Source organism: Myripristis murdjan, chromosome 10, assembly GCF_902150065.1.
Source record: "Myripristis murdjan chromosome 10, fMyrMur1.1, whole genome shotgun sequence".
Lineage (NCBI taxonomy): Eukaryota > Metazoa > Chordata > Actinopteri > Holocentriformes > Holocentridae > Myripristis > Myripristis murdjan.
Window position 1 is genome coordinate 20035677 of NC_043989.1, and position 120907 is coordinate 20156583.

General features: G+C 39.9%; 2 protein-coding genes and 1 long non-coding RNA gene across 3 annotated transcripts; 2 read left to right on the top strand and 1 right to left on the bottom strand.

Annotated features, from left to right (window-relative positions):
- The first annotated feature begins 57227 nt into the window (after window positions 1–57227).
- LOC115366247 (uncharacterized) lies at window positions 57228–102208 on the top strand. Its single transcript, XM_030061604.1, has 6 exons — window positions 57228–57320; window positions 57443–57531; window positions 63399–63932; window positions 71938–71945; window positions 101640–101949; window positions 102162–102208. The coding sequence occupies exons 1-6, from the start codon at window positions 57307–57309 to the stop codon at window positions 102206–102208; spliced, it is 1002 nt and encodes a 333-aa protein (XP_029917464.1). The 5' UTR covers window positions 57228–57306.
- LOC115366510 (uncharacterized) lies at window positions 58804–62052 on the bottom strand. Its single transcript, XR_003928837.1, has 3 exons — window positions 62042–62052; window positions 59681–59685; window positions 58804–58861 (listed from the first exon to the last, which is right to left on the bottom strand). It is a non-coding gene; the product is annotated as an uncharacterized LOC115366510 (long non-coding RNA).
- Window positions 102209–108351: 6143 nt separating the features above from the next.
- LOC115366509 (uncharacterized) lies at window positions 108352–110501 on the top strand. Its single transcript, XM_030061998.1, has 2 exons — window positions 108352–109910; window positions 110268–110501. The coding sequence occupies exon 1, from the start codon at window positions 108506–108508 to the stop codon at window positions 109802–109804; it is 1299 nt and encodes a 432-aa protein (XP_029917858.1). The 5' UTR covers window positions 108352–108505; the 3' UTR covers window positions 109805–109910; window positions 110268–110501.
- The last annotated feature ends 10406 nt before the right edge of the window (window positions 110502–120907 follow it).

Sequence of the window (120907 nt, forward strand, 5' to 3'; positions counted from 1 at the left end):
AACAGTACCCGCAGTGTGAAAACAACCCTTTGGTGGGTGTTGGTTAATGATGATGATCTACAGAACCCCCCCCCAAACCTCATTCACATTAGTGAGTCCTCTACCATAAGCACGATATAAACACTGGCGAGGGTTGTTTAAGGTGAGGAGCCTTTTGACTCAGCTGGCAAAAAATAAACCAAGAAACATGGAAATAGCATGAATGGATTGCATTTCTATAGGTTTCCTCTAACCTACTGACCACTCAAAGTGCTTTACAGTGTTTGCCTCACATTCACACGCAAACACACACACACACACTCACCCTTATGGCAGAGGCAGCCATGCAAGGTGCCAAGCCGCCCATCAGGAGTGGTTTAGGAGGTTCAGATTAGACATTTGATGGTCTACATGGTTGGTAGGTAATATTTCACCGCACACAACAACAAATGACGATGCGGTGCATTTTCCAACATCTCCAACAGTAACAACTCCAACATACAGCACATATCCTTACAAGATAAGCAAGCGCTAAACTAGTTTGAATTCTGTTACTTGGTTTATACAAAATATAAAGCGCTGACATTCAGTGTCAGAAATTTCTACCTTAATTCACTGTTGCGTTCCTTTTGCCCTTGCCAGAATCTTCAAAAAGATAGAAACCACTTGTATCCAAGGCCAACAAGGAGGAGGACAAAACCCTAATCCACTGATGAACTCTTTGCCCCTAAGAATTTGCAAGTGCTGAATTTTTGAAATCCACTGAATTTTGAAAACACATTTTATTGATAGTTAGACATGTTAATTAAAAAAAAAAAAAAACAGCTCACATCAAGTGTAATCAAATGGTAAACAGTGTGAAAATTAGAAACAGATGTAGACCTGGTTTTAAAATTGTGTTTACAACACGAATAGACAAGCAGCACTTTGTCAGCACAGAAGGAGGAGAGGATGAAAACACATAGGTGGCCTAAAATGCCCTCCGCTGACCGGTGCAAGCTCTCGAAGCGAGGTGAGGCATGTAAACCAGGGGTGAACAGCCTACATATAGTGGAAATCCTGCACTATAAATTTCTCTCTGATAAATTCTGCACCCCTTTCATGTTACAGCTCCTCTCGTGAGCCGTGTTAGTGAGGTTTTAATCTATAAAGTGCGCTCGGCGGATAAAAGGGCAAGGGTAATCGCCCCACCCGGACTTGCCGTCACCCGCTGTGCACGGCTGCGTTTGAGTTTTGTCTTCATGGTGTTAGCTCGGTGCCATAATAGAGATGCACGAGCCGCGCTGTGAGAGGACACAGACGAAAGGCTCGTCGGTGCCCTTGGGTTGTAGAATAGAGCGCCCTGGTGGGAGGAGGTGGGAGATTGAGATAGAAGAGAGAAAGAGAGATCTAGACGCTGATTTGTTTGCAGAGGGCAAAGGTAACCCCTGAAACCTCGTACACACACACACACACACACACACGAGCACACACAGATATACACAGACGTACAAAGGGAGACACAGCCAGGCAGCGAGAGGTATCCAGAAACTACGAGTGGGTGGAGGTTAGCCCCTGGGCTTTCCCCAGAAACCAGCAGTCTCATTACAAAAGCAAACACACGCATACACATGAACACACAGGCACACACATACAGTCACAGAGACACAAAGGGCTTCCCCCCTATGCTGTAACAGATGTGAGGCCTGCAATCACAGTGAGATATCATAGCAAAAAGCAACACCATATGCGGCAGGTAGCAGGTAAAGCATCTATTATTCACCGGCCCTTGCTGCTGTATTGTACGTATCACCCTCACAGTCCAATGGCTTACTGGATGTAGATATGACTATGTACTTTATATTTTGCAATTTCCATGCTGTACCCTATTTCAAGCAATTGTGTGTTCACCAAATGTATGCGTGAGATGTGTATTTGCATATTTATTTGCATATTTCTGTTCACATGTCACATACAATATGGGTGCTAACTGCAAGATTTTGAGTTTTGAGGAGTTTTTGTTGTTTGTGTGGTTGCTTTGAACCAATAAGGAAGCAGGATTACATGGAGGAAAACCCATTAATGTCAGATTATTGATGTAATATTTATGAAGCCATATCAAGAGGGTCGTGTTTCATTATTCAAGGCATCAGCAGTGAGTGTTTATGTGTGTTTGTGTGCGTGTGGGTGTATGTGTGTATGTGTGTGTGTGTGTGTGTATGTGTGTGTGCGTGTGTGGACTCAGCTGGCGCTAACAGACTGAAGCAGTGGATGTGGGTGGAAAAGGGCTTTCCCGATGCCATGGAACAGTGAAACGCTTGCCACTCTTATGTAAACACTGATTCAAAGGATCTGTACTGTACAGCACACACCTACACACACACACACACACGCACACACACGAGGGATGTATGTCAGCTCAGGGCAGCTGTTACATAAACACAAATAATGAAATGCCTAGCCTTAAATTATGCAGAATGAAATACTTGGAGAGCACAACAATTATATACATATACACACTCATGAACATGGACCAAAGTAGACACACAGGAATCCAAACATTGTACACTTGAGTTAATTCATAGCACACACAGGCTCATGCTCACATGGAAATACATGCACACACACAGGGGGCGGACAAAAAAACAAGCACACCAGATGGAAAATCAGATTTAACTTTGAAGTAACTGAATCATAATTTTTGCAAGGACAGCTACACAGGTGAGTCATGGTATGCTGAGCCATTAGCAGTCCATGTCAACATTAATAGGGGTCTGATGATCACTATTTAAAATGTGAGTTTTCAAAGTAGCATGCAGGAAAAGAGTTGCGAAGAGGCCAAACAGTTGGTACATTGGTAACTAAAAACTGCAAAATTATGTAATGAGCGAAGGGAAATAGCCTCAAAAATCACGACAACACGTCAAAGCTGAGCAAGCTGCCAGAACAGAAATACGCAGACATTTATTAGATCAGTTGCTAATCACCACAAGAACTGTGGCCTCTAAAATTACCAGCGAAATCAACACTTCTGAGTCAGTTCCGTGACTCAACAAAAACTGTTTGTCAGGAGCTTCACGAGGCTAGACACCACTTGAATTCAAGGCCGGCGCTCAGAGATACCTAACCTGGTGTGAAGAGTACAAAACCTGGGGCTTTTGGCAATGGATTTTTCCATGTTTTATTGATTTTCTTACATCTAAATGGCATCACATTTGGAGAAAACCAAGGGACGTCTGATGATTTAACATAGTGTTGGATCTGTGATGGGTAGACGTCTTGTAGGACTGTGGGAGTCGTTAGGTCCGATGATCGCTCCGCATGGTTTGGACAAAGGAATGTAATTTAACTCTCCTTCAAACTTACCAAAACTTTTTTATTTATTGGGGTCAACTTGACCCTAGTAATTTAAACCTTCAGAAAATGACTCACGCCCCCTTACACATCATAGTTCGTGTGGGAATCAGGTTTTTCCCTCCCAAATGTGAAACCAGCTGGACTGGTTCTCGCACCACTACAGGTGTGATTATGTCAGATGAGGGTCCTAAAGCAGGGGGAAGTTTTTTGAAGATTATAAATGACATGTTATAGTTCCTCAGTGTCATCCAAAACAACTAAAACAAATGTGTGTAAAATGTTGATATTTCCTATATGTTTTCTACAGCTAAAATAGCCTTGACCCCAATGACAAATGTATGGGTGCAAAATGTGTACAGGACATTGAAAACACATCATCATGTCAATTTAATGTTTACCCACTACTGCCCATTAAATTAGGAAAATATTAACCATGAAGAAAAAAAAAAATAATGTTTACCATGTATTTAGAAACGTTAAACACTGAATGGAGTCAAACAGGCCCCAAAGATAATAGGATAGTTAGGATAGAGTGATTTCATTAACAAACTAAGGGGTCCTCTTTAAATGCTGATACAGCTAGGGCAAGCACTTTGACCTAATTAACCTCTAATTAGCATGCATAATTACTTAATTGGCCAAAAACCGCATATTTATTGAATCAGTAATTCGATTACTTGATTGATTATGTAATACTTAACTCAGTTCTGATAATTGTTAGGAGGTTGCATCCACAAAACATTCAAGATCATTCAAGGTATGAATGATGTGAAAAGGTCAAGGTCAAGGATATTTTTGAGCAAAATTTTAATAATTTTGTTCATTGTTCATCACAGGGGCAGACTATTAATAACTCATCTTACTATTTTTAGAGAAAGAAGCGATGTTTATGGTCAAGATCTCTGTAGGCCCTGAAAATGAAGAAATTGGGTGTTAGTTTTTGCAGAGGAAGATATATCAAACTGAGTATATTTGAATATATTCCGTGGCTTTAGCTGATGTTTTCGCCATAGTAATGGTTAGTGAGGCTCATGGGTACTGTTGTATTTCGTGCCGTTTGCCATTTCAAACCGACAGAAGAAACATTTTTTCTCAGGATCGAAGTTAAAATATTGAGAAGTGTTGGCCAGCGTTTACAAAGTCACTGGCGTTCAAGTGCTTTGGTTGGCAATATCAGGTAACCATAGCAACCTGAAAATATGGCAGCTGTTACAAACCTGAGTGTTTTACATTACTGTAAAAATCAAGTATTGCTTTTTAAATTTTTTTTATATCAGCGGCAGAATTAAGTGTATGGACTCTCTAATCGCCCAAACAAGTAAAAGGTGTACAATGTTCATGTTTCACAAGGTAGGTTTAAATTAAACAAAATACATTGTTACAGTTATACTCCAGCACTATGCTAAAATCGTTGCTCTTTTTTTCGTGATAATTTTTTGAAGATCTTTTTTTGGGGGGGGGAGTGGCGGCAGTGGTGGTAAATAATTTTTAGAAATTAAGGAGTGCTACATTTTATTTCTAGTGGTGTTTTTTCGGTTTTGTTTTTTTGCCATGGCTTCAGCAGTGTCACCTCAGCTTAGAGCATCGTTGCTATGACAACAGTGCAGCGCTCCATTAGGAAGGCGTGAGGTGAAGAAATATTTGAGATAAAATATGATTTTTTTTTTTGCCACTGTAGCCCACTCTAGCTTAAGTTAAGCCAGAAACATGACTTAAAATACATTTTTGTGTGCCACTTTTACAATAACACTCTTTGAAAGGGTTTATGAGTGGTTTGTAATTAGGTTATTAACCAGGTTTCAAACACTGTAAATCATTAATAAACAGTTACAAACAGGTTAAAATACAGTTCTCATACATCGATGCAGGTTCGCTATTTGGCAGAATAGATGCAGTGCAGCAGCAACTTGATCTTGCCAAATAGTGAGCCTACATTGATGGATGAAAACTGTTATAGCTTATTAATGACTATTTCTTTATGATTTATAAAGTGTTTACAACCCAGTTGACAACCTAATTATAAACCACTCATTCACCCTTTATAGGGCAAGTCTTATTGTAAAAGTGGTACCCATTTTCTTGTATTTTTATATCAAAATCTTATTTTTTTCTAGAAAACTTTTTTTTTCTTAAAGTAATATCCCATCGGTTTTTTCTTTTGAATGATCCCAGTGCACAAATGTGATGATTTCCTTGATATCCTGCTTCAACGGGAAAGACATCACATTATGGCAGCAGGACGCTCTGCTAAATGTGTTTTCATTGGCAAAAACACAGACAACAAAATTAGGACCACTTCAAGTTCTATGAAACAATAACTAGGCTAAATGTTGGTGTAGATTTATGCATGGGAAGGCCCAGAGTCGCTGGCCAACCAGACAGGTGCTCCCTGTCTTGACTCGCCCACTCTCAAGATCACTCACTTCATGCCAGGCAGGCAAGCAAGTTTAATTTCATCTCTTTTTCTTTTTTTTCCCTACTTGATATTCATACGTTGTTATGTCTTTCTGTTATTTTGTCCACCTCCTGTACACACACACACACACACACACAATCGTACACACACACTCACACACCCACAGGTGTTAATGTTACCATTTGTCTACTCTGTTCTCTGAACCAGTATGATTCATTTGTTCTGTCGTTTTCCAACTTCTCTCTTCTTCATTATTGATGAACGCTGCAGTTCTTTCTAAGTCCCTGCTAGTGTGCTACACAACGAGCCTTGTGTGTGTGTGTGTGTGTGTGTGTGTGTGTGTGTGTGTGCGTGTGTGCGTGTGTGTGCGTGGATGCAAATTAAATGTCCCCGCAGTAATAACAGCCTTATTAAACGGAAGATTATCTGAATATTGCTTAATTAAATTCTACTCAATGTTACATTATTATTTATTCCATAATCAAGCTATATATTTTGTCTCTCCCGTTCCTCCACAACCACCTCTCACCTCATTCATCGGTCCAGCTATCACTAGTCCTTCATTTCCCCTACTCATGTCAGCCTTCTCTGTTTTCTCCCTGCCACCTCCTTCTTCCTTCTCTCTCCTCATTCCTCCCGTTCCTCTCTGTTCAGCACATTAAAGCTCAGCGGATGCCCCAAATTCTCGTGACTCACCCCTCCTGTGTGCCTCTGTGTGTGTTTGTGTGTGTGTGTGTGTGTGAGTGTGTGTGTGTGAGTGCATGTGCACTCATTGACCAGGCATGGGGAAACAAATTGGTTTGTTTTCACTCCTCTGCTCCACACCCGGAGAGCTCCTCTAGACAACTGTCAGGATGAGCCTGTGTCACTCACGCACTCCTAAGCAGGACCACCCCTTTCACTGTCTGTGTACAGTATGTGTACTTTGAGTGTGTGTGTGTGTGTGTGTGTGTGTCAGTGCACACGGTGGTCTAGCAGTCATGACACACACACACATAACATACAAAGGGCCACATTCACAAAACCCTCTAGAGACAAAAAACCTTGTTAAATGCCCCTTTTCTTACCTATAGTCATAAGTATAAAAAAGGATATTCAGCTAACACAGTTCTTATGTATTTTCTTAACTTTCTTATATTTCTTCCTGAGACTTTCAATTTATTTATTATTTTTTTAACTTTGGGGCAACCTTCACCATGTCTTAAAATCTTAAAATCTCTACAGTGACAAGCATGTCATCTCATATATTGGACGCGTACGTTGTAGTTCAAAGTTTTCTGTACACATCTGGTGAAGCCCTATCTCTCATGTCAATTCAAAAATAAACCAGCAAATCTTGAAGTCACACTTAAAGGATTTAACAAATAACAGCAACTGATGTTTTCATATACTTTTTTTTTTTTTTTAATTATTTAAATAAACCACAAATTGGATGGATTTTGTAACGTGACATGATGAATTTATGGCCAAATATAGTAATTTTGTAAGACACACTACAAATAAAATGTGTGTGTGTGTGTGTGTGTGTGTGTGTGTGTCTGGCCCAAGCTCCTGTACATGTCAGTATCTGCTCATTCGAAGCCTTTTGAAAAAAAAGAGCACAGTGTAGATAATTCATCTTATCGTGTCTTCTACACATGCTATTGATGGGAATCCAATTCTTTGATTATGCCAGCGTGTGCCATGAAGGACCAGCCACACAGAATATTAAGTGAGATTGCTTATTTAATATGTAGATCTGTATCAAGCGCTTTTCCCCCATCGCTCACAGCCCCAAGGTGGAGATGGGAACCTCGGCATGGCCTCTTGTTAAACCTCCCCATGTGTACACTACTCCGCAGCACGGGCGAGAGCATCCTCGTATCCTACTCACCTGCATACACACACACACATACACACACACACACATACACACACAATAACGAATATACAGAACACAGCCTTCACACCCCCTTCGCACACAATCCTACTTATATAGCCTACATACCCACATCACAAGTACACACCCACATCTCCCCAATCCATCCAACCTCCACCCCCCCACACACACACCCCAACTCCCCCCCACCTCCCCCCAAATCTGTGTCGGTTATGTAAAACGCAGGGCGAGGAGTATGGGAAAGGTCCCCGGAGAGCAACGTTGTCATCATACATTAAACAGCACCCCAGGTCTGACTAAACACCCGCTCATTAATAAACAATGAGGAGAGCGGTTAAATATAGATCCTCACTCCCTCACTCTCCCTCTCCCGCTCCCCCCCTCCACCTCCCCCCACCGGTTCTCCTGCTCTGACAGGAGCCTCTCCATATGGAGAGCAGAGGAGGAGGCCTGCCCGGCTCTGCTGCGCTGCTGCACTGGGCTCCTTTTGTGTTGGGTTCAGCACCGTGGAGAGCGCCAGAGTGAGGGGCACTCTGCGTGTGTGTGTGTGTGTGTGTGTGTGTGTGTGTGTGTGCGGGAGGGCGTGTAGTGTTTTCTTTCCCCTCTTCTCATTTCTCAGTTTGTACTTCTCCCCGCATATTGGGCCCGTCCACGACATGCAAGCTCAGGAGGCGAGGAGCAAACGCGAGGAGAGAGGAGTCGAGGAGGAACAAAACAGAGGAAGGAGAGGAGGCCTTTGTTTGGCATGGTGGGTGTGTGTGTGTGTGTGTGTGTGTGTGAGTGAAGGGGGTGTAGAGCACTGTGGAGCACAAGCACAGATAACTGGAGCTCATATGTAAGAGAACGCTGAATAGTAGAGGGGATCTGCATGTGTGTGTGTGTGTGTGAAGAGATAGAGGTGAGAGTGTTTCCTTGTGTGTGTGTGTGTGTGTGAGTGTGGCAGCAGGGGGGTGGCTGCTCATGCATTTGTGTGTCCTTGTAAATGGAGCAAGCGTATACTTGTGCGTCTGAGTTTAGGTGGAAAAGTGTGTGTTTGTAAATGTATACTTGCGTGTTTGTGTGCCTGCATGCGTGTGCATTTGTGTGTGTGTGTTGACAGCTCACCAGGTGTCCTCTCAGCGTGAGCTCCACAGTAAACAGGAGCCGAGCGGTAAACACAAGGCCCGCTGACGGTAATGGTGTCAAACTCGCATCTCACCTCATCTCCCCTCATCCAGCGCTCTCATCGCTCGCCCCGTGCAGCCCCCTCCCCATCAATCTGCTCTTTTTGTCTGCATCCTCCTATCACTTCTACACTCACCACTCTCCCATGCCCTCTCCTTTACCACACTTTAAACTTTCAATCCACTCCTCCATCACTCCCTGCCTTCCTCCCTCTCCCTCCGTCTCTCCATCCATGTATAATACCCATCGCTCACTCTCATTCTATCACCAAATATTTCAATGCTTTCTCACCTCCGTGCCGCACTGAACACTTTAGTTTCCACTATCCACTTTTCCCCTCTCCTTTCCTAAGGACCTCTATCCATTCTTCTGTCTGATTTCAGCTGCAGGACTATTTTTTACTCCTTCCCCTAAAGGGCAGATGGATCTCTTTTCATGAGCCTGGAGAACAAGAACGATGGGGAGAATTTGAAACCTCAAGAAGCAGCGATAGTGGGGATAGGATGGAAGAAGTGGGTGATGCGTGGAGAGTAGCAGACACGATGGCACCTTCAGATTTGTGGCCAAAAAGGGGGGACAGAAATGAGTAGTGTGTCCTTGCTACACAGGTGAATTTTTTTTTTTTTTTTTTTTTAGAGATACTTATACAGTGAAAGTATTCAGAGTTGCAATAAGCAAATAAACAAAAAAGCATATGGAGGTGTAGTTGCTGCTTCTCATGAAAATGTAGCTATTTTGGATATTTCTCATGCAGTTTAGTATTTCTGATTCAAACAAGACCAAAATAGAGAGGATTATACACACAGCGGACAGAAAACACCGAAAGGATTCGGTCCCGGGCCAGATGAAGTGCCAGAGAGAAGGGCTTGAGACAACAAGTCAATTAACCCCTTGAATTATGATTTTCCCTGAAATGTTCCCTTAAGAGGCTTCAAAGATATATATTTTTTTCCTATATGGTACAACAATATCACACATATTCTGTATCTGCTGGCCACAACACTTCATTGTTTTATGGCTGTACCGTTAAAGTAAACAGAATACATCCAGATGTATTTTGCGGCATTTTCATACACAGTTCCTTGCCATTCCAAAGGACATATTTGCTGTCTTTGGGAACCACTGGATCTCCGCTAGAATTTAAAATAAAGTTCTGTAGGTTTGCTATGATGATTCATTTCCACTGATGTGACCACCTAGAATCCCCTCCAAATGTATAATCTCAAGAGTGACTGATAGGCAGACATGAAATCAGGTGGTTATTCTTAATTTGTGGGGGTAAAAAAACTTATTAGGCATTATGTTTTAATGTGGCAGCAGAAATAGAACAAGGTCTTCGCTTTATTTAGGAGTGTTAATACCAAGGTAAGTTTAACTCTGTTATCCAAGCCCACAGAATATTCTCGGTGTCTGTGAACATTTCCAGGTAAGTTGATCTCGGAGTAAAATCAGATGCTGCTGTGGACTCCTGGAGGCTGTGAAGGTCAAAGCTCCACCCCTGGTTAGCGGCCAGCTGTCAGTCTGCCCAATCAGGTGGAGCGGAGGTACGAGGGAGGGATTTTCAGGGACGGGAGCCAAAGATCTTGTGAAATTCATAACGCTCCCATCCAGAGCAACCCCCAAGAACTCAGAGTGACACGAGAGCAATAGTCATTTTGGAATCACAGTGCTAGTTAGGGCGCTAATAGCCATCGGTGCCAGGTGACAACAGTGAGGAGCTAGAGAGGCTGAGGGTGACAGTGGAAAAGAGAGAGAGAGGGTGACAGAAAAGAAAGCAGAGGAGAGGAAGATGGGAGAGGCAGTGAGAGAGGAGGGGGTGCGGGCTAAAGGTGGAGTAGATAAGTTATCAGCAGAGGAGAAAGGGAGCGAGCGATGGCAGAGGAGAGGGCGGCGGACGAGGCAGGAAGGTGAGCCAATCGTCCTGCTCACTTGACCCCTCCAATTACCACGGCGACGGTTAATTATCGCCGAGGTAAGCTCCAGTAATTACCACATTGTGTCTCGGACAAGAGGCTACACACGCAGATCACACGCGCACGCACACTCTTGGACACACATGCATATGTTGCTATGGATACCTGCGATCCTTTCTATTGCTGTGCTGGAAAAACAGGATAGAAATAGATAAAACGGGTGAGAGGGAATGAGATGAAAGAGAGGCAAAGCAAACAAGTCTCGAAGACAAGACTACATGGGGGCGATGTTTAGTTGGGAGAAGGTGCTGTGCATCGGCCACACTGTCAAAGAAAGACCGCTCACTCTGTCTAGGAATGGAGGTCAAAAAGCAAAGCTGCACACACGGCGCCTCGACACATTCGCATTAAAACCACTGAATCTAAAGCCCATCTATCTCCGCTCTCGCTCCTACACCCAAACAATGATGCTACCTGGCAGTAAGTGTCGTATGGCACCCCAGAGCGCAAAGCCCAGTGTCTTATGGGATAGGACAGAGCGGTAACTCTACTCCGCTGTTGCCAGGGGCAACCAGGACGACCTGTCCAGAAGTTTCCAAGGGCAACCCTGTTCAAGCATATAGACTCTGACACACTGACCCCTGTCACAACACCAAGCAACCACATGCACATGCACTAGACTACTCACATACATACACACAGACGCATGTGTATGCACATGGGCAGGCTTACACACACACACACACACACACACAGCTCTGAACTTTGAACAGATAGGTCCTGGCACTCTGACCCAACTTCTTGCCCCTGCCAACACCTTTAACCCCCTTAAACACTGATACTGTATGTCCTTAAATGCACACATACACACACACATGCACACACACACACACACACACACACGTCTCCGCTGTTTAGCTGACATGTTACATAAGCCGTCAAAGAGTGTATTTCTCAGAGGTGAAGTGCAACAGTAACAGTAGCCTTCTTACACCTCAGTGGTGGTGCACCGGTGGTGTGCCGCCCCTCAGCACTCTGTCAGGCCGGCTTACGGAGCCATGTTTGGGTTAAAAAGACACTGTCACACTGTTAACACCTGGGAGGAAGCTAAGATGTCATGAACACTACCTGGTATGATGAGTGCTATGGAAATTCAGAAGCAAACCGAAATCTGAAAAGGGCTTGTATGAAAAAATAAACACATGCATTCTAATGAAGTGTACTATGTGAAGGTCCGCGGTCAGTACATTACAAAGCTCCATCCTGTTGCAGCTGAAACAGAAATCACTTAAAACCGAGCAAACTCAGGAGAGTGAGGCTGCCCTCTACAGCTCACAATAATACCTCATTACCAGGTTACATGCTGCCACATGCAGACTGTAACTCACCACCCTCACAGCCTCATGCATTCTTTGCTGAGCAGAGAGCGCCACCAAGTGTTCAGTCCACATACTTGTGTATGTGCCGCATAGAGGACAGGAGAAAAAAAAAGTGCACACTGCAAAATTGAAGGCCAGGACAAAAATAATGTAACAACGGATTTATTACATAAATGCTCAACTGAAAAGTACAAGTGAAAAATCAAGTTTTCAGATTTTCAGTGCTCTGCTCATTTTTCCCTTGACTACATGCTGAACACCAGTGATCTCCCTCTAATACGGAGACATGCATTTTCAAGTACTTGTTTTATTGTGTGTCCTTGATTTCCTTGTATTTATAAGCTCTGCTTCACTGTAAAGTATTGCATCTATCAGTTGAGCTTCTTGGAATTTTGACTAAACCTGATCACTGCAGCTGTCAGCTAAATGTCAGTAGAACGTTTAAACTAAAATGTTACTAAAAACAATGCAGGTTCATAACTGTCATTTTTGTGAGACTTTGTCTTCCCTCAACAGCATGAAATGGAGACACAAAACAGAACTGATGTGAGAACATAAGCAACACTGCTCAGAGGAATGGACCCGAGGCCTTTAAGGCCCTCTCTGGAAGCACCTCCAACTTACTAAGTGGACCTTAAAAAAACAATCGTGTTTCAGGATTATCTTCACATACAAGGGCATCAGTCCAGCCAAAAAGATAAATCCAACTTGTCGTGGTTACTGAGTTACAGTAAAAGTTCCCTACCAGTAGTTTCTAATACACATCAACTGGTTTTGATTGTCTTAGTGTCATTTTCTTAATACAAGTGTATGCTGCCTTGTTTTGCCTTGTTTCAAACCGCTGACACTCGCTTCTGGTAAAACTGCATGGGAAAAAGATTCAGTTATCTCACAGGTAGATATTTCTACTAAAAAATGGATAGATAGACAGATAGATAGATATCACTACAGCCACTGTCTTGGCCTGGTCTCCCTTGAAAATGAGTGAGCTTCCGGCCGCGGAGAGAGATGGCAGCAGACTGAAAAGATCGGCATCTCCTTCACTCCTTTACTCCCAAATCTGAACAAAAAAACGTAATCTGGCCTGGAAAAGTATTGGCATATGAATGAACATCAGCGGGGCATGAATCTGCGATCAGGGGCGGTAACGAAAGAATTCTTTAAAGCAAAGCGTGAGGAAAGCAGAAAACAATTGATCCACACGGTGCCCGAAATGGCTGAGGGAATCGAAATAAAACAGCTGATCAATGAACTGAAAAACTCTCTCACAACAGAAATAAAAGACTTCCGATCGGAGTTTAAAGCCTACCGCACGGAGACGGAACGAGACATTAAGAAAATTTACTACTAACACTACTACGCAAACTACGGAGTTGCGACAGAAACTGGACAGAACAGACAATAAAGTCCGTGAAATTGAAGACAGGGTTGGAGAAATGCAGGAAGAACAAATAGGCTACTCCAACAGAAAACACATGAGGACATGAGGATTAAGATGAAAGAAATGGAGACACAGATGGACTACCTGGAAAGTAAGTCTAGACAAAATAATATCTGCATGTTCAATATCCAGAAGAAAACAGAGGGCAATAACATGACAGGCTTTCCCTGTACATTCTTCAATGAAGTACTGGGACTGACAGACAATTTCAACATTCTCCAGGCGCACCGCATATACAGAGAAAACTTTTCTTAACAAGCCAGGCCGATTATAGTAACCTTTATGAATTATGATGTGAAGAAAAGAGTGTTACAAACGGCATGGGCAAAGAAGGTGACTCTGAATGGAGCACGGATTTTCTTCGATCACGACTTCACAACAAAAGTGAAGCAGCAGAGATCCATGTATAAACCGACAAGAGAGCAGCTGAGGAAGAAGGATATCAAATCATATGTCACTGCCCCAGCAAAGTTCAAAATCTTCAAGGCCGACGGATCATCGACAACATATGATAATCCAGAGATGGCATCTAAAGCTCTCTACAGGATCTGGGCATTACATGTGAAGTACCAAGATACCAAGGAAATAAGGGTCCAAAGAAGAATGAGGGGGAATAAATAATATTCCTTTTTTTTTGTTTTTTCTTTTTCTTTTCCTCTCCATTTCTTTCTATAGGCCTATACAATATGTAATTAAATGACTGAATTGACTGAATTTAAATGATTTAAGTTACACTTTAGAGGCCTCATATTTTGTAACTATTTTTTTTTTATGCCTATACAGCATGTAATTGAATGACTGAATTTAAACTATTTAAGTTATACTTTAGAGACCTGATATTTTGTATATATTTTTTTCTTTCTCTAATGATAACTGATATTAATCAATATAACTTAGGTAAAGACGCCAGTCTGATGTAAGATGAAATAAGTCTGATTGTTTCATTATTTTTGTTTTATTTTATTTTAATTTAAAATTCATCTATTTGTTTTAACATTTCCCTTGTATCTTTAATCTATGGAATCACATGAATAAAAGGGAAGAGACTCATTGTTGACTTTTATGTTAGTTATTAGATGACAGAGGATTAATTATAACTTAGTGGGAAAAGGAAGAAAGGAGTCTGCCTACTTTTTGTTTCTTTTTTTTTCTCTTGTCAGAGTGTTCTAAGTAGAACACAGACCACATGCAACAAGTTTCTGCATGGAAAAAAAACCTAGCTACTCAGGCTTTAGAGTAGAATGCCAGGAAGCTAAGTACACCGTTGATTTTAAGGTCATGCCTACACTGCACATGATTGTTTATTATGTCATAATAGATGTCTGGAGAACCTTACATCCAAAAACAAAAGACTATACATATTATTCTAATAGACACGCCACGTGTAATAGATTGGACTACTTCTTCATGTTTAACAAAGATATATCAACTGTCAAAAACTGCATTATCGGAACAGCAACATTATCAGATCATGCAATGGTTACTTTAACAGTAAAACTAAATTCAATAAAGGGGAAAAAATGTGGAGGATGAATAACTCACTTCTGCAAGATGAAGATTTTAAAGACATTGTTAAAAAAAAACATTAAATGACTACTTAGAGGGGAGAAATAATTAGATACTCATCAATAAGGAAAAAACAGCAGGAAAAAACTAAGACAGAACAAATAAAAGTACTAGAAGACAAACATAAAAAATCATATGATCCAGAATTTAATAAAAAATTGAAAAAGAAATGAGCTGACTTAGCTAAAGTGCTGACAGAAGAAGTAGAGAAATCCTTAATACTTACTAAACAAACACATTATGATGGAGGAACGAAATCAAGGAAAGTTTTAGCCTACAGACTCAAGAAACAAAAAAGTAAATCTTATGTCACCAAGTTAAATTCAGATACAGATAAAGTTCTAACAGAAAAAAATAAAATTGCAGATGCATTCGCAAAATATTATGAGGAATTATATAAAGATGATAATGACAAAGTATATGCAAAAGAAACTGAGGCATATCTTGAGAAACTAAAGCTAAAACAAGTTTTACTATCACAAAATGCCAAACTTGTTAGGAAAATAACGGAAGAGGAAATATTAAAACTAATTAAGATATTAAAAAAAGAGAAGTGCCCAGGAGACAATGGCTACACTAATGAATTTTATAAAGAGTTTAAAGAATTGCTTTTACCCCTTTTATATAAAGGCTATAATTTTGCGTTAGAATCAGGAACCTGGGCAGCAACATGGAATTCTGTAATCACTGTCATTCATAAGGAGGGAAAAGATAAAACAGATAGATCTTCCTATCGTCCAATTTCATTATTAAACACCGACCAAAAAATATTAACAGCCATATTAGCCAGCAGACTTAAAGATATCATGCCAGATTGAATAGACAATGACCAGTCTGGTTTCATTCCCAATAGACTCTTATCAGATAATATAAGGCACACACTTGACATCATTGATTGCTCAGAAAAAAATAGTAAAGACTTAGCTCTACTGACACTCAATGCGGACAAAGCCTTCGATAGGGTCCTGTGGCCATTTTCTCAAGAGTAAAAGCATTTGGTTTTCATCCGACTTTTGTTTCATGGTTAAAATTAATGTATAAAAACCCAGTTGCTCAAGTAAGAGTTAATGGTACTCTATAACGCCGATTCCATATACAGTGGTGGAAAAAAGTTTTCGGACACCCCATGCATTTGTGAAATACTGCATTAACAAATCACTCTTAGGTCTTCGAGTGCAATTTCTTTTAGTACAGTCACAGCCAAAATACTAAACAAATCCTGAAAAAGCCATTAAAAACTTAAAATTGATTGGTTCCATAAAAAAACATAAGAAATTTTGAGTATTAGGTCATTTTGGTAGGGGAGACTGGGGTAAGATGAGCAATTTTTCATATTTAGGATGACTACATCAAGGCAATCATAGTTTTGTCGCTAACTAATATATCTGCATATATTTCAGGATGTTGTGCATCTCTTCAAAGAAACAGAATGAGTGTAAACATAACTGTTTCCATAATATAGCACGTCCAAAAAAAGTGGTCTCGTGGCACAACTTACCCCATGTATGGGGTAAGTTAAGCATAGGAGCGGCGTAAGTTGAGCCGTATCCCTACTACCCCCCCACCTTCCTCCCCACCTCCATCCCACCCCTCCCTCACCTTCTCCCTCCCTAAATAACAGTCACTTCTTCACATTCATGTGTATTTTTATTTATTAAACACAATCCAACAGGTACAATAAACAGCTGTTTTAACATGCCTTAAAGTGTGCTTGGGAAGAGAAAATTAACAGCTGTGTTTTTGGAAAGAAAACACTAGAACACTAGGTTCTTGGTTTCCTTGCTGACAGTAAGGTCAGTTATGAACATATGAACGTAACACATTTGAACATTGAACCAAAATACACTTACCTCATACACTTAATAAGTAATTAATATCTATTATTTTATTTACTTATTTATTTATTTATTCATTCATTCATTCATTCATTCATTCATCCATTCATTCATTCAATATTTCATACTTATTTAATATTTAAGACATTTAGGCTACAGCCAAAATACACTTATTAAGTGTATGGGGCTCCGGCTCAACTTGACTTACTTGACTTAAGCCCTTTGCTCCTCTTGGGTGCACAGGCCACTGACAAATATCCTCCATTTCACTCTGTTCGTGGCTTTTTGCTCAAGCTCTTCCCAGTTGAGCCCACTCTCCGACATTTCTGCCTCTACACTTCTTCTCCAGCTGTTCCTGGGGCGGCTCAACTTACCCCTGGCCAAATGGCTCAACTTACCCCAGAGCTACCATTTTGACTTTTTTAGTCCCCACAGCTAAAATGGTGCACTTTTATGCTAGGTTTATGACCTCATGTTGTAGCTCATAGATACCACAACTGATGTATAAAACAAATTTAAAATGATCTGTTTTGGTCTTAACACAATTCTCAGGAAACTGATGATAGACTGAATTCACTTTCAAGAGTAAAAAATGTTTTTTTGGAAATAAATGTCTAACCACTTTACCCATGTGGTTCTTACCTTCACAGACTCCATGAAATGATGCCTTCCTCTTAAATATTTGGTCAAATGATCAATGTTTTTTACCGTTTCCTAGCAACAGGGGGTGGCTCAACTTACCCTTTGGCTCAACTTACCCCAGTCTCCCCTACCAATGATGAAGGTCGTTCTTTTTATTAAAAGACACAATTTTTGTTGCCAAGCTTTGTGTCTATATAAAGCCAGCACATTTGAAAGTTCTTCAGACACAAAAATGGCTAAAACAAGAAGCCTAACGCAGGAAACACACCTGAAGATAAAGATTAAACTGTCAAGAATTTAGTTTTGTTACTTTTTCTTGTAAACAATAAACAAAAAATATAATTTGTATTTGTTTTTATCTGTCTATGCAGCAACACCTTTTGAAACACAAAAAAGATTTTTCCACCACAAATATTTCATAATAATATTTGAGATTGTGAGATTGTGTAAAATTTTAGGGGTGTCCGAAAACCTTTTTCCACCATTGTACACAAGGGAACAAGACAAGGGGACCCACTGTCTGCACTTATCTTTGATTTATGCATGGAGCTGCTTGCTGAAGCGATAAGGCAACAAGACAAGATAAAAGGGGTAACTATTATAGGTCTAGAATGTCACAAACTGGCACTATATGCTGACGATATTATTTTATACCTTACGTCACCAGAGCATTCAATCCCAGAACTAATGAAAATAATAAAATAATATAGTGACCATTCAGGGTATAAAATCAACAAAAGTAAATGTGAGGTTATGTGTATAGGTTAACAGTCTACAGACAAATTTAAAGGAAATCTCAGATTTAAATGGAATCAAAATGCAATAAAATATTTAGGAGTGGTAATCCATAACGATCTAGATAAAATGTATGAGGCCAATTATCAAAACCTAGAAAATAAAATCAAATTCAATTCAAATCAGATTTGAACAGGTGGAAAACAATTCCTGAGTCAATATTTAGTAGACACAATAAAAATGATGGTACTCCCACAATTTATGTTCCTCTTCCAAGCCCTACCAATTTCGATACCTCCACAAAGTTTTAAAAGGTGCAACAGAATAATAACTAATTTTATTTGGAACAATAAAAGGAAAAGTGTTAAACTGAAAACACTGATAAAATCCAAAGAACATGGTGGATTGGCACTCCCAGATGTACAAAAGTACAGTACTTCCGTGCCACCCAAACCAGCATCATAATCAGTAGCGGTTTTAGGCACGGGCGAACCGGGGCGGCATTTTTTCATGTCACGTGGGGGGCGGCACAAGCGCCAAAAAAAAATAAAAAATCATCAGCGCTGCAAAGCAGTTTTCTATAACCGTATTCATCTGAATATAAGACCACAGGTGGTTCTGCCTATGTTGCCGCCCTGGGCGAAATTACTGGCTTGCACCCTTTCATGTTACTACTCCAACCCCCCCACCCCCGCGGCACCATCAGGCGGCATCACGCGAGCCGGCCGTGGCACCAGCTGGCATCAGGCCGCTCACCTGTCAGATCCAGCAGACCTGACCGGGTGGGTGCGGTACCGGCCGGTGCCGCGGCCGGCTCACGTGATGCCGACTGACGGTGCCGCGGCATATTGCGGGTCAATACGGTAGTCTAGAAAACTGGCGATTTTTTTTTCTCGTGCACCCCTAAGTAGATTGCGCCCTGGACGGTTGCCCACACTGCAAAAACCGCCCCTGTATAGGACGATATTTTTTCCATTGAAAATGCCCTGAAAAAACACCCTTGTCTAATATTGGGGTCTAAGCAAATACACATGTATTGTTGCATTTGTAAACCAGTAGGTAGGCTCCCCTGATGCCGCGATTACCGGCGAATAGCCGCATTGCACAGTCAATAATCAACCATGTTGTCAGTGTCATTGTCCGCTGTGCTGCTGCAGCCGCGTATGAACAAAAGTTGATTTATAATGAAAGGTATATGGCAGTCTGTGTGCGCCGCTCACCTGTCAGATCCGGCAGACCTGAAGGGCGCAGGGCAGCAATTTCGCCCAGGGCGGCAACATGGGCAGAACCGCCACTGATCATAATGAAATGGACCAATGATAACACAAACGCCAAATGGTTTAATATAGAAAAAGAACTAGCGCCACTTTCAATAAAGACCTTACCTTTCATTGAAAAAAAAAAGATATTACACAATTGAAAGGACAAAACAAGTGGACTAACATTACGATGCACCACTGGAAACAGGTTTGTAAAAGATATAAAATAGACAATGATGTATTTTATCTCAGAGAGATGGCATGGGATCCCCAGTTTAGACTAAACAAAATGGACAGCGTGCTAAAGGTCTGGGCATCAAAAGGACTGCAAATATACTCACAATTATTAGTCAACAAAGAAATTGACTCATTTGAGGCTATATCAAATAAGTATGAATTAGCTCAGTCAAATTTTTATAAATACCTGCAACTTAGAAATTATATCAACACCTTTCAGAAAAAGCAAAGTAACCAAGAGCAACACCAATTAGTAAGATTTATGATAAAAATTATAATATAGATATCAAGAATAGTCTCTAAAATATACAAAATATTAGGAGACAATGAAGAAACACAAGACTCAATCAGGACAAAATGGAACCTAGAGCTTGATGTACAAATAGAAGACGACGACTGGAAAAATGCCTATAGCGCAATACACAAAACAACAAACTAGATATTGGAGAGAATTCTCATGGAAGGTATATACACGCTTTTTCATGACACCAGAAATACAGTCCAAATTCACAACATCCATCCGCCCAGACTGCTGGAGAAACTGCGGTGAGCACCATGCAAACCGCTCACATATTTTTTTTTCTGCCCATCACTAAAACTATTCTGGAAAAAAATTATAGATTCGATTTCTTTGATTTTCCAGTTTAAAAAGCCACTGGAACCAAAATGCATCATTTTAGAAATAACCCTAGCTGAGCTCACAATAGAAAGAGACAAATACTTATTCAGGATACTTAACAAAAATGAACAGTAAATTATATTTTAGAAATGGAAAGAATTACATATAGAATTAGAAATCAAGAACCAGAATATCTGAAAAGATGGCATAGGTGGTTTGAATATATGGAGAACAAATAAAAAAAAAAAAAAATGAAGATCGATACCCTGAAGAAATGTCAGAACTCTGAAGAGAATGAATTGCATATGTGTGTGTATGCATATAAGTATGTACAGTACAGGCCAAAAGTTTGGACACACCTTCTCATTGAATGCGTTTTCTTTATTTTCATGACTATTTACATTGTAGATTCTCACTGAAGGAATCAAAACTATGAATGAACACATGTGGAGTTATGTACTTAACAAAAAAAGGTGAAATAACTGAAAACATGTTTTATATTCTAGTTTCTTCAAAATAGCCACCCTTTGCTCTGATTACTGCTTTGCACACTCTTGGCATTCTCTCCATGAGCTTCAAGAGGTAGTCACCTGAAATGGTTTTCACTTCACAGGTGTGCCTTATCAGGGTTAATTAGTGCAATTTCTTGCTTTATCAATGGGGTTGGGACCATCAGTTGTGTTGTGCAGAAGTCAGGTTACTACACAGCTGACAGCCCTATTGGACAACTGTTAAAATTCATATTATGGCAAGAACAAATCAGCTAACTAAAGAAAAACGAGTGGCCATCATTACTTTAAGAAATGAAGGTCAGTCAGTCTGGAAAATTGCAAAAACTTTAAATGTGTCCCCAAGTGGAGTCGCAAAAACCATGTGCTACAACGAAACTGGCACACATGAGGACCGACCCAGGAAAGGAAGACCAAGAGTCACCTCTGCTTCTGAGGACAAGTTCATCTGAGTCACCAGCCTCAGAAATCGCAAGTTAACAGCAGCTCAGATCAGAGACCAGATAAATGCCACACAGAGTTCTACCATCTCTAGAACAACTGTTAAGAGGAGACTGTGCGAATCGGGCCTTCATGGTCAAATAGCTGCAAGGAAACCACTGCTAAGGAGAGGCAACAAGCAGAAGAGATTTGTTTGGGCCAAGAAACACAAGGAATGGACATTAGACCAGTGGAAATCTGTGCTTTGGTCTGATGAGTCCAAATTTGAGATCTTTGGTTCCAACCGCCGTGTCTTTGTGAGACGCAGAAAAGGTGAATGGATGGATTCCACATGCCTGGTTCCCACTGTGAAGCATGGAGGAGGAGGTGTGATGGTGTGGGGGTGTTTTGCTGGTGACACTGTTGGGGATTTATTCAAAATTGAAGGCACACTGAACCAGCATGGCTACCAAAGCATCCTGCAGCGACATGTCATCCCATCCGGTTTGCGTTTAGTTGGACGATCATTTATTTTTCAACAGGACAATGACCCCAAACACACCTCCAGGCTGTGTAAGGGCTATTTGACCAAGAAGGAGAGTGATGGAGTGCTGCGGCAGATGACCTGGCCTTCACAGTCACCGGACCTGAACCCAATCGAGATGGTTTGGGGTGAGCTGGACCGCAGAGCGAAGGCAAAGGGGCCAACAAGTGCTAAACACCTCTGGGAACTCCTTCAAGACTGTTGGAAAACCATTTCAGGTGACTACCTCTTGAAGCTCATCGAAAGAATGCCAAGAGTGTGCAAAGCAGTAATCAGAGCAAAGGGTGGCTATTTTGAAGAAACTAGAATATAAAACATGTTTTCAGTTATTTCACCTTTTTTCGTTAAGTACGTAACTCCACGTGTTCATTCATAGTTTTGATGCCTTCAGTGAGAATCTACAATGTAAAAAGTCATGAAAATAAAGAAAACACATTGAATGAGAAGGTGTCCAAACTTTTGGCCTGTACTGTATGTGTAGACCAATATGTTTTGTATGCACGTATTTGTTTATCCCATGCTATTTTCTTTTTTCTATTTTACTGTATTTGTTTTCTCTCTTTTCAGTTTCCTTTTATTGTTCTCTTTTTTTAATTTACCATTTTTTCTTTTCTCCTTCACTGTAAAAATTTTTCCCGTTAAATAACGGTAAATTACTGGCAGCTACAGTTGCCAGCATATTACCGTTAATTATCTAAAACAACAGTGTATTACCGTAAAAAATATTATAGCACTGTACTGTAAAAAAAATTACAGTATATTACTGTTACAGTTTTTATGGTATATTACTGTAAAAATATTATGTTACCATACTGTAGAGAAAAATTACAGTACAATACCACAATATTTTTTACGGTAATATACTGTTGTAGATAATTAACGGTAATTTGCTGGCAACTGTAGCTGCCAGTAATTTATCGTTATTTAAAGGGGAAATGTGTTACAGTTAATTTACAGTTCCTACTGTATTCTCCATAAGCAGTTTATTACTGTAAATGCACTGAAGTACCTTAGAATGTGATCTTTACTGTAACACTGCTAGAAGCAAATAATTTTAAAAAATTACATTTTAAAATGAAAACCCCTGAGAATTGCTGTAAAGAAATGGCTCAGACAAGAGATGGCCTTACAACAGTTTATTATTATGTTCTATTATTATGTTCTACAACTCATAAACATACACTAACACAACATACCAAGTGTTTGAGCAACATATCTCCTCTGGGCTAAAAATGGCTAGCTCCTCTGGGCTAGCCATTTTTCTTACAGCCATTTTAATTATCAATACCTATATTAATTTGTTGTCAATGACACAATATAAAACCAGTATTAATGTGTTGCATAACTAGACAGGCATGTAATTCAGTAACAGCTCAAAATGCCTTTTAATAAAACTAACCAAATCAATATCGGATCGAATCGGATTGGCAATATCGGCCGTGTATATCCCACCCCATGCCAATGTAAACACTGCGCTTTCCCTCCTGCTGAACACCATCAACGCACATCAGCAGGCCCACCTGGATGGTGTCCACATAATTGCAGGAGATTTTAAGAAGGCCAACCTGAAGACGGTACTCCCGAAATTTTATCAACATGTCAAGTGTTCCACTAGGGGGGAGAACACCTTGGATAATGTTTATTCCAACATCAAGCACGCATACAGAGCCATACCCCTCCCCCACCTCGGCCAGTCAGACCATCTTTCCCTCCTGCTCTCCCCAGCCTACAACCCCCTCAGACGCAGTGCCAGGCCCATCACAAAGACTGTTACAACCTGGCCTGAAAACTCACTCTCCAAACTGCAGGACTGCTTCACAGAGACAGGCTGGGACCTATTTGAACACCAGGAGCTGGAAACATTCACAGGAACGGTACTGTCAGAAACTACAAGTTTATTTTTATTTTCCAAAACTACAAATTTAATTTCCCCTCCGCTCCACAATACAAGGTGGTTTCAGTGCAGACAATCTACCTGTCAATCACTGCCTTCCCCTATAAATACAGACCTGAATGGGCGCGGCTTCCTCTCTTTGTCCCCAAACACATGCTGCTGGAAGCTGTTTGGTGATGTTTGCCATGTGTCTTTTGAAGTTATTTCAATGTAAGTCAAGCTTCATTTATTGATGAGTATTGTATTTTTGGATTAAGCCAGTAAGTTAATGGTTGGTTTTTGATTTAACTTGATTATTATGAAGTTAATCTGAAGTTTGACTAAATATTATTTGAATCATCTACATTAACGTAACATGTATTATGACTGGAAACCTACATTTCTGTTTGTATTTATATTCTATTTGGACAAGATATTGTAAGTTTGTTTTCTGTCTTTGTAGAACCATTGGTACTCATCATTGACACTCCAGTTCTCCAATCCAGTTCTGTCACCAATTCCCCATTCCTGATTCAAAGGATATAAAACTAAGAACTGAGTGCAACCTTGTTTCCTGTGTGGTCTGTGTGGCTCTGGTTAGAACCTTAAATCCCCAACAGGTACTGGACTACATCAAGTTCTGTATAGGAAATGTGACTGTGGACAAAAGCATTCGGGTTTTTCCAAACCAGTAACCCTGGTTGACCAGCCAAGTCCGCACACTCCTCAGAGCCCGAGATGCTGCCTTCAGGTCAGGGGACAGAGCCCTTTATAGGACTGCTCGAGCTGATCTGGAAAGAGGAATTAAAAAAAGCCAAGGCGGACCATAAGAGGAGTATAGAGTCCCACCTGTCCAGCAACAACACACGGGCGGTGTGGCAGGGCATACATGACATCACAAACTACAGAGGCTGCGCTACAACAACAGGAGACCTGAGTGCGCCGTTGGCAGAGGAGCTAAACTGCTTTTTTGCTCGCTTTGAAACATCACAACAGCAACACACATCAGCCCCTGCCCTGCCCTCACCCTCACCCAGTTCCTGTGCCACTACACTCACTATTAGCGAGCATGAAGTTAGACGGGTGCTCCTGACAGTGAACCCCAAGAAGGCTGCCGGCCCAGATGGAGTTCCGGGTAAGGTGCTCAGAGCGTGTGCCCACCAGCTCACCCTCATCTTCACCAAAATCTTCAACCTCTCCCTGGCCCAGGCAGTCATCCCGCCCTGTCTGAAATCCGCTACAATCATCCCAGTACCGAAGAAGTCTCCCACCACCAGCCTAAATGATTATCGTCCTGTGGCCCTCACTCCGGTAATCATGAAGTGCTTTGAGAGACTAGTCCTCCAGCACATCAAGGACTGTCTCCCCCCAGACTTCGACCCCTACCAGTTTGCATATCATGCAAACAGATCCACTGAGGACGCCATCGCCGTAGCTCTCCACTCTGCGCTGTCCCACCTGGAGCAGCAGCAGAGCTACGTCCGAATGCTCTTTGTGGATTACAGCTTGGCCTTCAAAACAATTATTCCGGACATTCTCATCAGCAAACTGGACACTCTCGGCCTCCCCCCTCTCACATGTGCCTGGATAAAGGACTTCCTCACCAACCGGCCCGACAGACTGTGAGACTCGGCCCCCACCACTCCTCCATGCGGACGCTGAGCACCAGCTCCCCACAGGGCTACGTGCTGAGCCCCCTCCTGTACTGTCTCTACACCCATGACTGTCGTCCGGCCCACAACAACGACCTCATCGTCAAGTTCGCTGAAGACACCACAGTGGTCGGACTCATCTCAGGGGGAGACGAAACAGCCTACAGAGAGGAGGTCCTGAAGTTGGCATCCTGGTGTTCAGAAAACAACCTGGCTCTGAACACCAAGAAAACCAAGGAGATCATTGTCAACTTCAGGAGACTCAGCACCGACCTAGCCCCCCTCTACATCAACGGCGAGTGTGTGGAGAGGATCCACACCTTCTGGTTCCTCGGCGTCCTCATCTCCTCCGACATCTCCTGGACAGACAACACCACGGCGATCATCAAGAAGGCGCAGCAGTGGCGTCACCTCCTGAGGGTCCTCAAGAAGCACAACCTGAACCCCACCCTGCTGCTGACCTTCTATCACTCGTCCATTGAGAGCCTACTGACCTACTGTATCACAGTGTGGTACGGCAGCTGCACCATGGAAGACAGGGAGAGGCTCCAGAGAGTTGTAAAGGCAGCCCAGAAGATCATCGGCTGCCCTCTCCCCTCCCTGATGGACATTTACACCTCCCGCTGCCTCAGTAGAGCAAAAAATATCATCAAGGACAACTCCCACCCTGGTTCTGACCTGTTTGACCTGCTGCCCTCAGGGAGGCGCTACAGGTGCATCGGAACCAAAACAAACAGACTCAGAAACAGTTTCTTCCCAAAAGCCATCACCACTCTGAACTCACACACACTGACATCACAGTCCAACCCCCCCAACCCCCCAGACTACCTCAGAACCACTTACTGTGCTATTTAAATGTGCAATATCACCACTGACCATGCTGTGCAATATATTTTTTTTAGAATTCATACTGTATATATAACTCCATACTGTATATATAACTTATTTTATCTTATGTTACTTACATTTATTTATATTGAAATCTATCTTTTTATTCTGTTTTTTATTACATGGCTGCACTGAAAGGAGCTGCTCTTAATCTCATTGTACATGTGTGTATAGTGACAATAAAGGCATTCTATTCTATTCTATTCTATTCTATTCTATCGGATTGAATCGAATCGGATCAAATCGTGATAATCGATTCTGAATCTTGTGAATCGGAATCAAATCAGTTCTTGAAATTTGAATTGATACCCAGCACTAAATAACGCTGCTCCGTCCGTTAAAAAGGTGGTAACTTATGCAAATATTGAATTAATTATATTTAAAAAGCAACCCATGCATCGCTTCTGAAAATAAAAAAAGAATAAAATAAAATAAAATCCCTACCTACCCATCCTCCCCATGAATAAATAAAATAAAATAAATCCCCCCTACCCATCCTTAAAATGCTAAATAAAATAAAAAATAAAATAAAATAAAATAAATTCCCTACCTATTCATGCTCTTAAATGACAATGAACCTGAACCCAAAGTTTTTTTTTGTTTGGCCTAACCAAATTTCTTTGCTCACTGTTTCCACTACAGTCCGTCAAAGTAGCTTTACAAGAACTAGAAACTCAAAATAAGCTCTAAAACTCGAGGAAATGCCCAACTGAATAATCCAACTACATCAAACTATTCTTCAAAAAACATATTTATTTTAGTGTCAACAAAAAACAAAGCAAGGTATGGCATCAAATAGTGACATACAGTATGTTTGAGCTGTACACTGTCCCTTTTAGATAAAATAAGAAAATGAAACTATGCCAAAAAATAATGCAACATAAAATGCAAAAAACAAAAAAACAAAAAACAAAACAGATGTCTATCTAGAGACAAACTCAAAATAACAGTAAAATATGAACTATTTCTGACATTAATATCCTGACAGACTTTTTGAAAGAATAAAAAGCTCAGTATTTGCTCCTCCTGTGGTCTCTCCCTCACTGTCCTGCACTTGCTTGAGCCTGTACAATCTTTAGCTATTAGCTTAAAAAGTGAGCTGAAAGAGGCAGGTTTTGGACCAAGCAGGGGGAAAATATCGCTTTTCATATTACAACCTTGTGCTTGGTGAACAAGTGGTGTGATAAATGACTCACTGGCTTTCACTTGAGGAGATTTTCTTGCTAGTTCTCATCAGGCTGTCGCCTCTCAGGCTGACGGACTAAAAGTTACCGAGCAGCCGCTCCAGTGTTGCCAACTCCTCAGTAAGGAAAGTAGCTATCCGGTCTTTAAGTGTGACGTAACACCCTTTCAAAATACTATTTCCGGGTCCAAACGCTCTGACAGATACTCAAAACAAACGACAATGGCTTAACCGGTGAACTTTCGGTGAACTTTCACTGTACGGTTTTTTGGCATATCATCTTAAGATGATATGCCAAAAAAGGCATGGGGGGGGTCATAACTTTTTAACACTTAAAAACACACTATTTTGCATTTATAATTAGCACCACTTGCATTGTGCTTTCAATAAATATTATTCATTATATAATATTATTCGAAATTATTTATTAGTGTTAACAATGAAAAAATTAAAATCACATCATATTCAGACACATACCTGATGTAGGATCACAGGGCCGGCCTGTGGCATAAGCAGTATAGGCAAATGCTAAGGGAGCCATCTGCGGCGCTGGTAGCGGCCAGCGGGGCACTGACCGCGGTTGTTCTACCAGCGTGTTTTTGTCAGTGTTGGGAGTGGGGGGGGTTAGGCATGGAAGGGCGCAAGGGAGCAAGGGAGCAATTTTGCCTAGGGTGCCAACATAGGTAGGGCCGGCACTGTAGGACCATATGGGAGTGTCCCACATCTGATTTGATAAAATCTTTGTTTTGTGATCACACTGTTCAGAGAAAATCAAAAGTGTCTCATGTAGGATTGCAGTTGGAGTTGGGTCATGTCAGTTTGCAGTGTGAACGCAGCTTTTGGGATGTCATGCCACATCAACGACACATCAACATAATGTCACACAGACCGGAGCTAAAATCATCATCAGTCTGAAACAAAATGTCTGTCTTCTTACGATGATACATATTGTATTCATTCAGGTTTGTTTGTTTGTTTTGAGCAGCAGTCATTATTGTTATTATTATTATTATTAATAGTAGTAGTAGTAGTAGTAGTAGCAGTAACAGTAGCAGTAGCAGTATTTTGGTTTGTTTTGTTTACTTTGAACCAAAAATAACTGTTATTGTTGCTGTGATTTCAGTTGTACCTCAATAATGTATCTCTGGGGATACAATTTATAAAATCTAAAATAAACAACAACAGCTATGTTTTGAAATATAAAGATAGATAGATAGATAGATAGATAGATAGATAGATAGATCAACCTGATCTCACAGAAATCCGTGAAATGAGCACGACCTCTTAACAACGCATTGCGTGCTCCTGGCACATAACCTGTTATAATTATGTGTGGCCACCACAGAAACAGCGTCCACTGAAAGTCAGTTAGGATCCGTGTCGTATGGCCACCACGCAAACGCTGTCCACTGAAAGTCAATTTCATGTGGGTGGTAGTTCATAGATCCCGGAAGTGCAAATTTAATCAAAATAAAATAATAAAATAAAAAATAAAAAATCGCCAGTTTTCTAGACTAGGCCTACCATATTGACCCGCATAAAAGACGACCCTGATTTTAAGATGACCCCTCTTTTTCAAGACCATTTTTTGGAAAATAGGCTACTTTTTATATGGACAAAATCTTGTTTGAATAAAAAAGCCACCGGCCTGCATCAGGCGGGTCGGCCGCGGCACCGGCTGGTACCGCGCCCACCCGGTCAGGTCTGCGGGATCTGACAGGTGAGCGGTCAGTGCCGCGGTCGGCCCGCCTGGGCCATGGCCGGTAGGAGTAGTATCTAACATGGAAGGGCGCAAGCCAGTAATTTCGCCTAGGGCGGCACATAGGCAGAACCGCCACTGTATAGTTTATAATGTCATCATTTTCATATTTTTCTAGTCCACAAAAATCACATTTTAAGCCATTTTGAAATCAATGAACGAAATTTTATTTTAATCTGAAAAACACCGGCGTTACCAAGGCAACGCGCTTCATGCTACCTGGTGACTCCCGGCTTCTCGGCTTCAAAGACGTCACGCCGTGGGTGGTGGTTCATAGATCCCGGAAGTGCAAATTTAATCGGTATTCTGAAAAAAAGGTCTGATTATTAGCCATAACGTTGTAACCACCCAAGGCAGACTTACCACGAGCTATGAGGATGTGTAACGATGGCATGTGTCCACAAGTCCCGTATAATATCAACTTTATTTTAAGAAAACACGTTTTATTTGCGATATCATATCACGGAGAAGCACTACATTACCCATAATCCTAGTGTTTATCAGCGACGTGTCTGAATTGACAGCTTTCATCAATAAAGTCAATAAAATCTAATAAAGTGCATGAAAGTTGATAATGTGCTGATATGTTACGCCATTGAACACAACCCTTTCAGTCAGCGAAACAGAGCGGGTGGAAAAAACCGTGGAAACACGTCAAAAATAGCACTAAAGATTTATATAGTCTATATATTTTTTTTTTTTTCATAACACATCTTTACTCGTGGTATAAACATAGGCTACATGTTAAGGTTATGCTTTTGCTGTTGAAAAACTACCGTATGCATGGTTTTTAAACCTAAATTCACAATGTTTATCCTAACCCGGAAGAGGGGTACGAGAACTACAATTCGTGCAGAGTTGAAACACACAGAGCTGTCCTGCGCCATAGCTTTTGTAGTTCTAACATGTTATGTCTATTATATGAAGTGGTGATCACTAATTTTGCAATCTTAATCAAAGTTTTTGGGTGTGGGAAGAACGCCTGAATGGTCAGATTTTAATTTTTTTTTTCTTAAGATAGTGAAATCATGTTTTTTCCATGTTTTGACACTAGTCGGTGGCGCCCCCTATTGGTTTGCCATCGGACATGATAGTAGAGGTCAAGAGCTTTCCAAAAATGTTGACCCCATGTCTGTGCCATTTTTTGTTGCTGCACTGTAAGCCTTTAAAAGTGTCTCAGGTGGCCATATTAAGTCAATGGGAAAATATGAAATATGAAACACTGAGTATTTTAAGGGGAAAATAAGCTTTGAAATGGTCCAAATTGAAAAGTATGACTGTGTATATGACTAACATCAATATTCTAAATAAATCTGGCCATTACATACCCCCTTAAAGAAGTTTGACTGATTTTATCAAGCTTGGCCCTAAAAGAGGTCTGCAGATGTACACCTGAGACAGCCTTGGCTTGGAGCACGATGAAAATCAAACTTTGTCACAGAACAACAATGAAGACATCGTTTGAAAGGTCTTGACCTATGGAGTAACATATCTCAGTGTGAGACCAGTGGGCAGTTCCTGCTCCCCACTAGTGCCCTTTGAACCTTGCACCTGAGACACTTTTAAAGGCTTACAGTGCAGCAACAAAATATGGTAGAGACATGGGGTCAACATTTTTGGAAAGCTCTTGACCTCTACTATCATGTCCGATGGCAAACCAATAGGGGGCGCCACCGACTAGTGTCAAAACATGGAAAAAACATGATTTCACTATCTTAAGAAAAAAAAAATTAAAATCTGACCATTCAGGCGTTCTTCCCACACCCAAAAACTTTAATTAAGATTGCAAAATTAGTGATCACCACTTCATATAATAGACATAACATGTTAGAACTACAAAAGCTATGGCGCAGGACAGCTCTGTGTGTTGCAACTCTGCACGAATTGTAGTTCTGGTACCCCTCTTCCGGGTTAGGATAAACATTGTGAATTTAGGTTTAAAAACCATACATACGGTAGTTTTTCAACAGCAAAAGCATAACCTTAGCATGTAGCCTATGTTTATACCACGAGTAAAGATGTGTTATGAAAAAAATATATATATCTATAGACTATATAAATCGTTAGTGCTATTTTTGACGTGTTTCCACGGTTTGTCGACCCGCTCTGTTTCGCTGACTGAAAGGGTTGTGTTCAATGGCGTAACATATCAGCACATTATCAACTTTCATGCACTTTATTAGATTTTATTGACTTTATTGATGAAAGCTGTCAATTCAGACACGTCGCTGATAAACACTAGGATTATGGGTAATGTAGTGCTTCTCCGTGATATGATATCGCAAATAAAACGTGTTTTCTTAAAATAAAGTTGATATTATACGGGACTTGTGGACACATGCCATCGTTACACATCCTCATAGCTCGTGGTAAGTCTGCCTTGGGTGGTTACAACGTTATGGCTAATAATCAGACCTTTTTTTCAGAATACCGATTAAATTTGCACTTCCGGGATCTATGAACCACCACCCACGGCGTGACGTCTTTGAAGCCGAGAAGCCGGGAGTCACCAGGTAGCATGAAGCGCGTTGCCTTGGTAACGCCGGTGTTTTTCAGATTAAAATAAAATTTCGTTCATTGATTTCAAAATGGCTTAAAATGTGATTTTTGTGGACTAGAAAAATATGAAAATGATGACATTATAAACTATACAGTGGCGGTTCTGCCTATGTGCCGCCCTAGGCGAAATTACTGGCTTGCGCCCTTCCATGTTAGATACTACTCCTACCGGCCATGGCACCAGGCGGGCCGACCGCGGCACTGACCGCTCACCTGTCAGATCCCGCAGACCTGACCGGGTGGGCGCGGTACCAGCCGGTGCCGCGGCCGACCCGCCTGATGCAGGCCGGTGGCTTTTTTATTCAAACAAGATTTTGTCCATATAAAAAGTAGCCTATTTTCCAAAAAAATGGTCTTGAAAAAGAGGGGTCATCTTAAAATCAGGGTCGTCTTTTATGCGGGTCAATATGGTAGGCCTAGTCTAGAAAACTGGCGATTTTTTATTTTTTATTTTATTATTTTATTTTGATTAAATTTGCACTTCCGGGATCTATGAACTACCACCCACATGAAATTGACTTTCAGTGGACAGCGTTTGCGTGGTGGCCATACGACACGGATCCTAACTGACTTTCAGTGGACGCTGTTTCTGTGGTGGCCACACATAATTATAACAGGTTATGTGCCAGGAGCACGCAATGCGTTGTTAAGAGGTCGTGCTCATTTCACGGATTTCTGTGAGATCAGGTTGGATAGATAGATAGATAGATAGATTTGGGTGTATATTATTCAGGAACAAATGAGCCAAAAGACATCAAACTATTTGTTTTTCCACTTATATATCTTGTTATTCATCCAGGACAGGCGTGTCAGTCATCACGTGATTTCCCTGAAATCGGTCCTGCTTCTCTTCTCTTCACATTCTGTTTCATATGAAGAGTCAGTGGTAAAGGGTTGAGCCCAGGACGGGTCTGGACAGGAAGCATTCCAATAATTATTGCTGAGGAGTTTACACAATTCAAATGTCATATTGCCAACGCTGTGGTCTTTCCATTACCTTACCTGCCTCGCATTTCTTTTTCCAGCTCTGTCACCGTCTGTTAAAGTTTTTGATTTTTACGAGTAAATATAAATTTACTGTGAAGCCCCATTTTTAATGAATGTTTTTACCTCAAAGGATAATTCTCGCTATCTTCATATAAATACATGTTTATTTTGCAACTTTCGACTCCATCGCTTACTGATGCAACAACACACTAGAGATTAAAACTAAACCTGGTTAATGAAAACTTTTACATTCACTGTTCTAAACGCCCAGTGTCTGACAAGTAACTGATGCATTTTACATTTTCGATTTGTGTGGAATATTTATATAAATGGAAGAAGAACTGAGTAGTTAACATGAGCAGTGCCAGACACCATGACTGGAAAAGACATCACTGTACTGGACACATTGTTTGACTGACAGGTGATCAGGTTGGGTTTCCATTACGCATGCCAAACAGTGCCCATCTCCTCTGATATCAGATGTGACGGGACAGTCAATATGGAGATAAATTTATGTGCTGATTGAGATAGTAGCATTGAATAGTGGTTTTTGTGGGTATTTATTGAATTGTTAATGTGCCTGACATTCTGGAAACCTGCCTGTGAGGTTTTGGTGACGTGTGCGCACTGTGCGCCGGTCAGCCAAACATCCACTACACCGTCTGCGCTCTGCCTGCGCTGACAGTAGACTTGGTTTCAGATGGCGAGCTTTGAGCGCACCTTGGCGAAGCGTTTTGGCACAAAACTGTCACTATACGCCAAGCTGAATCTGTTGATACCTCCCCCTGCTGTGCCGGCATTCCCATCTCAGCGCACCTCGGTCTGCCAAACTACCAAACTGCGCGTGCCTCGGGTTGTGCTGGTCAAAATGAGCTCTGCGGGGGGCTCGCCTCCCTGCGCCAACCTGCGCTGCACCGAGAACTAGAGCCCTTTGTCTTCCCTAAACAGCATGAAATGGAGACACAAAACAGAACTGATGTGAGAACATAAGCAACACTGCTCAAAAGAATGGCCCTGAGGCCTTTAAGGCCCTCTCTGGAAGCACCTCCAACTTACTAAGTGGACCTTAAAAAAACAATCGTGTTTCAGGATTATCTTCACATACAAGGGCATCATTCCAGTCGAAAAGATAAATCCGATTTGTCGTGGTTACTGAGTTACAGTAAAAGTTCCCTACCAGTAGTTTCTAATACACATCAACTGGTTTTGATTGTCTTAATGTCATTTTCTTAATACAAGTGTATGCTGCCTTGTTTTGCCTTGTTTCAAACCGCTGACACTCGCTTCTGGTAAAACTGCATGGGAAAAAGATTCAGTGGTAACAATTTACAATAACAGTACAACAATTAACGTTAGTTAATGCTGTCATAAACATTAAGTGACAGGTAATAAACATTAGATAACAGTTAAGTAATGTGTCTAAGAATCATTTACTAATGCTGTTCATGCTAAGGTATTAATTTATATGTTATTTGAGGGTTTTGTAGATATTATTAACATTAGTAAATGCCATAATAGTCATTAACTAACAGTTAATTAACCATTATGGCATTAACTAACGTTAATTGTTGTACTCTTATTGTAAAGTGTTACCAATTCAGTTATCTCACAGGTAGATATTTCTACTAAAAATGGATAGATAGACAGATAGATAGATATCACTACAGCCACTGTCTTGGCCTGGTCTCCCTTGAAAATGAGATTTTGAAACACTGGGATGTCATCTGGTCAGTGAAGGGTAAATTAAATAGTTAAATACAAACTCTACTCTCATCGTGCACAGGCTTGAAGATATTAAATAACATGAACATAAACCCTTGTGTTGGAAAATTCAGCAATATAATCAGTAAAGATTGAGGTACTAATAGGGAGTGAATATAATAATGGAAACACTTAAAATATAGCAATATCTTGTACCTAAAGGTAATAACAACTAATAATTTACTGAACGTCGACAAAGGAAAATCAGACACTGCTTTTGAATTGTGGTTCAACCGAGTCATTTCAAAAACAAACTAATGAAAACGACCTGGACAAATTAGTTGGTAGCCCTAGAAAAGATTGAAAATAACTTGACTATAAACTAAACTAATGTGTGACCTGTAATTAGCATCACAGGTGTCTTCAACCATGCAATCAGTCAGTCTGCCTATTTAAAGGGTGAAAAGTCATCACTCTGCTGTTGAGTCAAAGCCAGACTGGAATTTGCCAAAATGCATATTAACGAGCCACAAAGCTCCTGGAGCTGGAACTGGAGCTTTTTGACTGGTCACACCAGCTGTATGTTCACAGACGCAACAATGAATTCAAAGAAAGGAGCTCTGCATCTCCTGTGAAACATGGAGGAGGCTCAGTTATATTCTGGGGCTGCTTTGCTGCATCTGCCACAGGGTCTCTTGAATCTGTGAAGCTTACAGTGAAATCTCAGGTCTATCAAGGCATTCTGGAGCAAAACATGCAGTCCAGTGTCAGGAGGCTTTAGGTAAGGGATCCCATCTTTTTTGTCCAGGCCAGTTTCATTAATTTGGCTGTTTAAATGATTCTGTTGAACCACAATTCAAAAGCAATGTCCGATTTTCAATAGCTGATTTAATTAAATAATTGTTAGCAATTTTGTCAGTTTCAGGTTATTTCAGTGACCATTGTGGGTTTTTCTTTCTTTAATGAACCAACCAACAAATTCATCCACATGAGTATATCGAAGCTGTTTTAAGGCATGAAAAGATGTTTTTTCATGGAAGAAAAAAACTTCTAAATATGCAAAACTGATGAACAGAGAGGATTTTTAGGGGTTTAATCAATTAATCAATTTTATTTATTTTTTTTTAAGTCTGTTTTGCTACTCTGGCCGACTCATACCATAAGTGACTCAACCTACATGCAGTTCACAAAGCACACATGCACACACACACACACACACACACACACACACACACACACACGCATACGCACCCTTATGTAAGCAATGTGCGCTACAAGATACAGTCTCTTCACAACATGTAAAACAATGAATAATCATTGCAATCTTCATTTACTAGAGTTTAGTCTGCTTTGTGTAAGACATCAAAAAGACATCAAACTATTTGTTTTGCCGTAGTTTTTCCACTTGTGAAATATCTTGTTATTCATCCAGGACAGGCGTGTCAGTCAGGCCACATCATCACGTGATTTCCCTGAAATCGGTCCTGCTTCTCTTCTCTTCACATTCTGTTTCATATGAAGAGTCAAGTGGTAAAGGGTTGAGCCCAGGACGGGTCTGGACAGGAAGCATTCCAATAAGTATCGCTGAGGAGTTTACACAATTCAAATGTCATATTGCCAATGCTGTGTTCGACATTAAGCCACCAAAGCCCATTGTCAGGGAGATTTGAAAACCAAAACTCAACTGTGAGTGACCAACAGGCGATATCCAAGCTACGTTGGAGACACTTACATCTTGCAGTCACACAAAAAGTAATGTGCTGTCAAAACCTTTTTAAATCAGTTATGAACTTTGCAGTACATGCCAGCATACTGGTGAGGTGAAAATGCATCTACAAAGAAAGAGATTTTTTAAAAGATCATCAAGATCATGAAGACAGAATTTTTGATCTCAAATTTTGAATAAAACACAACAGCAACCAGGACCTATCAGGTGACCTATTAGGACCTCACTGGCCCCTCCCCCTTCATTTTCTGCCCTGAAAAGCTCTACATGTGCAGGATTGCAGTTGGAGTTGGGTCATGTCAGTTTGCAGTGTGAACGCAGCTTTTGGGATGTCATGCCACATCAACGACACATCAACATAATGTCACTAAAATCATCCTCAGTCTGAACCAAAATGTCTTTGTCTTAAAAGGAACCCCGACTATGATGACATGCAGGCTTTATAAGATTAATGTTGGTATCAGTCATATTAATGTGATGTGGAAAACATTCCAGATGTCTTCGTTTTTATAAAATTTGAAATTATAATTTCACTCGTAGGTCGCCATTGTTGTTGATGTCGCACTGCATTCTCGGTAGTGACGTCAAATGGTAGTCCGCTTATTCCACTGGTCCAGTTTTTGTGACTTTACAGCAACAAACATGTCATCTGTCCAGCCTTTTCAATTTGAACCCAAACGCAATGTTCACGAGGGTGACAACACAGACAATACTACTCAACCCGAGCCTCAAAATGAAGACCATCAAAGACATGATGAGGCGAGAGTGGGGCAAAATCGATGGTATCTGTACAACAACTGCGTCTCTATGACAACCAAGAGAGAGAGTGTGTGTTGTCGAGAGCTCCAATTTTTTTTATATAGATACAGCTATTGATGTATGATTAGCCGTATTCCAATATAAATTATTTCAGATTAGCATCCACCACGGTCACATGCTTTACAGCCTACATTATGAGGATATACAGTGCCATGGCACTCTAGGCAAAATGAATCCCTTGCGCCCTTCCATGTCTGCCCCCCACCGACAAAATCCCAACAAAATCCCGACAGTATCCCGCCGATAAACAACCGCTGCTGGTGCCCCTATGGCCGCTAGCGGCGCCCCTCCAGCAGATGGCGCCCTAGGCAACTGCCTATACCCCCTATGCCAAAAGCCAGCCCTGAGGATATAACAGTAAAACGCACTGACAAGATGCTTATGGGTTTGATCATTGTTGTAGATATCCCGTGCATCACAGCACACGAAAACTTTGATGCAGTTTGCATCAACCGAGACATCTTATGGGCTGCCCTCGTCAGTCTCCATGACCGGGAGAGTGCTGGCCTACCAAATCGGAACCAGGTCAAAACATTAACCCGTGATCACATAATCCCGCAATCGTAAATTATTTACTTTTTTCATATTTTGTACATAGAATAAAAAGAATTTCGCAGTGTTAAACGTGTACGAAGTGGATCATATATTAAATTCATTTTGATTGCTGGCTATTTATGTCATTAGGCTATATATGATTTTTTTTTTTTAATGCTCATCAGGATTATAATGTATGAAATTACACCAAATGGTGTCCTCATTTTGCACATATATTTGATTATGACTTATGTCTACAGGAGGACAACATTATATTTCAATAGTGTTCAATAATCTCAAGCTGGTGTTCTCTGTTTGGGGTGGGTTGTTTCACCTAACTGCATTTTGTTGTTCTTCAATTGATGTTAAACCCTAGTTTTCTTCCTGTGTTAAAGGGTCCTGAGTTTGTACTTCCATTTTATTTGCTGTTCATATTATTTACAGAGTCTGGGTAAATCAGGGCAAAACCTAGTTAATTGAAGCCACATAGACTTTGTTTATCGTCAAAAGAGTGAATTACTGAGTATAATGATCAAGAATTCAAGTTTTTAAGTTTATATAACAGTGTTTGTTATTTATTGCTGATTTGTCTCATTTGTAATCAGACTCCTGAGGGTTATGATAAAGAAAGCCCAGGCCTCTCCTTTCATTGTGGATGCATTAAAATGTAAGCATCATATTTATTTAAAATTGACTTTAATTGGTGTGTAGCAATGCATTGAACCTTTGTTATTTTGTATAGAAATCATCCATCCATCCATCCATCCATCCATCCATCTACCCCCCTGTTATCCAGTGCTCAATAAATGGTTAAACGGCTCTTGAATCCCTGTGTTTAAATGTTCACACCATTTCACAATTCTATGACCCAGCCTTCCCTATTATATCCAGTTGGATAATACTAGACAGTCTTTTTCATGGTCCTTCAAGCCGGATCGAATTGTTAGATTGGATATGGATTCAAGAGCCGAACCACAGAGTACAGAAGAGGCCACTGGTGGGAGACCGCAGCGTGAGAGGAGGCCACCTGGTTACCTTCAAGACTACCACACAGAACTGTACAACCAGGCCCTCATTCAAGATGGAGCAGTGGATTCTTCATCTACAGAAACTGTTCTGCTGAGGCAAGAAATGTCACAATTGAGAACCATGGTTGAGACTCTTAGAAATAGACTTGATGAGTATGAACAAAATGATGATGAATTTGATGAACAAAGTGATGATGAATTGTATCAAAGAGATTGTGTTGAACAGCCCAAGAGTTCTGTTCAAGGTAAAAGCTCCCAGTTTATGAAAGCTTATTCAGAGCCCACACTTACGGCCCTACAGGTAGCAGCTGATGGTAGAATTTCTCAGTCGGTACAAACAAGTCCAAGACATGACAGTCGCTCATATGTGCACAACCCTTTGTGCACCATAGATAATTCTTTTAATAGCAGAGGAGATAATTTAATTCCAGTATCTGCCCCTCCAGCCTCAGCTCCTATAACTACCAGTCGAGAACCTTTAACTCACCCTGTGGTTTCCCAAGCACCTTCAACCCATTCTCTTGTTATCCAAGTGCCATTTGCTCCTTCACCAGGGCCCCAAGCTCCTCCAGTGCTATCACTTGCCAGTCAAATGCCTTTAATTGACATAATTCCCACCCAAACGTCTCTAGCCCCAGTGTTGCCTATCATCAATGCCCCTCTAGCCCAGACAGTTTCTAGGCCAATGTCCTCAGAGCCCACGAGCCAGCTACCCCTTACCAACCTGTATTCCAACCAACCAGTTTTGGACCCCCACCACTCAGCACATGGACTTTCCAGGCATAAGGCTTAAATCCCCTATCCTGTTTATACACCTCAGTCTGGACATCTCCCCCCATCTACCTTGCCTCCTGGCTATGCGGCTACTGCCCAACTGTCTTTGGCCCAGCCATTGTCCAACTCAGTGCCTTTACCCCAACTAGCCTCCAGGCCAATGTCCTCAGTGCCTTCAAGTCAGCCACATATGCTGGGATATTCAAATCAACCCCCTGCGGTGGGGATACAGCATGGCCATCTACCTCCACCTCAAACATTATCAGCCCCTTCACAGTCAGCTCACAGAACTTTATCCTATTCCCCTCAAATCCCCCTTCAGGCTGACCTCCCTCATCAGGGTCACCCATCCCCACTCACCTATCCAACCCAGACAGCCGTGCCGCCTCCTCAGCCAAACCTATTACAACCTCCTCTTGCTCCTGCATGGCCACAACTGACTGGGTGTTACGAACGACCAAGATACGCTCCACAGATAGAAGGACCTTCTTTCCCTAATTTTGTACATGAAGACCCCCATGAGTTCCTAATGCTGAAAATGTCTCTAAACAATCTCCTACCACCAGAAGAACCTGAAATGTACAAATACCATATATTATTGGACCATCTTCACCTGAACTCAGCCCGCCATGTCTCCCTTTCTTATGCCCATGACCCTCGACCCTATACCATGGCCTTAGCCGCTTTAGAGCAGCAGTATGGACAGCCCCATCACCTTGCCCTGGGAGAAATCCAGACCATATTGAGCCTCCCTAAAGTTCCCTCTGGTAATGCAGATAGTTTCCATAAGTTTGCAGTACGAGTAAGATCAATGGTAGGCATGTTGCAGTCTCTGGGCCAAGAGGGGGCAGCAGAACTCTCTTGCACGTCACATGTTCAACGGCTACTGAGTAAATTACCAGCTGAATGTGTAGCTAACTATGCCAGACATGCACGTATGATGAATCCTAATGCTCATTACAATTTAATAGATTTTTCCCAATGGCTCCAAGGAGAAGCCGAGTGTCAAGCAGTAGCAGCTCAGGTTGCAAACTTCCAAATAGGCCCTCCTCAGAACCCCAGAAGAGACTATAATACCTGAGCAAAATTCTCATCAGCTACTATACTACACGGAGCAAACCCTAAATTGGCCAGAGGTACGCTAACTCATGGCAAGGCTGGACCTGCAACTAAATTTTTATGTTCTTACTGTCAGTGCCCTGACCATTCCATAGTTAACTGTGGGAAATTGAAAGAATTGAGTACAGACCAGGTGGCAAAGTGGATTAAAGAGCAAAGGCGATGCTGGAGATGTGGAAGGTCACATATGGCAAATTGTGGCCTAAAGAAACCTTGTCCTAAATGTAACGGGAAGCACTTGGGAATCCTCCATGATGTAAATAAACAGGCTGCTGCGTCTAAGGTCCTATATATGAATCCCCAAAATGCATCCCCTAAAGTACTACTTAAAGTAGTGAAAGTCAAATTAAGTAATAAAAACCATACTCTCGAGACTTATGCCATTCTAGACGATGGCTCAGAGCGCACCATCCTACTCCCTTCAGCCGCCAAATCACTTGGCCTAGATGGGGCGGCTGAGATCCTTGACTTGCGCACCATACGACAAGAGACAGAGACCATACAAGGTAAATCTGTTACCTTGAGAATTGCCTCAGCATCTAATCCAAAGACTGTATACACCCTAGAAGGTGCCTTTACAGCTGACAGGCTCTCACTGGTAGAGCAGTCTTACCCCATTAACAGACTCTGAGAACGATACCGCCACCTACATGATGTACCCCTAGAAACCTTTTCAAATGTGCAGCCTGAGATCCTCATTGGGACTGACAACACTCATCTCATAACCCCAATTGAACCTGTTCGACTGGGTCCAAGAAAGGCACCGGCAGCTGTAAACACCCGACTTGGCTGGGCTCTCCAAGGGCCTACATCCCTGCCTGGATCGCAGGACACAACCCAGTGTTTGTTCACCTCGACAACCAACTCTTACACTGAGCTAAAGCGTGATGTGGAAAAACTGTGGCAGATTAATACACTCCCCTATCGAAACGAGAAATTGATCACACGGTCAAAGCAGGATAAAGAAGCTATGGAACTCCTAGAAAAGAAGACAATTAGGGTAAAGGTGGATGGAATAGAATGTTATGCAACCCCTCTACTGCGAACGAAAAATGCCCCCAAACTTAACGCACCCAAAGAATCGGTGATGCCCCTCCTCCGTCGAGCTGAAAGGCAGCTAGTAAAGAAACCACAGTTAGCTGTAATATACAATAAAGAGATAGATAAACTGGTTCAAGCAGGTTATATAACCAAACTGAGTAATGATGAGGTTTCTCAATCCCCCGAATCTTGGTACATACCTCATCATCTTGTAGAACATAATGCCAAACATCGTATTGTCTTTAACTGCTCTTTCCCCTATGAAGGCCATGTACTAAATAACCAGCTTCTCCCTGGTCCTACGCTCGGTCCCTCCCTTATTGGAGTGCTGCTAAGATTCCGACAGCATGAAGTAGCCATAAGTGGGGACATAAAATCTATGTTCCATCAGGTTAGACTACTACCCGAAGACAGGCCTCTCCTCAGGTTCCTGTGGTGTAACATGGAGCGCAAGGAGCAGCCAGACGTGTATGAATGGCAAGTGCTTCCATTTGGAACAACAAGTAGCCCATGCTGTGCGATATATGCAGTACAAAGGCATGTTCAGGCTCAGAATGAGCAGAATGAGGATGTGGTGGAAGCCGTTCTCCAGTCATTCTACGTTGATAACTGTCTTTGGTCACTTTGATGCCCAGATAAAGCCAAACAACTCCTGCTAAAGTTAAGGGCTGTACTAAAGACCGGAGGATTTGAAATTAGACAATGGGCCAGTAATTTTCAATCTGTTGTGGAGGACCTTCCATCAGAGGCACGTTCTGATAGTGCTGAACTGTGGCTAAACCAGGATCAAACTGACCCAAGAGAGGGCTCTCTTGGACTAACCTGGCACTGCTCCTCAGATTCCTTAGGCTTCAGGTATAGACCCATCTTGTACTCCACCCTTACCCTAAGGAACATTTACAAGGTCTTGGCCTCACAGTATGACCCACTGGGGTACATCACACTCTTTACTACTCGAGCCAAAGTCTGGCTCCAACAGTTCTGGGTCAGTAACAAAGAATGGGACACACCTATTAAAACCCGGGAGTTAAGTCATGCATGGGTCCAATGGGAAAGTGAGCTTCCAGAATTGACCCATATCAAATTTCCCAGATGGTACGGGAGTACCCACAGCGGGGTCACATTTGAAGTAAAAAGGAGAGAACTACACATATTCTGTGATGCTTCAGAGCGAGCATGCGGTTCAGTGGCCTATCTGAAGGTGGAAGGTAATGGCGGTCAGACACATGTCTCCTTTGCAATGGCTAGATCACGAGTGGCACCCTTAAAACCTCTAACTATACCACGTCTGCCCCTTTTCCACCAGAAAAAACCTGGTGCTAGTTCGGAGCTGGTGCTAGAGCCGGTGCTTAACTGGTGCCAACGAAGAACCGGTTTGTTTTTCCACCGGTCAAGAGCAAAGTGGAGCCAAGTCAGAGCCACGTCATGACGTCTTCGGAAAACGTGATGACGGGTGCGCGAGACGCTTGCTCAGAATCACAATAACCATCATGAATGAATGAATGAATGAATGATACTTTATTAATCCTTTGCAGGAAATTACATTGTCACGGCAGCTTCATCACTTCAACACACATAAAATTGCATACTCATACTATGCAGTGGCTGCAGCGTCTCTGTCTCTGTCCGCCTGTCCTGTCCTGAAGCCGGTGAAACTGATCAGTGAGTCGGGGATGATGTTCGTGAGCCGCGTCTCAGTCAAGCATATAACGCTGCTTTCCCGATACAGTTTCTGGCCCCGGGTGGAGCAGGATCTGGATTTATTAGCGATGCAAATACTGCTTGTGTCTTTACAAGCCTACATTTCAATACAGAGGCGAAAAACACAATTATTGCCGGCTACCTGTCGGATTCGTGATCGGAACGAATGACCGCTATGTTTAGTTATAAAACGGGTGCTTCTCATCCTTAAATGAATTTGCTGAGCCGCGTTCCATGCCGTTGTAAAATCAGTATAACCCGCGGCTTCTCGGGGATTATTCTTTATGTTTATAGCGTTCGCAGTTCCTGTTTTGTTTTGTAACCCCGCCCACCAATGACGCGGTGGGCCGCGTCATTGGTTCTTTCTCTGGCTCCTGTTTAGCCCCTGCTCAGAGTCGGTGCTTGCCTAGCACCAGTTTGGAACCAGTTTGGCACCAGTTTGGCCCCAGCTTGGGCGGTGGAAAGCCAAAAAACTGGTGCTAAGTCAGGCACCGGCTCCGAACCAGCACTGGTGGAAAAGGGGTAGTCTAGAGCTCTCAGCAGCCCTGTCAGGAGCCCAACTTGCTCATCTAGTTCAAACTGAGTTAACGCTCCCTCTCCATCAGACAATCCTGTGGACCGACTCTACAATAGTACTGAACTGGCTGCAGTCAGAATCATGCCGTTATAAAGTATTTGTAGCCAACCGCATTGTAGAAATCCTTGAACTGACCTCCGCCAGTCAATGGAGATATGTAAATTCAAACCAAAACCCAGCAGACGACATTACAAGGGGCAAACATATCCGAGAGCTGATTACTCAAGATCGCTGGCATAGAGGCCCAGCATTCCTCTACCTGCCTGTTGCACAATGGCCTGCTATGCCTATTCCCACCACGGAGATTTCCTGTGAACTGAGGAAGCCACTGTTCTGTGGTCTCACACAATCTGATCAACTCCCAGTCTTATCTGAGCCCTGTCACTATAACACTTGGAACGATGCAGTGGAATCCACATACAAGAAACTGAAGGAATCCGCTGAATTACCAGATTCTGACCTCTCAAACCTGACCCGAGGAAGAGCAGAGACTTTTCTACTTGCACAGGCTCAACGTGAAAGCTTCCCAGATTAATTTAAAGCCCTAAAGGCTGGTAAGGAACTCTCCCCCCAGAGCCGTCTTCTCTCTCTCTCCCCCCAATTTGATGAGGTGTTAGACCTGATAAGGGTAGGTGGTAGACTCAGGCAGATAGAAACCTTAGATCCTGATGTAATTCACCCTATAGTTCTTGATCCTGGCCATCCTATAACTCGCCTTTTGATTAAACACCACGATGAACAGCTCCTTCATCCAGGACCAGAGAAGGTTTTTGCAACCATACGCCGGACCTATTGGATCTTACGTGGTAGGCAAGCAGTTAAAAAGCACCAGTGGGCATGCAGTGAGTGCAGGAAATGGCATGGGAAACCTACCTACCCTAAAATGGCTGACCTACCTCCCTGTAGGCTCCGTCTATGGAAGCCCCCATTTTGGTCAACAGGCGTTGACTGCTTTGGGCCATTCAACATCAAAATAGGGAGAAGGCAGGAGAAAAGGTGGGGAATTCTGTTTAAATGCCTAACCACCCATTGCACCCATATAGAACTACTAACAAGTCTTGATACTGACAGTTTTCTCATGTCGCTCCGCCGTTTCATCGCCCGCAGGGGGCGGCCTTATGAATTATTGTCCGACTGTGGTACTAACTTTAAAGGGGAGAAAGGGAGCTTAAAGAAGCCTTCTCCACCATTACACCACATCTGAAGGAACATTGTTATGTCCCTGGCCTAGGGGAACCTGGATCCATAGCATGAAAAGAGCCCCCACTCTTCTCATCCCCAAGAATGTAGGAATACCAGAGTGACGTTTACAGAGCAGCTTTTTTATTTATTTCTCAGACAGGAGACAAGTGCCCAAAACAACAAACAAAACAAACTAAAGGAGCCCTGCCCTTACCTGACAGAGAAAACAACAGCAAACAAAAGACATTATCTTACCTACCTCCTAGAGTCAAAACATGAGAAAAAGTTACAAAAAGAAAAGGCTTCTCCTTCCTGCAAGGCTGCTCTGGGTTTTCCTTTTTACCATATGTTATTTACAATTTAACACAAAATAACCTAGTAACTAGGTTTGCAAACTAACAAAAGGTCACTCTAAGTGACTGTCGAACACAGTCAAATCACAACAGCTCTCTCATCAATCTCTGCATGGCCTCCATGTTTGGGGATGGAAAGAGGAAGAAGGGGGTGGGAGACCAACACCAGCTGGAACATATAGTCGGCCCCAACCAATCAGCTACCAGCCTTCAGCCAGCTGACCAATTACCGTCCACCTGCAACTGAGCACACTAATTTGCAGGTACTGAGGGAGAAGAGGAGGAGGGAGGGAGAGAGAGAGCAGTACATCCAACACAACACAAAACACAATTCATAACAACATCTGGAAAAACAGCAAATAAATTTCCGCTTTAATCCACCTAATGCCCCTCATTTTGGTGGGATATGGGAGAGAGAAGTGAGATCAGTCAAATCAGCTTTAAAAGTAGTTTTAGGAGCACAAACGGTAACTGAAGAGGTCCTCGTCACAGTTTTGACTGAAATCGAAGGTATACTGAATTCAAAACCTATTGGCTATGTATCTGCTGATATATCTGACCCTGATCCCATAACCCCAAACCTCCTCCTTATGGGTAGGAAGGATGCCTCCCTCCCTCAGGCAGTATATGCAGGTACTGAGCTCCTTAGTAAAAGGCGTTGGCGACACAGTCAAGTGTTAATTGACCTGTTTTGGACTCGTTTCATCCGAGATTATCTCTCTAGTCTCCAGACCCGTCATAAATGGAAGGAAGACACACCCAAATTGGAGGAAGGAACAGTGGTCATGTGTATGGATCCCCAAATGCCAAGAGGTTTGTGGCCAGTTGGTAAAGTAACCCGAGTGATGGCGAGTAAGGATGGTAGAGTCCGAACTGTGGAAGTTACGGTTAATGGTAAACAATACGTCCGACCTGTTGCTCGACTAGTAACACTCAAACCTGTAGCAGACCCATCCATCAACGATCCTTAAAATAGTTTTAGCTTGAGATTTTAGAGTTCAAATATTGCATATTTAAAGGGGCGGCTGTTCAATAATCTCAAGCTGGTGTTCTCTATTTGGGGTGGGTTGTTTCACCTGGCTGGGCACTGGGAGGAGTTAGACAGGGGAGGTTATTTAAGGAGAGGTGTGTCCAGTTAGGATCCCTTTGTTTGAGCCTTGCCTTGCTGCCACACAGTAAGTTTGTGCATTTTGTTGTAGTTTTCTTCTTGTGTTAAAGGGTCCTGAGTTTGTACTTCCATTTTATTTGCTGTTCATATTATTTACAGAGTCTGGGTAAATCAGGGCAAAACCTAGTTAATTGAAGCCACATAGACTTTGTTTATCCTCAAAAGAGTGAATTACTGTGAGTATAATGATCAAGAATTCAAGTTTTTAAGTTTATATAACAGTATTAAACACGGCTCTTGAATCCCTGTGTTTAAATGTTCACACCATTCCACAATTCTATGACCCAGCCTTCCCTTTTATATCCAGTTGGATAATACTAGACAGTCTTTTTCAAATAGTATTTGGTGTTTGTGTGGCATTGTGATGATACCGCCGGAAGGTAAAGCCCAACACACACCGGCGGCATACAACACGCGCCAAATAGCCGCCCCCATTATTTTCTCTGTATGTCCGCACACTGGCGCTGGCTAGACACGCGTATTTTCTCCCTTCTCCCTTTTCTGTCCATCCGAGCTTCCATAGCTGCTCTTCTCTGCTTCTGTGGTTTTCCACTTTAAACATAACTGAAACTACTGCACTACTTGATCAATAAGCTACTGCCCATCACTGGATATAACGTTATGGTAGCCTGTCAGACAATGCTGGTTGATCTGGTTGATTTGTCTTTTTTCCGTGGTATGTAGTTTTTTTTTTTTTCTTTTCCAGTTAACGCCAGTTGACGTTCTACAGCGCGACGCTTCCAGTTTGTGTTGGGTGCATCAGGTGACGCGCGTCACCTGACACACCGCGACGCTGTGCTACCGGTGTGTGTTGGGCTTAAGTATACGCGATGCTAATAGCTCTTCTCCCTAGTGCAACCTTTTTACGTCACTGTCCCCAGGATACACAGGTAAAATAATGGCTGCCTCCATGGGTAAAAATATGTACTAAACAATTACCATATTTTATCTGTTTCTAACAACATATTTAAGTATAAGAGAACAATCGTGGCTTATTAAAGCCTACAGGTCAATATAGTTGGGGTTCCTTTTAAGATGATTCATATTCTATTCATTCAGGTTTCCTTATTTTTGTTTTTTGTTTTTTCTTTTTTGAGTAGCAGTCATTATTATTATTATTATTATTATTATTATTATTATTAATGGTAAAAATAACTGCTATTGTTGGTGTGATGGCCACCCTTCTGCCACACAAATAAGTATCCCTAAACCACACTGACTGTTCCACACTTTTTTTGACCTCATTTGCTTCATTTAGCTTATGCACATTTTTGCAGTCACCATGCACTTACATACAGTAAACAGATAAATGACAGGACACAATCTTTTTGTTCATATGTTACACTCACAGCTTTATTAATATTTGACATTACACAGGTTCTATTTTGTTAGCGTGCGCATTTTAGTTGCTTGAATCCACTGGCACCACTAGTGGATTCATCCAGAGTAGGAGAATCCCTTTTTTCTATTTTGATTAACATTTATTGCTTTTTATATTAAGTTGATCTTTATTTTATAGTATTAAATGTTGCTAATTTTCTGTATTTTTGTAAGAACCTGAACATTTGCTAATGTACATTTATTCAGTTAGTTTGTCTTTGTCTACCCCTCTTTGTGTTTTATGGTCTGATAAGCCAGTATTTAAGTTCACCTTGTGTGCCTAGTTGTTAGGTCAGTTTCTCTTTAGTTCAGTTCAGGTTAAGTTGCTGTTCTGTTGAGTTCTGTTTAATTGACCTCATTTTAGGGCCTATAACTTTTTGTTTAGTATTTTTGTTTTTTGTGTGTTATTGAACTAATTATGGATTTTTCTTTTGTATCTGGCTAAATAAATGCCTCTTTTTTTTCCTAAACTAACTTGTGAGTCCTTGTGCCTGCCTGTTTGGTCCCTCACAGTTGCTGTGATTTCAGCTAGCCAACAAATTTGTTTTGATATTCACCAAATATGTGAAAATAGTCTGTATCACATTAGACAGCTGTTTCACCACATTTTGAAAACTGATGCTGTTTATAAAGAGACCTAAACTTTTACAAAACCATCAGCATAAAGTGCAATAACAGCATCTCTGCTGAGATTTCATGTTACCACTTAAATACACACAGGGTTTTTGGTTCACAGAGGCCAATGTTGAAAAGCGACGCCTCTTCAAGCTAAAGTACAGCTGCAGACTTCCAGTGCAGGTTGTGATTACTGATTGAATTCATCTTTTCTGTATAAAAACAATACTACGATTATTTGTATTTAGACATAAGATAATAATAAATCTTATTTGTAACGCACTTTTACGGTGGCCGACACGGGCCAAACGCACTGCAACGGCCAAATGCGTCTCAGTTACAGAAACCAGCTTCAAGTACAGAAACGATCCAAATTCACAAACTCAAACACAAGTCTAAACAAGGTACAAAAAGACGAACGTGGTGCAAATGAAGAAAAATGCTGCAAAAAACAAAGACAAATTCATCATCATCAAACGCGCTGCAAATAGAGAAACGATCAAAGCACAAAACGATTCAAACCATTGTGTTTCAACATACAGCGGGAACGGTAATGTGACTTTTATTCAATTATATTTATATATGTTTATATCACTGTACAGCGCTGCACATTACGTGACGTTTATTTTATTGTATTTTACACCAGACGTTACAAGGCTGCACACTTGCATATGAATAATGTGCAGCACTTCAAAATCGTTTTGCTTTTGAAGATGGTTTCTTGGTTTGAATGATTTTGTGCTTTGATCGTTTCTCTATTTGCAGCACGTTTGATGATGATGAATTTGTCTTTGTTTTTTGCAGCACGTTTTTTCACTACATTTGTCTTTTTGTACCTCGTTTGGGTTTGAGTTTGTGAATTTGAATCATTTCTGTACTTGAAGCTGGTTTATTATTGCGGACAGACAGGCATGAAGAAAGAGGAGAGAAGAAGAGAGAAAACGGAAGAAAAAGAATGTGAAATCTTGATTTTACAAAACCGTCAGTGTCACTATGTGATGGTACTTTCATTGTTATACTTATATAACATTAGTCGGCCATTTAGCATCAGGTTTGATGTGAAACGTTGGGTGTATATTGGAACTGGAACAAATGAGCCAAAAGAGATCGAACTATTTGTTTTTCCACTCGTGAAATATCTTGTTATTCATCTAGGACAGGCGTCAGTCATCACGTGATTTCCCTGAAATCGGTCCTGCTTCTCTTCTCTTCACATTCTGTTTCATATGAAGAGTCAGTGGTAAAGGGTTGAGCCCAGGACGGGTCTGGACAGGAAACATTCCAATAAGTATCGCTGAGGAGTTTACACAATTCAAATGTCATATTGCCAACACTGTGTTCGACATTAAGCCACAAAGCCCATTGTTGGGGAGATTTGAAAACCCAAACTCAACTGTGAATGACCAACAGGTGACATCCAAGCTATGTTGGAGACACATACATTTTGCAATCACACAAAAACAGAAGAATTGTGCTGTCAAAACCTTTTTAAATCAGTTATGAACTTTGCAGTACATGCCAGCATACTGCACTCTTAGAAATAAGGGTTCCAAAAGGGTTCTTCATGAGGGGCTCAGGTTCTACTCAGAACCATTTGCTTCTGAAGAACCCTTTTTTGAAGAAAAGGTTTTTCAAGGGTTCTTTGTAACACTAAAGGTTCTGGTAAGAACCGTTTTGATCCAGAGAACCCTTTGTGGAGGAAAGAGTTCTTCAAGTATTGTTGAAAGCATGGGTATAAGATCCTCACCCTACATCCTACATTAATGTAATTAAACTTGCTCAATAAAGAGGCAAATAAACAAATATAATCATCCCAGGGAGAATTTTGCTGTTGAAAAGACACTTAAACAGGGTACCAGCACTCAGTCTTGAACCCTGCTCTCCCATGTAAAAGATAAATGTGATACCACTCATCCACCACTGCTATGTAATTAAACAATACATGTTGAATAGACCTCTATCCTGTCTTGAACCCTCAATCTTCAAAATAGCACTGCTATGCTGTTACCTACTGAGCCACCATGCTATATTGTTATGCTATGCAACTACAACCTCTGGAAGGAGGAGCTCATGAGCCATCAAAAGAAAAATAAGAAAAAAGAAAATGGTATTTTCTTTTTGGATTGTGGGCAGTTAACCATCCTCATCTATTTTTCCTGGAGTATGGATAGTGCAGGCGCTGGTGGGATAATAATGTCGTGACTTGAACCCCGATCTCCCAGAGGAAAGGCTAAGGTTCAGTGTGTCAGGCCAGGGAGCTGGCTACCCTGCCAATGGCCATGTGGGAGCTAATAGCTGTTTTTAATGTGGATTGCGTCACATGGTCTGCCCTTCTCAGCAAAACAGGTGTGACACATCAATAGTGATTACTGTGGTTAGAGGCCAGACTGAAGTGACAGAAGATCAAAAACTTCAGAGGATTAAGGTAAGCTAAATATGATTTCTTATTTCAGCAAGCTTGACTCTAGCTAAGGACTTTTTATGGTGAAAGGTGGACTATTTTAATGCGTGCATTTGCTTCTTGTTTTGATTTTTTTTTTTTTTTTTTTTTTGTAGAATGAGTTACACAGCTTGAACAACAACTGAAGTGTGCCACTGGCTTGAGCAAGAGGGTTATAACTTAATAACTTGTATTCCTTTTTGTTTTGAAGAGAATGATATTGATGGAGCAACCCTCGAAATTCTCTCTGAGAGGATGTCAGAGAGATTAATCCCATCAATAAAAAAACAAGCACAATTCCTCAAGTATCTCAAGCAGTTGAAGTCATCATCCTCATCGCCATCATCATCATTGTCAACAACAACAAGAAATTGGAACAGGTAAAATGCTGTCAAGATACTGTAATTCTGGTCATTTGTGGGGGAAACTTTATTTCTCTACTAGTTACAGTCTGTTCATTACTATTTCACACAGCTCGGTCTAACATATTCTTACATTTTTCCATATTACAAAGACCTCATGATGAGCAAACAGCTGGACCTGCCTCACTGGGTCACTTTGCTTTCCTCAAAGCATTAAAAGATACACTTGAGGCAAAGGACCCAGAACTTTTGTCCCCTCGGAGAAATGATCTGTCACTGTATGACATCCTCAGCAGCCAAACAATGTAGGTTACTTTTATCATTATTATGGAAAACTACTGCACATTGGAGCTTTAAATTGAGATTATACGCCATATAATGGCACTTGGACAACATGTTCAACTTATTCTATTATTTCTCTCCCCAACCAAGGTATCCCTCAGCCAAACAATATACAGAGATTCTAAGCCTGTTCATACGCAGATGTCCCTTCATGCGGGAGAAAACTGGTTCAGGACATGTGAGTAAGCACAAAATGAGTCTGTTAATGTATGTTTGCATATCTTAATTGTATAGATATAGCTACTGTATATACTGTATCTCAATATACACTACTCACAAAAAGTTAGGGATATTCGGCTTTCGGGTGAAATTTCAGGATGAACCTAAAATGCATTCTAACCTTTACAGGTGAACTTAATGTGACCTTCTGTAAACTTTTGAGTGCACATGTCCAACAGTTCAGTGTTTCAGTACTTTTTGCACAAGTTGCTGTTCTCTAACAAGGAGTTTAACGGCAAAATTCACATCAGGTGTTTGATGCTCCAGCTCATCGAGGTCGTATCATTAGGGAATGGCTGCTGGAGACTGGGGTACCTCAAATGGAGTGGCCTGCACTTTCTCAGACCTGAATCCCATAGAAAACCTATGGGATCAGCTGAGTCGCCGTGTAGAGGCTCGGAGCTCTGTACCCCAGAACCTCAATGTCCTGAGGGCCGCCCTTCAAGAAGAGTGGGATGCCATGCCTCAGCAGACAATAAGTCGACTTGTGAACAGCATGAGACGTCGTTGTCAAGCTGTAATTGATGCTCAAGGGCACATGACAAGTTATTGACACTGACATTTTTTGTTGTGGTATACCCACCACTGTTGTTGGCTTTTGTTTCAAGAAATTGTTTGAGATGAGGAAATCACCAGTGTATGCTTCTACTTAAATGCCCTACTTTCATGATATAATATCACTGTAGTGTGAACTTTTTATATTTTCCATAAATTTCACCCAAAAGCCAAATATCCCTAACTTTTTGTGAGTAGTGTATAATAAACAGAAAACACATTCACCTCATGTTCACATTTGCCAAAAATGAGTGTGTCTATCTTTTACTGTATAGGTGTATTTTACAAAATGGCTTGATGTTGACAAATCTGGACAATACTGAGGTCAACAATCATCTCATTTTCGACTGCACTATCCTCTTAAGTAAACAATTCCTCTCTTGGTTGTAGGATGATTTACGTGAGTCTCTAACAAGTTCAGAAAGGAAAGGCGACCCCTTATTGGTGACTCAATGGTGCAACAAATGTGTCCAAACTTTTCTGTGGCAGGACCTGGAAAGAAGCGCCATACTCCGGGTCAACCAAGCCAGCTTTTCTACATAACCAGGCCCGCTGTAAGTCTTTGGAAACAACATATAACTTAAGCATACTTTTTAAAAAATGATCATGTACACCTCATCTTAGTGGTTACCTCTTACCATATTGTTGTGTCATTTTTCATGCATCATAGGCTCAGGAAGATGGAGACTTTGGAGAGGATGAAAGGACCATTCAAGCTCATATCCAAAATATGTCTACAGAGATGCTTAAAGTACACCCAGATGAGAAATCATTAAAGGAGGGAATGAGACGAACATGTGCTTACCGAAAAACCTTCATGGCAAATGCCAAGGCTGAGGAAATCATTGAAAAGTTTCCAGCACTGGGGCTTCCTAAAATAGTTGAATTGATCATATTTAATTTCATGTCTATTACTGCATTTATGATAATCAAGTATTTAGAGCTAATATATTTTTGTCCCTCCTTTCAGCATCTGTGGGAGATGAAGGCACAATTCCTTGTTGAGGCTGATAACAAAATGGTCACACAGCTGGATCAAATGTAATGGGAACTATTGGGTAAACATGAAATTCATGTGTTATGTTTTATTTAAAGGGCTAATTAGGTAGTCAACAAAGAAACATAAAGTACTTGACATGTAAACTTTGGTAACAATTTTAGTTTATGTTTGGGGTCAAACTTATGAGGGACGAAAAATGACAAAACAATAAATAAATGAATAAATAAATAAATACGCATATAAATATATAAATGCATAAATAATTAAATTAATAAATATTTCTACATTTATTTATTTATTTATTTATTTTTTATTCATGCATTTATTTATTTATTTGTGTATTTATACATTTATGCATGTATTTATTTATTTATTTTTACATTTATTTATTTATTTATTTATTTATTTCTACATTTATTCATTTATTTATTCCTTCTTTTATTTCTACATTTATTTATTTATTCCTACATTTATTTCTGTATTTCTACATTTCCACATTTATTTATTTCTGTATTTCTGTGTCGTATGTTAATAAGGTGGGCGGTTCTTACATTAGTCTTAAGCACGATTGGTTTGTGGGTGTGATCCTATCCACTGCTACTGCCTGGACTGGCAGTAGTAGTGGATAGCAGTGGACTAGCTAGCTACTAGGGCATTAACAACGCCAGACTTTTTCACGCTGACTTTTCAATGTCGTCGACGTTACATCAACCCGTCAACATGGGGAGATTTTTGGGGGGGGCTAGCGGGGCTCCAACCGGAGGGAGGGAGGGGTTGTAGTGGAGCGCCGACCGGGCGACCGGGGGGTTGAGGAGGCTGTAGTGGAGCGCCGACCGTGTGTGGGGGTGTGTGTGTGTTTCTTCGACTTTCGACGGGTCGATGTTTACATTAATGCCCTACTAGCTACTGTGTAAAACGCAATGGAAAGCGTTTTGAGAGCCATCGTCAGTAATTTAAGGTCACTGGCGAATGATGTGGTAAATCATGCACCCACCGACTACTTCCAGTTTCATGGTTCATCCATGCATGAATCGTTTGCTTCTGTCTGATTCGCTCAGTTGACCAATCGTGCTTAAGACTAATGTAAGAACCGCCCACCTTATTAACATACGACACAGAAATACAGAAATAAATAAATGTGGAAATGTAGAAATACAGAAATAAATGTAGGAATAAATAAATAAATGTAGAAATAAAAGAAGGAATAAATAAATGAATAAATGTAGAAATAAATAAAAGTATAAATAAATAAATGTAAAAATAAATATATAAATACACAAATGAATGAATAAATGTAGAAATAAATAAATAAATAAATGTAAAAATAAATAAATAAATACATGCATAAATGTATAAATACACAAATAAATAAATGCATGAATAAAAACAGAAATAAATAAATAAATGTAGAAATATTTATTAATTTAATTTATGCATTTATATATTTATATGCGTATTTATTTATTTATTCATTTATTTATTGTTTTGTCATTTTTCGTCCCTCATACAAACTGACCCCATAAAAGATGTTAGTAAATTTGAACATAACAGGAGGGTTTATGTGGAAACTTTGTGGTGTTCCCTCACTTTCATCTGATTCTATTCCACTGTCACCATTAGTGCTGTATCTGCCCATATGCTGATTGCTCTCATTGGACCATGAGTTATTTTATTGTTTGTAGATAGTTAACTGCTTCATCTGGTGCAGTGTAAGTCTACCTTGGATTGATGCTTTTATCTTCTCTCTCTGTCATGTCACTATTGCTGGAGATTACATGATGTGATTATGATGCATAATTACAGTATGATGCATCTGGCCTGAGTCCTATCGTCATGTTGCTGATGCCACAGGACCTATGCTCACTTTTGACTTGTTTTCCCCTCGGACCTACAAAGCCTATCCTCTTCTGTTGGACTGTCCTCAGAGAGTCTCCCCTCCTTATCCAACATTGTTCCAAGTTTTTTAAATAAAAGAAAAATTCTCATTAAAATTGTTTGAATGTGTCCTCAATCTCAACATTATAAACAATCACAATATAGTATAAGTAATGAAATAATTGTTTTGCCTGATCTGTAGAATACAATATGGTTCTTCATAGAACCCTCAGAAAATGGTTATTGGTGAAACCCTTGAAATATGAAAGGGTTCTTGGTGGAACTCCCTGGATGGGTTCTAGATGAAACCTTTGAAACATGAAAGGGTTCTTGGTGGAACTCCCTGGATGGGTTCTAGATGAAACCTTATGAAGTTGGAATGGTTCTGGATGGAACCTCCAGTAAGGGTTCTTTGTAGAACCTCTCATGGGGGGTTCTGGGTGGAACCTTTCACAGACGGTTCTAGGTATAACCCTCCAAAAGGGTTCCAGATGTAACCTTTATAAAAGGTTCTATCTGGTTCTATCACCAAAAAGGGTTCTCCTATGGGGACAAGCCGAAGAACCTTATATGGTTCTAGTTAGCACTTTTATTTCTAAAAGTGTGGTGAGGTGAAAATGCATCTACAAAGAAAGAGATTTTTTAAAAGATCGTCAAGATCAGGAAGTCAGAATTTTTGATCTGAAATTTTGAATAAAAAACAACAGCAACCAGGACCTATCAGGTGACCTATTAGGACCTCACTGGCCCCTCCCTCTTCATTTTTTAAATATGAGTTTACAAGGCAACAACATGATTGGACGGTGAAGGGTTTGGTTTGGTATATATACACAGCACAGACCACATAGACAGCATATGCCATTGTGCAGGGCAATACGATTCTTCTCATTTAACTTGGGTGATAAACGAAAAGAAGAAACTCACCGGCACTCTACCTTTTCAGATGCAGGGGTAGGCAAGCTGGGCTTGCTGTAGGAAAATCTGAGATTTCTGAGTTTCTTTTTTTCCTACAGCAAGCCCAGCTTGCCTGCCCCAGGCAGGGCTGCCTCTCCTTCCGGCAGTCACTGTAGGTAAGTAATGATAGTTTTACACATATGTTTTATACAGTCCAGATCTGCGTATACTAAATTATTCATCTCTTAAGATCCAGAGTAATGATTTTTGTTCAGTCAGGAAAAAAAATGTTTGTGATTTTTGGTTCAAACGGTGTCTTCTCACCAGTTTTTGATCTCCACAGGTTGCATAAAGATTACAAATGTATCTGTTTATTTAAACAATCAGTGACGATTCAGCCAATCCATTATTTCACAAAGCTAAAATTACAGATACTGTGTTAGATCTTCAGGCATCATAATTTTGTCGAGTCGGTCAACCTGGACAGGATATTTACAGTGAGTTATCTGCTGAGAAGAGTTATTAATTAGAGTTAGTAATACGCAATTTTCATGTCTTATGTTAATCAATACCATGAGTCTGTCTTTGCACTGGACCTTTAAGTGATGTAGAGCATCAACACCTACATTTCACCAAGTCCTATAATTCATACCTGTTTTTTTTTTTTTTTTTTTTTTGGTTGTTGTTGTTTTCATTTTTCCATGTGGGGGAGAACTTTACAATAACCATATAAAGGGTGAAGATGTTTTAAAAACCTAAATGCAATGATGGAGAAAATATTTGTAGATAACATGTGTGGTATAATGGTGCGTTGTCTACCTTTATTAGTATTCAGTAAGCTTTACACCGGCACATAATTGACCGTAAAAATCAATCAATGCATAAAAGTTTACTTCCCGAATGTAAAGCCCCTTAAAGTAATGTTTACTATTCTTTCTTTTGTTTTTGTTTTTTTGTTGTTTTAGTTTGTTTGTTTTTTTTGTTTTGTTTTGTTTTTTGTTTCCGTCAAAGATGTTGCTGTACTAAGTTTCGGTTTCTGTCACCCTTTCAACTATCAGACAAGATCAGACGAAATCAGACCAGATCAGACCAGACCAGACGTTCTGGATATACCTGAGACAAATGAGATGTTGTCACACTGGTAAGTTCATAAATAATCATATAACTCAAATCAACTAGATGTTACCTATCACAACTTCATAGGTCTGCAGAGGTGTGGATTAGACACATGGATTAGATTACAGTCGGCATTTTGTTTATCAGGAGAGAAGCCGAGTTGGAGGAGGATCCCTCCTTTGGCCCGGACAAAGAGAACAGAGATCCTGTGGACTCTAACAGCACAGAAAATCAACATGTCCCGCCTCCACTCGATGGCCAGAATGCAAATCAAGATTCATGGGATGTACATTTACCAGAAAAAAAAACACTGTACAAATATTTACTATATTGTACTTATCTGGATGAATACTATTGTAAAATTGAGACCACCAAAAGATGTTTTTTTTTTACAAGGGTATGACCATTTATATCAATTGTCCTGAATATTATGTAGAAAATCTTCATCATCTTCCTCCTGACAAACTTTTCACTTATTTACCTGCTGTAGTATACACTGCAAAAATATTCGAGAAATTCTCAAAAAAAAAAAAAAAAAACAACTCAGATCTTACGAGCTATTGTGAATTTAAGAGAAATCCTGTCTTGCAATTACAAACTAAATTTGGGCTGCAGTAACAAAATTATTGAAAATGTCATGGGGGTGAAACAAAACAGCTGGACAGCAACAGTTACACTGCCATTATCTGCCCTAATTGGACCAATCAACCAAACCTGGAGAAAAACAGCATGTTGTAGTAAGCAGAGGTCTCATTTATCAACTTGTGCGTCGAAAAGGTTCTAAATTCTTTCGTAGGAATGAAACTTAGAATGTGTGTAAGTACAAAAAAATCCGTATTTATCAAACATGCGGACACCGGTCATACACACACCAGTAACTAATCTGTAATCCCGTAGAGTTTTCAATTGTTTTAGCTTGACAGTTTCACGCTGAAACTGTCAAGGTAAAACAATTGTTGTTTAATTTTGTCCTTAAAAAGAAAACTCTACGGGAATTTACTCAGGACATAATGAACTTACACTACCTAGTAATCTGTGATGATAAATCCCACCTGTTCTAAATTACCATGCTCGTGCATGGTAGTTTAATTGATAAATCCCATACTTTACGTGGGAATGTTCTTACGCACCTATTACGCACACATCTGTGCATACGCGCAGTTGATACATGAGGCCTCAGGTCTTACATGTTGTATCATATGCCATGAATGAGAATAGTGACGAGTCTATTTTTATTACCTTTGAAGACAACTGGAATAAAAGAGTACGCAGTAGTAATAAAATGACATTTTATTACAGCATCATAGAACAGCATAACAATGAAGTGAAGGAGCATGCTGCCTGTGATACTGCCCAGTGCTCACGTATACAACAGCTTTCCAGGGAATACAGGATAGAAATGGACACTAACAAGCAAGCTGCATCTGCTTTGGCAGTCATAGAAAACGATCAAGTTTACCTTTTTGATAAAGTTTATCCAAGCGACAGAAGAGTTACAAACAAATTCCATCATAGTGAGGAAATATTAATCCAGGATATTGAAGAATATCTCCTCAAAAATGAAAACTACAACGAAAAAATGCCAAAAGAGCTTTTTATTTTTACCACCAACAGTCCATGTTTAGGAAGAAAAGATAAAACAAACAAATTTCAAAAAGAAAACAAGCCTCTAGACGAAGACCTACATAAAAATAATATCCAGGGTTCTGCCTCTTGCTTGCTTCAGCTTCTTGATAAATCCTTTGAATGGAAAATTAAATATGACTTTAAAACTCATGTGGCCTACAAGAACTTCTGGGGATTTGCTGGTCCAGACTATTTTGACGATGTTGCTTTTGACAGCGATTCCTGTCTCGGTGTTGGTCATCATGATTCTGAGGAATGCAACAGGACACCTTTCAAATTGAAACATCAGGTGTTAAAAGAAACGATCAAGGGGAGTGAAATATTCCACACACTCGCTGATGTGCCTAAGCAAGAAAGAAATTCACTTAAAGATCGTCTTACACATGCTCGTGATCAGCTGATGTCACTGGCAAAGAGTTTGGAGAGCAGTGCCAGTTTGTACCAGGAACATTTAAACAGAGGAAGGCAGACGATTGCATCTTTCACATTTCACCCACAAGTGCACGATGAAGTTTGTGGCAGATTAGAGACAAGCTGGGCTGAAACGGTTAAGACGTGCTCAGTGACACCACTTAGAGAAAAAATAACTTCCGAATTTAACAGAAAAATTGTTGAGCTTTTTCAGAGTGATTTGAAGTCATATTTTGGAAAAGAGAGCCCCCTATTGCTTTACCATATTCCTCACAATTGATGAACTGCCTCTAATACAGCTGTAATAGTAAAAGTGGACTAAATAAATGCTTTACTGCATGTCACCACTCTCTCTCCTGCCTTTCCTGTACCTTTCTAGGCTACAACACATATTGAGTAAAGCAGAAATGCCAAAATATAATCTAAAATAATTGTAATAATGTTTATTCTCAAGGAGGATTGTGGTTATCTTCCTCCCCGTCACCCGCCCAGCCCTCCCGGCCATTCACACCTTGCTTGCTGTGACGATTAAGTTACGGGGGTGTTGATCTGTTTTGTCTCTCCAGCTGCTTTTGTTTATTTTTGTAATTTGTACTTTAATTTGGACATTTTATCAAATAAATATTGGCTTTTCACTAAGTGGTTATGGCAATGTTTATATGTTCTTTATATGTATGTTTGTTTTTTTGTTTTTTGTTTTTTTCATTTCAGTAATAAAACATCTCTTAATACATGATTTCAGTTTTATCCAGGAAAGGTGGTGGATGCGTTCAGACCATTTAACCAAGCGGAAGGCACATTATATTGTGCTTGTTATGCACTGTTGTACACTGATAGAGTAAGCATTCTCTCTGAATAACATATGTTTCGCATTTAGCCTAGGTTTCTGAGCTTAGCATTCATACACAGCTGTCATTTCAGAAGAGTGTACATATTTGTACCTCTCAAGGCATTATACACAGGCTATTTATAATGCTGGTGATGCTTTGCTCATAATGGGGAACCAGACGTAGCACATGATGCCCCCTGGCCTTGCTGGTGACCCACCCAGCCAAGTAACAACAGAAACTATCATAGACAGGGAGCATCAGAGGCAGAAAGACACAAGACAAAGGTTCACCTGTGGGGGTCTGCACAAAGAACAACAAAACAGCATGACTTGACAAGAGGACTCGTACCTTGCAAGACGTCTTTCTCCCTAAAATTTCACCTTCTAAAGTATACAGGGGTTTCAGGTGTGATGTGCCTGATGACATTCACAGGTCTTGTGTTCCTGAATCCAGCACAAATGTGGAGAGTGCCGTGGTGTGCTGCATCAGGTGAGGGCATGCTTCTGACCATGAGATGCTGAAGAGAAAAGGATGCAGGACGGCTGCTGAGCGGCTGCTGACGGATGACAGAGCAGTCAGTGAGCCAGGCCAAGAATATGATTGGAAGAGGGGCAAGCCCACACAATCCTGTTAAAGGACTGAGCCTGTGTTAATTATTTCAAATTTGTAAAAACTAATACGTATAGATATCAGATAAAAGCATCTTTGGAAAACTCAGAGTTAAAAAGTCTTGGCAAGTTTTCAACTTGCTGGTCCAACTGTAAAAACTCCCCATTCAGTTCCATTACATTTTCTGAGCTCCACTTTTGAATTGAAACCAGCAGTAGAAAGCAACAGTATTGTAGTTCACGGCAACACTATGGACATAGTAGGTGATAATGATGGCGCCACAGATGACTGACATGCTTCCTGAACCGCTGTGTGCCCTGATGATGCTCCACTCTACTTCACCGATTCAAAGACATACTTTGCCTTTTTTCTCAGCGACTGATAAGTCATGAACGTTCTGTGCTGATCTTCAAGTCATTTTAAAGTTACCAAGTGCAATTTGGTCAAATGCTGGGCTTAAATGTGTGTGATTTTGCAGGCAGTTAACTTCTGCTCGACTCACTTCCTGATATCACTGGTGTGATGAAATAGGAGGAAACCACTTTTCAGTCAAAGGATCTAACACAGCCATTTTAATTCAATCATAGAAAGACAGATGGATAGATTGATGCATCGATGGATATATCAATAAATAGATCGATCGATAGATCATTTATCTAATTTATTTAATTCATCTGATCTAAGAGCCTTAGTGCCAGTTGCTCCGAGTTTCTATAAGACAGGCATTGCATTTGCTTTGGTAGTTGTTGAAGACAAAGAAGTTTACCTTTTTGAAACAGTTCATCCAAATTACAGTAAAGTTCCATAAAATTTAAAGAAAAAAGAGTAAGCAGGAGTAATAAAATGGCATTTCTTAGCAGCATCAGAGAACAGCATAACAATGAAGTGAAGGAGGACGCTGCCTGTGATACTGCCCAGTACTCACGTATACAACAGCTCTGCTGCACATACAGGACACAAATGGACACTGACAGGCAAGCTGCATTTGCTGTGGCAGTCATGTGATGGTGAAAATTTTTATTTAAAATTTAATTTAAATTTATCATCAGCTGTGAGGCATTCTATAGAGAGATGTGTACCTTATGAAATCATGTATAGTCAATATAATTTACCACAGGTGGACTCTAATCAAGGTGTAGAGCAGCACCTGAGCTCAATTTCAAGTGTTGTTGCTAAGGGTCTGAATACTTATGTCAGTGTGATATTTCAGTTTTGTTTTTTTTTTTCTTTTTCATAAATTTGCAAACAAATTCTAAAATTCTGTTTTCACTTTGGCATTTTGGGATACTGTGTACTGTGAGTGTAGATTCATGAGAGAAATAACTGAATTTAAACGATTATAGCACTGAGCTGCCACATAACAAAAGTGAAAAAAGTGAGGAGGGTCTGAATACTTTCTGAATGCACTGTAAATCTTGCAATCACACATAAACAATAGAATTGTGCTGTCAAAACCTTTTTAAATCAGCTATAAACTGGTGAGGTAAAAATGCATCTACAAAGAAAGAGATTTTTAAAAATCATGCCCTATTTTCCAATTTGAAGAACCGCTCCATTCAGTTTCACTGCATTTTCCTAGAAGGAAGTCAGAATTTTTTTATCTCAGATTTTAAAATAAAACACAGCAGCAATGAGGACCTGTCAGGTAACATATTAGGACCGTGCTAACTACCATTGAGGACACCGAGGCCATGTCCTCGGTATTTTTTCCAAGTGAAAAAAAGAAGATGATATAACTGACGGCAAATATAATCAGTGACGGTTCAGCCAATCCATTATTGCACAAAGCAAAAATTACAGATACTGTGTTAGATCTTCAGGCATCATAATTTTGTCAAGTTGGTCAACCTTGGACAGGATATTTACAATGAGTTATCTGCTGAGAAGAGTTATTAATTAGAGTTAGTAATTTTCATGTCTTATGATAATCAATACCATGAGTCTGTCTTTGCACTGGACCTTTAAGTGATGTAGAGCATCAACACCTACTCTGTTTCTGCTTTTGTCAACGTTTTTGAGATCATTTCACAAGTCCTATAATTCAAACCTGTTGTTGTTGTTGTTGTTGCTGTTGTTGTTGTTTTTTAAATTTATTTTTCCATGTGTGTCTTTACAATAACCATATAAAAGGTGAAGATGTTTTAAAAAACGTAAATGCAATGATGGAGAAAATATTTGTAGATAACATGTGTGGTATAATGGTGCATTGTCTACCTTTATGAGTATTCAGTGAGCTTTACACCTGCACATGAATGACCGTAAAAATCAATCAATGCATAAAAGTTTACTTCCCCCTTAAAGTAATGTTTAATATTCTTTTGTTTGTTTGTTTGTTTGTTTGTTTGTTTCAGTGATGTTGCTGTACTAAGTTTCAGTTTCTTCAGTTTTACCCTTTCAACTGTCAGACGAGATCAGACCAGACCAGATGAGATCAGACCAGACCAGACGTTCTGGATATACCTGAGAGAAAAGAGATCAGAGTCATCACACTGGTAAGTTCATAAATAACCATATAAATTAAAACAACTAGATGTTAGCTATCACAACTTCATAGGTCTGCAGAGGTGTGGATTAGACACGTGGATTAGATTACAGTTGGCATTTTGTTTATCAGGGAAGAAGCTGACATGTCCTGCCTCCACTCGACGGCCAGAACACAAATCAAGATTCATGGAATGTACATTTACCAGAAAAAACATCGTACACATATTTACTACATTTTACTTATTTAGATAAAAGGATTATTCTGAAATTGAGCGCACCAAAAGATGTGACCATTAATGTCAATTGTCCTGAATATGATACAGAAAATCTTCTTCATCATCTTCCTCCTGACAAACTTTTCACTTATTTACCTGCTGTAATATACACTGCAAAAATATTCAAGAAATACTCTGAAAAAACACCAGTGTTACGAGCTATTGTTAATTTAAGAGAAATTCTGTCTTGCAATTACAAACTAAATTTGGGCTGCAATGACAAAATTATTGAAAATTTCATGGAGGTCAAACAAAACAGCTGCACAGCAACAGTAACACTGCCATTATCTGCCCTTATTGGACTAATCATACAAACCTGGGGGACATTAGCATGTTGTAGTAACAAAGCTGAACTTTATAAGGATATAATGGACCGTGCAAAGATTGTTGAGGAAGATGCTGACTATGATGCTGATGCTGCATCATGTCTTCAGCAGTTCTACCAAGAGCACAGGACAGAAATTAATGTTGAAAATCAGCATGGTTTTGCTGTGTTATATGCCATGCAAAAGAATGTTTACAAGCCTATTTTTAAGACTAAAAGCATTTGACCACAATATTTTGAAATTAATAAGAGACGCATACATAGTGAGGAAATAGTAATCCAACAAATTGAAACTTTTCTATCTAATAACAAAAACCGCGACCCGAAACTGCTCATCATTTTTACCACCTACAGTCCATGTTTGAGAAGAGAGCAAAAAAACATTGATCTTCAAAACAAAAATATCCATTGTTGCATGTTTCAGCTTTTGAAAAAGTCCTATGAATGGAAGGACACATTTGGATTTAACACTTCTGTAGCCTTCCGAAAGTACTGGGGATTTACTGGTCCTGGCTTTTTTGACCAAGTCACGTTTGACTCTTTTGAAAAATCCTGTCCGCATGTTATTCAGCGATATTTAAAAGGACCAGAGAGGATGCCTTTCAGATTAGACCCTAAACTGTTTAAACCTATTTTTAAAAAGAGTAAAATAGTCTTGCATAAGCCTGAATATGAAGACCTGCTCTCTTGTGGGACTTACGAAGCTTCCTATGAGGAGCACATGGAGACAGGAATGAAGAAGATTACATCATTGGCACTTTCCCCCAAAGATCGTGAAAAATTAGAGACAGTGTGGACTGAAACGCTTAACATGAATTCAGTGAGACAAATTACAAAAGAAATAACTCCAGATTTTAACAAAAAAACAGTTCAACTTTTTATCAGTGACTTGAAATCAGTTTTCGGAAAAGAAAGCCCCCTACTGCTTTACAATATTTCCAGTTCTTGAACGAAAAATACTGTGGTCGAACGTACGAAGACGATCGAATCTCGAGTTAAATACATTTTTAAATAAATTATGTATAAATTATATTTAATTAAATAAATTCTGTAAATTATGTATATATATATATATATATATATACACACACACACACACACACATATACATATATATGTGTGTATGTGTGTGTGTATATACACATAGAAATATTTAATTGAAAAATTAATTTTAATTGAATTGGAAACTTCTTTCCAATTTAAAATTTATAAAAAGTCAGATTTCAGGTATATCTCTGAACATCTGTGTCTGTGTTTGTTGTTATTGCTGATCATTGTCTGATCTCTTCTTATTCTCATCAAGGGCTCTAGTTTCCCGGCGCAGCGCGGGGTGGCGCAGTGAGGCGAACCCCGCGCAGAGCTAGTTTCGACCGGCGAAACGGCAGAGGCGGACAGTTTCCAAGTTTCGCAAGCGGAGGTTCGCCGAGATGGGAGTGGTGGCGCAGCGGGGGGAGGTGCCGACAGATTCGGCTTGGCGCAGTGACAGTTTCGTGCCAAAAGGCTTCGCCGAGGTGCGCCAAAAGCTCGCCATCTGAAACCACGTCTACTTTCAGCGCAAGGCGGAGCGGAGCCGGCGCAGTGGAAGTTTGGCTGGCTGGCGCACATCACCAAAACCTCACAATCAGCACAAACGGTGCCAATCTCCTTTGATCTGACATCAGCTGTGACGGAACAGTTGATATGGAGATATATGTATGTGCTGATTGTGATCGTAGCATTGAATAGTGTTTTTTTCGGTATTTATTGCATTGTTCATGTGTCTGACATTCTGGAAGCCTGCCTGTGAGGTTTTGGTGACGTGTCCGCACTGCTCGCCGGTCTCCGCTCCGCGCCTGTCTCCTGGGCTCTGCTCCGCCTGCGGCAATAGACCTCCATGTCAGCTGTGTAAACTTTCATTACGCCTTCATGCAGCGCATTTTAAAGGCAAGGACAGGGGCTCATTTGATTGGTTACATGTCAATCGGCTGTGTCAAACCCACTCCACGCCTCCTCTCCTCCCCTCCGCCGGTAGGAGGGATGGCGGAGTACTTGCGCCACCGGCGTGCCAAACTTGGAAAATCAGCCTGGCCACACCCAGTTGGCGAAGCGCATCTGCGCTACGCCCCCGCCTCGCCAGGTCTGCGAAACTAGAGCCCTAAAAATTTCTCAAACCTTCATCCAGACTGCTACTGCTGTGTGTGTGTGTGTGTGTGTGTGTGTGTGTGTGTACAGAATATTTTGTGTAGATATATATATATATATAGATAGATACGTATTCTTGTATGTATAAAGCAGTAGTTACTGTGATGTGTAATAAGCACTTTTTTCAATTTAAAATCCTTTCATTTCATCAGAGAACACCAAAGACCAGAGAAATTCATCTGTGACTCACAAATCAGGGACGGCTCCTGGTGATAGCGTTCAGCCACCGCAATTCCTTTGTCCATGTGTCACATTTACAAGTCAGTTCTGTGTACATCTGTAATTTAAAAGCAGGCGTTAACACAAGGGCAGGTGGCAGCGTTTCAAAATAGCTGTTCTTCAACTGACTCTCACTCTGCCATAAGCCAAACAGTCTACACCTTAGAATTACAAGAACTGATGAGGCGACATGTAGCGCATAACTCACGTAAAGGTGGAGGCGGACAAAATGGACCAGTTTCTGGCAAAGAAGAGTGATGTTTGATGAGATGAAATGCAAAAGCTGGGGAGTAAGCGCCAATGGTGTGGAAGAGGGCCCAAGCAAGAAAAAGAAAGATGCACCCTCTGGGAGCAGAGAACGAGAACTTTAATGAAAAATGGACGAGTTTCTTTTCACAACAAATGAGTCGGGCACAGAACCCACTCTGCTTTATGTTCAATCAAAAACGGATCGACACTTGGTGATTTTTGATAGAAAATCCCCTTTCTACTGTATGTAGTCAGTGTGCTGGCCGGGTGATTTGTGCTACATTTTTTTTTAGGAGAGCTGTGATGGTATAGGCTATGTCATGATGATTGTGAGGTTTTTTATTTTTTGTGCTGATATAATCTGGTGGTCAGTGGTCAAGTCTGTTTGATCTAAACCTGCATTGTTACGAGACACATACAGAACTAGTCCCTTACATAAGGTGTTGACAAATTATCCCTATAGTTCTTGTAGGTACAGTGGCAGCTCTGATGGTCATGCCATACCAGTAACAGTGGCTTTTCAGTCAAGTTCAGTGAGTAACACTGTCCTAGACTCTTATTCTTCAACAAATATGTCAGCACTGGACAGATTAACCATGGCATTGGCAACACATTCTGTAGTTTCGTTGCTTACATTGCATGCGAGTGGCCTGCTCATGCACGAATGCTCATACACATATACTGATATCTATATTCACAGTAAAATAAAACATGTCATGTCAGATTCGCCTGTGGGGGTCTGCACAAAGGACAACAAAACAGCATGACTTGACAAGAAGACGTCTTTTTCCCTAAAATTTCTTCTGAAGTATACAGAGGCCTCAGTCAGCTAGTCACGTTTGACTCTTTTGAAAAATCCTGTCCGGGTGTTATTCAGCAATATTTTAAAGGACCAGATAGGATCCGTTTCAGATTAGACCCTAAAGTGTTTAAAGATGGTTTTAGAGAGAGTAAAATAGACTTGAATAAGCCTGAATATGAAGACCTGCTCCCTTGTGTGACTCACAAAGCTTTCTATGAGGAGCACATGGAGACAGGAAGAAACAAAATCACATCATTGGCACTTTCCCCCACAGAATGTGAAAAATTAGAGACAGTGTGGACTGAAACAGTTGACATGAGTTTAATGAGACAAATTGCAAAAGATTTTAACAAAAAAAAATAGTTCAACTTTTTATCAGATACTTGAAATCAGTTTTCGAAAAAAAAAAAAGCCCCCTGCTGCTTTACAATATTCCCAGTTCTTGAACTAAAAATACTGTGACCAAACTTACATCGAATCTCGAATTAAATATATTTTTTAATATATATACATACACTGAAATTGGAAACGTCTTTCCAATTCAAAATGTATAAAATGTCAGATTTTAGGTATATCTGTGAACATCTGTGTCTGTGTCTGTTCTGTTATTGCTGATCATTGTCCGATCTCTTGGGAAATTCTTAATAAAATTTCTCAAACCTTCATCCAGACTGCTACTGCTGTGTGTGTGTGTGTGTGTGTACATAATTTATTTTGTGTAGATAGATATGTATAGATAGATGTGTATTCTTGTATGTATAAAGCAGTAGTTACTGTGACATGTAATAAGCACTTTTCAATTTAAAATCCTTTCATTTCATCAGAGAACACCAGAGACCAGAAAAATTCATCTGTGGCTCACAAATCAGGGACGGCTCCTGGTGATCGCTGTCAAGAACAAACACACAGGCAGACACAAACACAGGCAGGCAGGCAATCACAGTCCTCAAAGTCATTTATTTCAGTCCAGGTCACAATCCAGAGAGGCAAACAGACAGGCAAAGGTACCAAGGCGTCAGGCAAAAGGAGTCAACAACCAGACAGACTTTATCTTAGGCGAAGGCACAAGGGACTAGGACAAAACTCAGAACAAACAGGTCATACGCAGGGATTCGTACTCACAAAAATGCTGGAACGCTGCTACTAAGAAACAAGACAATCTGGCACTGAGACACTGGGGCCCCGTTTACACGACAACAGTTCTGATAAAAACGGAAAACTCATTCCTTTGCGCTTTTAAAAAGTTCCATGTTTATACAATAACGATGTGAGAACGATCCTCGTACACACGTATTGCCAGTTTACATGGCGGCGGGGAGAGTGGCGTTATCAAAAAATTCCACTCTGGAACCCGGTTTCAAACGTTTGCGTTTTCAAACACCTAAAACGCAGTTTTCGTGTAAATCAAAGGCCAAACCGCAACAAAAGTTTACCATTTTTTGTGAAAATCGTTGTCATGTAAACGGCCCCTGGGGAGCAAAGGTTATATACACAGGAGGGAGGGAACAACGAGACACAGGTGGAACTCATTGGGATAATCACAGTAGGTGGGAGAACAAAGAGGGGAACTAAACACAGAGACAACACAAGGGAAGACGAGACTTTCAAAATACAACAGGAAATGAACCAGAACAAACATAAAACACTGACCCTGACAATAAAATTCAGCCACTGCAATTCCTTTGTCCATGTGTCACATTTACAAGTCAGTTCTGTGTACATCTGTAATTTAAAAGCAGGCGTTAACACAAAAAGGGCCAACAGGTGGCAGCGTTTCAAAATAGCTGTTCCTCAGTTGACTCTCACTCTGCCATAAGCCAGTGATTTAGCAGGCAGTTCACTTCTGCTCAATTTACTTCCTGATATGATATCGCTGGTGTGATGAAAAAAGAAGAAGCTGCTTTACAGTCAAAGGATCTAACACAGTCATTTTAATTCAATTATATATAGATAGATAGAAAAATAGATCATTTATTTACTTTATTTAATTCATCTGATCTAACAGCCTTAATGCCAGTTGCTCCAATCCTCCCAACAGCAAAGTTTCTATAAGACAGGCATTGCATTTGCTGTGGCAGTCATGGAAAACAAAAAAAGTTGATGTTTTTGAAAAAGTTTATCCAAATGACAGTAGTAGTATTTTTTTTCAAATCATGCCTTATGAGAATTTTGATTTTAATTTTAAATTTAAAAACGTTACATTTGAAGACAACTGGGGAAAAAAAAGATTAAGCTCTATTAATAAAATGGGATTCTTAGCAGCATCAGAGAACAGCAAAACAATGAAGTGAAGGAGGACGTTGCCTGCAATACTGCCCAGTGCTCACATAGCCTACTCACCTACAGGACAGAAATGGAAAATAACAGACAGCATGTGTTTGCTGGGGAAGTCACGTAGCCTAACTGTGAGAATTTCAATTTGAAAGAACTTAAGTTCAAAAACACTCCCTCAGTCCCATTACATTTTCTGAGCTCCACTTTTGAATTGAAACCAGCAGTAGAAAACAACAGGATGCACACGGCAACACTATGGACATATAAGGTGATGATGATGGCACCACAGATGACTGACAGCCCACAGCCCCTCCTACTTCCTGAACCGCTGTGTGCCCTGATGATCCTCCGCGCTACTTCACCGATTCAAAAAGATACTTTGCTGGTAAGTCATGATAGCTCTGTGCTGATCTTCAAGTCATTTTAAAGTTAAAAAGTGCAATTTGGACAAATGCTAGACATAAATGTGTGTGATTTAGCAGGCAGTTAACTTCTGCTCGACTCACTTCCTGATATCACTGGTTTGATGAAAAAAGAAGAAGCTTCCTTACAGTCAAAGGATCTAACATAGTCATTTTAATTCAATTATATAAAGATAGATTGAAAAATAGATAGATCATTTATCTAATTCGTTTAATTCATCTGATCTAACAGCCTTAATGCCAGTTGCTCCAATCCTCCCTTTAACAGGAAAGTTTCTATAAGACAGGCATTGCATTTGCTTTGGCAGTCATGGAAGACAAAGAAATGTACCTTTTTGAAACAGTTCAGCCAAATTACAGTAAAGTTAAAAAAATAATAATAATAAATTGTGCATTGTGACTTAAAAAATAATGACAATTGGAAAAAAAGAGTAAGCAGGAGTAATAAAATGGCATTTCTTAGCAGCATCAGAGAACAGCATAACAATGAAGTGAAGGAGGACGCTGCCTGCAATACTGCCCAGTACTCACGTACATACGGAGCCCCTAAAGTCCCAAAAGTTTTTTTTTTTTTTTTTTGTTTTTTGTTTTTGTTTTTTTGTTATCTTGTGTGCAGAAGTTATTATCTTGTGCGCACAATTAAAAAAAAAACAACTTTTGGGACTTTAGGGGCTCCATAATACTCCATAATGGAGCCCCTAAAGTCCCAAAAGTCCCAAAAGAGAACTGAGCTAATCAAGTTTTATTATCATCTTGGAATGCTGCTTGCTGTTTGAATCAGAAGTCGTTAGTTCATAGTGCGCACAAGATAAATAACTTGTGTGCACAAGATTAAAAAAAAAAAAAACAACTTTTGGGACTTTAGGGGCTCCGTACGTACACAACAGCTTTGCTGCACATACAGGACACAAATGGAAAGCAACAGGCAAGTTGCATTTGCTGTGGCAGTCACGTGATGGTGACATTTTAAATTTAAGATTTAATTTAAATTTTAAAAATATATTAAAAATTTAAAGACCTTTGTTGTGGCATTCAAGCAATGTGAGAATTTAAATTTAAAGACCCTCACTGTATTTAAAGACCTTCACTTGTTCAAAACCCTCGCTGAATTTAAAAATCTTCACTTGTTCAAAATCCTCAATGTATTTAAAAACCTTCACTTATTCAAAACCCTAGCTGTTTTAAAAAACCTTCACTTGTTCAAAACCCTCACTGTATTTAAAAACCTTCACTTATTCAAAACCCTCAACGTATTTAAAAATCTTCACTTGTTCAAAACCCTCGCTGTTTTAAAAAACCTTCACTTGTTCAAAACCCTCGCTGTATTTAAAAATCTTCACCCTTGCTGAATTTAAAAATCTTCACCGTCACTGAATTTAAAAATCTTCACCCTCACTGAATTTAAAAATCTTCACCCTCGCTGAATTTAAAAACCTTCACTTGTTCAAAACCTTCAATGTATTTAAAAATCTTCACTTGTTCAAAACCCTCGCTTTATTTAAAAATTTTCACCCTCACTGAAATTAAAAATCTGAATTTAAAAATCTTCACTCTCACTGTATACTACGGAAGCCCTAAAGGGCCATACATAAATATATTTTATTTCCTCCGTTTTCTCGTGATAACGAGATAATTCCTCCGTTTTCTCGTGATAACGAGATAATTTTCCTCCGTTTTCCCGTGATAACGAGATAATTTCCCTCCGTTTTGTCGTGATAACGAGATAATTCCTCCGTTTTCTCGTGATAACGAGATAATTTTCCTCCGTTTTCCCGTGATAACGAGATAATTTCCCTCCGTTTTCTCGTGATAACGAGATAATTTTCCTCCGTTTTCTCGTGATAACGAGATAATTTTCCTCCGTTTTCTCGTGATAACGAGATATTTTCCCTCCATTTTGAATGAATGAATGAAACGTGATAGGCCTGAGATTTCCATCATACGTGACATGTCATGCTGACTGACGTCTCCTTGGACACATAAAGCAGGGGTCACCAATCATGTGCCATGGAGGGCCGAGAGGCTGCAGGTTTTCATTCCAACCAAGACCTCCACCAGGTGATTTCACTGATCACCTCACCTTGTATCAGAAAGGAGGAACTAATCAGTGAAATCACCTGGTGGAGGTCTTGGTTGGAATGAAAACCTGCAGCCTCTCGGCCCTGCATGGCACATGATTGGTGACTCCTGACATAAAGCATAAAGCTATTTCAGCCTGTGTCAGGCCTTGATTGAACAGATAAGTGATGCGTTGATCGATATTCTCCTGCTCCTCTGACATTGCTACACTGACTGATGTCTGCAATGCTTTAATAAACTAGACAATCGCTTTGTTTTCTCGATTTAATTATCTCGTTATCACGAGAAAACGGAGGAAATTTATCTCGTTATCACGGGAAAACGGAGGAAATAAAATAATGTATGTATGGCCCTTTAGGGCTTCCGTAGTATACAGTGAGGGTGAAGATTTTTAAATGAAAATTTGAAAATTTTTAAATATATATATTTAAAAATCTTCACCCTCACTGTATACAGTGAGGGTGAAGATTTTTAAATTCAGCGAGGGTGAAAATTTTTAAATATATATATTTAAAAATTTTCATTCAGCGAGGGTGAAAATTTTTAAATATATATATTTAAAAATTTTCACCCTCACTGAATTTAAAAATCTTCACCCTCACTGAATTTAAAAATCTTCACCCTCGCTGAATTTAAAAATCTTCACCCTCACTGTATATTTAAAAATTCAAAAACACTCTTTAAGTCCCTCAGCCCACAGCCCCTCCTACTTCCTGAACCGCTGTGTGCCCATTTAAAAATCTTCACCCTCACTGAATTTAAAAATCTTCACCCTCGCTGAATTTAAAAACTTTCACTTGTTCAAAACCCTCGCTGTATTAAAGACCTTCACTGTGGAAGTCATGCACTGTGAGAATTTAAATTTAAAGACGTTCACTGTATTTAAAACCTTCACTTGTTCAAAACGCTTGCTGTATTTAAAAACCCTCACTTGTTCAAAACGCTTGCTGTATTTAAAAACCCTCACTTGTTCAAAATCCTCAATGTATTTAAAAACCTTCACTTGTTCAAAACCCTCAATGTATTTAAAAACCTTCACTTGTTCAAAACCCTCGCTGTATTTAAAAATCTTCACCCTTGCTGAATTTAAAAATCTTCACCCTCACTGAATTTAAAAATCTTCACCCTCACTGAATTTAAAAATCTTCACCCTCGCTGAATTTAAAAACCTTCACTTGTTCAAAACCTTCAATGTATTTAAAAATCTTCACTTGTTCAAAACCCTCGCTTTATTTAAAAATTTTCACCCTCACTGAAATTAAAAATCTGAATTTAAAAATCTTCACCCTCACTGTATACAGTGAGGGTGAAGATTTTTAAATTCAGCGAGGGTGAAAATTTTTAAATATATATATTTAAAAATTTTCATTCAGCGAGGGTGAAAATTTTTAAATATATATATTTAAAAATTTTCACCCTCACTGAATTTAAAAATCTTCACCCTCACTGAATTTAAAAATCTTCACCCTCGCTGAATTTAAAAATCTTCACCCTCACTGTATATTTAAAAATTCAAAAACACTCTTTAAGTCCCTCAGCCCACAGCCCCTCCTACTTCCTGAACCGCTGTGTGCCCATTTAAAAATCTTCACCCTCACTGAATTTAAAAATCTTCACCCTCGCTGAATTTAAAAACTTTCACTTGTTCAAAACCCTCGCTGTATTAAAGACCTTCGCTGTGGAAGTCGTGCACTGTGAGAATTTAAATTTAAAGACGTTCACAGTATTTAAAGACCTTCACTTATTAAAAACCCTCATTGTATTTAAAGACCTTCGGTATGGCAGCTGTGCACTATGAGAAATTTAAAGACAACTGGAAAAAACAAGTACGCTTTAGTGATAAAATGACATTTCTTAGCAGCATGATACAACAGCATAACAATGAAGTGAAGGAGGACGCTGCCTGTGATACGGCCAGTTCCTCACGTATACAACAGCTCTGCGATAAATATATGACACAAATGGACACTAACAAGCAAGCTGCATTTGCTGTGGCAGTCATGAAAAATGATCAAGTTTACCTTTTTGATAAAGTTTATCCAAATTACAGTAAAGTTACAAAAAAATTCAATCATAGTGAAGAAATATTGATCCAGGATATCAAAGAATATCTCCTCAAAAATCAAAACTATAAAGAAAAAATGCCAAAAGAGCTTTTTATTTTTACCACCAACAGTCCATGTTTAGGAAGAAAAGATAAAAAAACAAACAAAGTTCAAAAAGATAACAAGTCTCCAGATAAAGACCTACATAAAAATAATATCCAGGGTTCTGCCTCTTGCATGCTTCAGCTTCTTGATAAATCCACTGAATGGAAAAATAAATATGGATTTAAAACTCATGTGGCCTACAAGAACTTGTGGGGATTTGCTGGTCCAGACTATTTTGACGATGTTGCTTTTGACAGCGATTCCTGTCTCGGTGTTGTTTATCATGACTCTGAGGAATGCAAGACGACCCCTTTCAAATTGAAACATCAGGTGTTAAAAGAAACGATCAAGGGGATTAAAATACCTCCTCTGGCACTCGCTGACGTGCCAGAGGAAGAAAGAAATTCACTTAAAGATCATCTGATACATGCTCGTCATGAACTGATGTCACTGGCAGAGAGCAGTGCCAGTTTGTACCAGGAACATTTAGACAGAGGAAAGCAGACGATTGCATCTTTCACATTTCACCCACAAGTGCACGATGAAGTTTGTGGCAGATTAGAGAAAAGCTGGGCTGAAACGGTTAAGACGTGCTCAGTGATACCACTTAGAGATAAAATAACTTCAGAATTTAACAGAAAAATTGTTGAGCTTTTTCAGAGTGATTTGAAATCATATTTTGGAAACGAGAGTCCCCTGTTGCTTTACCATATTTCTCACAATTGATTAACTGTTCGTATGCCATTATCACTGTAAAAATAAAAGTCTAGCCTAATAAATAAATGATTTAATGCATGTATCTATAATATCTACAGCAAATATACTGATATATAATATCAATCATCTATCTACTTACATTTATCATTGATATATACAGAAATTAGAGATGAACAATTTACTTTCTGTCTGATTAGAATGAAATGGACATTATGATGAAATAGAGATTAGGGGGTAGGATTAAATAAGTTCTACTTCTTCCTACACCTTTTCGAACATGTTAATGATGATAGATGCATTTTATTTTATTTTATTTATTTTACTTTACTTTTGGACCTTTGTTTTCTTATTGGTTATTATTATTTTGTTTGCTACTGCTGTTATGTTCTTATTGGTTCTTATTATTTTGTTTGTTACTGCTGTTATGTTCGAAATGTTCGAAATAAAGATCTGACTCAAATCATGTTATTATATTCATGTGTAATCTATGCTCAGATTTTGTTATGAGCACCTCTGCCAGTGTTTAGCTTGTAATATCTGTTAGTGTTTATCATGATATCTGCTCATGTTTATGAATAAAATCGTGCTATTCCATATTTATGTGTTTGCGTGAGTCTGTGATTGGGAAACTGAGGTCCTTGCATTAAGGATAGAGTCAAAATGTTCTTTTTAACTCATTACACTCAACACGTTGAATCTCCTGAGCTAACAAGAAAACAGGAAGACCTCGTTTCCTGCCCAGCAACAGCCCTGTGTGTGATTTAGCAACTTTGTTCTGCTTGACTCACTTCCTGATATCATTGGTGTGATTTCAATCAAAGGAATAAACTCTTTTTAATTCAGTTAGAGAAAGTCTTCTGTTTACTCCCAATGTCCCCTATGTCCTGTATATCTCCTGTGTCCTGTATATCGTCTATGTCCTACATGTCCCCTCAACCCCCTCCTCCCCTTTTAAAAACTTTAAATTTAAAAACAACTGGAAAGAAAGAGTAAGCAGTAGTAATAAAATTAGATTTTTTAGCACCATCAGAGAACAGCATAACAGCAACAACTAACAGACAACATGTGTTTGCTGTGGCAGTCATGTGATTGTCAGAATTTCAATTTCAATTTTTTATGCAGTCACGTGATTGTGAGAATTTCAATTCTCACAAAGTGTGTTTTTGAACTTCACAGGAAATTCAAAAACACTCTTTCAGTCCCTCAGCCCACAGCCCCTCCTACTTCCTGAACCGCTGTGCGCCCATATAATCCTCCACTCTATTTCACTGATTCAAAGACATACTTTGCTTCTTTTCTCAGTTACAGGTAAGTAATGGCATATTTGTGCTGATCTTAAAGTCATTTTAAAGTTAACAAGTGCAACTTGGACAAATACAGGGCTTAAATGTGTGTGATTTAGCAGGCGGCTAACTTCTGCTCGACTCACTTAATGATATCACTGGTTTGATGAAAAAAGAAGAAGCCGCTTATCAGTCAAAGGATCTAAGTCTTTTTAATTCAGTTAGAGAAAGTCTTCTGTTTATTCTTGTTTATTCTTGTTGTATGAGGCAATCTCACGGGGGAAGTGCAATATTTTTTTGTGTCTTGTGTCGATGATCCTGTTGACTTAGCGGTGGAGATATTTTGTATGTATGTCTTGTATGTTGTATGTTGTCATATCTCGTTTGTAATGTACTGTTTGGCTGTTGATTGTACTGAGTGTATATCTGTGTGCAGCTGTGCCCGCACTTTTTGCCCAAGACAAATTTCCTTCAGGATAATAAAGTTTATCTTATCTTATCTTATCTTATCTTATCTTAAATATATTGTTGCGAACAAGGAGCTGCATTTTTTTCGTTTTTGGTGGTTTATCTAATTTATTTAATGTATCTAATCTAACTTAATGCCAGTTGCTCCAATCCTCCTTCTAACAGCAAAGTTTCTGTAAGACAGTTTGAGAGCATAATTCTTCCTTGTGCAGTTCACCACATACTTTTTTTTTTTTTTTTAAATCCAGTGTTGGATCTTTCGGACATGCTCATTATAAAAGTTTTAAATTTTCATGTTTGTGCCATTCAGAAGTCAATTTTGCCATTTCATGTATAATTCCAACGATAATGAAATTTATAGAACAGTAATTTCACCCTGTTGGGATTTACAGTTGTCACTCGTGCACGTCAACTTTGGCTTAAAATGAAAATTCAGCTTGAATGTTGTGTGTTCCATTTGCCATTTCACATCTCACTAGTACTGACCTGTCATTTAAACAGAAATTTGAATAGTTAGCTACAGTTACCTTTATTTGAAGCACATTTGAACATTTTCTCAGTTGCATTTATTTGTGTATGAAAATGAAATCGAGGTATCAAAATGATCATTGCAATGTCATATACCCGCTTTAATAACATTTGCCTTTCCCAGTAAGAAAATTTCCCTATCATTATTATGATTATAATTATTATCATTGCTGTTGTGTTTGTTGTTGTTGTTGTTGTTGTTGTTATACTAAGTGTAAGTGCACTTATAGTATACTTTTTGGTATACAACAACTGTTTAACCACTTTCTTTCTATACTGCAAAGTGTCACATTAAAATGTATACTGTAAAGTGTCACTTTGAAGTATATATTGTTAATGCATTGTTAACTCATTTTGCCAAACAGCTTACTATAAATTTTAATATTTTCATGATTAAGTAACTTAAGTGTTGACTTAAGTCAGGTTAAATTTATTTATTTATTTATTTTTTAAATGCAATTTACATTATCTAAGACTGAAATAAATGTAATCAAGATGCTTTGAAAAGAATGAATGCAAGGTTTAGAAACATTTAGAAGCAACAGCAACAGATACAGACAAAACTAGAATTACTGTCCAGAGCACCACAGCTGTGAACAAATTACAGAGGAAACAGTGCGTGTACGATCTGGAAACACTATTGAAATTTATTTTTAATTGAAATATAATTTCAATGAATTATACTTTTCAAAAAAACACTGAATAAAATGTTTGTACTGCATATTAAAAATAACCTGTGCTTTAACTACATTATAATAAGTGTTTGAAGGAATGCTACTTGCATGCCTTCATGGTAATTTCAACATCTCTGATCCACTGAGGGAAAAAATGCATCTGTAATTGCACAATGTCACAATAGCAAAATATTATCAATAGTTCAGATTAAAAAGGTCACATGTGAGATTCTGTATAAGACAAGTTTCAAGTCCCAAACACAGCTGTTTTGGCGCAAATCTTGCTGCCAAAACCATTTCTGCAAAAATCCTCCCATGTGTGGTCATGTTGCGTACATGCACAAGCGCGCCCGTCCCAGCCGCCTGTCCAGCCGAAAACATGACATCATGACATCTGCATGTCTGGCAAATCCAGAGCATACAACGGGATACCAGAGACTTGGATTACACAGCAAGACCAGTGTGAGCTTTTTTTTAGCCAAACTTTTGATGGCATTTTAGTGTAGTCATTGTGCAATGATGATTTTTTTCCCACTGGACCAGCTGCCATTTATGAAGTATGAAAGTAAATCTTTTATGGTATCTTTCATCTTTATTCAGAGCCTAAAGGTGGCACACAGTACAGCACTTGATACAAACATTATGCATAATGGGTGATATTGCGCTAAATTTTAACTAAAATATAACTCTACGTAATATATTTACAAAATTTACAATTAATTAGAATTTTATTCTATGTTTAACTGATGTTGAGTTTGACATGTCTCTTATTCAGGGGAAAGGACCACCTGAAGGAGGAACTTTCATTACTGAAAGGAAAGATGCTGCATCCTAAACTTCAATACTCTATTAACATTACAAGAAAATTAATCTACAGTCAAACTAATCATTTATACAACTGCTTCAACAATCAAGATTCCAGAATCTATTTAAAAGAAGAACCATCCAGTGACTGTGTGTTTGCTTCTCGAAGTTTCTATGACTCCAGAGGGGTAAAGCAAACCACATGGATGGGAAAATCGCCACTATTGTCTTTGATAAAAAATATCAACAAAGAAGAAATTGATATACTTTCGAGTGTTCCTAATCAACAATTTAAAGACAACTGGAATAAACGAGTACGCTTTAGTGATAAAATGACATTTCCTAGCAGCATCAGAGAACAGCATAACAATGAAGTGAGGGAGGATGCTGCCTGTGATACAGCCAATTCCTCACGTATACAACAGCTCTGCGATAAATATATGGCACAAATGGACACTGACAGACAAGCTGCATTTGCTGTGGCAGTCATGGAAAACGATCAAGTTTACCTTTTTGATAAAGTTTATCCAAGCGACAGAAGAGTTACAAACAAATTCCATCATAGTGAGGAAATATTAATCCAGAATATTGAAGAATATCTCATCAAAAATGAAAACAGCAAGGAAAAAATGCTAAAAGAGCTTTTTATTTTTACCACCAACAGTCCATGTTTAGGGAGAAAAGATAAAAAAACAAAGAAAGTTCAAAAAGAAAACAAGTCTCCAGATAAAGACCTACATAAAAATAATATCCAGGGTTCTGCCTCTTGCATGCTTCAGCTTCTTGATAAATCCACTGAATGGAAAAGTAAATATGGATTTAAAACTCATGTGGCATACATGAACTTCTGGGGATTTGCTGGTCCAGACTATTTTGACGATGTTGCTTTTGACAGCGATTCCTGTCTCGGTGTTGTTTATCATGATTCTGAGGAATGCAAGAGGACCCCTTTCAAATTGAAACATCAGGTGTTAAAAGAAACGATCAAGGGGAGTAAAATATTCCACACACTCGCTGACGTGCCAGAGGAGGAAAGAAATTCACTTAAACATCATCTTACTCATGCTCGTCATCAGCTGATGTCACTGGCAAAGAGTTCGGAGAGCAGTGCCAATTTGTACCAGGAACATTTAGACAGAGGAAAGCAGACGATTGCATCTTTCACATTTCACCCACAAGTGCACGATGAAGTTTGTGGCAGATTAGAGAAAAGCTGGGCTGAAACGGTTAAGACGTGCTCAGTGACACCACTTAGAGAAAAAATAACTTCAGAAGTTAACAGAAAAATTGTTGAGCTTTTTCAGAGTGATTTGAAATCATATTTTGGAAACGAGAGTCCCCTCTTGCTTTACCATATTTCTCACAATTGATTAACTGTTTGTATGCCATTATCACTGTAATAATAAAAGTCTAGCCTAATAAATAAATGCTTTACTGCATGTATCTATAATATCTACAGCAAATATACTCATATATAATATCAATCATATATCTACTTACATTTATCAGAATCAGAGCCCCCTATTGCTTTAACATATTCCTCACAATTGATGAACTGCCTCTAATACAGTTGTAATAGTAAAAGTGAACTAAATAAATGCTTTACTGCATGTCACCCCTCTCTCTTCTGCCTTTCCTGTACCTCTCTAGGCTATGACACATATTGAGTAAAGCAGAAATGCCAAAAAATAATCTAAAATAATTGCAATAATGTTTATTTTAAATATAATACAGATTTAAAGCTACAGTTTGAGACCATACTTGGAAAACTGTTATGTATGCCTTTGGTTAGGCCTTGTTTGCATGCTTCGTGTCTTTTCTCTGCTGCCTTGTCTCTCTCTCTCTCTCTCCTGTGTTGTCTTCTAAGGTGTGATACCCACAGCTGAACACAATTAAGATACCTGCATGGGACAAGACATGAGGATTGTGGTTATCTTCCTCCCCGTCACCCGCCCAGCCCTACCCGCCATTCACACCTTGCCTGCTGTGACGATTAAGTTACGGGGATGTTGTTCTGTTTTGTCTCTCCAACTGTTTTTGTTTATTTTTGTTGTACTTTAATTTTGACATTTCACCAAATAAATATAGGCTTTTAACTAATTAAGTGGTCATAGCATTGTTTATATGTTCTTTATATGTATGTTTTTTTGTTTGTTTGTTTGTTTTTTTTCATTTCAGTAATGTAACATCTTTTAATACATGATTTAAGTTTTATCCAGGAAAGGTGGTGGATGCATTCAGTCCATTGAAGCAAGGGGAAGGCACATTATATTGTGCTTCTTATGCACTGTTGTACACTGATAGAGTAAGCATTCTCTCTGAATAACATATGTTTTGCATTTAGGATAGGTTTCTGAGCTTAGCATTCATACACAGCTGTCATTTCAGAAGAGTGTACATATTTGAACCTCTCAAGGCATTGTACACAGGCTATTTATAATGTTGGTGATGCTTTGCTCATAATGGGGAACCAGACGTAGCACATGATGCCCCCTGGCCTTGCTGGTGACCCACCCAGCCAAGTAACAACAGAAACTATCATAGACAGGGGGCATCAGAGGCAGAAAGACACAAGACAAAGGTTCACCTGTGGGGGTCTGCACAAAGAACAACAAAACAGCACGACTCGACAAGACAACTCATACCTTGCAAGACGTCTTTCTCCCTAAAATTTCACCTTCTAAAGTATACAGGGGTTTCAGGTGTGATGTGCCTGATGACATTCACAGGTCTTGTGTTCCTGAATCCAGCACAAATGTGGAGAGTGCCGTGGTGCGCTGCATCAGGTGAGGGCATGCTTTTGACCATGAGACGCTGAAGAGAAAAGGATGCAGGACGGCTGCTGAGCGGCTGCTGACGGATGACAGAGCAGTCAGTGAGCCAGGCCAAGAATATGATTGGAAGAGGGGCAAGCCCACACAATCCTGTTAAAGGACTGAGCCTGTGTTAATTATTTCAAATTTGTAAAAACTAATACGTATAGATATCAGATAAAAGCATCTTTGGAAAACTCAGAGTTAAAAAGTCTTGGAAAGCTTTCAACTTGCTGGTCCAACTGCAAAAATTCCCCATTCAGTTCCATTACATTTTCTGAGCTCCACTTTTGAATTGAAACCAGCAATAGAAAGCAACAGTATTGTAGTTCACGGCAACACTATGGACATAGTAGGTGATAATGATGGCACCACAGATGACTGACATGCAGCCCACAGCCCCTCCTACTTCCTGAACCGCTGTGTGCCCTGATGATCCTCCACTCTACTTCACCGATTCAAAGACATACTTTGCCTTTTTTCTCAGCGACTGATAAGTCATGAACGTTCTGTGCTGATCTTCAAGTCATTTTAAAGTTACCAAGTGCAATTTGGTCAAATGCTGGGCTTAAATGTGTGTGATTTTGCAGGCAGTTAACTTCTGCTCGACTCACTTCCTGATATCACTGGTGTGATGAAACAGGAGGAAATCACTTTTCAGTCAAAGGATCTAACACAGCCATTTTAATTCAATCATAGAAAGACAGATGGATAGATTGATGCATCGATGGATATATCAATAAATAGATCGATAGATAGATCATTTATCTAATTTATTTAATTCATCTGATCTAAGAGCCTTAGTGCCAGTTGCTCCGAGTTTCTATAAGACAGGCATTGCATTTGCTTTGGTAGTTGTTGAAGACAAAGAAGTTTACCTTTTTGAAACAGTTCATCCAAATTACAGTAAAGTTCCATAAAATTTAAAGAAAAAACAGTAAGCAGGAGTGATAAAATGGCATTTCTTAGCAGCATCAGAGAACAGCATAAGAATGAAGTGAAGGAGGACGCTGCCTGTGATACAGCCCAGTACTCACATATACAACAGCTTTGCTGCACATACATGACACAAATGGACACAGACAAGCAAGCTGCATTTGCTGTGGCAGTCATGTGATGGTGAAAATTTTAATTTAAAATTTAATTTAAATTTATCATCAGCTGTGAGGCATTCTATAGAGAGATGTGTACCTTATGAAATCATGTATAGTCAATATAATTTACCACAGGTGGACTCTAATCAAGGTGTAGAGCAGCACCTGAGCTCAATTTCAAGTGTTGTTGCTAAGGGTCTGAATACTTATGTCAGTGTGATATTTCAGGTTTTTTTTTTCTTTTTCATAAATTTGCAAACAAATTCTAAAATTCTGTTTTCACTTTGGCATTTTGGGATACTGTGTACTGTGAGTGTAGATTCATGAGAGAAATAACTGAATTTAAATGATTATAGCACTAAGCTGCCACATAACAAAAGTGAAAAAAGTGAGGAGGGTCTGAATACTTTCTGAATGCACTGTAAATCTTGCAATCACACATAAACAATAGAATTGTGCTGTCAAAACCTTTTTTAAATCAGCTATAAACTGGTGAGGTAAAAATGCATTTACAAAGAAAGAGATTTTTAAAAATCATGCCCTATTTTCCAATTTGAGGAACCGCTCCATTCAGTTTCACTGCATTTTCCTAGAAGGAAGTCAGAATTTTTTTTATCTCAGATTTTGAATAAAACACAGTAGCAATGAGGACCTGTCAGGTAACAAATTAGGACCGTGCTAACTGCCATTGAGGACACCGAGGCCATGTCCTCGGTATTTTTTCCAAGTGAAAAAAAGAAGATGATATAACTGACGGCAAATATACAGGGTGTCCACAAAGTCTCTTTAGAATTTAAAAAATGTATTACAAAAGCAATTGTAAGGATACGTTAATCAGATTTGTTCTATGTACTCAGTGGTTATCAAAGTTTTTAATCACATTGCATTTGTGTGTTTCAGATACCCTGTTGATGAAATAGATTCTGTTAAATAAACCCCTAAAAATGTCTACTCCTCAAGAAAAGGCACAATGTGTATCGTGGTTTATTGAAACAAAATCGAAACTACAGGATTAAGTATGGAAGACATCCACAGTCACGTCAGTCAATTCGTGCATGAAATTTATGAAATTTATGGAGACAGGGAGAGTGCTGGATAAAGTGCTTCTTGCAACTAATGGTGCCCATATAGAGGTGTATTAAATGAGGCAAAAAAACAAACAAAAAAAACCAACAACAACTTCAATATCTACTCCTCATTTTGTAATAATTTCCACAGATGTGTCTGTTCATTTGCTTTTGGAATAAATTTGGTCAATTGTGAAGAGGCTTTATGAACACCTTGTACTTTGTGTGGGAAGCCACTTTCAGTAGTTCATCTTCTCTATATGATCTTTGGTCATCGCAGTGGTTTGTGGGTAGGCTGACGCAACAACCATAAGACAGAAACCGCCAAATTTGAGTGGAGACAGCTACAGAGTCACGTCGAGGTAACGCAGGAGGATTTCACTTTGACATTTAAAGTCATTCTCATTTCAGATATACATCACTCTGCGCTGACTGAGGTGAATGGTGATTATTTTGTTCACCGTCATGAAGAGACTGATAACAACCCGGCTCCCTTTTGGGGAAATAACAGAGCAAGAAGAGGATGAGAGGGGGAGAAAAACAAACAGACGTGGTGAGTGAGAAGTCAGGTGCTGCCCACTTTAGCTCACCCAGGACAGGACTGTCCTGGTCCCATATACACACACTGATGCTAAACAGACAATACTGTCCTCTGGTCTGATTCAAACAATGTCACGACCACAGAGGTTTTCTTTGGATACCAACTATAAGAGTAATAGTATCATCGAATAACTTCAATTTTGCTTTTGCTCATGTGCTGTTTGTATTTGAGTTTTTATTATTGAGTATTCAAATTATTTAAATGTTTCTCAAAGTTGATATTAAGGAGGTGTATTTTATTTTACTTAATTATCCTCCTTACAACAAGAGACAAGTGGTGAGGAGATTAAAAGACAGGGACAGACAGAGGATCCCAACGCTGCTCCTGGACCACCAGATTTTGACCTCGTATTTGTAAAATCCTGGTTACAGCCCTAATTTAGGGCCTCACCGGCCCCTGCCCCTTCATTTTTGAAATATAAGTTTACAAAGTAACAAGGATTATCCAACATGATTGGACAGTGAAGGGTTTGGTTTGGTAGATATACACATCATAGACCGCATAGACAGTGCATGTAATACCTCTGTCCAGTACGATTCTTCTCATTTAACCTGGTTGAAAAGAGGAAACCCACCAGCACTCTACCTTTTCAGATGCTGAGATTTCTGAGTTTCTCTACATATAAGATTTTGTTGGACTGTAAATTCATTAGCTCTTTTTTTCCTGTTGCTACCCCCAGCTTGCCTGCCCCAGGCCCAGAAACTGCTGCCTCTCCTGCCAGTCACTGCAGGTAAGTAGTGATAGTTCTACACATATGTTTTATACAGTCCAGATCTGCATATACTAAATTATTAATCTCTTAAGATCCAGAGTAATGATTTTAGTTCAGTCAAGAAAAAAAATGTTTGTTGTTTTTGGTTCAAACTGTGTCTTCTCACCAGTTTTTGATGTCCACAGGTTGCATAAAGATTACAAATGTATCTGTTTATTTAAACAATCAGTGATGATTCAGCCAATCCATTATTGCACAAAGCAAAAATTACAGATACTGTGTTAGATCTTCAGGCATCATAATTTTGTCAAGTTGGTCAACCTGGACAGGATATTTACAGTGAGTTATCTGCTGAGAAGAGTTATTAATTAGAGTTAGTAATGCGCAATTTTCATGTCTCATGATAATCAATACCATGAGTCTGTCTTTGCACTGGACCTTTAAGTGATGTAGAGCATCAACACCTACTCTGTTTCTGCTTTTGTCAACATTTTTGAGATCATTTCACCAAGTCCTATAATTCATACCTGTTTTTGTTGTTGTTGTTGTTGTTTCATTTTTCCATGTGGGGGAGATCTTTACAATAACCATATAAAAGGTGAAGATGTTTTAAAAACCTAAATGCAATGATGGAGAAAATATTTGTAAATAACATGTGGTATAATGGTGCGTTGTCTACCTTTATTAGTATTCAGTGAGCTTTACACCTGCACATGAATGACCGTAAAAATCAATCAATGCATAAAAGTTTACTTCCCAAATGTAAAGCCCCTTTAAGTAATGTCAGCTATTCTTTTGTTTATTTGTTTGTTTATTTCAATGATGTTGCTGTACTAAGTTTCAGTTTCTGTCACCCTTTCAACTTTCAGACCGGACCAGACCAGATCAGACCAGACCAGACGTTCTGGATATACCTGAGAGAAAAGAGATGCCAACACACTGGTAAGTTCATAAATAATCATAAATCAAATCAACTAGATGTTAGCTATCACAGCTTCATAGGTCTGCAGAGGTGTGGATTAGACACATGGATTAGATAACAACTGGCATATTTGTTTATCAGGGAAGAAGCTGAGCTGGAGGAGGATCCTTCCTTTGGCCTGGACAAAGAGAACAGAGATCCTGTGGACTCTAACAGCACAAAAAATCAACATGTCCCGCCTCCACTCGACGGCCAGAACACAAATCAAGATTCATTGGATGTACGTTTACCAGAAAAAACATCGTACACATATTTACTACATTGTACTTATTTAGATAAAAGGATTATTCTGAAAATCAGCGCACCAAAAGATGTGACCATTAATGTCACTTGTCCTGAATATGATACAGAAAATCTTCTTCATCATCTTCCTCCTGACAAACTTTTCACTTATTTACCTGCTGTAATATACACTGCAAAAATATTCAAGAAATACTCTGAAAAAACACCAGTGTTACGAGCTATTGTCAATTTAAGAGAAATTCTGTCTTGCAATTACAAACTAAATTTGGACTGCAGTGACAAAATTATTGAAAATTTCATGGAGGTCAAACAAAACAGCTGGACAGCAACAGTAACACTGCCATTATCTGCCCTTATTGGACTAATCATACAAACCTGGGGGACATTAGCATGTTGTAGTAACAAAGCTGAACTTTATAAGGATATAATGGACTGTGCAAAGTTTGTTGAGGAAGATGCTGACTGTGATGCTGACGCTGCATCATGTCTTCAGCAGTTCTACCAAGAATACAGGACAGAAATTTATATTGAAAATCAGCATGCTTTTGCTGTGTTATATGCCATGCAAAAGAATGTTTACAAGCCTATTTTTAAGACTAAAAGTATTCGACCACAATATTTTGAAATTAATAAGAGACGCATGCACAGTGAGGAAATAGTAATCCAACAAATTGAAACTTTTCTATCTAATAACAAAAACTGCGAGCCAAAACAGCTCATCATTTTTACCACCTACAGTCCATGTTTGAGAAGAGAGCAAAAAAACATTGACCTTCAAAACAAAAATATCCATTGTTGCATGTTTCAGCTTTTGAAAAAGTCCTATGAATGGAAGGACACATTTGGATTTAACACTTCTGTAGCCTTCCAAAAGTACTGGGGATTTACTGGTCCTGGCTTTTTTGACCAAGTCACGTTTGACTCTTTTGAAAAATCCTGTCCAGGTGTTATTCAGCGATATTTAAAAGGACCAGAGAGGATCCATTTCAGATTAGATCCTAAAGTGTTTAAAGATATTTTTAAAAAGAGTAAAATAGTCTTGCATAAGCCTGAATATGAAGACCTGCTCTCTTGTGGGACTTACGAAGCTTTCTATGAGGAGCACATGGAGACAGGAATGAAGAAGATTACATCATTGGCACTTTCCCCCAAAGATCGTGAAAAATTAGAGACAGTGTGGACTGAAACGCTTAACATGAATTCAGTGAGACAAATTACAAAAGAAATAACTCCAGATTTTAACAAAAAAACAGTTCAACTTTTTATCAGTGATTTGAAATCAGTTTTCGGAAAAGAAAGCCCCCTACTGTTTTACAATATTCCCAGTTCTTGAACTAAAAACATTGTGACCGAACTTACATCGAATCTTGAGTTAAATATATTTTTTAATATATATATATATATATTTTTTTTTAATATACTCACACACACACACACACACACACACACACACACACACACACACACACATATATGTGTATATATATATATATATTTAATATACTCACACACACACACATACTGTATCTGTATATACACATACATATACATACACACGCATACATATATACACATACATTATATATACTGTATGTATATGTGTACTATATTACATCGATTCTCTAGTTAAATACATATTTTTAATATGTATATATATTTTAATATACTCATATATAAATATTTAATTGAAATTTTTATTTTAATTGGACTGGAAACTTCTTTCCAAGTTGAAATGTATAAAATGTCAGATTTCAGGTATATTTAGACAGAGGAAAGCAGATGATTGCATCTTTCACATTTCACCCACAAGCGCACGATGAAGTTTGTGGCAGATTAGAGAAAAGCTGGGCTGAAATGGTTAAGACGTGCTCAGTGACACCACTTGCAGAAAAAGTAACTTCCGAATTTAACAGAAAAATTGTTGAGCTTTTTCAGAGTGATTTGAAATCATATTTTGGAAACGAGAGTCCCCTCTTGCTTTACCATATTTCTCACAATTGATTAACTGTTTGTATGCCATTATCACTGTAATAATAAAAGTCTAGCCTAATAAATAAATGCTTTACTGCATGTATCTATAATATCTACAGCAAATATACTCATATATAATATTAATCATATATCTACTTACATTTATCATTGAAATCATGTTATTATATTCATGTGTAATACATATTCATGTGTAATCTATGCTCAGATTTTGTTATGAGCGCCTCTGCCAGTGTTTAGCTTGTAATATCTGTTAGTGTTTATCATGATATCTGCTCATGTTTATGAATAAAATCGTGCTATTCCATATTCATGTGTTTGCGTGAGTCTGTGATTGGGAAACTGAGGTCCTTGCATTAAGGATAGAGTCAAAATGTTCTTTTTAACTCATTACACTCAACACGTTGAATCTCCTGAGCTAACAAGAAAACAGGAAGACCTCGTTTCCTGCCCAGCAACAGCCCTGTGTGTGATTTAGCAACTTTGTTCTGCTTGACTCACTTCCTGATATCACTGGTGTGATTTCAATCAAAGGAATAAACTCTTTTTAATTCAGTTAGAGAAAGTCTTCTGTTTACTCCCAATGTCCCCTATGTCCTGTATATCTCCTGTGTCCTGTATATCGTCTATGTCCTACATGTCCCCTCAACCCCCTCCTCCCCTTTTAAAAACTTTAAATTTAAAAACAACTGGAAAGAAAGAGTAAGCAGTAGTAATAAAATTGGATTTTTTAGCACCATCAGAGAACAGCATAACAGCAACAACTAACAGACAACATGTGTTTGCTGTGGCAGTCATGTGATTGTCAGAATTTCAATTTCAATTTTTTATGCAGTCACGTGATTGTGAGAATTTCAATTCTCACAAAGTCTGTTTTTGAATTTGACAAGAAATTCAAAAACACACTTTATGAGAATTTCAATTCTCACAAAGTGTGTTTTTGAATTTGACAAGAAATTCAAAAACACACTATGAGAATTTCAATTCTCACAAAGTGTGTTTTTGAACTTCACAGGAAATTCAAAAACAATCTTTCAGCCCCTCAGCCCACAGCCCCTCCTACTTCCTGAACCGCTGTGTGCCCATATAATCCTCCACTCTATTTCACTGATTCAAAGACATACTTTGCTTCTTTTCTCAGTTACAGGTAAGTAATGGCATTTTTGTGCTGATCTTAAAGTCATTTTAAAGTTAACAAGTGCAACTTGGACAAATACAGGGCTTAAATGTGTGTGATTTAGCAGGCGGCTAACTTCTGCTCGACTCACTTAATGATATCACTGGTTTGATGAAAAAAGAAGAAGCCGCTTATCAGTCAAAGGATCTAAGTCTTTTTAATTCAGTTAGAGAAAGTCTTCTGTTTATTCTTGTTTATTCTTGTTGTATGAGGCAATCTCACGGGGGAAGTGCAATATTTTTTTGTGTCTTGTATCGATGATCCTGTTGACTTAGCGGTGGAGATGTTTTGTATGTATGTCTTGTATGTTGTATGTTGTCATATCTCGTTTGTAGTGTTTGGCTGTTGATTGTACTGAGTGTATATCTGTGTGCAGCTGTGCCCGCACTTTTTGCCCAAGACAAATTTCCTTCAGGATAATAAAGTTTATCTTATCTTATCTTATCTTATCTTATCTTAAATATATTGTTGCGAACAAGGAGCTGCATTTTTTTCGTTTTTGGTGGTTTATCTAATTTATTTAATTTATCTAATCTAACTTAATGCCAGTTGCTCCAATCCTCCTTCTAACAGCAAAGTTTCTGTAAGACAGTTTGAGAGCATAATTCTTCCTTGTGCAGTTCACCACATACTTTTTTTTTTTTTTTTTAAATCCAGTGTTGGATCTTTCGGACATGCTCATTATAAAAGTTTTAAATTTTCATGTTTGCGCCATTCCGAAGTCAATTTTGCCATTTCATGTATAATTCCAACGATAATGAAATTTATAGAACAGTAATTTCACCCTGTTGGGATTTACAGTTGTCACTCGTGCACGTCAACTTTGGCTTAAAATGAAAATTCAGCTTGAATGTTGTGTGTTCCATTTGCCATTTCACATCTCACTAGTACTGACCTGTCATTTAAACAGAAATTTGAATAGTTAGCTACAGTTACCTTTATTTGAAGCACATTTGAACATTTTCTCAGTTGCATTTATTTGTGTATGAAAATGAAATCGAGGTATCAAAATGATCATTGCAATGTCATATACCCGCTTTAATAACATTTGCCTTTCCCAGTAAGAAAATTTCCCTATCATTATTATGATTATAATTATTATCATTGCTGTTGTGTTTGTTGTTGTTGTTGTTGTTATACTAAGTGTAAGTGCACTTATAGTATACTTTTTGGTATACAACAACTGTTTAACCACTTTCTTTCTATACTGCAAAGTGTCACATTAAAATGTATACTGTAAAGTATCACTTTGAAGTATATATTGTTAATGCATTGTTAACTCATTTTGCCAAACAGCTTACTATAAATTTTAATATTTTCATGATTAAGTAACTTAAGTGTTGACTTAAGTCAGGTTAAATTTATTTATTTATTTATTTTTTAAATGTAATTTACATTATCTAAGACTGAAATAAATGTAATCAAGATGCTTTGAAAAGAATGAATGCAAGGTTTAGAAACATTTAGAAGCAACAGCAACAGATACAGACAAAACTAGAATTACTGCCCAGAGCACCACAGCTGTGAACAAATTACAGAGGAAACAGTGCGTGTACGATCTGGAAACACTATTGAAATTTAATTTTAATTGAAATATAATTTCAATGAATTATACTTTTCAAAAAAACACTGAATAAAATGTTTGTACTGCATATTAAAAATAACCTGTGCTTTAACTACATTATAATAATAGTGTTTGAAGGAATGCTACTTGCATGCCTTCATGGTAATTTCAACATCTCTGATCCACTGGGGGAAAAAATGCATCTGTAATTGCACAATGTCACAATAGCAAAATATTATCAGTAGTTCAGATTAAAAAGGTCACATGTGAGATCCTGTATAAGACAAGTTTCAAGTCCCAAACACAGCTGTTTTGGCACAAATCTTGCTGCCAAAACCATTTCTGCAAAAATCCTCTCATGTGTGGTCATGTTGCGTACATGCACAAGCGCACCCGTCCCAGCCGCCTGTCCAGCCGAAAACATGACATCATGACATCTGCATGTCTGGCAAATCCAGAGCATACAACGGGATACCAGAGACTTGGATTACACAGCAAGACCAGTGTGAGCTTTTTTTAAGCCAAACTTTTGATGGCATTTTAGTGTAGTCATTGTGCAATGATGATTTTTTTCCACTGGACCAGCTGCCATTTATGAAGTATGAGTTTACCATGAAAGTAAATCTTTTATGGTATCTTTCATCTTTATTCAGAGCCTAAAGGTGGCACACAGTACAGCACTTGATACAAACATTATGCATAATGGGTGATATTGCGCTAAATTTTAACTAAAATATAACTCTACGTAATATATTTACAAAATTTACAATTAATTAGAATTTTATTCTATGTTTAACTGACGTTGACTTTGACATGTTTCTTATTCAGGGGAAAGGACCACCTGAAGGAGGAACTTTCATTACTGAAAGGAAAGATGCTGCGTCCCAAACTTCAATACTCTATTAACATTAGAGGAAAATTAAACTACAGTCAAACTAATCATTTATACAACTGCTTCAACAATCAAGATTCCAGAATCTATTTAAAAGAAGAACCATCCAGTGACTGTGTGTTTGCTTCTCAAAGTTTCTATGACTCCAGAGGGGTAAAGCAAACCACATAGATGGGAAAATCGCCACTATTGTCTTTGATAAAAAATATCAACAAAGAAGAAAGTGATATACTTTCAAGTGTTCCAAATCAACAATTTAAAGACAACTGGGAAAAAAGACTAAGCTTTAGTGATAAAATGACATTTCTTAGCAGCATCAGAGAACAGCATAACAATGAAGTGAAGGAGGACGCTGCCTGTGATACAGCCAATTCCTCACGTATACAACAGCTCTGCGATAAATATATGGCACAAATGGACACTGACAGACAAGCTGCATTTGCTGTGGCAGTCATGGAAAACGATCAACATTACCTTTTTGATAAAGTTTATCCAAGCGACAGAAGAGTTACAAACAAATTCCATCATAGTGAGGAAATATTAATCCAGAATATTGAAGAATATCTCATCAAAAATGAAAACAGCAAGGAAAAAATGCTAAAAGAGCTTTTTATTTTTACCACCAACAGTCCATGTTTAGGAAGAAAAGATAAAAAAACAAAGAAAGTTCAAAAAGAAAACAAGTCTCCAGATAAAGACCTACATAAAAATAATATCCAGGGTTCTGCCTCTTGCATGCTTCAGCTTCTTGATAAATCCACTGAATGGAAAAGTAAATATGGATTTAAAACTCATGTGGCCTACATGAACTTGTGGGGATTTGCTGGTCCAGACTATTTTGACGATGTTGCTTTTGACAGCGATTCCTGTCTCGGTGTTGTTTATCATGATTCTGAAGAATGCAAGACGACCCCTTTCAAATTGAAACATCAGGTGTTAAAAGAAATGTTAAAGAAGAGTAAAATATTCCACACACTCGCTGACGTGCCAGAGGAAGAAAGAAATTCACTTAAACATCATCTTACTCATGCTCGTCATCAGCTGATGTCACTGGCAAAGAGTTTGGAGAGCAGTGCCAGTTTGTACCAGGAACATTTAGACAGAGGAGAGCAGACGATTGCATCTTTCACATTTCACCCACAAGTGCACGATGAAGTTTGTGGCAGATTAGAGAAAAGCTGGGCTGAAACGGTTAAGACGTGCTCAGTGACACCACTTAGAGAAAAAATAACTTCAGAAGTTAACAGAAAAATTGTTGAGCTTTTTCAGAGTGATTTGAAATCATATTTTGGAAACGAGAGTCCCCTCTTGCTTTACCATATTTCTCACAATTGATTAACTGTTTGTATGCCATTATCACTGTAATAATAAAAGTCTAGCTTAATAAATAAATGCTTTACTGCATGTATCTATAATATCTACAGCAAATATACTCATATATAATATCAATCATATATCTACTTACATTTATCAGAATCAGAGCCCCCTATTGCTTTACCATATTCCTCACAATTGATGAACTGCTTCTAATACAGTTGTAATAGTAAAAGTGAACTAAATAAATGCTTTACTGCATGTCACCCCTCTCTCTTCTGCCATTCCTGTACCTCTCTAGGCTATGACACATATTGAGTAAAGCAGAAATGCCAAAAAATAATCTAAAATAATTGCAATAATGTTTATTTTAAATATAATACAGATTTAAAGCTACAGTTTGAGACCATACTTGGAAAACTGTTATGTATGCCTTTGGTTAGGCCTTGTTTGCATGCTTCGTGTCTTTTCTCTGCTGCCTTGTCTCTCTCTCTCTCTCTCTCCTGTGTTGTCTTCTAAGGTGTGATGCCCACAGCTGAACACAATTAAGATACCTACATGGGACAAGACATGAGGATTGTGGTTATCTTCCTCCCCGTCACCCGCCCAGCCCTCCCCGCCATTCACACCTTGCCTGCTGTGACGATGAAGTTACGGGGATGTCGTTCTGTTTTGTCTCTCCAACTGCTTTTGTTTATTTTTGTTGTACTTTAATTTTGACATTTCACCAAATAAATATAGGCTTTTAACTAATTAAGTGGTCATAGTATTGTTTATATGTTCTTTATATGTATGTGTTTTTTTTGTTTTGTTTTTTTTTTTTGTTTTTTTCATTTCAGTAATGTAACATCTTTTAATACATGATTTAAGTTTTATCCAGGAAAGGTGGTGGATGCATTCAGTCCATTGAAGCAAGGGGAAGGCACATTATATTGTGCTTCTTATGCACTGTTGTACACTGATAGAGTAAGCATTCTCTCTGAATAACATATGTTTTGCATTTAGCCTAGGTTTCTGAGCTTAGCATTCATACACAGCTGTCATTTCAGAAGGGTGGTAAAAATTTGAACCTCTCAAGGTATTATATACAGGCTATTTATAATGTTGGTGAACCTTTGCTCATAATGGGGAACCAGACGTAGCACATGATGCCCCCTGGCCTTGCTGGTGACCCACCCAGCCAAGTGACTTCAGAAACAATCACAGACAGGGGGCATCAGAGGCAGAAAGACACAAGACAAAGGTTCACCTGTGGGGGTCTGCACAAAGAACAACAAAACAGCACGACTCGACAAGACAACTCATACCTTACGTCTTTTCCCCCAAAATTTCACCTTGTTCTTACGTATACAGAGGCCTCAGTCAGCTGCCCTGGTCTACTCCCTCTCCTGCTCTCCCCTGAACAGATAAGGGTGGGGCCAAACCACATCGTGTCTCAGTCAGTGTTAAAACATGGTTTCTCGTAGCATTGGCTGACCCAGTCATGGGTTTCAGGTGTGATGTGCCTGATGACATTCACAGGTATTGTGTTCCTGAATCCAGCACAAGTGTGAAGAGTGCCCCAGACATGGCTGTTAGACTTAATGAACGGACATGATGACGTCCTGCTGAATAAGGCCGATGCCACGGGGGGGGGGTGTGTGCTGCATCAGGTGAGGGCATGCTTTTAACCATGAGAAGCTGAAGAGAAAAGGATGCAGGACGGTTGCTGATGGATGACAGAGCAGTCAGTGAGCTGGGCCAAGAATATGATTGGAAGAGGGGCAAGCCCACACAATCCTGTTAAAGGACTGAGCCTGTGCTAATTATTTCACATTTGTAAAATCTATGTATAGATATCAGATAAAAGCATCTCTGGAAAACTCAGAGTTAAAAAGTCTTGGCAAGTTTTCAACTTGCTGGTCCAACTGTAAAAACTCCCCATTCAGTTCCATTACATTTTCTGAGCTCCACTTTTGAATTGAAACCAGCAGTAGAAAGCAACAGGATGCACACAGCAACACTATGGACATATAAGGTGATGATGATGGCACCACAGATGACTGACATGCAGCCCACAGCCCCTCCTACTTCCTGAACCGCTGTGTGGCCTGATGATGCTCCACTCTACTTCACCAATTCAAAGACATACTTTGCCTTTTTTCTCAGTTTCTGATAAGTCATGATAGCTCTGTGCTGATCTTCAAGTCATTTTAAAGCTAACAAGTACAACTTGGACAAATACAGGGCTTAAATGTGTGCGATTTAGCAGGCGGTTAACTTCTGCTCGACTCACTTCCTGATATCACTGGTGTGATGAAACAGGAGGAAATCACTTTTCAGTCAAAGGATCTAACAGCCATTTTAATTCAGTTATAGACAGACAGATGGATAGATTGATGCATCGATAGACTGATACATCGATAGATATATCAATAAATAGATTGATAGATAGATCATTTATCTAATTTATTTAATTCATCTGTTTACCTTTTTGAAAAAGTTTATCCAAATTACAGTAAAGTTCCATAAAATTTAAAGAAAAAACAGTAAGCAGGAGTGATAAAATGGCATTTCTTAGCAGCATCAGAGAACAGCATAAGAATGAAGTGAAGGAGGACACTGCCTGTGACACGGCCAATTGCTCACATATACAACAGCTTTGCTGCACATACATGACACAAATGGACACAGACAAGCAAGCTGCATTTGCTGTGGCAGTCATGTGATGGTGTGAGGCTGTGAGGCATTCTATAGAGAGATGTGTACCTTATGAAATCATGTATAGTCAATATAATTTACCACAGGTGGACTCTAATCAAGGTGTAGAGCGGCACCTGAGCTCAATTTCAAGTGTTGTTGCTAAGGGTCTGAATACTAATCTCAGTGTGATATTTCAGTTTTTTTCTTTTTCATAAATTTGGAAACAAATTCTAAAATTCTGTTTTCACTTTGGCATTTTGGGATACTGTGTACTGTGAGTGTAGATTAATGAGAGAAATAACTGAAAAAAAGTGAGGAGGGTCTGAATACTTTCTGAATGCACTGTAAATCTTGCAATCACACATAAACAATAGAATTGTGCTGTCAAAACCTTTTTTAAATCAGCTATAAACTGGTGAGGTAAAAATGCATTTACAAAGAAAGATTTTTAAAAATCATGCCCTATTTTCCAATTTGAGGAACCACTCCATTCAGTTTCACTGCATTTTCCTAGAAGGAAGTCAGAATTTTTTTTATCTCAGATTTTGAATAAAACACAGTAGCAATGAGGACCTGTCAGGTAACAAATTAGGACCGTGCTAACTGCCATTGAGGACACCGAGGCCATGTCCTCGGTATTTTTTCCAAGTGAAAAAAAGAAGATGATATAACTGACGGCAAATATACAGGGTGTCCACAAAGTCTCTTTAGAATTTAAAAAATGTATTACAAAAGCAATTGTAAGGATACGTTAATCAGATTTGTTCTATGTACTCAGTGGTTATCAAAGTTTTTAATCACATTGCATTTGTGTGTTTCAGATACCCTGTTGATGAAATAGATTCTGTTAAATAAACCCCTAAAAATGTCTACTCCTCAAGAAAAGGCACAATGTGTATCGTGGTTTATAGAAACAAAATTGAAACTACAGGATTAAGTATGGAAGACATCCACAGTCACGTCAGTCAATTCGTGCATGAAATTTATGAAATTTATGGAGACAGGGAGAGTGCTGGATAAAGTGCTTCTTGCAACTAATGGTGCCCATATAGAGGTGTATTAAATGAGGCAAACAAACAAACAAACAAACAAACAAACAAAAAAAAACAACTTCAATATCTACTCCTCATTTTGTAATAATTTCCACAGATGTGTCTGTTCATTTGCTTTTGGAATAAATTTGGTCAATTGTGAAGAGGCTTTATGGACACCTTGTACTTTGTGTGGGAAACCACTTTCAGTAGTTCATCTTCTCTATATGATCTTTGGTCATCGCAGTGGTTTGTGGGTAGGCTGACGCAACAACCATAAGACAGAAACCGCCAAATTTGAGTGGAGACAGCAACAGAGTCACGTCGAGGTAACGCAGGAGGATTTCACTTTGACATTTAAAGTCATTCCCATTCCAGATAAACATCACTCTGCGCTGACTGAGGTGAATGGTGATTATTTTGTTCACCGTCATGAAGAGACTGATAACAACCCGGCTCCCTTTTGGGGAAATAACAGAGCAAGAAGAGGATGAGAGGGGGAGAAAAACAAACAGACGTGGTGAGTGAGAAGTCAGGTGCTGCCCACTTTAGCTCACCCAGGACAGGACTGTCCTGGTCCCATATACACACACTGATGCTAAACAGACAATACTGTCCTCTGGTCTGATTCAAACAATGTCACGACCACAGAGGTTTTCTTTGGCAACATACCAACTATAAGAGTAATAGTATCATCGAATAACTTCAATTTTGCTTTTGCTCATGTGCTGTTTGTATTTGAGTTTTTATTATTGAGTATTCAAATTATTTAAATGTTTCTCAAAGTTGATATTAAGGAGGTGTATTTTATTTTACTTAATTATCCTCCTTACAACAAGAGACAAGTGGTGAGGAGATTAAAAGACAGGGACAGACAGAGGATCCCAACGCTGCTCCTGGACCACCAGATTTTGACCTCGTATTTGTAAAATCCTGGTTACAGCCCTAATTTAGGGCCTCACCGGCCCCTGCCCCTTCATTTTTGAAATATAAGTTTACAAAGTAACAAGGATTATCCAACATGATTGGACAGTGAAGGGTTTCGTTTGATAGATATACACATCATAGACCGCATAGACAGTGCATGTAATACCTCTGTCCAGTACAATTCTTCTCATTTAACCTGGTTGAAAAGAGGAAACCCACCGGCACTCTACCTTTTCAGATGCTGAGATTTCTGAGTTTCTCTACATATAAGATTTTGTTGGACTGTAAATTCATTAGCTCTTTTTTTCCTGTTGCTACCCCCAGCTTGCCTGCCCCAGGCCCAGAAACTGCTGCCTCTCCTGCCAGTCACTGCAGGTAAGTAGTGATAGTTCTACACATATGTTTTATACAGTCCAGATCTGCATATACTAAATTATTAATCTCTTAAGATCCAGAGTAATGATTTTAGTTCAGTCAGGAAAAAATGTTTTTGTTGTTTTTGGTTCAAACTGTGTCTTCTCACCAGTTTTTGATGTCCACAGGTTGCATAAAGATTACAAATGTATCTGTTTATTTAAACAATCAGTGACGATTCAGCCAATCCATTATTGCACAAAGCAAAAATTACAGATACTGTGTTAAATCTTCAGGCATCATAATTTTGTCAAGTTGGTCAACCTGGACAGGATATTTACAGTGAGTTATCTGCTGAGAAGAGTTATTAATTAGAGTTAGTAATGCGCAATTTTCATGTCTCATGATAATCAATACCATGAGTCTGTCTTTGCACTGGACCTTTAAGTGATGTAGAGCATCAACACCTACTCTGTTTCTGCTTTTGTCAACATTTTTGAGATCATTTCACCAAGTCCTATAATTCATACCTGTTTTTGTTGTTGTTGTTGTTGTTGTTGTTGTTGTTTTTTCATTTTTCCATGTGGGGGAGATCTTTACAATAACCATATAAAAGGTGAAGATGTTTTAAAAACCTAAATGCAATGATGGAGAAAATATTTGTAGATAACATGTGTGGTATAATGGTGCGTTGTCTACCTTTATTAGTATTCAGTGAGATTTACACCCGCACATGAATGACCGTAAAAATCAATCAATGCATAAAAGTTTACTTCCCAAATGTAAAGCCCCTTTAAGTAATATCAGCTATTCTTTTGTTTATTTGTTTGTTTATTTCAATGATGTTGCTGTACTAAGTTTCAGTTTCTGTCACCTTTTCAACTATCAGACCGGACCAGACCAGATCAGACCAGACCAGACGTTCTGGATATACCTGAGAGAAAAGAGATGTCATCACACTGGTAAGTTCATAAATAATCATGAATCAAATCAACTAGATGTTAGCTATCACAACTTCATAGGTCTGCAGAGGTGTGGATTAGACACGTGGATGAGATTACAGTTGGCATTTTGTTTATCAGGGGAGAAGCCGAGTTGGAGGAGGATCCTTCCTTTGGCCCGGACAAAGAGAACAGAGATCCTGTGGACTCTAACAGCACAAAAAATCAACATGTCCCGCCTCCACTCGACGGCCAGAACCAGGGCCGGCCCTTCCTATGTTGGCGCCCAAGGCGAAATTACTCTCTTGCGCCCCTCCACCGCTAAGATCACTTTTTCATCTAGCGCCATCATCATGTCACATCAGGCTATTTGGGCTCGTTCATGTTGAATTGGATATTTCCATTAATGGTGCAATTGTTAAAATAGTGTTCAATTATGTTTGGACTCCTCTTTGCAGGGACGGTGGCGTGCGTTTCGCAACAGGTGCGTTTTTGCGCAGACGTATGCCTAACGTCGGTTGTAACAATAACAATAATAATAAAAGTATACTGTTAACTTACCATACATCGGTCATCGGTAGGCTACATCTGTCACACTGTGTCCGCTTTGGGTGGAGATAAAAGGCAGGTGGATCAGGAGGCAGCAGGGAGAGGTAGGCTATTTCTCCAGGGAGGCCACCGGACACAGTGGGTTACCCGGCTGCTCATATATGAATCCCCGCAGGCTTTCTATGTTTTTTTCGGCAGCATCTTTGTGATTTTTTGTGCATTCAGCGTGACATATTTTGGGCCATTTTCGTCTTGGCGTATGCTGAAAGAGTCGGGCTTTATGGTTGCCCTCGTTCGCCCTGCGTCCCATATGAAGCTGCACGTCAAACCAGACTTTACAGACAAGCCCCCAAGGTGTGTCTGAACTTCGTGCCTGAAAGTGCTTCATCTTCTGGCAGTCTGCCTCGGTTCTGGCTTGATAGTGGGAAGATTTATCACGTCCTTCTCGGCGGAGTTTCTTTACCACACCGGCGAAAACATTGTTGCTGGTGGTGAATTCAGCGTCTTTTAACAGACACCAAGCAGCTCCTCCAACCACTCATCCAGGCTCAGGCCACCCAGCAAATCAAAATTCACCACAAAGTCTGACATTTTGTTTACAAAGGTACAAATGTGACCTAATGAGTAAGCTGAGTGCAGAGTAGTTGGTTGCTAGGCAACGCATTTCCGTTTACACTGGCGCAGGGATATTTTGTGCTGCGGTCTGCCAGTGGGTTACACTGATTTTACAACGGCATGGAACGCAGCTCAGCCAATCACATTTAAGGATGGGAAGCACCCGTCTTATAAACAACGGATAAAACGCACACACAGCATAAAAAGGTCCAAGTTATTTTGGTTACAGCTTATTCAGAATAATAAATCTATCATAGGCTATTAAGTGCAGCAGAAATGGTCCCAGTTATTTTTGTTACTGTGGCTTGGCTTGCTGACATGACTGAAGGGATGAAGGAGGAGGAGGAGGACTGGCGTTGCTTTGGGAGCGGGGCCGGGCGGCTGAGCTCACCGGTAAACTAGAACTCGCACTCGTAACATTTAAATCAAGTGGTGGAATGGCCGCAGGAGTTTCCTCCTGCTCAACACGGAGTCGTTTGGTGAAAAAGCCAAGTAAACTGCTCTGTTTCGCCATAATAAACTCCGTCTCCTCTCTCTTTTTTCTCTTACCTGTACATATTTCTTTCTTCCTGAGTCGGGGAGGGACCGTTTGCGTGCAAACTAACTCATTCATTTGATTGGGTCACATGCTGATGACGCAGCCTGGGGGCGGGCACTCACGTATGACAGAAAGCTGCTGATTGACTGAGAAGCTAGTTTCACATGAGCTCTGCTAAGGCTGGCATGGCTGGCTGGATGAACATTTTAATCCCGAAAACATATTGTTCTGATTGGGTGGGCCTGGCTCAAAATGGCGCCGCCTGTGCGGTAGAACAACCGGTGCCAGTGTCCCTCTGGCCGCTAGCGGCGCCCCTCCAGCAGATGGCGCCCTTAGCATTTGCCTATACTGCCTACGCCACGGGCCGGCCCTGGCCAGAACACAAATCAAGATTCATGGGATGTACGTTTACCAGAAAAAACATCGTACACATATTTACTACATTTTACTTATTTAGATAAAAGGATTATTCTGAAAATGAGCGCACCAAAAGATGTGACCATTAATGTCACTTGTCCTGAATATGATACAGAAAATCTTCTTCATCATCTTCCTCCTGACAAACTTTTCACTTATTTACCTGCTGTAATATACACTGCAAAAATATTCAAGAAATACTCTGAAAAAACACCAGTGTTACGAGCTATTGTTAATTTAAGAGAAATTCTGTCTTGCAATTACAAACTACATTTGGGCTGCAATGACAAAATTATTGAAAATTTGATGGAGGTCAAACAAAACAGCTGGACAGCAAAAGTAACACTGCCATTATCTGCCCTTATTGGACTAATCATACAAACCTGGGGGACATTAGCATGTTGTAGTAACAAAGCTGAACTTTATAGGGATATAATGGACCGTGCAAAGTTTGTTGAGGAAGATGCTGACTGTGATGCTGCATCATATTTTCAGCAGTTCTACCAAGAGCACAGGACAGAAATTTATATTGAAAATCAGCATGCTTTTGCTGTGTTATATGCCATGCAAAAGAATGTTTACAAGCCTATTTTTAAGACTAAAAGCATTCGACCACAATATTTTGAAATTAATAAGAGACGCATGCATAGTGAGGAAATAGTAATCCAACAAATTGAAACTTTTCTATCTAATAACAAAAACCGCGCGAAACTGCTCATCATTTTTACCACCTACAGTCCATGTTTGAGAAGAGAGCAAAAAATCATTGACCTTCAAAACAAAAATATCCATTGTTGCATGTTTCAGCTTTTGAAAAAGTCCTATGAATGGAAGGACACATTTGGATTTAACACTTCTGTGGCCTTCCGAAAGTACTGGGGATTTACTGGTCCTGGCTTTTTTGACCAAGTCACGTTTGACTCTTTTGAAAAATCCTGTCCGCATGTTATTCAGCGATATTTAAAAGGACCAGAGAGGATGCCTTTCAGATTAGACCCTAAACTGTTTAAACCTATTTTTAAAAAGAGTAAAATAGTCTTGCATAAGCCTGAATATGAAGACCTGCTCTCTTGTGGGACTTACGAAGCTTCCTATGAGGAGCACATGGAGACAGGAATGAAGAAGATTACATCATTGGCACTTTCCCCCAAAGATCGTGAAAAATTAGAGACAGTGTGGACTGAAACGCTTAACATGAATTCAGTGAGACAAATTACAAAAGAAATAACTCCAGATTTTAACAAAAAAACAGTTCAACTTTTTATCAGTGACTTGAAATCAGTTTTCGGAAAAGAAAGCCCCCTATGTTTTACAATATTTCCAGTTCTTGAATGAAAAATACTGTGGTCGAACGTACATCGAATCTCGAGTTAAATACATTTTTAAATAAATTATGTATAAATTATATTTAATTAAATAAATTCTGTATATACATATATATATATATATATATATATACACTATATTACCAAAAGTATTCGCTCACCTGCCTTTACTCATACTATGAACTGAAGTGCCATCCCATTCCTAACCCATAGAGTTCAATATGATGTCGGTCCACCTTTTGCAGCTATTACAGCTTCAACTCTTCTGGGAAGACTGTCCACAAGGTTGAGGAGAGTGTTTATAGGAATTTTTGACCATTCTTCCAAAAGCGCATTGGTGAGGTCACACACTGATGTTGGTCGAGAAGGCCTGGCTCTCAGTCTCCACTCTAATTCATCCCAAAGGTGTTCTATCGGGTTCAGGTCAGGACTCTGTGCAGGCCAGTCAAGTTCATCCACACCAGACTCTGTCATCCATGTCTTTATGGACCTTGCTTTGTGCACTGGTGCACAGTCATGTTGGAAGAGGAAGGGGCCCGCTCCAAACTGTTCCCACAAGGTTGGGAGCATGGAATTGTCCAAAATGTTTTGGTATCCTGAAGCATTCAAAGTTCCTTTCACTGGAACTAAGGGGCCAAGCCCAGCTCCTGAAAAACAACCCCACACCATAATTCCTCCTCCACCAAATTTCACAGTCGGCACAATGCAGTCTGAAATGTACCGTTCTCCTGGCAACCTCCAAACCCAGACTCGTCCATCAGATTGCCAGATGGAAAAGCGTGATTCATCACTCCAGAGAACGCGTCTCCACTGCTCTAGAGGCCAGTGGCGGCGTGCTTTACACCATTGCATCCGACGCTTTGCATTGCACTTGGTGATGTGTGGCTTGGCTGCAGCTGCTCGGCCATGGAAACCCATTCCATGAAGCTCTCTGCGTACTGTACTTGGGCTAATCTGAAGGTCACATGAAGTTTGTAGCTCTGTAGCAATTGACTGTGCAGAAAGTCGGCGACCTCTTTGCACTATGCGCTTCAGCATCCGCTGACCCCTCTCCGTCACTTTACGTGGCCTACCACTTCGTGGCTGAGTTGCTGTTGTTCCCAAACGCTTCCATTTTGTTATAATAGAGCTGACAGTTGACTGTGGAATATTTAGGAGCGAGGAAATTTCATGACTGGATTTGTTGCACAGGTGGCATCCTATGACAGTTCCACGCTGGAATTCACTGAGCTCCTGAGAGCGGCCCATTCTTTCACAAATGTCTTGTTTCACAGTCTGCATGCCTGAGTGCTTGATTTTATACACCTGTGGCCAGGCCAAGTGATTAGGACACCTGATTCTGATCATTTGAATGGGTGAGCGAATACTTTTGGTAATATAGTGTATATATATATATATACACACATATATATATATATATATGTGTGTGTGTGTGTGTGTGTATATATATATATATATATATATATATATATATATGTATATATATAATTTTAAATTGGAAAGAAGTTTCCAATTCAATTAAAATTAATTTTTCAATTAATATTTCTATGTGTATACACACACACACACACACATATATATATATATATATATATATATATATATATATATATACACACACACACACACACACACATATATATATATATATATATATGTGTGTGTGTGTGTGTGTATATATACACATAGAAATATTTAATTGAAAAATTAATTTTAATTGAATTGGAAACTTCTTTCCAATTTAAAATTTTTAAAAAGTCAGATTTCAGGTATATCTCTGAACATCTGTGTCTGTGTTTGTTCTGTTATTGCTGATCATTGTCTGATCTCTTCTTATTCTCATTAAAAAATTCTCAAACCTTCATCCAGACTGCTACTGCTGTGTGTGTGTGTGTGTGTGTGTGTGTGTACAGAATTTATTTTGTGTAGATAGATATATATAGATAGATACGTATTCTTGTATGTATAAAGCAATAGTTACTGTGATGTGTAATAAGCACTTTTTTATGGATTGAAAAAGTCGTGCCGTGCAATGTCACGATTGCATGGCAATACCAATTAAATGTGTTCTTCCATAATTATGAGAGACTGAGATGAAGGCACATAGCATACCCCTACAAATAACAGAGTGACAATGATTATATCACATGAGCCATTGTGAAACAATTATGATTCATGGTCACACACTATTAGAGTAATATAATTAAATTAATTATATCTTAATGCATTTATTTTCATTTTATTTGAATGTAGCATAATTTGAAATTAATCCATATACTAACAGGTTTTGAATTAACAAAGTCATTGGTTTACGATTGGAGTCACTGACTAATAGTAATTTCACAAAGTTGAACAACAGGGCACTGGATTAATTTAAGCTTGACTTGGTAACTAAAGTGGGATTACTTTCATGAAACCAAGTTCAGGCTAATTATAGCCAGGCTTACTGGCTAGGTTAATCTTGCAAGATAATCCACCTTTCATGAAACCAATTAATCCCTAATCCTGGCTAGATTAAGACAGGATAGCTGCTAAATCCAGGTTTAAAGCCTAATCTAGGTTTTGTGAAATAGGCCCCTGGCCTACTCCCTCTCCTGGCACCTACGTCGGGACATTGGGACAGCACTTGTCGCGCCGTCGTGACGTAAGCAGCCTACAAATACGACCTAGGTAGTGCACAACCTTTGAATTGAGACAGACCCAGGATGTGCACGCACGTTTTCAGTGAGCTGGGCCAAGAATATGATTGGAGGAGGGTCAAAGGACTGAGCCTGTGCTAATTATTTCACATTTGTAAAATCGAATGTGTATGAAATTTGGAAAAGTGTTTTGAATGTTTGTCATTTAAATAAGCAAAAACAAAACTCATTCCTTACATATTTTTACAACAGTATATTTTCTCGTCAATGTCCACAACAAGAAACACGAAACAAGAAAAACAATATCAAACAATTTCCCTAAAATCTGTCCATCTGCTCTTCTTGTCAGGTCATAGAAAGATAGATAGATAGATAGATAGATAGATAGATAGATAGATAGATAGATGTACTTTATTAATCCCAAACTGGGAAATTCTTGAAAAACTGGGAAATTCTTAAATGTGTTACATGAAACTCTAAATTTTTTACAGTTTTAAAAAAATATGCGTGGTGGCATAATGTCAAGGAGTGAAGCCAAATTCTGAGTAGAAATATGGAGAACTCACCCTCCAGAGCAAAAACAAACAACTGTCTTATCATTAAAACCTGGAACAATTCACAGCCCTGCAAAGCCGAACATTGTGCTTAAGCATCAGTATCATTCCAAAGGTCACATTTACAACATTTTTATGGGGTAAGGTAGCCATCAAAATCAATTTGTGTGCACATAAAATTCATGCACATATTTAAAATGTGTGAATATTAGTCTATAGTTGTGCATAAGTAAAAATTTTGTAAATAAATAAAAAAAATTGTAAACTCTTGTTTAAGTTGAATCATACATAGAATATGTAGTGTGTATTTTCTCTGTAAGAATACAACTCATAAAGTTACAACTTTACAAAATTACAAATACGGGTTGCAGTTTTATGGATGTGTTTTCCTCATTATGAATATGAATCTGACAAACATGACGTTACTGTCAAAACTACATCACGGGCTCACAGGCGTTATGCATCGAGTGGAAGATAGCATCGATTCCATTCACAAGAAAGATAAATAGAGGCAATTCAGATCTTAAAATGTATGGAAATAATCTTTATTTCAGACATTCAGGTTCCTTGGTGTGCAATTTGACACCAGACTTACATGGAAAGAGCATATTAAAAATATAGTGGAGAAATGCAAAAAAGTTATTAATGTAATGAGATGTCTAGTAGGGCAGAACTGAGGGGCAGATGTATCAGCATTAAAGTTATGTAGCTCTCATCAGATCTAGGCTGGATTATGGGAGTGTAGTTTATGGTTCTGCTGCAAAATCCACATTACAGGCATTAGATGTGATCCAGAATAGGGCCCTCAGACTCTGCATAGGTGCAACAAGAACATCACCAGTGTGCGCTGTACAAGCTGAGGCAGCAGAAATGCCACTTTGTGTACGCAGGAAACAACTTAGTGTAAACTATTGGATGAATTTGGCAGGACATGGTGATAACCATCCTACTAAAAGAGTACTGCAGACATGTTGGGAAAGGGGGAGTGGTATGAAATCAAGTTTTGGCTGGACAGGAGACTCAATGGCAACAGACTTGGGGCTATACGAGCAAGAGTTCTGCCCAGCAGTGGTGTGGCCTACAACTCCAGTGTGGGCATTAGAGCCATTAGAGGTAGATCTGCAATTACTGCAAGTAAAGGCAAAGAAGAAAAGAAGGGAAAAAAATGGATTTGGTTGAGGAATTCTATATAGAAAGGAAATATACAGATTGTGTACAAGTATACACTGATGGATCCAAAGACCCTGTATTGAATAGTACTGGTTCTGCAGTGGCAGTCCCTAGTCATAGCATATACATAAGAGGACATCAAGCTTCCTTAGTGTATATACAATTGAAATGTATGTATGTTAAGATGGCAATAGAATGGGTGGAGCAAGTCAGAATTAAGATCACAAAAGAGAGTGGACTGGAAGGAGCAGGGGAGGAAATAGGAGAGAGGAGACAAGGCTGCGTATAGGGCACAGCTACCTTAAGGGGACTCTTCACATGATAGGAAAGCAGCCAAATTGATTATGTGAACAGTGTAGGGAAATAGAAACTATAGAGCATGTAATTATCATATGCAGTAAATATGAGCTGGAAAGGAGGGACATGATGGAGGGAATGACGAGAAATGGAGTAACAGAGACAAGTTTAGTATAACTGAGTGTGGTGAAAGTGGAAGCATGATTAAGTTACGAGTTAGCTTTCTAACAAGGACTGAACTGATAAAGAGAATATAACGGACGGGACACTGCAGGGGTTGAATAACCCCGCAGAGTGGCGGTAATGCAACATTAAAGATGCAAGCTGCCGTCATACATCAAAGAAGAAGAAGCATCGATTCCACACACACTGCGCATGCGTCCCAAGTGCGAACGCGGCTTACTCAAATATCTGGACGCCAAGATGACAGCTGATGCGGACCCAAGAAGAAATCAGGTAATGTTAAACAGTATCTCTCTTTGCTTTGCAGCGTATAATAGCGTTGGCATTTGTTTTCTAGGTACGTAACTTTATCGGTATCTTTGTGCTAGGTTCAGTCAGCGGTTAGGGTCAGTGTATGTTTGCTGCTGTGATTTCGGTCCGACGGGACATTTTTTCGGGCATTCGTAATTAAAGGCCGTCGGAACATCGACATGGCGCCGTGTGCGGCTTTCCGATCGGTGTTATGCCAAGATACGTTTACCGAGTAAAACACTGGTTTTCAATCAAAGCAACTGCTTAAATTTCATCTACTTTTTATCGGGGACTCATACCTTGGCACAACACCTGTTCTAACTAGCTTAACCAGACAACACTCTAACCAGCTAGTCCCTTTAGCTACACAGTTAACTTACAGCAGGGAGTGTGCCTGAGGAACATGCCGTTTAAACACATGCTTTACTTTCACAGGTTTAATACAAGCCAGTGTATAAGGCGTGATGATTTGTACTATCGTGTTCGGGAAAACATGCTTACCTCAGAAAGTGCGACGCGGCGGCGTCTCTTCTGAAATCAACCTCGTCTGATGAATCGTCGCGTCACGCACGTCGAACACGCGCACCATCCCGAGAAGGCTTCACCCACTCGAGTCTGCGGGTGTCTGTACAGCCCGCAGCGACATTTTTGGTCTTGCTGGACGGAAAAAAATAGAAGTTTAAGATTCAAGAAAAACTTTGTCTATCACACTGTGATAGACAATTGCTTTTGGTCAAAGGCTCGATCAGTCTAAAAACAGCATAAAAACATCAACATCTCTGGCCATCATCACACACAACACAATGAAGAGAAGAGACACGTCATAGCCTCCAGTGTCTATGTATGGGAAACACTGCACTTTGATGGAAAAACCAGTACTATTTTCTTTGACAGAAAATGCCAACACAGAAGAAATTAATATACCTTCAAGTGTTCCTAGTCAACAATTTAAAGACAACTGGAAAAAAAGACTAAGCTTTCATAATAAAATGGCATTTCTTAGCGGCATCATGGAACAGCATAACAATGAAGTGAAGGAGGACGCTACCTGTGATACGGCCAGTTCCTCACGTATACAACAGCTCTGCGACATATACATGACACAAATGGACACTAACAAGCAAACTGCATTTGCTGTGGCAGTCATGGAAAACGATCAAGTTTACCTTTTTGATAAAGTTTATCCAAGCGACAGAAGAGTTACAAACAAATTCCGTCATAGTGAGGAAATATTAATCCAGAATATCGAAAAATATCTCCTCAAAAATGAAAACTACAAAGAAAAAATGCCAAAAGAGCTTTTCATTTTTACCACCAACAGTCCATGTTTAGGAAGAAAAGATAAAAAATCAAAGAAAGTTCAAAAAGAAAACAAGTCTCAAGACGAAGACCTACACAAAAATAATATCCAGGGTTCTGGCTCTTGCTTGCTTCAGCTTCTTGATAAATCCTTTGAATGGAAAAGTAAATATGGATTTAAAACTCATGTGGCCTACAAGAACTTCTGGGGTTTTGCTGGTCCAGACTATTTTGACGATGTTGCTTTTGACAGTGATTCCTGTCTCGGTGTTGGTCATCATGATTCTGAGGAATGCAAGAGGACCCCTTTCAAATTGAAACATCAGGTGTTAAAAGAAACGATCAAGGAGAGTAAAATATTCCACACACTCGCTGACGTGCCAGGAGAAGAAAGAAATTCACTTAAAGATCATCTGATACATGCTCGTCATCAGCTGATGTCACTGGCAGAGAGCAGTGTCAGTTTGTACCAGGAACATTTAAACAGAGGAAGGCAGAAGATTGCATCTTTCACATTTCACCCACAAGTGCACGATGAAGTTTGTGGCAGGTTAGAGAAAAGCTGGGCTGAAACGGTTAAGATGTGCTCAGTGATACCACTTAGAGAAAAAATAACTTCAGAATTTAACAGAAAAATTGTCGAGCTTTTTCAGCATGATTTGAAAACATATTTTGGAAAAGAGAGCCCCCTATTGCTTTACCATATTCCTCACAACTGTTTGTATGTCATCGCAACTACTACTACTACTTATTCCTCCTCTTCTGACAACCACACTGTGACTGTGGCGAAAACTATTGACCCCGGTACTCACACTGTATGCAGCCCCCTACGCCTGTGACGTCATCTCTACGTTTCACATGTTTATCACACCTAAGACAGACTGAATCATCCATGGATGAGATAGACCTGCATGCATACATAGGACTGCTAATCCTAGCACGTGTGTACAGGTCCTGGGGCAAGGCCACGGCGAGTCTATGGGATGTGGAGAGCGGAAGGGTGGTTTTCTGTGCCACGATGCCCCTTCAAACTGTTTCACACATACTCGAGACTGCTGCGATTCGACGACCGTGACTCAAGACCCGTGAGACGTGCTACAGACAAACTCGCCTGCTCTCTCATCACTGGGCATGGCAGTCAGTGGAGGTTCCACCACTTCTGCGAGACCTCAGCTCTTCGGTTCTAGACATCAGACACTGAGGACGCTGCAGTGTCTGTTCTCTTCACCGCCAAGTCCACAGAGCAGTGACCAGCTTCCTGACAGCCTTTCTCAGCCTTAACTCCTTCCAATCCCATATCAGCAACATTACCCGGTCTGCCTACTTCCATCTACGAAACATCAATCGCCTCCACCCCTCCCTGACCCCCCACACTGCCGCCATCCTTGTCCACAGCCTCATCACTTCCCACCTGGACTACTGTAACTCTCTCCTCTTAGGACTCCCTCACAAATCCCTCCATAAACTTCAACTGGTCCAGAACTCAGCTGCCTGCATCATAACTCGAACTCTGGATTTCATAACCACCCCAACTCAGAAACAGTTCTTTTTGTTTGGTTTGGCTACGGCCTTTTGTTTTGAGTTTGCACCGTCAACACACACACACACACACACACACAGACATACACACATGCATTCATTTGCAGACACACTGATCCTCCCACTTTACACACCTCATTTTACTATGTTTATTTTCAGTTATATATTTCTGTAAATAAATTATTCGTTTGAGCATCCCAGTTCTGCGACTCTCCTCTTTAGCTTTGAGTAGCCTATTGTTGTTGCGTTGTGTGCATTTGGGGAGATCGCAGTATTTTGTTTTTTGTTTCTTTGCAGTTTTTCTCTCTTCCTAAGGTAAGTTGGTGACAACTGTTGTCCACTATGTGTGTATAAATCGGAGGCAATTTCCCCTGTGAGGTGGTAGCAGCGTCGTTCTTTTGAGCTTCGCTGGGGTTATTATTTTCATAGTGTTGGGGTGAAAGCGGTTAGAGCATTGCTCGGGAGCATAGCCCTGGTATTGGGGTTGTTGCCAGTATAACTGGTCGCTTCTTCGTGCCAGCGGTATCCAGTGCATAAATACCCACCGCCGGTAACTTCATGAAGACTAGGGGTGAGTAAGTATAGTCAGGTTGGGTTAGGCAGGTAAGTTAGAGGGGATTTTGTTTTCAGGTTGTGGGCCAGGTTGGCCTTAGTGTTCATCTGTTGTCACTGACTTTTCTTCTGGTTTGAGGAGTAGTGTTTGACTTGTGCCATGGCTGAGGCTGAGGTGACATTGACCTTGAGCCAGCTCCAAAATGAGCCCTAAGACCAGCCTCAGGACCAGCCCTAAGACCAGCCCTAGGACCAGCCCTAGGACCAGCCCTAGGACCAGCCTCAGGACCAGCCCCAGGACCAGCCCCAGGACCAGCCTCAGGACCGGCCCCAGGACCGGCCCCAGGACCGGCCTCAGGACCAGCCCTAGGACCGGCCTCAGGACCGGCCTCAGGACCGGCCTCAGGACCAGCCTCAGGACCAGCCCAAGACCAGCCTCAGGATCAGCCCTGGGACGAGTCCCAGGACGGGCCTCAGGACCGGCCCCAGGACCAGCCCCAGGATCAGCCTCAGGACCAGCCTCAGGACCAGCCTCAGGACCAGCCCAAGACCAGCCCCAGGGCCAGCCCCAGGACCAGCCCCAGGACCAGCCCCAGGACCAGCCCCAGGACCAGCCCCAGGACCAGCCTCAGGACCAGCCCTAAGACCAGCCTCAGGACTAGCCCCAGGACCAGCCCTAAGACCAGCCCCAGGACCAGCCCCAGGACCAGCCAGTGAGCAGCAAACATCCGGTCAGCAGCCAGCAGAAACATGGAGGTCAAAAAATGGTGAAACAGAATGGTCTCTGTGTGGACCCAAGACAGACAGAAAGACACAGTATGCATGCATCAAGTGTAAGACATACATATGCAACACACACTGTAAAACTCTGCCCCTCATGTGTTGTATAGGCTGGCAAGAGTGGTCAGATGCCATGTTTTGTTACACGTTTATTTTGAATAATGGCTGTTCATGTCATGGGGCTGATATGTTGTGTACTTATATAAATACTGTTCAATATCTGTTCAATCTAGTGTTTTCATACTGAATGTGCTCAAATTCTAACATTGTTTTATTTCAATTTGTTCAAAATAAACATGTTTTATCAAAACCCATATGTTGAAATCAATATTTCCTCTTTTTTTGCATTTTATCATAAAAAATCGGGTAAAATTTTCATAAATATTATCCATATAATGCTGTCTTCATTGCTTGTAATTGGGATGAATTGAACATCTGGTAAGTATCCTTATATAAATTGTTATGGCTGTATTGATTTAAAAAGCCAATAATGCAGTGGGTCCACCAGACCCGTGAACATGTCCAGTGTAACAAAAATATGAACATCCCACAAGGGTTAAAGGACACAATAAAAAATATTTTGAAAGCAAATTTGATTGATATTGGTGTGTTGAAAACTGGTGTTGAGCAGACTGCCTGTGTGAGTAACGAGGCTGGTGCAGCTGCTATGGTTTCATTTGATACTGGTAGTTTAACATTTGAGCAGCAGAAGGAGATGCTGATGTTACAGCTCAAACATGATGAGATGATTAAGAAAGCTGAAACTGATGAACAGTTGTTGATTGAAAAGTTGCGGTTGCAGACAGAGCAGGAAAAGCTCAAGCTGCAACAATATCGACTGGATCTGGTAAGAAGCGGGCGGGTGGCTGGGCACAGACAGCTCTGCTGTGCTGGAAGGCTCATTTTGTTCTGAGCAAGGGGACAGATTTGATGTGCTGGGTAATTTACGTTTACTGCCAAAATTTAATGAACGAGATCCTGAAACTTTTTTCTCTCTGTTTGAACATGTGGCGGAAGCAAGGCAGTGGCCTGAGTCTGCGCGCACGTTAATGTTGCAATGTGCGTTAACTGGCAGAGCGCAAGAGGCCTATTCAGCACTGTCATTTAATGATGGTCAAGATTATGAGGTCGTGAAATCAGCTGTTTTGAAAGCGTATGAGCTAGTCCCTGAGGCGTACCGACTGTGTTTTCGTACGTGGCGGAAAGCTGAGAAGCAGACACATTTAGAGTTTGCTTGGGATTTGACTTCTCATTTTACGTGCTGGTGTACATCATTGAATCACTTTCATGACTTGTGTGACTTAATAGTGTTAGAACAGTTTAAAAGTGCTGTGCCAGAGAATATTGCTACATACATTGCTGAACAAAAGGTGAAAACTGCCACGGAAGCGGCTGCTCTGGCAGACGATTATGTTTTGACGCACAGGCGTTTTGGAGACCCGCGCCCATAACACTTTCACTGAGACTGTGTGTGACAGCATGTACCCTGCACCTCAAGTGAAATCTGAGGGGAAATATGGCATGAGGAGTACAGATAAAGTTTGTAATTATTGCCACAAAAATGGTCATTGGAAAGTTGACTGTTACGCATTGAAAGTTAAGGCTAAACAGCCGGCTGTGCAGGCAAAAGGCGCTTGTTTAGCGGTATCAGTGCCGAGCGTGTCTGTGGTTGGTCCTGCTGAGGATGTTGTGCCTGATGTGCTTGAACCTTTCTTACCTTTTGTGTCTGACGGCTTTGTGTCTTTTGTTGGAAGTGATGAAAAGGTGCCAGTGAAAATTCTCTGTGATACAGCTGCTTTTGACTCCTTCATCCATGCTTCTGTGTTGCCTTTCTCAGAGCAGAGTAACACGGGGTCCTCTATTCCTGTCTTGGGTGTTGGGATGAAAGTCTTGCAGGTTCCACTGCATAATGTCATGTTGTATTCTGATATTGTTCAGGGTCCGGTGGCAGTGGGTGTGCGTCCCGCACTGCCGATCGGTGGCATTACATTCATCTTGGGAAATGGCGCAGCTGGGGGCCGAGTTTGGGCTGATGGTCCGCCACCACCTCCAGTTGTCTCCTCTGTCCCGCTGGTCAGAAAACAGCCAGATGAAGCTGAATTGACTTTCCCTGAGGTTTTCACTGCTTGTGCGGTAACCCGTGCTATGGCGCATGATGGTGGTCGCTGTAATTATGACAATGTTAAAACGGACCAGTGTTTATTTTCACTGTCTTATTTACCCTTTTCAGTTACTTGTGATGAACTGGTTGCGGAACAGCATGCTGATCCCTCGCTGTCAGGTTTGTTTGCACAGGTTCTTCCGGTGGCCGAGATGAAAAACAGCTCTTGAGGTTACCTTATACAGGACAAGGTGCTTGTGCGAAAGAGGGTTCCGCACGGTGACAGTTTTGTGGGTGACCCAGTTTTTGTGGTTCAGGGAGTCTGTGCTGAAGTTGGCCCATGACAGTGCGGGTCACTGGGGGGTCCGAAAAATATATGACCGGGTCCTGCAGCATTTCTTTTGGCCACGGTTAAAAAGAGATGTAGCCTCATATGTAAAAACTTGTCATACCTGCCAGCTAACAGGGAAGCCCAATCAGAGCATAAAGCCTGCTGAATTGTTCCCTATTCCAGCTGTTGGTCAGCCTTTTGAGCATCTCATTGTGGACTGTGTGGGCCCTTTGCCTCCGTCTACGTCCGGTGCTGCCTATCTGTTGACGGTGATGTGCCAAGCCACGCGGTATCCTGCCGCCTACCCGTTACGTACAATAACGACGAGATCTGTTGTGCGTGCACTCAGTCAGTTCATTTTGATTTTTGAGATTCCAAAAGTCATCCAGACTGACCAGGGGGCCAATTTTACCTCTCACATGTTTTCCCAGGTATTAAAACAGTTGCATGTTAAGCACAATAAAGCATCTGCATATCATGCGCAGAGCCAGGGCGCTTTAGAAAGGTTCCACCGGACATACCCATTGACTCATTTACCCATTACCCAAATCACAACTCAAAATGCATCTGTTCAAAACTGCTTACCTCACCTGATGTTAATTTCTTTGCCTCTTTCTGTTGTTTTATTCTTATTGCTGCTGTTTTCTTTAAATATGTCCTGATGTTTTTAAATGTGTCCTGTACGGTGACCTTGAGTGCCAAGAAAGCCGCCTTTAAATAAAATTTCTCATTATTATTATTATTTACACACTAAATCGATCACCGCGGCTACCATCAAGAGAAGGCAGAATGCTTGGCAACGAATTGCCGACTGCATAATTGCGTAAGTTACACATCAGTGGCAGTGCTTTATGTAGGATTCAGACCTATCCTGAAAGCTAGCCTGCCCCAGAGCAGGCTAGCTTTCAGGATACCCTGGCAACATTTTTGGTCTTGCTGGAGGGAAGAAAATAGAACTTTAAGATTCAAGAAAAAAATTTGTCTATCACATTGTGATTATTGATCAGTCTTGTTCTTCAGATAAATAATGTTTCCCCTTGTCTCTGTGTGAGTGTGTGTGAATGGTTGATGTGAGTTTTTCCGAGTGTGTGCTCTGTCTTTTATTGACCTAGGTAACATCATGGTGTTGGTGGTTGTGTGGCTCAGGTCCCTGGCTGCTCCGGTACATCTGACTTCCCTCGGCATCCTCATTCCTCATCCGCCAACTGTTTTTTACATTACTATTTATTGGTATTTATTACTATATATTTTTACATTATTATACATATATATCTTTTGTTGTTTTGTTTTCTGTGCCTACAACATCCATTGCACGTCTGTCCGTCCTGGGGAGGGATCCCTCCTCTGTTGCTCCCCTGAGGTTTCTTCCTATTTTTCTCCCTGTTAAAGGGGTTTTTTAAGGAGTTGTTCCTCATCCGATGTGAGGGTCCAAGGACAGAGGATGTTGTATTTCCTGTTAAGCCCTTTGAGACAAATTTGCAATTTGTGATTCTGGGCTATATAAATAAATAAAATTGAATTGAATTGAATTTGCCAAACTAAAGTAGTTTGGTTGAGCAATTGCTAAGTGACCGAGAGTCCATTGACTGTTGGGTCAATTTTTTTTGGTATCCATAAGGTCTTTATTTTTTATTTTGGTGTTTTTGCATGTTATTTATTTTGGGTATTTAAAAATTCTTTTTGAATAAATGTTTATTTCTCTTGAAAATGGTGTACTTGCATCATTGTGCCTTTATTATCATAATATAAGTTTAAAGAATGGTCTGAAAATGTCAAAATTACAACAATAAAAAATAATTACAACAATAATAAGTTACAACAATAATAAAAAAAAATGCCCAATATTACGCAATATTATTGCTTATTGCAATAATTTCTGACACAATTAACTGCACAGCAAAATTTGTTATCGTGATAGGCCTAGGTATAAATAAAATTGACACCTGCCATGAAAAAACAACTTTTGACCACTTTTGTCAATATGATACATTTAATTCTGTCCCATTACATATACACTACTCACAAAAGTTAGGGATATTTGGCTTTCGGGTGAAATTTACGGAAAATGTAAAAAGTTCACACTACAGTGATATTATATCATGAAAGTAGGGCATTTAAGTAGAAGCATACACTGGTGATTTCCTCGTCTCAAACAATTTATTGAAACAAAAGCCAACAACAGTGGTGCATATACCACAACAAAAAATGTCAGTGTCAATAACTTGTCATGTGCCCTTGAGCATCAATTACAGCTTGACAACGATGTCTCATGCTGTTCACAAGTCGAATTATTGTCTGCTGAGGCATGGCATCCCACTCTTCTTGAAGGGCGGCCCTCAGGACATTGAGGTTCCGGGGTACAGAGTTACGAGCCTCTATACGGAGACTCAGCTGATCCCATAGGTTTTCTATGGGATTCAGGTCTGAGAAAGTGCAGGCCACTCCATTTGAGGTACCACAGTCTCCAGCAGCCGTTCCCTAATGATGCGACCTCGATGAGCTGGAGCATTGTCGTCCATGAAGATGAAATTAGGCCTGTGTTGGTCATGCAGGGGCACAATGACTGGATTAATGATGTTATTCCGGTAGTATGGGCTTGTCATTGTACCATTCACAAAGTGTAGGGCAGTTCTGTACTGACTAGACACACCTGCCCACACAGTAACACCACCACCACCAAAGGCTCGTCTGGTGACAACAGTGGCTGATGCATAGCGCTCTCCTTGATGTCTCCAACATTGTTGGTGGCCATCATTTCTGCTCAACATGAATCGGCTTTCATCAGAGAACAGCACTGAGGCCCACTGGTCCCTCATCCAGCGTAAATTCTCCCTGGCCTATGCAAGACGATGACACCTGTGCCTGGTGGTGTGGTCAGGTACCCTTGCAGGTCGGTCTTGGGGGGGATGTAAACGGTTTCAAATGGTCTGACGTGACACTTGGGTGCCTCTCACCTCCCTTAAACGTGCCTGGAGTTGAGTGGCATTCATCATCCGGTTCCGCAGGACACTGTTCACAATGAAGCGGTCATCAGTGTGGGATGTGGCCAAAGGACATCCACTTCTATGCCTTTCTGTGACTCTTCCAGTTTCTCTGTATCTCTGTTGCAACCTGCTGATGACACTCTGTGACACTCTAAGCTCAGTGGCCACTTCCGTCTGAGAACATCCTTTTTGAAGCCTCGCAATGGCGAGGTGCTGTTGATCAATTGTTAGGTGTCGTCTTGGTCTCATGATGTCAAAATGTGAACAGCATGATGAGGAGGACTGTTTAAATACCAATTCTAATTGAACCTGGAAATTTATTGGTCGATTCATGGATCAAACACCTGTTGTGAATTTTGCCGTTAAGCTCCTTGTTAGAGAACAGCAACTTGTGCAAAAAGTACTGAAACACTGAACAGTTGGACATGTGCATTCAAAAGTTTACAGAAGGTCACATTAAGTTCACCAGTAAAGGTTATAATGCATTTTAGGTTCATCCTGAAATTTCACCCGAAAGCCGAATATCCCTAACTTTTTGAGTAGTGTATGCTAAAATAAATTCACGGGTGTGTTTGTATAACTGTTTAAAAACATGCTCTACCAAACGGTTGATTTGTCATTGAATGTAAACGTAGTAACAGAATAACAACTTTTTCATTGAATAAAATCCCATTAATATTTACCCTTGTTATTATCATGTAATTAACAGTATTTCAAGTGCTTCATTGTTGTAAAATCAATGAAGCACCTGAAATGAGGGAGGGTGCCCACCTGATGACCTCAATGAAGCAATAGCTCCCCACAAAAGTCGCTTGATAACACATCAGGTATGAAGTGATTGCCCCTTCCCCACTCAAGATACAAACACCAGGTAGGTGCTGATTATTCTAAGGGATTGTAACAAGGCCTATGAGCTAAACCATAAAATGCTTGAATGAAAAAAAAATTCTGTCAATACAGTTTACCATGTCTAAAATGTTTTAAAAGTACATACAGTAAATATCTAGATGAAACACACAAATAAAACTAGTCTGATAATAGGTAGGTAGGTACTTTATTAATCCCAGGGGGGAATTCAAGTGTCACAGCAGCCTTAGTACAACAATGGACAACAACAGGATTAAAACACAGAAAAATACAAGCAAGGTGCAATAAAAGCAAGGCGTGAGTAATGGAAGTGCAAAATAGACAGGTGCCATGTCAAAGAACATAGAGCCAGTCACAGCCACCATCCACCTGGAGGTGGGGGGTCAGCACATGGACGATTTGTAAAGTCTCATGGCAGTGGGTAGGAAGGAGCGTCTATGCCTCTCAGCTGAACACCTAGGCAGAGTGAACCTGTTGCTGAACAGGCTCCTTTGCCTGGCCAGATAAAGTGGATTAGAGGAGTTGTCCATAATTGCCAGAAATCTCCTCAGCGTCCTCCTCTCAGCCACCACACCCACAGGATCCAAGTTGGTCCCAAGAACAGACCCAGCCTTCTTCAGCAGCTTGTTTATTCTATTCTCATCTGCAGCCTTCATGCCGCTGCCCCAGCATGAGATTGCAAAAAAGAGGGCACTCTACCACTGAATGGTAAAAAGCATTCAGCATAGGACACTGGACGTCAAAGGACCTGTGCCTTCTCAGGAGTGTTCTCACTCCAGTCCAACTTGCTGTTAATGTGGACTCCCAGGTACTTGTAGGAATACTTTTGATTTCATGGTAACAAACTGACAGCTATTACATGATGACATGTTTCTTTAAATTTACTTTTCTTTGTCTGTTTTACCAATTATAGATGGACACTAAGACCTTGCTGCAAGGTTAAGGTCTTGATCAGTGCATCTCAGATTCCTGGCTGCTGTACAAGAGGGACTGTAGCATACTGAACAACAAACCAATGCCTCTGAAAAGGTTCCGCCCGGTGGCTGCCAACAGTTTGTAGCAAGTCAACAAGCCAATATCCAGAGTTTTCTGACCATCATACTCCTCTCGACCTGCCGAGAAGAAACACCCAAAGACTCCCACACTCACAGCCGCAACCAGATGTGCATTATGACAACTGTGGACACTTTCCTCTCCACTGTGACAAATGTGGGTGGTGTAACCTCTGTCCCAAGTTGGGAAGGTAAGAAATGCAATGTTTTCCTGGTTGAATGAATCCCAGGAGTGCTTTGTAGCATGCCACCAGATATAAAGTGAATCAAGTGCCCAAACCATTCTTGTGCTGTTGCACTGCCACACAGTCAAGGTGTAGATGAAAATTTAAGAAATGTCATGTTTTCATGTGTTCAAATGAAAAACTACAATATTTTGTAGCTTAACTTGAGACAAAAAGAGGATTTGATACTCCACAAAACATCTGTATGTAACATATTTGTAACTTATTTCCACAAAATATTTCTATACATTTTGGTAAGTTTACCATTGAGCATTAGATCAACCATTTGGAAGAGGTCTAGATGTCCAAAAAAAAAAAAAAAAAACGGACACAGACACCGATTGCTGTTGTCCAATTGCCATAAAAATGCTTACAAAAAATAGAAATACCAAATAAAAATGTAAAGGAATTTATGGAGGGGAGACATGCAACTACTTCTTATAGCCCACTGTTTCCTGCTCTCCGCGTTGGGTGGGTGATGGTTCAAGGTTATTGTAGTTGACTAACACTAAAGACTAAAACAAGGTGTGGAAAAAGAATTGTTAATTGAAGTTAAAAAAACAAAAAAAAAAAACAATTATTATTTGTTTATTAATTATTTAATAATATTTAATAATGTCTTTAATTTTAGTATTTGCCAATTTGGTCAAATGTGTCAGCAGAACAGCATGAGGCAGCTGACTCCCAGTGTGCATTCACTGTACTACCCATTCTAAATACCTAATAAATGTGAAGGTGTTGTTAGCTCCCGATTCTTTTGTTGAAAGCCCAGGAACAGACTGGAGTCAGTCTTCAATTTTCTGATGCAATATTTATCATGGTCACATATAAAGCAAGGCAGCGCTGGTCTCAGTGTGACAGAGCTCCCGCAGGATCTCAGCCAGAAAGACCCCGATATCAGGAAATGATACACATTTATGTTCTTGGGCTGGGCCTGCCCCGTACAGAGGTTGGACTTAAACGCAACCGAGAATAATTGGCCAGTTACCCGGACATGGACAGGCCAACCACTGTCCATGCCTTGTTTCTGGAATGTGTGATGCTATGTGTGTGAATGTTGACTGGGCGTGTATCTAATGCAACAGACCTAAATAACAAGATAGAGAAAGTACATCTGGCTCCTGCTGTGTCTGTCCTCTGCTTAGCAGCCAAGCCACCCTGAACTATGTAATAAATTGGATAATGCAAGAAACATTGAACTAAACGGCCAATTGTAACAGTGTGACTCCATAAGGGCAGATCAAGTGTGACAGCTCCTGCCAGTGCAGGGCATCAGGAGCTGCCTCACTATTTCACAGTGACTCTAATCCAGAGGCGAGGCATGTTTAATGTGGAAGCTATTTTAAGGTAAAAGCAGTAAACAGTAACAAAATGTATAATGTAATTAGTCAAACCTATCAAGTGATTTAACCAGAAATTAAGTTTGTGTGAGTAAAATACACTTTAAAAACTGAGTAGGAACCAAGAACATTATTGTGTCGAGGACATGTCTGGGCATGTCTAGACCTGTCT

What these genes read in the sequence shown, in the direction of transcription:
- LOC115366247 (XM_030061604.1), top strand. An exon ending in TAACAGCACAGAAAATCAAC is followed by an intron (nt 57,532 to 63,398) that starts ATGTCCCGCCTC and finishes GAAGAAGCTGAC; the next exon opens with ATGTCCTGCCTCCACTCGAC. An exon ending in TTTTACCACCTACAGTCCAT is followed by an intron (nt 101,950 to 102,161) that starts GTTTGAGAAGAG and finishes CATGTTATTCAG; the next exon opens with CGATATTTAAAAGGACCAGA.
- LOC115366509 (XM_030061998.1), top strand. Translation starts at nt 108,506, where the DNA reads ATGTATGGGAAACACTGCACTTTGATGGAAAAACCAGTACTATTTTCT.